This window comes from Microcaecilia unicolor, chromosome 8 (assembly GCF_901765095.1).
Source record: "Microcaecilia unicolor chromosome 8, aMicUni1.1, whole genome shotgun sequence".
Lineage (NCBI taxonomy): Eukaryota > Metazoa > Chordata > Amphibia > Gymnophiona > Siphonopidae > Microcaecilia > Microcaecilia unicolor.
The window spans coordinates 213,028,885-213,173,063 of NC_044038.1; the positions used below are offsets into that span (position 1 = coordinate 213,028,885).

The 144,179-nt window shown below is 43.2% G+C and overlaps 1 protein-coding gene across 2 annotated transcripts; it reads left to right on the forward strand.

The window, feature by feature from the left end:
* Nucleotides 1-49,691: 49,691 nt before the first annotated feature.
* On the forward strand, nt 49,692-101,031 carry ZNF217 (zinc finger protein 217). Of its 2 annotated transcripts, none has more exons than XM_030212195.1 (6): nt 49,692-49,949; nt 72,632-74,461; nt 83,519-83,644; nt 85,788-87,371; nt 94,787-94,915; nt 99,951-101,031. In XM_030212195.1, the coding sequence occupies exons 2-5, from the start codon at nt 73,027-73,029 to the stop codon at nt 94,888-94,890; spliced, it is 3,249 nt and encodes a 1,082-aa protein (XP_030068055.1). In that variant the 5' UTR covers nt 49,692-49,949; nt 72,632-73,026; the 3' UTR covers nt 94,891-94,915; nt 99,951-101,031. The 2 variants fall into 2 exon arrangements, with proteins under 2 accessions (XP_030068055.1, XP_030068054.1); XM_030212194.1 differs by lacking the exon at nt 49,692-49,949 and adding an exon at nt 51,202-51,289.
* The last annotated feature ends 43,148 nt before the right edge of the window (nt 101,032-144,179 follow it).

Here is a 144,179-nt window from a genome sequence, read left to right on the forward strand (position 1 = left end):
ACAGGACTACTTCACCGCATCAATGGGAGAATGGATGGGGCCATGTACCGTACAATTCTGAGTGACAACCTCCTTCCCTCCGCCAGGGCCTTAAAAATGGGTCGTGGCTGGGTCTTCCAGCACGACAATGACCCAAAACATACAGCCAAGGCAACAAAGGAGTGGCTCAGGAAGAAGCACATTAGGGTCATGGAGTGGCCTAGCCAGTCACCAGACCTTAATCCCATTGAAAACTTATGGAGGGAGCTGAAGCTGCGAGTTGCCAAGCGACAGCCCAGAACTCTTAATGATTTAGAGATGATCTGCAAAGAGGAGTGGACCAAAATTCCTCCTGACATGTGTGCAAACCTCATCATCAACTACAGAAGACGTCTGACCGCTGTGCTTGCCAACAAGGGTTTTGCCACCAAGTATTAGGTCTTGTTTGCCAGAGGGATCAAATACTTATTTCCCTCTGCAGAATGCAAATAAATTCATATACTTTCCACAATGTGATTTTCCGGATTTAATTTGTGATGTGCTATCTCTCACTGTTACCAATAACCTACCCTTCAATTATGGGCTGCTCATGTCTTTGTCAGTGGGCAAACTTACAAAATCAGCAAGGGATCAAATACTTATTTCCCCCACTGTATGTCCACAGCAGGAAATGGAATGACAATACAATCCATAAGGATCATATTCTCAATTTCTTCCTTACTAATCATCAGAACAAACAGCAGAGGAGATACATACCAATTAAATATATAAAAACAATGTTATGTCCTAGAAATCGATATTAATAGATTCCTTATGTAAACAAATGTATAAGCAATATTTAATTCTTTTGATTCTGCTGTTAAACATGATCCAAGCATGAGTTTTCTGTTTATGCATTCCATCACCTTGCAGGAGTTATTGTACCTATCCATGAGAGATTAATGCCTGCTCATAACGTTCAAAAAATACATCCATCTCATAGCCATTTTCAAACTGGAGAAATGTAGGGGTTTCATGTTCAAAAATACGTAAGAACTTCCAAAATGAACAGCCATTTTCCAAAATAAAAATGTCCAAATTATGAACTTCAAAAATCCAGGGACAAGGGCGTCTGTCTGGCAGCATTTGTAAAAAACAAAACAAACAAACAAAAAAAAACAACAACAAATGGCCACACAGATATCCCTGCAAAGCAGAGGGGCAGCCTAGTGGTCAGTGCAGTGGACTTTAATCTAGGGCACCCAGGTTTCTCTTCTACTGCAAATAGTGAGCCCTCCTGAGACAGGGAAATACCTACTGTACTTGACTGTACACCACCTCAATAGCTTTCAGGCTTGCAGGTGTCTTTAATATTTAGGTACAATAGGAGGGGCATAATCGAATGAAAATGTCTATCTCCATGGGCGTTTATCTCCGAGAACGGGTCCGTGAAGGGGCGGACTGAACCGTATTTTCGAAAAAAAATAGACGTCCATGTTTTATTCAACAATGTGTGAGCTGGACGTTTTTGTTTTTCAGCGATAATAGAAAATGAAAGCGCCTAGCTCAAAAACGAATAAATCCAAGGCATTTGTTCGTGGGAGGGGCCAGGATTCGTAGTGCACTGGTCCCCCTCACATGCCAGGACACCAACCAGGCACCCTAGGGGGCACTTTTACAAAAACAAAGAAAAGGTAAAAGAGCTCCCAGGTGCATAGCACCCTTCCCTTGGGTGTTGAGCCCCCCAAATCCCCCTCAAAACCCACCGCCCACAAGTCTACACCATTACTATAGCCCTAAGGGTGAAGGGGGGCACCTACATGTGGGTACAGTGGGTTTGGGGGGCGGTGTGGAGGGCTCCCATTTACCAGCACAAGTGTAACAGGTGGGGGGGATGGGCCTGGGTCTACCTGCCTGACGTCCACTGCACCCCCTAATAACTGCTCCAGTGACCTGCATACTGCTGCCAGGGAGGTGGGTATGACATTTGAGGGTGAACATAAAAAGTTGTGAAACGACATATTTTTGTGGTGGGAGGGGGTTTGTGACCACTGGGGGAGTCAGGGGAGGTCATCCCCGACTCCCTCCAGTGGTCATCTGGTCATTTAGGGCACTTTTTGGGGCCCTATTCATGGAAAAACAGGGTCCAGGAAAAGTGCCCTAAATTTTCGCTAAAAACGCATATTTTTTTTCCATTATCGGCGAAAGGCGCCCATCTCTGATCGGCCGATAACCACGCCCCAGTTCCGCCTTCACCACGCCTTTGACATGCCCCCATCAACTTTGTCCGCATCCGCGACGGAGTGCAGTTGAAAATGTCAACATTCGGCTTTCGATTATACCGCTTTATTCGTTTTAGGGAGATAAACGTCTATCTCCCGATTTGGGTCGCAATATAGGCGTTTTTCTTTTTCAATTATAAGCTGGTAGGTATATTCCCTGTTTTCCCCAAAATAATTTTTGCTCCCAAAGATGCGCTAGGCCATATTTTCAGGGGATGTCTTATTTTTCCATGAAGAAGAATTCACATTTATTGTTGAACAAAAAAAAAGAACATTTATTATATACTGTACAGTAGTTGTCATCACAAACCAGCATAACCAGACAAGAAGTCAGCATTAAGTAAATTAAGGGGAAGCATTGATACAGCTTGGTGAAACATGAGTCGGGACAACAATCCCCCTACAACGAAAAAAGGAGACTGAGCAATACAGTGCACAGAATCTCCATTTACCTACCGTAAGATAAGTACAGCATTCTAAGTAAGCTTAGTCCTTAGGGTTCCTAATACCCCCTTCTCCCCTTACCCCCATGTACCTTCTGTTAGGACACTCACCCAGTTTTAAAGATGTCAGGAGGCTGCCGAACGTCTGTGGGGAAGGGCAGCAGCGGCTCGACTTCAACCTTTCCCTTCAATGTCCCGCCCTCGCGGAAACAGGAAATACCTCATCAGAGGAAGGCGGGACACTGACGGGAAAGACTGGACTCGAGCTTCCGCAGCGACTTAAAATAACAACTGAGCTTTAAACGCAGGGCGGCGTGTCCGGAACGGAATGGAAGGTAATATGTCGGGGAGTTGAGGGCGGGCTCAGCCGGGGGGCGGGAAGCGGAAGATACAATTTGGAGCTAGGTCTTACTTTCGGGGGAGGCCTTATATTTAGCAATTCAGCAAAACCTCTACTAGGTCTTATTTTCAGGGGATGTCTTATTTTCGGGGAAACACGGTATGTCTGTTTCTAGAGAGATCACAATTTTAAAAAAAGAGTGACTAGTGGAATTTGAACCTGCGTTCCCTGGTTTATAGTCCACTGCTGAGTTCAGAATGCCAATAATACCCGATGTTGTCAGAGAGTCTAGTTTCCCCTTCCAGTGTCACTTTCAGGGGTGAGGGAGGAGGACAGTAACAACTGGAGGATTAAGGAGGGGGTCATGCTTTAATCTCTCCAGTGGTCAGCTACTCATTCAGGGCACCTTTTTATACTTAGGACATCCTTTTTTTTTTTTTTTTTAACTTTTGGACATGTTATCCCATTTGATTATCGCTGTTGGACATCCTAAATTTGGGCCCTTCCTAGTCCCGCCCTCTTGTTATTTTATTGTATTTATTTATTTATTTGTTGCATTTGTATCCCACATTTTCCCACCTATTTACAGGCTCAATGTGGCTTACATTGTTCCGCCATGGCTATCGCCACGCCAGAGCGAAAGATACAATTAGTAATTACATAAGAATATGGGTAACCTAGTGGAATGAAGCATCAGGTAAAAAGAGATCACAGTCGGAATAACAGTTAAAGCAGTAATGCGCTAAAGTTCAAATGATGGATCGTTGTGGTACGCTCTGTTGAAGAGGTAGGTCTTCAGTGATTTCCGAAAGTTGATTAGGTCAAGTATTTTTTTCACGTCAAGTGGTAATGCATTCCAAAGCTGCGTGCCTACGTAGGAAAAGCTGGATGCATGTGTTAATTTGTATTTTAGTCCTTTGCAACTGGGGAAGTGAAGATTCAGGAATGTACGTGAAGATCTTTTAGTGTTCCTGGGTGGTGAGTCCATGAGGTCTAACTTGTAGACCGGGGCATCTCCGTAAATGATTCTATGAATCAGGGTACAAACCTTGAACGTTTGACAAACTGAAGTGTAGGACATCCAAATTCTGCCTTTTGAAAATCACGATTTGGATGTTTTTGGCAGGGGCATTTTGAGACATTCATCTGCTTTGAAAATGAGCGCCATTGCCTGCCTTTGCAAGATCAATGTTCCTTTCCTTACTGTTGAACAATAAGTTCCAGAAAACAGCCTGATGCCGTGGTCTATAATTCTGTAACTTACACTAGTACAGCTGTCCTGATCCTTCCCTTCTTTCTCCACAAACGTGAACAGCTTGAATTTTTTTTACTAGAAATCAGTCTTCTTTACTAGAAATTGTCTTCTCCATCAACCAATTAGCCTTTGTCAAAAAATGGGGGTGAAACTTGGGTTTTATTCTGGAGAATTTGGCCAGAAGGATAAATGCACTTTTGCAACATGTTATTTGCTAAGTTTCAAAAAAGAAAAGAAAGAAAGATTGGCAGATCTATATTCATTTATAGGAAAGCTCACAAAGCTGTAAATAATAAACTATGCAGCAAGGCACATTACAAAGAAGGCTATTGAAGTCAGGATTCAGTGCACCTTTGTGGAAATAACAGTAGTTACAGTTAAAGTCAATTTTGTTTTGAAATTACATGAAAAACATAGTAAAGTGGCTTTTTTTTTTTGTTTGTTTCAAAGCAAAATGTATAAACATCTGAAAAAAAGATGTTATGCTTCCTTTTCACCATGAGTTTATTTACAAATAATTCAAGATGAAAATGAAATGGAGTGGAGGAGTGGCCTAGTGGTTAGGGTGGTGGACTTTGGTCCTGAGGAACTGAGTTGGATTCCCACTTCAGGCACAGGCAGCTCCTTGTGACTCTGGGCAAGTCACTTAACCCTCCATTGCCCCATGCAGGGGCGTAGCTACGGGTGGGCCTGGGTGGGCCCAGGCCCACCCATTTTCAGCTCAGGCCCGGCCGGCCGGCCGCCTACCCAAGCGCACACACACTGCATCAGAAACGGTACCCGCTCTGGCTCATCTGATCGCTCCAGACTCGCAGCGGCGAACTGGCGCGGTCGGCGCCAGTAAAAGCAGAAGGCATCCAGGCTCTTCAACTCCGTCCGTCCTTCGCTTCCCTGCCCTCTCAGCGCATCCCGCCTTTCTCTTATGTCATTTCCTTTCGGGTGGGCGGGACGCGCTGAGAGGGCAGGGAAGAGGGAAGCGAAGGACGGACGGAGTTGAAGAGCCTGGATGCTTTCTGCTTTTATTGGCTGCCCGCGCCAGTTCGCCGCTGCGACTAGAGGAGGGAAGGAACTGGAAGCCATTTAGAAAATATTTTTCTACTCCCCCACGCAGCCGTTGCCGTTCACTCAAATCACAGGAAGCAAACCTGTGAGCTGCTGCCTGCGTCCACGTTGTCGTTCTTTATTGTTGGTGAGCAGAGGGAAGGATGGGATTGGGAGGGGTGGTGAGTACAGAGTATGGGTAATGGGGGACTAATGAAGTGGGTGAAAGAGTGGGGGAGGAATTTAGGAGACTGGGTAAGGGAGAGACAGAGGGGGGACTAGGAGTGCTGGAAAGGGAATGAGAGGGAGATGGTCAAAGGGGAGAAAGGAGCATCGATGGACATGGATGGGAGGACAGGGCCCAGGGAGAGAGGAGAAATTGCTGGACATGGAGGGGAGGGCAGGGAGAGAGGAGGGTTGCTGAACATGGGTGGATGGAGGAGAGGGCAGGGAGAGAATTGTTGGTCTGGGATGGACGTGAAGGAAGGAAAGACAGGAAGGAGATGCACATGGATGGAGGGGAGAAAGAAGAAATTCTGGACATGGATGGAGGGGAGGGAAGACAGAGAAAGGAGATGCACATGGATGGAGCGGAAGGGAGAGAGAAGAAATGCTGACATGGATGGAGGGGAGGGAAGAGAGAGGAAGGAGATGATATGAGGGGAAAAGAAGAGAGGAGGAAAACTGCACATGGATGGAGAAAATAGGCAGAAGCTGGATCCACTGGACAGTCAAGTCTGCGGAGGACCAGAAATGAAGAAGAAAGGAGGAAAGGAAAGAAATAAATGGAAAGGAAGCCCTGGAAACGGAGTAAAGAGGACATATAGCAGCAGAATCGGATACTGGGCCAGCATGATCAGAAAAACAAAGTCACCAGACAACAAAGGTAGAAAAAAATCATTTTATTTTCATTATAGTGTTTGGAATATGTCCACTTTGAGAATCAGGTGCTCAACATTAAAAATTTATATTTATTTACTTATTTATGGCATTTTATCCCACATTAAACATGAATTAGATTGGCACCTGGGATCATTTAATTTTTTTTCCTGGAGAGAGTAATGCATTGCCTCCACCCCTAGGCTCTCTCCCCGGCTATAGCCAGCTCTGCAATTTTGAGGGGAGGTGGACCGGGGGGGGGGGGGGGCGCAGAGGTGGACCAGGGAGAGAGCCTGTTGTTAAACATTTACCAGTAAACCACTGTCTAGTGCCCACCCATCCAACCTGTTGGCCCACCCAAAAATTGATTTCTGGCTACGCCACTGGCCCCATGTAAGCCGCATTGAGCCTGCCATGAGTGGGACAGCGCGGGGAACAAATGTAACAAAAAAAAATGAAATGAAAAAGAAGAAAATTATAAACAAAATATAAAACCATGAAAAAAAACATATGGTCTGGCATTAAGTTTCTGGGCATAACGCTGGCGATGATCGGCACAACAATGAGTGCTACCAGCTGAATATCGGCCACATTGATTTCACAACACCCACTTTTAAATACCGACACTTCTATGTACACAGGACTGCTGAGGGGGGGGGGGGGGGGCAGGAGGGTGAGATTCCCCAAGCCTTGCCTCCAAGGCTTCTGGCGGCATTTAGAAGGTTCTGCTCCCTCGGTCTGTCTGTCTCTCTCTCGCTCCTGTGTGTCAGGACCTGGGTGATTACGTTAACCTGATAATACAGGTCCCAGCATACAGGAGCAGAGAGAAAGACCAAGGGAGCAGAAGACGAAGTTAAGGGGGTGGCGGTGGCGGCTCAAGTGGGGGGGGGGCTGCGGTGGAGGCAGCTGAGTGGAGGGGGGCAGCAGTGGTGGCCCTGCCCTGGGCCCAGCACCATCTCTCAGCAGCCCTGCATGTACAGCTGCCCAGTTTTATGAACCTACACACACAAATGCTGCAAAATAAGTAGTGAGGACGAATGTGATTTAATTTCAGAGGTGGACAAAAACTAGATGGGATTAAGGATGACCCCCCCCCCCCTTAATCCCTCGTGCAAAAATAAGCACTTTATTCTATTAATTGGCTCCTAGGGGTCCTTTTACTAAGATGCAGTAGGCCTAATTCAGGCCTACAGCATATTACAAGGGTACTACCATGGGATGTGCTGAGGCGTGCCCATGGGCGCCGGGCACATTACTGCACGCTACCCGATTAGTGTGGGAGTAGACGAGAAGCCCTTACACTTCCTAAATAGGTGGCAGTAAGGGCTCCAATGGTAATGGCCACGTGCTAATGGGGAAATTTAGCACGTGGTCATAACCAAAAAGTATGGCAAGGCAGCCATTTTACTGCTGTGTTAAAAGTGGCCACTGTGCATGGAAAACCCACGTGCTGACACCAGCGCCAGCCACTTTTTAGCACGATTAGACAGGTATCAATTACGGAATTAAGTTATAGAATAATACCACATTCACACGATTGATGTCACTAATTGACAATTATGTGCATAAGAGCTATTCTATCAGATATGCACCAAAATCACTCCGAGAGGGATTCTATAAATGGTCAGCAGATAAGATTGGCGCTAAGCGCTATTTTATGAAGGCTGTGCTCCCTTTATAGAATAGCGCTTAACATCATTTCCTGCATCCAACTCTGGGCACCAAACTTACGCCTGCCGAAAACTGGTGTAAATCCCATTGTCCAAGTTTGGCGCCAGTGGCGTAGGAAGGGCGGGGCGGTGGGGGCAGTCCACCCCGGGTGCACGCTACTGGAGGGTGCACAGAGCAGTCGCGCGCCTGCTCTCTGCACCCTCCAGCAGCCAAGAATGCACCTCGGGGGGGGGGGGGGTTTGATGCGCCAGGGAGGGGGGTGTCATTGTGCCGGGGGGGGGGGTATCATGCTGAACCCTGGGGGGGATGGACACCACTGCACCCGGGGGGGGGGGGGTGCGCAGCGGCGATCTGCCCCGGGTGGCAGCCAACCTAGGATTGCCACTGTTGGGCGCAGAAACCCAATATTCTATAACACTGCTCACATCTTTTTTGGAACATCTATGAGCCGCCCATGCCTCTTCCATGGCCACACCTCGTTTTGGGCCCTTTTACAAAGTGACAGGTGCCAATTTGGAGCTACTGTCAGCCCAACGCGGGTGCTGGCGGTAGCTCCAGCCCCAACGCATGCCATTTCCCAAGCTGGGGAAAATAGGGCTTGATTTTTTTGGCAGTGGTTTCCCAGTGGTAATCGGGCAGCACTGCACACTACCCGGATACTGCAAGCTTAGTGTGGGAGCACTTGAGGTGGCGGTAAACGCTCCCCCCCCCCCCCCCGCATGGCTATGCGGTAAGCATAATCTTACTGCGTGGCCATGTATTTTTGCAGCCTGATTACCTGCTGCAGTAAAAAAAAGGCCTCAGCGCACAGCAAAAATGTCCGCTGATGCTACTGCAGGGCTCTTTGTACCACAGCTTGGTAAAAGGGCCGCTATGGGATTTCAGTGCCCAGCGTTATAGAATAAGCTGCAGCCAGATGCATGTGCAAATGTTACCAATTAACGTCAGTAATTGGTTGTTAGCATCCAGTTATTGATGTCTAGCTTGTTAACCAATTCATTTGCCTGCATATCTCAGGCACATGCCATATATAGAATCTGGGGGAGAGCGCAGAAGTGCAAGGGGACACAAACATGGGCGTGTTTCAGAGATACGTGCTGAACTTATAGTTAAACGCACTTCCACACTTCCGGGGACAATTAGGCACCAACAGTTACAACTGCCATGGACTTGACATAACAGTTGGTGTATAACTTTAGGCTCACCAATGCCCACTAATATTAGTATTCTATAATGGCATCTTGGAACCAAGATGCCATTATAGAATTGACATTAAGTGCATGGCATTGGGGTACCTAAATCTTGGTGCCAATTATAGAATTACCACCTATAATTACCACCTATGATGCCATTGAGCAGGAGTAAAAACTGATGTAGAACTTCTACCCCATGCATGTGTATTCTTTTTGTGAAATGGGGGCCATACATATACTGCCCCATATTTAAAACTATTTAACCAACCAGGAATGGCTCTTGACCGGTTAAATGACACCTTAACCGGCAATCAGCAATATTCAGCTGAAATCAGTGCCAACTAATTGTATTCTATAATCGGTGCATAGATTTAGATGCCGATGATAGAATATGCTTAGTTGATATTTCAGCACCAATATCTGCGCACATCCATTTACGCCAATGAAAACCTGGTGTAAATCTCAGCGCGTAGATTTAGGCTCACTGGGCCATATTCTATAATTACGCACCTAAATTTTGGAACGCCCATGAAACTCCCATTTCCCCACCTATAGCCATGCCCCCTTTTGTCTCCATGCATTAGAAGTTTGGCGCACATCATTACAGAATGCGCTTAGCGAGTTGTGTGCCTAAATTCTAATCAGTGCCAATTAGTGCTCATTATTGCTTGTTAAGCACTGTTATAAGCGCTCATTAGCTTGTTAAGCCAATCAAGTTGCATGCAGTGTTATAGAATCTGCACCGCCTAAATCTAAGCGCACCATATAGAATCCGAAGGTTAGCGGATAACTGGTTATATTTGCCAATATTTAGCGCATCGCCAGCTACATTTGGTGGCCAAGTTAGGCTGCCAAAATAGCAGGGCCTATCTTTGGCCAGTTTCAACTTAACCAGCCAGCTCTGAATATCAGCTGGTTAAGTTGAAATTAGCCAAAAGAACACCCAGATATTCAACGCCAGTCACTGGAAATGGGCAGGCATTGAATATCGGCACCAAACACAGGAGTCAGCCTAGCTAATATTGTGCCCATAGATTTTAACCTCACTCAATACCTTCCCAAACCACGCTCCCTTGTGTGGATTTCCATATCTAAACAGCAGCTTTCTGAAATTGTTTTTTGTACATCTATTTATTTATTTATTTGTTACATTTGTACCCCGCATTTTCCCACCTATTTGCAGGCTCAATGTGGCTTACATAGTACCGTGAGGCGTTAGCCACCTCCGACGATGAACAAATACAGACTGATATTATTGTCAATAAGATACATGTGTTACAGACACATTAGGGAATCGCAGAGGAGTTATATAGTGTCCATCGTGTTCAATACCAGTTTGGGATTCATTGTGTTGCTGGGTTCAGGCATTTAAGTTGGGTCAGTAGGGTATGCCTTTGTGAACAGGTTGGTCTTTAGAGATTTCCGGAAGTTGAGATGGTCGTACGTTGTTTTTACGGTTTTTGGTAGTGCATTCCAGAGTTGTGTGCTTATATAGGAGAAGTTGGATGCATAAATTGATTTGTACTTGAGTCCTTTACAGCTAGGGTGGTGAAGATTTAGGAATGTTCGTGATGATCTGGTTGAGTTTCTGGTTGGCAGGTCTATGAGGTCAGTCATATATCCCGGGGCATCGGCATAGATAATTTTGTGGACCAGTGTGCAGATTTTGAAAGTAATACGTTCTTTAATTGGGAGCCAGTGTAGTTTTTCTCAAAGGGGTTTGGCGCTTTCGAATCGCGATTTTCCAAATATTAGTCTAGCTGCCGTGTTTTGAGCGGTCTGCAAATGCTGGTATTCCCACAAGGAACTTGCAAACAGAACTTCTAAAATAATCCCCAAATTCGTCTTGCCAATAAATCAGGTCCAACGTTCATGGGTTCTTTGTATACATGGGCAGTTATAAAAGGGGGAAATACCCTTGTGCTTTCCCTTTGAAAATTAGGTTGTACCCAGAGGCTTTGCACTTGAGCTGGCTGACTGAAATCTGCCTGCAGAACATTTACCGGTATTTCATATAATACAAACAATGCACTGCAAATCTGGAAGACATTTTTCCAGCATCTAGGGCAAATTAATCCATTCACGCAGAGAATTATATTCAACAAAAACAGTCAAATAGCTAATAGATAGTTGTTTGAACTGAACTAAAATGTTCTGACCTATGCTATGTCAACTGTAAGAAAGGATCACAAAATCATTTTATTTGCTAACACTGGACTACAATGCCATAGTTAAAGAGCTTAGTAAAGTGCTGTAATCTGTACTGTTATTTGAATAATTGTTTACTGACTTTGGTTATATTTGCTGTGCACTGTCTTGGGTAAATTTCTCTAAAAGATGGTAAATAAATCCTATTAAATAAGTAGTTTTTCACCTGCAACTCAGCCAGCTAGCTGGTCAAAATCTGTCTGGCTACACAGTGCATGTACAGGAGCTTCAGAAACCCATTCAAATACATTGATAGTCCAATAGAAAGAGTTTGCCTTTATTTCTTGATTTTTATTTCTAGTGAACTATGAACAGTGGCCCCATTTTATGATACAGAAACAACTTGATAGACCATTGCTCACAAAAGTCAAACCAAGGTATTATTTTTTCAGCAAAGCTGGCCAATTAAAATATCAAACATCAGATGAGTTGATATATAAAAGTGCAGCATTGTACATCTTTCAGAGAAAAAATAAAATAAAACAACTTCATTCAGAAATGCTATGTAGGCTTGATCTGTGGAACAGCCAGTTTTGAGCTGATTCTTTTTCTACTTCTTGGGGGATGAGGTGCTGGGCTGGAGGAGGTAGGTAGGGGCCCCAGTTCTCTCTCAAAAACAATACCTACTTAACAGCTGGTTAGCAGCCCATATGCCATTTTCCATGGTCCATGGCTCAGCTTGAGGACTACCATTTTAGTGGCTTAAGTAGAAAGGAATGTCCCACTGGTGTCAAATACTTAAATGAGAAGAAGCTGTAAAAAAAAAAAAAAGTGAGAAATGTTCCTTTAAATTAGGAGCTAGGAGTGCTATAACAACCAGGGATCATTCTAGCTCCTCTATAGCACTATACATCTGTAATTTTGCATTTCAAGGTAACACACAGTTTACTACGTTATATAGAAATATGGCTCCTAAATTTTTCAAATGAATCTAAAAGTTGTATATGTTCATTAAAATCAAGTGCAAGCCGATTTTCTTGATTTCTTCTTCATTTTTATCTACAAATGAAATGAAAGGAAATTAGCTGAATTAAAAAAAAAAAATCAGTTTTAACTTTCCATGCATGCATTCAGAGATATGCATGCAGTACATTCAGTCAAGCACGGCTGAAGTGCAACGAGAATGTACAATGAGGCCATGAGAGTCCACACACACACACACACACACACACACACACAAAAGACAGCTTTATTTAAGACAATCTATTTTTTATGCATGCTGAGTTTCTCTGTGCTTGTAAATAACACCAAACACAGCCTTCCTACTTAACTAGTAGCAGATGTGCCTGACAGGTGGCACCTTGCTGCTTTGTACTGCCTGTGTCCTGATACCTCACTCTAAACAAGCAGCCACATAGCCTTTCATAAATACAATCCAGTCGCATCAATCCCACAACATCAGTCAATATTGGTGTGGCATACTGTAAATCCTGAGCTTTTGAATCAAAGGCACTATCAGATTACATTATGGAGGTGGAGAAAAGGGTTATTAAAAAGTATTATCTACTCAGAAGGAACTGGATAACTTAAGCTCAGTGTTACAAAGTATCGTCTCTCAAAATACATTGCGAAGGAACACATACATCCAATAAAGATGTCCCCCTCCCCCCCTCCCAGACAAAGATCTGGAAGGTCTTTTGTGAGTTGGGCCTTTAGCTTCACCAGGGCTAATAATGGTGTATCTGAAGTTGCTATTTGCATACCACACGGGAACGTGCCATCTTGACAATGGTCGTTAAGGAAGTAGGTTCTTTTTAGAGGAAGCAGAAAGGCAGATAGCAAGTTCACATTGCAGTCTCATGGTCCCTTTTCGCTTTTTGACAGCAATCTGAAACCGAATTCTTGGAGCAGTTGGGTTATAGCCGGGGGGGGGGGGGGGGGGGGTATAATAACATGCTGTCTTGCAGCTTCTAGTTTTCTCCTGTCTTATGCTCAGATCTCCCTTAGATTTTTATTTTTTATTTGCATATTAATAATATAATCAAAGCTATAATACCTTGAAAAGAAAAACAGATAATTATAACAGTTAAAAAAAACATAAGAGTTTACCCCAAGTTTTTATTTGGCCAATAGAGAACCTTATATACCGGGGGGGGGGGGGGGGGGGGGAGTTGATTCCTGAGGTATATTTTAATCAATCTTATACCTTCTTTCTCCTTTGTTTTCATTTGTGGTCTAAAGTATCTGTCTTGGGTAATTTTGTTTTCTGTTTCCTTTGTTTGTATTTTTCATAATTATTATTATTTTTTTTTTTTTACTTTATGGTGGATTGTATTTCTGAATCAAGTGGATGCTTGTGAGTGAATTTTTTATTTAAAAAAAGAAATTAAAAAAAATTATAACAGGAGGTAATAAGTAAATCCAAACTGGAAGAAATATATAACAGTTTTAGTCCACATAATCCCCATAATTCTATACATTGCCAAAAATTGCGCGTGCAAATGTGAGTTCACGCCCAATTTGTGCTCATAATTTAATCGAATAATGAGCTAATTAGCACCAATAATTGGCTTTTTAACAAGCAATTAATCACACTAATTAGATTTAATTGGCATTTGGTGACAAAAATGATATGGGGCTTGCACAAAAAGATGTATGAGAAGAGACGGGAAAACCTGAATAGAAGGAAAGAAGGGACAGAGGAGATATGATATAGACATTTAAATACTTGAAAGTATTAATATAGAAACAAATCTTTTCCAGAGAAGGGAAAACAGTAAAACTAAAGAAAATGAGCTGAGGAGTAATGTCAGGAAACATTTTTTTCATGGAGAGGGTGGTCGATGCCTGGAATTCACTCCCGAGGGAGGTGGTAGAGGCAAAAACAGTGATGGAATTCAAAAAGGGATGGGAATGAATACAGAGGATCTTTAATTAGAAAATGTATGGTATTAAAAAAAAAACCTAAATCACTACATGTGTGTGGATGTGTGAGTGATGCTTAGATGTCGAATCCTGCTGTGAAGAACTAAGGCCGGTACTAGGCAGACTTTGTAGGTCTGTGTTCTGTATATGGCAATCCTGTTTAGGATGGGCTGGAAAGGACTTCAATGGCAACTTCAGTAGCTAGAACAGAGGACAGTACTGGGCAGACTTTAAAGGTCTATGTCCCAGAAACACCAAAGAAAGACCATGATCAAGTATATAGTATCACATTCATTGATGATTTAATCATGAATTAATAATGAGTGTGACTGTTGGGCAGACTGAATGGACCGTTCAGGTCTTTATCTGCCATCACTTACTAACCTGCTTATTTTGAAAGAGAAGGCCGGCCATCTTCCGACACAAATCGGGAGATGGCCAAATCGGTATAATTGAAAGCCGATTTTGGCCAGCTTCAACTGCTTTCCGTCGCAAGGGCCGGCCAAAGTTATAGGGGGTGTGTCAACAGAGTACCGAAGGTGGGATGGGGGCGTGGTTAAGAGATGGCCAGCTTCGGCCAATAATGGAAAAAAGAAGGCCAGCTCTCACGAGCATTTGGCTGGCATTACTTGGTTCATTTATTTTTAGGACCAAGCCTCAAAAAGTGCCCCAACTGACCAGATGACCACCGGAGGGAATCGGGGATCACCTCCCCTTACTCCCCCAGTGGTCAACAACCCCCTCCCATCAAAAAATATATTTTAAACATTTTTGTGCCAGCCTCTATGCCAGCCTCAAATGTCATACTCAGGTCCATCACAGCACTATGCAGGTCCCTGGTGCTGTTTTTAGTGGGTACTGCAGTGCACTTCAGGCAGGCAGACCCAGGCCCCCCCCCCCTACCTGTTACACTTGTGGTGGTAAATGGGAGCACTCCAAAACCCACCAGAAACCCACTGTACCCACATGTAGGTGCCCTCCTTCACCCTTTAAGGGCTATGGTAGTGTTGTACAGTTGTGGGGAGTGGGTTTGGGGGGTTTTAGGGGGCTCAGCACACAAGGTAAGGGAGCTATGAACCTGTGATCAATTTGTGAAGTCCACTGCAGTTATCCCTAGGGTGCCCGGTTGGTGTCCTGGCATGTGAGGGGGACCAGTGCACTATAAATGCTGTATCCTCTCACGACCAAAGGGCTTGGATTTGGCCGGGTTTGAGATGGCCGCCATTAGTTTCCATTATCGCCGGAAACCAATGGCAGCCATCTCTAACGCCGGCCCAAATGTTGAGATTTGGCCGGCCCCAACCGTATTATGGAAAAGAAAGATGGACAGCCATCTTGATAATAAGGTCGGGTATGCCGCTTTATGGGGCCGGCCTTAGAGATGGCCAGCCCCGTTTGATTATGCCCCTCTAAGTTACTAAGGAGTCCTTTTACTAAGCCGCGTGTCTACATGTGCCCAACGCATGCCAAAATCGAGTTACCACCCGACTATCGCATGCCTCTTGTGGTAATTTCATTTTTGGATCGTATCCGATACCCGCATCTGAAAAGTAATTTTTATTTTAGGATGCGAGTATTAAGCGCGCGACAAGTGGCATTTGACGTGCTTAGGTCATTACTGCTAGGTCAATGGCTGGTGGTAAAGATTCAGACACAAAATGGACGCGCGGCAATTTTCATTTTGCCGCACGTCCATTTTCAGCAAAAATTTTAAAAAGGCCTAAAACACGCGTCCACACTACCGCACTTCAATATAATTTTTTTTTTTTGAAAAGGGGGGACGGGGGGAAGAGGTAAGGATACCATGACAACAAACATTAAAGACAGCTAAGGACTGAGGTTTATAGCAAGGATGCCACAATTTTCAATGTGCAAACAAATGAAATAAAGGTGGCTGTATATGCTGGGCATGTGCCTTAAATCTACACATACCTTTTCTTACGTGATTAAGGTGTATAGGTATGTTTGAAAACCCAAACCAAAAAGTGATACATGAGTAAAAGTGAAATAAAAAGCTAATAAAATAGGTCACTCACTGAATGAGTTGCAAGTTAAAGCAAAACAGCAGGACAAAAAAAAACAGCAAATAGACTTCGTCCAGAACGGAGTCTATAAACTAAAAGGATAAAATAAACAAAAGTGAGATACAAAACTAGCAAAAATAAAAGCGTCAATTTTTTTGGTGCCATATATAGAATCTAGCCCAATATGGAGGGTCAAGAATCACAGTACAAAGGAAGTTGGATATTTAAGTAATATGAAATGAAGAAATTGAGTGACAAAGCTCTCTGTTCTATTATTTCTGTATGAAGTCTCTGATTCCAATTCAGGGAGGCCCTAAAATATCATCATTCCATCTTAGAATTTTGATCATAAAAGACATATCTAACGGTTTTTAAGGAACCTAAACATTTGCAAGGAAACCATAACTGAAATGTTGCCCCCAACAGACAAAACAGCCTGTCTTAATTCCAGAAATGTCTTTCTTCGAATCGGCATCTTTTTGGAGACATCTGGAAAAAAATGAGGGACCCTTTTACCAAACTGCATAAGCATCTTTGCACACCCAATGCGTGCCAAAATGGAGTTACTGCCCGGCTACCGCGTGGCTCTTGCAGTAATTTCGTTTTTGGCATGCATCCGATACGCGCATCCGAAAAAGAATTTTTATTTTCGGATGTGCGTGTCAGACGCGCACCGAGTGGCATTGGACACGCGTAGGTCATTACCGCCCGGTTACCGCATGAGACTTTATCACTCAGTCAATAGCTGGTGGTAAGGTCTCAGACCCAAAATGGATGCGTGGCAATTTTCATTTTGACGCACGTCCATTTTTGGCAAAATTTTTTAAAAAGCCATTTTTTTGCAGGTGCGCTGAAAAATGATTCTGCACGCACCCAAAACATGCGCCTACACTACCGCAGGCCATTTTTCAGTGCACCTTAGTAAAAAAAAAAGTACTGTCTCTAGTTCACTAGTTCAATATCTTGTAAGAATACCGGCATGGTGGATCTACCTGAAACTTCTTCCTGAGAAGATTCCACAATAGCTGACACATCCAGTGGGGTAGAACTTCCTTCAGGCTTATTCAACCAGAGGAGGAGATGTTGAACCAGAATAGCCCAATACTGATGTCAGGAATCGAGTTAATAAATCTTTTAGAGAAGCTAAAGGAGATAAACACATAAACACATAAAGTCCATACTCACTGTTCACTAATGCATCACACATCCAATTCTACAATCCTCTCCCCATAATCTCACACCACTCATACCTCCACTCAGAGAAGTATGTATACCATATGTCTTCATGCCTCAATATTGCCCTTTAAGCCTCCCATTGTCCCCTTCCAATGTTTCAATGTCTGTGTTCCATTGTTATATTCCTTAACGTTACTTGACTGTCTCGCTTAAATCTACACAATGTAATCCATAACCAAGTTGTAACAAATTGTATTTCCATCATTTATATCATATTGTAAGCCACACTGAACCCGCAAAAAGGTGGGAAAATGTGGGATACAAATGCAATAAATAAATAAATAAATATTGGAAAATTAAAAAATCTTAAATTAATGTTTTAGATTATTTGTTGTGAGTCTTCCCCATATATGCATCAATATTTTCTCCTGGAATACTTTTCTAAGTAAAGATATGGGTGCACTTTAATTCTGAAAAGCCTGCAAAGTTTGCAGAGTGAAGAATAAGGATGTACCTTTTGTCTGTTCAGGGGTCCTTTTACTAAAGTGCGATGAAAAATGGCCTGCGGTAGTGTAGGCGTGGGTTTTGGGAATATGCAGATCCATTTTTCAGCGCGCCTGTAGAAAAGGCTTTTTTTTCTATTTTTGCCGCAAAAGGACGTGCGGCAAAATAAAAATTGGTGCGCGTCCATTTTGGATTTGAGACCTTACCGCCAGCCATTGAGTTAGCGCTAAGGTCTCACGAGGTAACTGGGCAGTAATGACCTATGCGCGTCAAATGCCACTTGATGAGCGTAGCTGATGCGCGTCAGAATATAAAAATTATTTTTCGGACGCGCGCAGCGGACGCACACCGAAAACAAAATTAATGCAAGAGCCACGTGGTAGCTGGGTGGTAAGTTCAAATTGGCTAGCGTTGGGCGTGTGTAGGCGCCTACACAGCTTAGTAAAAGGGCCCCTGAGGTAGTTATAAATTAGCCCCCAATGTTTTAAGGAACAGAAGATACAATTTCCTTCCTCTGAGAATAGATGCAACTCATTTTGAGTTATTTACTTGTATTTACAAACCCCGCTTTACCTACAGCTAGCTTTACACTGGCAGGAATTCTATTAGAGTAATTACAACACAGCACCAGACAGACAGATTGATTGAAATCATGCTGTCCCATTTTTAAGTTTCTTTATTAATTAAGATTTATTTACTGCCTTTTTGAAGTAATTCACTCAAGGTGGTGTACAGTAACAGTAAATCAAACATAAGCAATAGACAATTACAGTTGTTAAAGTATTCAAATAGTATTCCAAGGTATAGCACAGTATACTAATTGCAATGTCAACACAATATGTAATAGAACATTTTAATAGACAGCGTAAGGTATAAGCAAAGATGGAACATATAGATAGGTAAGAGAGTAAGAGGAGTTACAAAATAAGGGGATTCATTTAAAGAAAGTTGCACATGAGGACAGAGAAGTGATAAAATAGTAACATTTACCATCTAAGTGAAACATAGGCGTAGACTGGGGGGGGGGGGGCGAGACGACGACAACTGGAATGGTGACTTTTACCCGAAGTCGCAGCGACGAACGGGCAGGCAGCGCTGCGGTAGTAAAAGCAACAAGGAGGCAGGTTCGACTCCATCACTTCCCTGCCCTCTGCATCCCGCCTTCCTGTGATGTCATTTCCTTTCGGGCGGGACGCTGAGAGGGCAGGGAAGTGACGGACGGAGTCGAACCTGCCTCCTTGTTGTTTTTACTACAGCAGCGCTGCCTGTCCGTTCGTCGTTGTGGGAGCTGCTTATGGTGTTGCTGGGCTGGGAGCTGATTGGGGTATGGCTTGTGGTCAGGAGGCTGGCGGGGCGCTGTCGCCTAGAGGACTGCTTCAGTAAGTGTGATGCGAGCGGATCCCTGGTGTAAGTAGATTCTCGCACGTTAGCGAGCAGAGGAGGCAGGTGAATAATGGAGGATACTGGAGTTTTTGGTGGCTAGAGAAAAAAAAAAGAAGGCCTTCCTATATAGGAGGGAGTAGCAGAATGCCAGGTATATTAGATCTTTCTTGCTGTGTTTTTACTCTTTCCTCCATATTAGCATATTCATTTGCATATATATATATATATATATATATATATATATATATATATATGCAAATGAATATGCTAATATGCTCCACCCCATCCTTTGCCCCCCCAAATGAAACAGTCAAACTACACCTATTGTGAAAATTTAGCAATATTCCACAGCACAGATTTTATTTCAAAGGAACTCTTGTCTCTCTACTCCTGGTATCAGCATCCTCCTCTCTTCCTTCCAGCTGGTCAGTGACAGGAATCTCTTCCATTTTCAGGATCTCTGCTGTAGGGTCAGCAGGGTAACCTTGGCTGCCTGAATCATGCAATTGATGCTACACAAGTAAAACCTATCCAATTTGTACTCAGCTCATGGCAGGCAGAAGTTTTTTAAACATTGGGCTGACTTAGACTCGGATATTTAGTGCTTCTGGAAATTTTCTGAGTACCATCAGTATTCAATGCCGGTAACTGGATAGCTATCCAAGCTAGTTAGGACTGCCATGTAGGGATGAGCAGCCAGAAAAATGTCATTTCATGTCATTTCCCATATTATTTTTGGGACCGTTCATTGTATTCATTTTCATTTGGCCAATATTTTGTCACAGGAGCAAAGTCATTGAGGGGCCCTTTTACAAAGCCACAGGAGGGCTAATGCGTGCCAATTCGGCACTACTGTGAGGCCAGCGCATGCACCCAGCGGTACTTCTGAGTTTGTTATGGGCCAAATCACGTGGTACAAAATACTTTTCTATTTTCTACTGTGGGGACATTTTCGACGGTAATCAGCAGAGCAGCCACATTGCTACGTGCTGCATGGTTACCGTGCGGGTAGCGCGTAAGCCCTTACCGTTAAGTCAATGGCTGGCAATAAGGGCTCAGGCCATAAATAGGCACGTGCTAGTTTTTAATTTTTGCACACCCCCATTTCCCAGCCTATTAAAAAAATGGCCTTTTCCCCAGCTGCGGTAAAAGGTGGCCCAGCACGCACCCAAAAGACACGCTCACACTACCACAAGCCACTTTTTACTGTGCACTATTATTGGCCAATAATAAAATGCAAATTTCCATGTTTTGTTTGCATATTTTCATGTGTACTTCTGCTCAGGGGCGTAGCCAGACCACGGTGGGAGGGGGGGCCAGAGCCCAAGGTGGGGGGGCACTGTTTAGCCACCTCCCCCCACCACTTTGGACCCCCCGCCACCGCAACTCGCCCGCCCCGCCCCGCCGTCGCATCAGGTATCTTGTTTGCTGGCGGGAGTCCCCAATCCCCGTCAGCCGAAGAGTCTTCTTCAGCGCCGGTCGACTCCAGCGCCTTCGTTGTGTGATCATCTGTTTCTGACGCCTTACGTCCTGCAATGGGGCTACATGCACAATGCAGGACGTAAGGAGTCAGAAACAGATGATCACACAATGAAGGCGCCGTTGTCAACCGGCGCTGAAGAAGACTCTTCAGCTGGCGGGGATTGGGGACCCCCGCCAGCAAACAAGGTACCTGATGTGGCGGCGGGGCGGGTGGCAGCGGGGGGGGGGGGGGGGTCAAATGTAGTGGGGGCCAGGGCGTAATCTGTGGGGGCCCATGTCCCCATGGCCCCACGTAGCTACGCCCCTGCTTCTGTTTGCAGTAGCTTTCTGCATTGGTCTGTCTTAAAGAGTTGGAAGATATGTTGAGTGAGCTTTTTCTATCTCGCTGAACTTTGCCTTTCAGTATTTTATTTATTTATTTATTTATTTATTTTTGTTACATTTGTACCCCACGCTTTCCCACTCATGGCAGGCTCAATGCGGCTTACATGGGGCAATGGAGGGTTAAGTGACTTGCCCAGAGTCACAAGGAGCTGCCTGTGCCTGAAGTGGGAATCAAACTCGGTTTCTCAGTTCCCCAGGACCAAAGTCCACCACCCTAACCACTAGGGCACTCCTCCGCTGTTGCTACTATTGGAGATTCTACATGGAATGTTGCTATTCCACTAGCAACATTCCATGTAGAAGTCGGCCCTTGCAGATCACCAACGTGGCCGCGCAGGCTTCTGCTTCTGTGAGCCTGACGTCCTTCACGTACGTGCAGGACGTCAGACTCACAGAAAGAGAAGCCTGCGTAGCCTTCTACATGGAATGTTGCTAGTGGAATAGCAACATTCCATGTAGAATCTCCAATAGTAGGAACATTCCATGTAGAATCTCCAATAGTATCTATTTTATTTTTGTTACATTTGTACCCTGAGCTTTCCCACTCATGGCAGGCTCAATGCGGCTTACATGGGGCAATGGAGGGTTAAGTGACTTGCCCAGAGTCACAAGGAGCTGCCAGTGCCTGAAGTGGGAATTGAACTCAGTTCCTCAGTTCCCCAGGACCAAAGTCCACCACCCTAACCACTAGGCCACTCAGTATCAGCAACATTTTCTTGTTTTGTGCAGCAGAAGTTGATTCATGAATGATTCACATAACATTCAAACTGGGAATTTCACATAACTTCCTTAAAGAGGAATCAAAATAGCAAAAGATTGAAACCTGTGAGCTACAGTGATGAGATTTCAGCCCTCGCTACAGTTCTTTTTTTTAGAAAAGACGCACAAAAGCTCAGTAACTAGAGTTGAAGTTCTTATGATGGGCATTGCTACTGACAGATTTCAAATCTGTATTGTTCCAGCCCCTTTAACCCCCCCCCCCCCCAGATTCCATAATGGTTGCTCAAATTTGGGCGCAGAGCTCAGATGTGCACAAAAACTAATTAGTCAATTAGGCACCAACATTATTGGAGTTAATTGACATTAGTTATGAGTTATGTGCACATTCTCCCTTTGCCCTATTTTATAACATGGGCGCCTAAATTTCATAGCATGCAGACAAAAAGTGGGTGTGGTCGTGGGAGGGGCATGGGCGGGTCAGGAGCATTCCCAGAAATTAGGCACCAAGTTACAGAATACTTGGATTTACACCAGGTTTCAGCAGGCGTAAGTCTTCACGCTCAAAGTTGGGTGCAGGAATCCTCTCTAAATGCTGTTCCATAAAGGTCGCTTAACATTAACGTGACCTTTATAGAATTGGTGCTTAAGATCACATTCTATATATGGCACCTAAAAAAAATCAGCGCTGTAAACATTTCTGTCTAAGCGTATTCTATAAAGTGCCTAAAACTATGGGCATCCATTTACACCAGTGAAATGTGGCATAAATCCCTGCACGTAAATTTACGCAGAGTAACAATGTGCCTAAATTTGGGAACGCCCACAGAACGCCCATTTCCCCACCCATAGCCACACCCCTTTTGAACTGCATGCTTTAGAGTTTAGGTGCAGTTCATTACAGCTTATGGTTAGTGAGTTATGAGCGTAAATTCTAATTATTGCCTCTTAGTGTTCGTTATTGCTTGTTAAGTTCTGTTAACAACGTTGATTGGCTTGTTAAGCCAATTAAGTTACGTGCATTGTTATGGAATGAACTTACTTTTAGGCGCAGAATGCTAGGCACAATATATAGAATCCGGCAAAGTATGGGAATATTCTATAATAACGTGCATAAATTAAAGAAACGCCCATGCCTTGCCCATGGTCAAGCCCCCTTTCAACTATGAGACTTGGAATTTTGATGCACCACATTATAGAATGCACAATCAGGGACATTTTCGAAAGAGAAGGGCGCCCATCTTCCGACACAAATCGGGAGATGGGCATCCTTCTCTCAGGGTCGCCCAAATCGGCATAATTGAAAGCCGATTTTGGGCGTCCTCAACTGCTACCTGTCGCGGGTATGACCAAAGTTCACGGGGGCATGTCGGCATCATAGTGAAGGTGGGACTGGGGCGTGATTAAGAGATGGGCGTCTTCGGCAAATAATGGAAAAAAGAAGGGCATCCCTGACGAGCATTTGGCCAACTTTACTTGTTCCATTTTTTTTTCACGACCAAGCCTCAAAAAGGTGCCCAAACTGACCAGATGACCACTAGCAACATTCCATGTAGAAGGCTACACAGGCTTCTCTTTCTGTGAGTCTGACGTCCTGCACGTACGTGAAGGACGTCAGGCTCACAGAAGCAGAAGCCTGCGCGGCCACGTTGGTGATCTGCAAGGGCCGACTTCTACATGGAATGTTGCTAGTGGAATAGCAACATTCCATGTAGAATCTCCAATAGTAGCAACAGTGGAGGAGTGCCCTAGTGGTTAGGGTGGTGGACTTTGGTCCTGGGGAACTGAGGAACCGAGTTTGATTCCCACTTCAGGCACAGGCAGCTCCTTGTGACTCTGGGCAAGTCACTTAACCCTCCATTGCCCCATGTAAGCCGCATTGAGCCTGCCATGAGTGGGAAAGCGTGGGGTACAAATGTAACAAAAATAAATAAATAAATAAAATACTGAAAGGCAAAGTTCAGCGAAATAGAAAAAGCTCACTCAACATATCTTCCAACTCTTTAAGACAGACCAATGCAGAAAGCTACTGCAAACAGAAGCAGGGGCGTAGCTACGTGGGGCCATGGGGACATGGGCCCCCACAGATTACGCCCTGGCCCCCACTACATTTGACCCCCCCCCCCCCCCGCTGCCACCCGCCCCGCCGCCACATCAGGTACCTTGTTTGCTGGCGGGGGTCCCCAATCCCCGCCAGCTGAAGAGTCTTTTTCAGCGCCGGTCGACAACGGCGCCTTCATTGTGTGATCATCTGTTTCTGACTCCTTACGTCCTGCATTGTGCATGTAGCCCCATTGCAGGATGTAAGGCGTCAGAAACAGATGATCACACAACGAAGGCGCTGGAGTCGACCGGCGCTGAAAAAGACTCTTCGGCTGACGGGGATTGGGGACTCCCGCCAGCAAACAAGATACCTGATGCGACGGCGGGGCGGGGCGGGCGAGTGGCGGTTGCGGTGGCGGGGGGTCCAAAGTGGTGGGGGGAGGTGGCTAAACAGTGCCCCCCCACCTTGGGCTCTGGCCCCCCCTCCCACCGTGGTCTGGCTACGCCCCTGAGCAGAAGTACACGGTTGCTGTGGGGTACACGCACACATATTGGCCACACGGGGGGGGGGGGGGGATTCTATATAGGGCATCTAAAAAATCCACGCAGACATTTCCGTCTAAGTGTATTCTATAAGTGGCGACTAGTTTTACACGTCGTGTATAGAACACAATTTGTTGATATCCTAGTGCCTAAAACTATGTGCCTCCATTTACACCAATGAAAACATGGTGTACATCCCAGTGCATAGATTTAGGCGCAGAGGACCATATTCTGTATCAATGTGCGTAAATTGTGGAATGCCCATGAAATGCCCATTTCCCCACCCATAACCATGCCCCTTTTTGCCTGCGCTCATTAACATTTAGGTGCAGAGTGTTACAGAATACGCTTAGCAAGTTATGCACGTAAATTCTCATTCTTGTCAATTAGTGCTCATTGTTGATTATTAAGTGCTGTTAACAACGCTGATAGGCTTGTTAGGCCAATTAAGTTACATGCGTTGTTACAGAATACGCTTGAAGTTTGGCACGGAATGCTAGGCGCGCTATATAGAATCCGAGGGACAATGCAGAAAGGAACTGAGCACTGGAGTTAACTTGTGCAGTACACATGGGTGCAGACTGCATTAAAATTAATGGTAATGAGGCCATTAAATATTCCTATGCAATGCATAAAAGAAACATAACATATCTCCCCTCAGCTGACTTTTCTCCAAGCTGAAGAGCCCTAGCCACTTTAGCCTTTCCTCATAGGGAAGTCATCCTATCCCCTTTATCATTTTCGTCAATGGACGGCGGTAAGTGCTCCCCCCGAAATGGCCGTGCAGTAAGTGGTTCACTTACCGCATGGCCATTTCTTATCAAGAAAAAAAGACAGCCTTTTACCCAATGCATAAAAGGGGGTCTTAGCGCACGTCAAAATCATGCATTGACACTAGCACAGGCCCCCTTTTACCACAGCTTAGTAAAAGGACCCCTAACTTAGAAGCATAAATTTAGGTTCTCAGCTTTGTTTGTTTGCTTTTATTTTTTCTTTCCATGCTGCTTGTGCAATGGGATAAGCCTCTCCTTTATTCATAGTAACATAGTAACATAGTAGATGACGGCAGAAAAAGACCTGCACGGTCCATCCAGTCTGCCCAACAAGATAACTCATATTTGCTGCTTTTTGTATATACCCTACTTTGATTTGTACCTGGGCTCTTCAGGGCACAGACTATATAAGTCTGCCCAGCACTATCCCCGCCTCCCAACCATCAGCCCCTCCTCCCAACCACCGGCTCTGGCACAGACCGTACAAGTCTGTCCAGCACTATCCCTTCTACCTTTTCCATCTCCTCATCTTCTCTGTCTCTGGCAGTTCTTCCCATCCTCTAAAAGTGAATTTCATGTATCCCCGGTTGAATTAATGCACCTGCTGCTTAGTCCAATTAACATATGCATTTTTCCTGACAATGCAAACTATGGTGGCAATTCTATAAATTGGCGCCATAAATTAGGCACTCCAAAAATGCCACACTTACCCCCAAATTCTATAAAAAGCTGCTAAAAATTGCACCCAATTTGCACACACAATTTAATTGAACAAGTTAATTAGCTCCGATAATTGGTTTATTAACAAGCAATTACTGGCACTAATTAAAACAAGAGTGGCTATCGTGCGCCTAAAGTTCATAAAGGGGGCACGGAAATGGGAGGCTTATGGGTGGAATGGGGGCATTCCTACAATTTGTGTGGGTAGTTACAGAATAATGGGGATATGCGCCTAATTTAGGCACGAACATTTTGCACCACGTTTCAGTTGGTGCAAACGGCCGTACCTAAAGTTAGGCGTGATGTGCAGGTGTAAGCGTTATACTATAAACCACAGATAACTTTACGTGCCAATTCTATAATGGTGCATAAGCTCGCCTAAGCTGTTATAGAATACAGGTATGAGGCAACCAAGGAGGCTTTCAGGTGAATTTTCGAAAGAGAAGGGCGCCCATCTTCCGACACCAATCGGGAGATGGGCGTCCTTCTTGCAAGGTTGCCCAAATCGGCATAATCGAAAGCCGATTTTGGGCGCCCTCGACTGCTTTCCATCGCGGGGACGACCAAAGTTCACGGGGGTGTGTCGGCAGTGTAGCTTTATGACAGGAGACGGCATGAGCTTATCTGGCCCATTTTCTGGGCTGAAGGCAGTGGGCAGAGCTTGTCGCCATATTGAGTGACCCCAACATTCGCAGACGCTATTGAAAGCAAACTTGTGAGGTTTATATTGTTTTAGTAACCCTCCTTGGTTTTTGTATTCTTTCTGTTGGGGGGGGGGGGTTGGGAGAATTTTTGAGGGGTCTGTGAAGAGGGGGAGGGTTACATTCAACATGTGTTTGCCAGTGTTCCAGAGCTTGCTTTGTTATTTGCATTGCTGTATTGTGGATTTTAGTGCTGCGCTGTATGCCTTTATTTTTGCTTATGATGATAATAAAGATATTTCTATCTAAAAACAGTAGCAAACGTTTCTTTTTTAATTTGACAGCTTTTTAAAATTTATTTCAAAGATTCCTGTACATATATATCTTGAAATAAAATTTTAAATCACTAAAACAGCATAAAAATAATTGTCAGCATTTCAGCTATAAACCGAGCATTCAGGAAAGACAAGGTTCAAATTGGACGAGGTGCCAGAGGTGAGAAGAAGCGGGTAGGAAAGTGCTTAAGTGGTAGAAATGAAGGCAACATCTTGTCGAAGAAGTTAAAGATGTTTTCTATTTTGTGTACTTATTCTTTATGTTTGAGGAGTCAGGTATTTGGATTTTTCTTCTCAGTAACTGCCTATCTTTTGGTGTGCCAATGTCACCTCCAAGGAGGTTTAATGTCAAGAGACGGCATGACATCCAAAAGCTGAAGCTGTCTCCCCTGGGCTGCTGCCATATTGGTGTACTTTAAACAGCTTCAGCTTTTTGATGTCATGCCGTCTCTTGACATTAAACCTCCTTGGAGATGACATTGGCACACCAAAAGATAGGCATGGCCACTTATGTCAACTCAATGTGTGCAACCTATTTTATTCTATAAGTTGTGAGCATTACTAGGCGAAATGCCCATGACACAACCATGGTCAACCCATATTAATATCCCTATGCAGGTCCTCTTTAATGCACTTAAGCATACATTTTCCCCCTGATTCTATAAAGGTTGCCAAAAATTGTGAGCGCAAATTTAGACATAAGTATTTTTTCACAGAGAGAGTAGTGGATGCTTGGAATGCCCTCCCGCGGGAGGTGGTGGAAATGAAAATGGTAACGGAATTCAAACATGCGTGGAATAAACATAAAGGAATCCTGTTCAGAAGGAATGGATCCTAAGGAGCTTAGCCGAGATTGGGTGGCAGAGCCGGTGGCGGGAGGCGGGGATGGTGCTGGGCAGACTTATACGGTCTGTGCCAGAGCCGGTGGTAGGAAGCGGGACTGGTGGTTGGGAGGCGGGGATATTGCTGGGCAGACTTATACGGTCTGTGCCCTGAAAAAGACAGGTACAAATCAAGGTAAGGTATACACAAAAAGTAGCACATATGAGTTTATCTTGTTGGGCAGACTGGATGGACCGTGCAGGTCTTTTTCTGCCATCATCTACTATGTTACTATGTTAGTTCCAATTTGTATGCATAATTTAATTGAATAACAAGCCAATTAGTGCCAATAATTGCCTTTTTAACAATTATTGCACTAATTCGATTTAATTAGGTGTTACGCACATAAAGTTAGGTGCAGGATCCACAAGTAAAATTTACATGTGGCCAAAAAAAGAGGGTGTGGAAAGGGGATGTTCATGGGAGTTTTGGGGCAGAACGGTGATGCAGTTTTGAGTTACGCATATAATTACAGAATAAAGGTGCTCCACGTGTAAATTTAGGCGTGGGCACTTGCATCCTGTTTTAATAGGTGCAAGTGATGGCACCTAAATTTACATGTGACCATAACGCTTAAGTGTTATTCTATAAACAGTGCCGAATTTTAGACGCAGCTTATAGAATACCGGTTAAGTGGGTTTTTCAGCCCCGATTTTTAGACGTCATTTACTGAATCTAGCCCTTTATAGAAAAGCGCCTATCTTAAGGAGACGAACTGAGTTCCTAGAAAATGTAACTAGAAATAATAATATCCACTTTCTGAATTTTCCTAAAAAAATAGGGGTGCTACCTAGAGAAATGCTTAAGAGGTATATAACTGAGATATTGGGGGTTTCTGAAGAAATGGTTCCACCTTTTACACAAACATATTACTTACCTCAAAAAGACCAAATATCTCAGGAAAATTTGGCATCAGATATTTCGAGGATATTGGAATCCTCAGATACTGATTTAATAAAATCTTCTATGTTAATTGCCACTGTAGCCTTATCACCAGATAAAAACTGGTTGATGAGGCTTTCCTTCCAGAATAAGCATAAAAGCTTTCTTGGATTGAAGGTGCATCTCTTCCCAGATGTGACTAAAGAAACTCAAAAACGGAGACAAAGATTTTTACTTATGCGTCCAGATGTAATTCAGTTAGGTGCTTCTTTCTTCTTAAAGTACCCCTGTAAATGCCTGATTAAATATCAGTCTAATAAGTATGTCTTCTATGATCCTTCTCAGCTCTCCTCCTTCTTGGCTGCAAAAGGTCAGGGGAGTAATAAGTATGAGCTCTATGTGAAGTAAGGGCACTTCGAATTTCCCAATGGAATCCGGCCTAGTTTAGCTTACTTGAGAAATTCTTTTTCTTTTCTTTTTCCACAATGGTAAATTTTGAATCCTATTAATGAGGACTTTGATTAACTTGCTGTGTAATTTTTTTAGTTATTTGATGTTTGTAACTTGCTATAATTTTGCTGAACAGTATAGTTATTTTCTTGACAAGTGTGTTAACCTTGTTTTGATATAAATGTAAATGTATAAATAAAAAAAAGAAAAAAAAAAAAAAAGAAAGAAAAGCGCCTAGCACTCATATGTATACCTGCCAATTATTTGCACCAATCACACAGTGCTATTATTCTATAAATATGTGCACATTATTGGCGCCTAACTATAGATGAACTTTATGGAATTGTCTTTCAGCTATTTAGTAATCAAGACACTATGGGCCCTTTTACTAACGGGTTGCCACACAGCAACAGGTTTGCCATGTGGCAACATGGAACTACCACCGACCCTGCACAGGTGCCAGCAATATTTCCACCCCCACCGCGCACCATTTACGGCATTGCAGAAAATTATTCTCTATTTTTTTACCGCAGCAGTTACCCAGCGGTTACCGCTGAGTTAGAGCGGGAGACCTTACTGCCACCTCAATGGGTGGCGTTAAGTACTCCCCCCGAAACGGCCACATGGCAAGTGCAAACTTACCGCACGGCAATTTCTTTTTTCCACCTTTTTACCCGCTGCAGTAAAAGGGGACTTTACGCATGGCAAAAACACGTGCTGCTGTTAGAGCAGGGCCCCTTTTACCGCAGCTTAGTTAGCTTAATGCAATGGTTCTCAAACCAGAGTATACCCAGCCAGCCTGATTTTCAGAATATCCATAATGAATATGCATTTTATAGATCTACACTGTGAGAAGCAGTGTTTCCAAATTTGTCTTATGCAAATTCTAGTGAGAATCCTGAAAAGCCAGCTAGTTGCTGTGCCCTGAGGACTGGGTTGAGAACTACTGGCTTAGAACACAGAGAGGTATTGGATATTTTTTTTTTATTGCATGATAAATTCCCCATATCAACCTACCAAATTTACTGCAAACATCAGCCACCATGCCTCCAATTACCTCTGCTAACCATTTTCACACTAGATGGAGGTTGGGTCAAGGACTTGTATGCAATTTGCTGGAAAGCAAAAAGAAATGCATTTGGAAATTATATCAGCTAACTAAATCCAATCTGAAATTATTGTTTAAGGTTTACGGTTATTAGATTCTTGTGGTCCAAAACACCAGAGCAAAGGTTTAGGCGTAATCGGCAGATCTGGCTTTAACATCTACTTGAATTTCAGGAAAAACGACTGAGCTCTTTTCTCTGATTCAGTGTTTATGGCAAAACTCTTGCTGAAATCGAGCCACCTGGTTTAGTTGAATTAGCAAGCTCTGTTTCAGAACAATCTGTTCTTTACCTCTGTGTATTAACTAGCAGAATACGTTCTCTTTCTGTCCCTTTGAGTAGATTTGTAAAATACAGCATTTGTTTAATAAGGAACCGTCCATATTTCTGCATGCTGTTTTTCCCAGTTGAAAAAGATAGAACTGGGAAAAGTGACCTGTAGAATTTGCTTATTCAAAATAAAACATTACCATTGTTTATAACGCACAATGTAATCCCTCATTCTATAAACTTGCCATCCAATTTTACACTAAGAATAGTGTCAGTCGTATACGTAGTTTAACACAATTAGCTGCTAATTGGCCTTAACTACCAATTATTGGCTTTAATCAGTGGCATAACAGTAGTAGGGCCTTGAGGACCATGGCCCCTCAGTTTGGGCTCAGGCCTCTTCCAAAACTGTGGCACCCTGGCTGGTAGAAATGCCCAAGCCCTGCCAGCTAAAGCGGTCCACTGGCCAAGCCCCTCCCGTGCTGCTGGAACAGTGAAGTTGGCAGTGGGCTTCAGCCATCAACACCAGCATCCCGGGCATGCTCAGTTAAGTGGCATGAACTGAGCATGTGCGGGAGTGCCGGCACCAGCAGCTGAAGCACACCGCCATCTTCTTCACTGCTCAGGTAGCATAGGAGAGGACTCAGCCTGCGGACCACGTCAGATGGTGGGTCTTGGGCATCTCTGCCAGCAAAGGTAGGATTTTACGCCACCAGGAATGAGGGAGGGGAAATAAGGTGAAATGCTGTCCCCTTAGACTACCCTGAGCCTGCCTATGCCCCTGGCTATAATTGGTGCTAATTGGCATTAAGGAAAGAAAAGGAGGAAAGGGGATGGGGTCTGATATACCACCTTTCAGTTGTTACAATCAGAACGGTTTACGTATTACATCCAGATACTTATTTTGTACCTGGGGCAATGGAGGGTTAGATGACTTGCCCAGAGTCACAAGGAGCCATAGTGGGAAGTGAATCCGGTTCATCTGGTCCTCAGCCTACTGCACTAACCATTGCAGTTTCATGTGTAACTGCTCTAAATCGAGATTCTGCAAATTGCGCACACGAAATCCATTGCACACAATTACAAGGGTGGCATGGACCTAGGAGAGGAAGGGCAGTCCAAGGTCGTGTCAGGCAGTTACACATGTGGGTTATACCAGCATTTATGCACTTAACTGCCTACATTTAGGCATGAGCATTTACACCAGCCACTGAGGTAATGCTTGCACCTAAAGTTAGGTGCGAAAATACGGACTTATGCTAGTATTCTGCAACAGCAATTGTGTGCACAACTGCCAATATAAAATTCGCACTTAGTGCGCATCATCCCAATGTGTAACTTTAGGCAATGTATAGAGAATTACTCCCTATGGAGGGGGACGGATTCTATATATGGCACCTAAAAACTCCACGTAGAAAACATTTTTACCTAAGTGTCAGGGGCATAGCCAGACTTCGGCAGGAGGGGGGGTCCAGAGCCCGAGGTGAGGGGCACATTTTAGCCCCCCCCCCCCCCGGCGCTGCCGACCCTCCCTGCCATTGTCGATCCTCCCCGCCGCCACCACCACCAGCAACAACTTTGACCCCCCCCCCCTGCCGACGACCCTCTCAACCCCCCCTCCCACTGCCAACCCTCCCTTGCCGTCGCCTACCTTTGCTGGTGGGGGACCCCAACCCCCGCCAGCCGAGGTCCTCTTTTTCCTTCGTTCTGTTTCTGAGTCTGACGTCCTGTACACTGTATGTGCAGGACGTCAGACTCACAGAAACAGAACGAAGCCTTGCAGATCAGCTGAGGACCTTGGCTGGCGGGGGTCCTCTGCCAGCAAAGGTAGGCGACGGCGAGGGCGGGTTGGCGGCAGGAGGGGGGGTTGAGGGGGTCGTCGGCAGGGGGGTCCAGGGCCAACCGTGGCCCCATGTAGCTACGCCACTGCTAAGCATATTCCATAAATGGTGCCTAGATTTAGGTATGGTATATAGAATAAGCTTAGTTGATATCCCAGCGGCTAAAATTATGCACCTTCATTTAAACCAATGAAAATGTGTCATAAATCCTGGCATGTAGATTTAGGTGCAGAGGGCCATATTCTGTAACTACATGTGTAAATTTTGGAATGCCCATGAAATGCCCGTTTCCCCGCCCATAAACATGTCCCTTTTTCTCTGTGCACATTAAAAGTTAGGCACAGTGCATTACAGAATACGCTTAGCGAGTTGTGTGTGTAAATTCTTATTAGTGCTCATTATTGCCTGTTAAATGCTGTTATCAATGCTAATTAGCTTATTAAGGCAATTAAATTATGCACGTTGTTATAGAATCCATCTGGATTTCAACACAGATCTCTAGGCGCGATATACAGAATGCAGCAGTATTGGGTGAATTCTATATATGGTGCCAAAAAAATCAGCACTGAAAAAGCACTATTCTATAAGCCACGCTTAAAGTTAGACAAGCTTACGCCCAGGACTTGCACCTAACTTTAGGCCTGGCCATTTGCACCAGCTGAAGAATGGTGCAAATGTACACGCCTAAACTGGGCATTTTATCCCCCCCTTATTCTATAACAACATGCATAAATGCTAGGAATGCCTCCATTCCACCCATGACCCTGCGCCGTGAATCTCACACCTAAATTTACAGGTGTAAATTCCAATTAAGTCTAATTACTGCCAATAATTGGTTGATAAAAAGCCAATTATTGGCACTAATTAGCTCATTCTTCAATTAAATTGCGTGTGTCCAAATCTGCGTGTGCAGTTGTTGGCAATTTTTATGTAGGCGCCTTTCGCCGATAATGGAAAAAAAATATGCGTTTTTAGCGAAAATTTAGGGCACTTTTCCTGGACCCTGTTTTTCCATGAATAGGGCCCCAAAAACTGCCCTAAATGACCAGATGACCACTGGAGGGAGTCGGGGATGACCTCCCCTGACTCCCCCAGTGGTCACAAACCCCCTCCCACCACAAAAATATGCCGTTTCACAACTTTTTATGTTCACCCTCAAATGTCATACCCACCTCCCTGGCAGCAGTATGCAGGTCACTGGAGCAGTTATTAGGGGGTGCAGTGGACGTCAGGCAGGTAGACCCAGGCCCATCCCCCCCCCCACCTGTTACACTTGTGCTGGTAAATGGGAGCCCTCCACATCGCCCCCCAAACCCACTGTACCCACATGTAGGTGCCCCCCTTCACCCCTTAGGGCTATAGTAATGGTGTAGACTTGTGGGCGGTGGGTTTTGAGGGGGATTTGGGGGCTCAACACCCAAGGGAAGGGTGCTATGCACCTGGGAGCTCTTTTACCTTTTTTTTTGTTTTTGTAAAAGTGCCCCCTAGGGTGCCCGGTTGGTGTCCTGGCATGTGAGGGGGACCAGTGCACTACGAATCCTGGCCCCTCCCACGAACAAATGCCTTGGATTTATTTGTTTTTGAGCTAGGTGCTTTCATTTTCCATTATCGCTGAAAAACAAAAACACCCAGCTCACACATTGTTGAATAAAACATGGACGTCTATTTTTTTTCGAAAATACGGTTCGGTCCGCCCCTTCACGGACCCGTTCTCAGAGATAAACGCCCATGGAGATAGACGTTTTCATTCGATTATGCCCCTCCTATTGTACCTAAATATTAAAGACACCTGCAAGCCTGAAAGCTATTGAGGTGGTGTACAGTCAAGTACAGTAGGTATTTCCCTGTCTCAGGAGGGCTCACTATTTGCAGTAGAAGAGAAACCTGGGTGCCCTAGATTAAAGTCCATTGCACTGACCACTAGGCTGCCCCTCTGCTTTGCAGGGATATCTGTGCGGCCATTTGTTGTTGTTGTTTTTTGTTTTTGTTTTTTTACAAATGCTACCAGACAGATGCCCCTGTCCCTGGATTTTTGAAGTTCATAATTTGGACATTTTATTTTGGAAAATGGCTGTTCATTTTGGAAGTTCTTACGTATTTTTGAACATGAAACCCCTACATTTCTCCAGTTTGAAAATGGCTATGAGACAGATGCATTTTTTGAACGTTATGAGCAGGCATTAATCTCTCATGGAAAGGTACATAGTAGATGACGGCAGAAAAAGACCTGCACGGTCCATCCAGTCTGCCCAACAAGATAAACTCATGTGTATACCTTACCTTGATTTGTACCTGTCTTTTTCAGGGCACAGACCGTATAAGTCTGCCCAGCACTATCCCCTCCTCCCAACCAGCCCCGCCTCCCACCACCGGCTCTGGCACAGACCGTAAAAGTCTGCCCAGCACTATTCCCCGCCTCCCAACCACCAGTCCCGCCTCCCACCACTGGATCTGGCACAGATCGTATAAGTCTGCCCACCACTATCTTCGCCTCCCAACCACCAACCCCTCTTCCCCCCACCGGCTCTTTGGCATGAACTCAACTCGCCGTGTTTGGAGGAAGAGAAATGCTGCCTATGACCCAAAGAACACCGTCCCCACTGTCAAGCATGGAGGTGGAAATGTTATGTTTTGGGGGTGTTTCTCTGCTAAGGGCACAGGACTACTTCACCGCATCAATGGGAGAATGGATGGGGCCATGTACCGTACAATTCTGAGTGACAACCTCCTTCCCTCCGCCAGGGCCTTAAAAATGGGTCGTGGCTGGGTCTTCCAGCACGACAATGACCCAAAACATACAGCCAAGGCAACAAAGGAGTGGCTCAGGAAGAAGCACATTAGGGTCATGGAGTGGCCTAGCCAGTCACCAGACCTTAATCCCATTGAAAACTTATGGAGGGAGCTGAAGCTGCGAGTTGCCAAGCGACAGCCCAGAACTCTTAATGATTTAGAGATGATCTGCAAAGAGGAGTGGACCAAAATTCCTCCTGACATGTGTGCAAACCTCATCATCAACTACAGAAGACGTCTGACCGCTGTGCTTGCCAACAAGGGTTTTGCCACCAAGTATTAGGTCTTGTTTGCCAGAGGGATTAAATACTTATTTCCCTCTGCAGAATGCAAATAAATTCATATACTTTCCACAATGTGATTTTCCGGATTTAATTTGTGATGTGCTATCTCTCACTGTTACCAATAACCTACCCTTCAATTATGGGCTGCTCATGTCTTTGTCAGTGGGCAAACTTACAAAATCAGCAAGGGATCAAATACTTATTTCCACCACTGTAGAATTAGAGGGTAAATGTGTCTCCAATGAGAGAACTGCACACACTACCTCTTATTAGAACCTGCTTCATTGTTAGGCAGGCTAAGCAGATTTCTGGCATGGCAGCTTCTGGGAGGGGGAAGGAGGGGTAAAACAAAGGGAGCAAAAAACAGCACCGAATTAACACCCCCCCCTCCTTTTTACAAAGCCACACAGCAATGCAGACACAGTCCATTTGAATGGGCTGTGTCGGGGCATTACCATACCAGCAACTACTAGCGAGGCTTGTAACGGGGGGGGGGGGGGGGGGGGGGGAGATAAAACAATAGGTCTTAACAATCACACAAATTCCAAGAACCTCCGCTGCATATTTTTACCTGCCCAGAGCAGTAGCGTAACCAGACCTCAATTTTGGGGTGGACTGGGTGGGCATGACCCACACATTTCCTCTCTGTCCAACCCTCTCCCCCCCCCCCATAAAGATAAATACCTTGGCTAGTGGGAATCTACAGGCCCTGCCAGCTGAAGAATCATCTGGAGTCCCCCGAGGCCTGAGAATCCCCACGCCAGTCACCAGAGCATATCCAGCCACCGACACCGGCATTGCCCCCCCTCCCATGCATGCACGGTGGTGCCAATTGAACTGAGCATGTGCAAGAGGTTGGAGGGGTAGTGCCGGCATCAGTGGCTTGAAACACTCTGCTGACTGCTGCATGGTACAGACTGCTTGGGGAACTCCAGGCAGAAAGGTCTCTTCAGCTGGCGGGGCTCGGGCAGACAGTTTGCCTGACTATATAGCCACTGAGTAATTTTGTATAACAGGACACCTATGTTGAAAGTCTAAGAATTATCCAGTCAATATTCAGCCAGCAGCGCTCAGCGGTTTTTTAAAAGCTGAAAGCCATAGGCAGAATTAGGCCTTGATATTCAATGGGTGAATCTCATCATAAAGGCGGTTAATAAAGCCCAATAAATAAATAAATATCAGGCTGCATCCTGGCACTGAATATTGGCAGCTGAACCGATTGTGTCAGGCTGATGGCTCTTATGTAGGTCCCAGTTGATATTAAGCCACATTGAGCCTGCAAAGAGGTGGGATAATGTGGGATACAAGTGCAACAAATAAAATAAATATTCAGGCAGGAAACACCTAAGACACTTACATGGAAACATGACTCCTAGCAGTAGTAATGTGAGACCACCACTAGAGGCACCATTTTGAAAACAGCGCCGGCTGGGCAGAACCGACTAGGGATTGCTCCAATCCAATGACCACTGGCCCACCAATGAAAATATAATGGTAGGCCCTTTTGGGGGATGGGAGGCCTTGATCGGGGGAGGTTGGGGATGTGATCAGAGGTTAGGGGCTTGGATTGGGGGGGGGGGCCTAGAGGGTCTGGAATGGAACAAGTAAATGTGAATTGCTTGCTTACTCTTTCCAAAAAATACTAGAACTAGGGGGCACACAAAGAAGCTACTAATTTAAAACAAATCAGAGAAAATATTTCTTCACTCAATGATAATCAATAGAAATAAAACAAAATAAAACATGGAAAAGAAAATAAGCTGATACCTTTTTTATTGGACATAACTTAAGTTATCTCCAATAAAAAAGGTATCATCTTATTTTCTTTTCCATGTTTTATTTTGTTTTATTTCTATTGATTACCTTTAAAAGTGGAATAACAAGGTTACCACACCTCTTCACTCAATGAGTAATTAACTCTGGAATTCATTGCCAGAGAATGTGGTTAAAAAAAAGGCAGTTAGCTTAGCAGGTTTTAAAAGAGATTTGGATAATTTCCTAAAAGTGAAGTCAATAAGCCATTATTAAGATGGACTTGGGAAAATCCACTGCATATTCTAAGATCAGCAGCATAAAATCTGTTTTGCTGTTCTGGGATCTTGTCGGGTACTTGTGACCTGGATTGGCCAGTCTTTGAAACAGGATACTGGGCTTGATGGACCTTCATTCTGTCTCAATATGGCAATGTTTATGCTCTTAGGTTCCTATGTTAATGCCATTTGGCACCAATTGACTCCAGTTACAGCCAATTATAGATTGTTAACGCAATTAGCACCTACTTTAACAATTCATTTGCATGCAATACTGGGAGAATTCTATAACTTCTGTGTGCAATTTTGCATAAGAAAATGTCTAGCTAAGCATTTTAACAGGAATGTTCTTGGAGTGTTAATGTTGATGCAATTAAGATTGTTGAGTTAATTATCAAACTCATAGGACAGAGCATAGGGGTCTGCAGGGGTGGAGGTGCATGCAAATCTAGAGGCTTGTCTAAAGCTTTTAATATACTTGTTTGGCTCTGCTTCTCATTCTTTTCAACTGCCAACTGTGATGGATAATTTAAATCCAGGTAGTTGATGGCTGCACCATCCGAACAGCAGTGATACTTGAACTATTGGATAAAGTTAGGACAGCAGTTTTTTGTCCTATCTTTATCCAGACAGTTCTCTTTGAATGTTGACCGGAATATATTGTATTTATTTATGCATTTATTTATTGTAGATGTGGCTCTCACCTTTTGAAGAGGTATTTCTGAAACATTCCTCTCTCTCCTACACTTGTGGTTGAGCAATAGTCTACCTGGACAGCAGGTCTGGCAGTGTGAATTATTATCCAAGCAGGGAGAGACAAACAGACAGGTTTAACAGCTCCATTTGTTTTCAACCTCAATACTAGTAACCTAGTTACAAGTGAGGACAAACCATGTCAGGACATGGATTTATTTTATTTATTGATTGAGAAAATTTTTTTTAAGTACCCTCTCATTGGCAATGCCATTCAAGAGGGGTTACAATCTTATATTAATGCAAATCTATATAAATAATTCTCACCTCCAATTCTGAAGCTCACTGTGTGGCAGGGAAACACTGAAGCCCTGTACTGTTGTAGGCTGTCAGCATCACTCACTCTCACTCTCACTCATGCACCCGCCCTCAGCCACGCCCCATCCGGACATAATTCGCAACCTCAACGTTCTAATGAAGCCCCCAAGCTCCACCCACTTCCATGAAGGGTTTGTTACTTCGTGGTGGTGAAGCCTCTCCACTGACCATGTCTCTCTGTCACGCCCTCGCGTCGAACCTGATGACGTGGAGGGCGGAACGATTTCGATGACCGAAAGGAACGCAACAGAACGGCAGGAGTTGATGAACGAAAGGAACGCAACAGAACGGGAGGAGTCCGCGTGTTTCCCTACTCCTCCCCCTGCCTGACACTCAGCTGCCAGTGCGCAGACGAAACCAAAATGGCGCCCAAAATGACCGTACAAAAACGGCACAAAACCGCTTTTGGCAGCCAGAGAGACTCAACATCGGAGGGTGCAAGGGAGGGACTTACACTCATGCCGTCCCGCCAACACCTCAACGACAACGTGGATGCAGCACCTCACAGGTTTGCTTTCTTTTGAGTGTATGGCGATGACGGCTGCGCAGGGCAGGGGAAACAGAGATTAACCAAATTGCCTTCCTTGCTTACACTGCACTACATAGCCTTATGTGTCTACAAACAGAGGGGAGGAAGGACCGCATGCAACTCGGAGGGGACACAGGGAGAGACCGGGGGAGGGGGGGAACCTTGCTAGCGCCCGTTTCATTTCATACAGAAACGGGCCTTTTTTATACCATAAAAAGTCTAGTGGTTTATCTGATGAAGGAAATTCCTTTAAAGTTTGTTTAAATTAGAATTTCCATCGTTAATATCTTGGATCTATAAATGTAGACTTGAGTAATGGCTGACAAATAATCTTTTTCTTCTATATTTTCTTTCTTTTTTATAATTGTATGTTGCTGATGTCAAGCCATACTTTCTGTACAAGTATTTTACATTTGCTTGATTAATTTTGGAAATATTGACTAAAATAAAATATATATATAAAATAATCTCATAGTATACAAGATACAATCACGATCTGGAGATCTTTACAACTTTGACCCTACCTTTATTGCATAGAGGCCATTTTCAATAGAGATTCCAAGAGCATGGTCTACCTAACTGCTGCCCCCCCCCCCCCCAAAAAAAAGAATTACAAACATTCACTCTGCCAGACAGGACAGAAAACAATCAAAAGTATAATAAAACATAATAAAATGTATAGTAACATATATGGGGGGGGGGGGGATTCATCAAGTGGCGTTAAGGCCGTAACGCACGTTATTTGGCCCTTACCATGAATTATTTAACCCTTACACCACTTGAGTTAAAATACCACGGTGATATTTAAGTTACCATGGGTTAGTTAGTAATGAGATGCAAAATATGCAAATGCATGTTTTGCATCTCATTACTATGCACATACCCTAATGCAACTTGCGGTGATACGCTGGAAGTCGTGTTAGGGCCAAAAAAGCACAGTAAAATAACCCCAGCTTTTTCCTGGGATTATTTTAACATCTGGGAGCATCGGGCCGATGCTCCCGGGACTGCAGAGCTGGTTCTCCCCGGCAGCAAGGTGCATCACAGAGCAGAGGGTGACTCACGACTCTCAAGATGGGAGTAACAGATGAAAATTTCTTTATTGAGGCACCAAACTTAGACCCAACACGGGTCCATGTTTCGGTGGATTGGCTGCCTGCTTCAGGGGTCACAGGACTTCTGAAGCCACTGCACTCTGTATGGTACCTGTTATAGTATATATGTTTATGAACACCAGTAACACTGCCCGCAGAGGGCAGTATCGCCAAGCAATAACTATGATCAAAGCAATGCCCCGGCAGCATCCAGACCCCCTCCCATAGGGGCTACCTGGTCCTGATAGTGCTAGTCCCGGGGGGGGGGGGAGGGAATACTCACATGAAACTACTACTAGGAGCACCATTTTCTTACAGGTGCCAGACTGGGCAGGAACGAGTGGGTTTTGCTCCAGCCCGAAGACCCTCTCCCAGGACCAGCACTGCCAGGACTAGGTAGCCCCTATGGCAGGGGGTCTGGATGCTGCCAGAGGTAGTCTGGGGGGTCTAGATGATACTGGAGGAAGTCGGGGATCTGGATGCTGCTAGAGGGGTCTGGATACCAACAAAATATGCAATCATTCAGATGTCAAAATTCTCTCTACATACTCTCACCAAGTGCAAAACCAGCTTTATAACATTTAAGTAAAAAAAGTAATAATATTTGCAGAGTTCTTTTCTGATGAAAAACTTTCACCTATATGGGTAATTCCACTAGTGTTTAGATATAAGACAAAGGCACACAGTTATCTCTTCTGTCCTCTCGGGTAACAATGAAATTGTTGCTGTTTACAGCACGGAAGGGTGCAAGAGTTCAACATTTATCTATTTACATTCTCACTGTCTGCTAAGTACACTGATCTCTGCACTCTCCAGAAACTAAGAATCTCTTGAGTTCTGACCAATAACATTACTAGCTGAAACTAGGCACTATTCCACCTTTTCTAAATTTAACAAACATTAAGAGGGAAGATGGATCACATCTCTCTCTTGCTGTTTTCATTTAAAGCACAAGACCTGGGCACATCTGTAATTAGGCAAAAGCCAAGTTCTTCAGAAGGAAGATGCTTGCTATTTAAAGATGAGCCATTGTGAGCTAAGAACAACAGGAAGTGCAAAAGTCAGTGACGCATGCCTTAGGGAGGGAATGTTAGAAGATTACAAGGGAAATTATGGCCAAACCCAAATACTATTTTATAACTTAAGATGGCAAGAAAGCAATTAGTCATCTCATTCTACAATACTTAGTGTGTGGAAGAATTACCATGATCATTTGCCTCCTCACTTATCATACTGTGTGCATAATCTTGAGTGTCTTAAGTAAGTGTTATTGAACAAGAGGAAACATATAGGAAGTGATTTTAGAAGGTTTGCACATGTTAAAAAACAATTGGTACTCACATATAAGCAATGATTTTAGAACAGACACTCTCTATACGTATTTGAATTAGCAAGTATATATCAAGGAGGGGATTAGGCAGACCTTAACATTTTGGTTCTTAGTTTAGAAGTGTTATTTGGGTTTCAGATTTGCATAAATCAGCATTTAGGAACCTGTTTACTACGCAGCATTGTAGGCGTTAACATTTTTTTTTTAATATTTATTAGTTTATACAATATATACAAGAAACATCTTGTGTTGGAAAAGTGTCCATATCAAACAAATTTGATACATTAATCAAAGGAAAAAGGAGAAAATAAAATTACATTCTCAAAAGGATAAGTGACACTCAAGTCCATAAATTAAGATCCAAGATTTCAGTAAATCTAAGGGAGAAATATATAAAGGAAAATAATACAGGATTCCAAACTCTGTTAAGTGGAGAAGTTCCTTTCTTTAATGCTTCTCGCTTTTTACTGAGGTTATAAGTGTCGATACATGTGCAGGTTCTGTAAATACATATTTCTTCTCCCTAAGCCTTACTATGCACTTGCAGGGGTATCTTAAAAAGAAGGTACCCCCCAAGTGCAGAATTTCTGGCCTAAGGAGCAAAAATTGTTTCCTCCGTCGTCTTGTCTCCTTAGAGACATCTGGAAATAACAGGATTTTAAAACTTAAAAAAGTTTTGTCCTTATTACGGAAGAACAAACGGAAAATCCAATCCTTGTCAGGCAATAACGCAACAGTCGCCACCAAAGTGGCGGCTGTTGCTAATTCAGTGTCAGAAGTTTCAAGCAAGAGAGATATATCTATAGGATTTTCAGCTACTTGATTCAGGCGCTTCCCTGGGATATAATACACTTGAGAAAAAGATGGTAGATTCTGTTCCGGCACATTCAAAACTTCCCGAAGATATCGTTTCAACATGTCAAGAGGAGCGACATTTTGTATTTTAGGAAAATTAACAAATCTCAGGTTATGATTCTTAGTATAATTATCAAAAGTCTCCATTTTATACCTGAGATTTGTCAAGTCTTTTATCATTGTAGGTTGTAATAATTCAAAACTTTTAATCTTGTGGTCCATTTTATCAACTTTATCTTTCAAAACCTTGATATCTTCCTCTTTTTTTTGTAAGTCAATTTCTAAGGTCTTTATTTTTGGTGAAACATCATTAATCTGCTTCAAGAAAGTCTGTCCCAGGTTAGATACTAGATCCCATAAAGCGTCTAAAGTCACTTCCCTTGGTTGACTACTAACTCTTTAGGTAATACACACCTTTCAGACATCTGATCATGGCTCGCACTTTGTCCCTCAGCTCCTCTCCCCTCATTCCGCGGCGGTTCCATGGGCAAACTGCCCTCCAGTCCCTCCTCAGATAGAATTGAAGCTTCCTCACGACGTTCTTCCGGGCCCCTAACACCTTCCAGGGGGGACCCCGTCGATCCAGAGAGGAAGGAACTCGCACCAATCGGCTGGGGAGGCGGAGTACGTGCGGCGGGGCTCAGAGTGGTTTCAAAGCCGGGGGAAGCCGATATCTCCCGATCGCCGGCATTCCCTACCGGCGGCGTTCCGCCTTGTTGAACGGCTCCTTGTGGTCGAAAGTATCGGTCAATTGGACCAGGTAAGGGGGGAGGTAGCGGGGAGGCTCTAGCCGCTATTCTCCCTCGTCGTTTCGGCATTCTTTAACTACAGGAAAAACGATCCACAGCGTCTTAACAGAGCGCGGCCATCTTGGATCGGCGTTAACATTTTTAACGTGCGTAACCATGTACACATGTTAACCATGTACACGCCTACAATATCCCTGTAGGCGCCTACATGGTTAACGTGCACGGTAAGTGTAGGCAAGCTAAAAACACTAACGCACCTTAGTAAACAGGACCCTTAAACATTTACCCCCCATTTACAAAGCTAAGCGTCATTGCTGACACAAGCATTATCGCACTAGCAGCCGCTAGCATGGCTTTGTAAAAAGGGGGGGGGGGTTATATTGCATAAACATTTAAATCCCGATTTTACAAAGCTGGGATATACATGTGTAAAACTGAAAAATGGACATCTTGCTAGAGGGCATGGTCTAGGTCAGGCTTGTCCAACCTGCGGCCAGTGGGCCAGAACCTGGCCCACCAAGTATTTTTTTTTTCTGGCCCTCAGAAGCTTGGCAGTTCCTGCTTCCCTGCCGCTACTTGGCGCTATGTAAGCACAAGCCACACAGTGACAGAAGTTTGGATTGATCTTGCGGTTTCAAGTCCCATGAGATCAACCTGAACTTCCGGCACTGCATGGCTAAAGCTTGCAGAGGGCCATATCAAGGTGGGGAAGCAGGAATCCAGCAGTCCCTTCTGCAGCTGAAGCCAGGTGAGGGAAAAGAAACTAGGGAGGGGGGAGGGGTTTACATGAGCAAGAGAGACCAGGTGGAGGCTGGGCAGGGGATGATGCATCATCACATTTTACCACTATTTGACTAAATATGCAGCAAAATATGACGGTGGTGTTTTGGCCTCCTAATATTACAAAATATAAAATATGGCCCCTGACAGTAAAAGGTTGGACAAGCCTGCTCTAGGTGTTTTGGGCGGGACTGGGGTTGGCAAATAAATGTGTATTCTTCATTTTAGAAGGGGCATGCACGTCTATGGTCTATGTCCAAACAGATTAATGCTGGGTTTCACACCTGCTACCTGGGACGTCTAGGATTCAGAAAAATGATCAGCATTGTACTGGAGGAATTAAGGGAGTTTGTGCCCTTAAGCCCCCAGTGACTGTATCCTTTTTTTTTTTGTTTAGGGGTGGGGGGGGGGGGGGGTCAAACAACTAGCAAGGGACACAGGGCTCTGTAACAGTTTGGGAAAAATAAACATTTATATTTCTAAGGGGCTTTTTTTTTTTACTAAACCATGGTAAAATTTGTAGTTATCGCAGCTAAACGTGGGAATACACCATATGATACTACTAATTTTATGCAGCAATTTGTGGGGGCAGAACCAGCATTTTCTAACATTGGTCCCACGTTAAATTACCAAATAGCACATGGTACCCCGCTGCAGTTAAAATGTAGGAGAGCTTACTGCCTCCTATTTAGTGTGCCAGCCAGTTAGCGCACAGTCCCCTAATTCTATAAAACTCGCCAAAATTGTGCGTCCAATTTAATTAAATAAGCTAATTAGCACCAATAATTGGCTTTTTAACAAGCAATTATTGGCACTAAGTAGATTTAATTGGCATTTACGCACAATCTGTAAAAAAGGGGCATGGAAATGGGAGCGTTCCTAAAATTAATGTGGTTTGTTATAGAATAACGGTGATAGGGGCCAGATTCTATATACGGCGCCTAAAAAATCCATGCGGTAAAGATTTCCAGCTAAGCGTATTCTATAAGCGGCACCTAGATTTAGGCACAGTATATAGAATATGCTTAGTTGATATCCCAGCGCCTATACCTACATGCCTCCATTTACACCAACAAAACCGTGGTGTAAATCCCAGCGCATAGATTTACACGCAAAACACCATATTCTGTAACTACGCACGCAAATTTAGAAATGCCTATTTCCCCACCCATGCCCACACCCCTTTTGAACTATGCACATTAGAATTTAGGCTCAGTTCACTGCAGAATATGCTTAGTGAGTTGTGCACGTAAATTCTAATTATTGCCAATTAGTGCTCATTATTGCTTGTTAGGTGCTGGTTTTAACGTTGATTAGCTTGTTAAGCCAATTGAGTTACACACATTGTTATAGAAAATGCTTAGATTTCAGCGCAGAATGCTAGGTGTGCTATATAGAATTCGGCGGTATGTGCCTAATGTAGACATGTACATTTGCACCACGTTTCAGTTGGTGCAAATGGCCATGCCTAAAGATAGGCGAGATTCTCAGGCATAAGCGCTTTTCTATAAACCACGCCTAACTTTAAGCGCCATATATAGAAGCTAGCCCAATAAGTGTAATGCGCTAGCTGATTAACACTTCCATGGCCATGGCCACTCTCTACCCACTCAATTCATCTTTCTTTCCTCCTGTAAAATAATATCTTAAATGTACAATAGACACTCTTACTATTTCTAAATAGAATATTTTTAAGGTTTTTTTTTTTTAGGACATCGTATATATATGAGCATCTGCCATAATTCTTCATAGGTTCTTCTAAAGTATTTTTTATATATTCAAGGTATATTCAAAAAGAATATTTTTAATATATAGAGAGTATGTATCTCTCAGGACTACTCCACATGATCATGTTTTGCTAAACGCTGCGTCAGGGAAATGGTACCTGAAGAACTAGCGATTCCCACGCGGCAAATGAGAGGAAGCCCGTAGGAACTGAATGGGCTTCCTGTCATTTGCCGCACCGAGAACCGGTAGCATGGCTTTGTAAAAGAGGTCCTCAGTGTAACATCTCACACTGACCATTTCAACTCTCTACCCATGCCACATTCAATGACAGAGAAATTCAGAAAAATCCAGTAATGTGCAGTTTAACGGGTGGTAACAGGCAAACTACTGCAAAGTCCTGTAACGTGGTCACACAGGATCTTGTCTCCATGTTTTGGCCACGCGTTAATCCCTGGATTCTATAAAAGGCTCAGTGAGTAGCGCATGTTAAATTGTGTGCACGGCCACAATTTGACTGAACTTGATTACTGTACTGCTTTCGTTCGCTGGATTACAGCATAACGTTCTATACAAATCCCCACTCTCTTGAGAATACAGCGGCAAATTAATTTATAAGTGTAAAAAGTTTGATCGGGCGTCTCCTTTACTGTGTAAGTTACATTGGTTGCCTGTTGAAGCTAGGGTGGAATTTAAGGTGGCGTGTTGGGTGTATAATAAAATTATTATGGCAAATTGTTCACTATCTCTTACTGAGTTATTAACTTTCCCCTCTACAAGACTTAGTTTTTGGTTTAATTCTTTCCTTAAACTGGGATTTCCATCAGTTAAGAATATTAAACTGAAGCGATTCATGTAAACTCTTTTTATTACCTGTCCAATAAGATTTGGAATATGGTACTTTTGCAAATTAGATCTTTGTCTAATTATTTTCAATTTCATAAGGATTTAAAGACTTTTCTTTTTAGTAAATTTTGTGATTTTACTTAGTTAATTTTAATTTTCATGTATGTTTTTTTTCTTATGGTGAATTAGCTGTTGTGGTATCTGCTTTAGGTTACCACTTTGATTCCTGAGTAGATATAAGCAGGATATAAGCACTAGAATAGAATATATGCACGCTACTCAATTGAGTAATGAGCCAATTATTGATAATTGGCCGATAAAAGCCAATTATCATTACTAATTGGCATTTACATGCACTTCTTATTAGGCGTATTCTAAAAAGACGTGCTTGAAATTCCAACTGGGAATGGCTGAAAAGGGGACACAGCCATGGAAGAAGTGTGGGCATGTTGGATGGGACGACTTCCCTAAGAGGAAAGGCTAAAGCGGCTGGGGCTCTTCAGCTTGGAGAAAAGGCGGCTGAGGGGAGATATGATAGAGGTCTATAAAATAATGAGTGGAGTTGAATGGGCAGATGTGAAGCGTCTCTTTACGCTTTTGAAAAATACTAGGACTTGGGGGCATGCGGTGAAGCTACAATGTAGTAAATTTAAAACGAATCGGAGAAAATGTTTCTTTACTCAACGTGGAATTAAACTCTGGAATTCGTTGCCAGAGAATGTGGTAGGGGCGGTTAGCTTTGCAGAGTTTAAAAAAGGTTTGGACGTTGACCGTTATTAAATGGACTTGGGGGAAATCCACTATTTCTGGGATAAGCAGTATAAAATGTTTTGTACTTTTTGGGGATCTTGCCAGGTATTTGTGACCTGGATTGGCCACTGTTCGAAACAGGATGCTGGGCTTGATGGACCTTTGGTCTGTCCCAGTATGGCAATACTTATGTACTTACGTGTAAATCATTTATGTGCGTTGTTATAGGATATGGGGGAATTCACGCACATTTAGGCATGGGCATTTACACCAGTTTTTTAGTGGCGCAAATGGTGGTGCCTAAATATACGCATCTTCCCCCCGCCTATGTGCTATTCCATGAATCGTATCTTACTGTAGATGCGGTTTCTAGAATAGCGCTATGCGCGTTATTTGAAAGCACCTACATTTTGGATGCAATATACAGAATCTGGCCCCGAGTGCTTAACACAGTTTAGTAAAAGAGTCTTCAAATGCGCACGTAAACGTTTGTGTTGCTATTTCATACCATAAATGTCTTTAGACCTGAACATTACTCATTTATTTTGTTATTACTACTTAATGTATACTACCCTGCATCACTTTTTGTACCGTTAATCACAATAAGTTGTTAGCCACATTGAACCTGATCTATTGGGATAATGTGGGATATAAATGAAATAAATAAAAATGTATGTGTCCATGTTGAACTATTTTAGACGTTTATGTTTCTAAAATGGGTGCTCCTGCCACACATAACCAGAGCATAAACATTCATTTCTGCATGCATTTTAGAACATACTCTGTGTCAGCAGACCCTGTTCTAAAATACTAGCAGAAGTTGAGACATCCCGATCTGGATGTCTCAATTCTGATTTGTAAGTCCTTTCTTAAATAGCCCTCTTCACGTGTATTTCCTTTTATGCAATGTAAATGCATGCATATTTCAAAGAATGTTGATATTGACTTTGCTCTGAGGCTTGTGTAACTGTCAACTGCTTGTTTGGACCTGGGCTTTGGAAGACTGATTGAGGGGGAAATTGTGTGTAGAGAAACAGCAAACATAAATAAACTTAAGTACTGTCACACATGTGTAACTGTCTGAGTGATGCAGGGGTTTTTTCATTTTGCTTTTTGGAGACATACCTATTATTCATTCATTTTGGTTGCCGTTCTGCAAAATTTGTGGTTATATAAAATAGTAAACAATGGTGCATGAATACAAAAAATGGCCCATTCAGTCTGCTCAGTTCTTATGTGCAATCAACGTGGCAACAGATAAATGGGTGGCAATCAATCGTAGAAACTGCAATAGTTTTACGGTGGCTTGGCAACATAATTATATTCCTATGAATTAAATGAGTCAAATATCTTTTTCAAAATATGAGGAAATAAGTTGGTCAGGAGAGCAAAGGAAGTCCAAATATAACTGTCAGGGAAGGTCAAATTGAATAACTTATTTTTAAAAGAGCAGATGGCTTGAAAAATGCTGAAAGAATCAAGGCCACCAGCATGTTGTTTGTCAGCTGTCTCGGTGTCTGTTCTAGTACAGGTGATATCATCAAATGAATAAATAAAATACAAGTGCTCCCCCCACATCCCAAAATATATGTTCTACCCAACCAATGCTGTGCTGGGGAGCCCCTTGTAACCCCCCCCCCCCCTCGTTTGAGGTGGACCCTCCATGCTTTGAGGGGCTCTTTTCATTTAGCTTGAAGCTCAAGGGCCCACAGAAATAAGGGGGTCCATTCTCCCTAGCTTCAACCTAATTTAATCAGGTTTGCTAAGTAGCTAGAGGCCTACTACTCTGATTACTGTCAGTCCACCCCTGCTTTGAGCCCTTCCATTTGATTTTCTGCCACTAACTGTAGGCGGTAACCTTTGATGCTATTGTGTCAATCGCCTCCCTCAAAAACAGGGCAGAGCAGAAAATCAACTAGGGCTAAAGAGCAAAATGATGCACGAAAGTGTAAGGGACCGGAAACGATCAGCTGTGGAAGGTAATAATTTGGAACTGTACTGTACACGCGGCCCAACAGGTCAAGCAGCACGTGCACGCCCGACGACTGTGCCCACTCTGCCTGCCAAAACAACCTGTGACTGAGCCTCGTCACGCTTGCTGGCTCCAGTCACGTGACTCATCCTGTAGCCCCGCCCAGCCAGCTGTAGGCGGTTTCAAGTCTCCCGCCCGGTAGACGCCGGAGGAGCGGGGTGTTGGGGGGAGCTCGTGCGCGGCAGGCTCCGCCCCTCGAGAGGCGCGCGGCAGCTGAGTGGGGGAGGAGCAAATGCGACGCAGTCTCCGCCCTTCTCGTTTATTATTATTAGTCTTATTTGCAATTTCTCCTACCTGTGTATCCGTAAATGAAACAACTATAACTAAATAAATAATAGCGGTTCGAGGGTGCGTTACTAGAGAGCTGCCTCTCTCCCACATGTTGCCACGTTGAGGGGCGGCCGCAGCTCGGTGGAGGGCTTGCGTTTATTTCCCTGAAACTTTTCACCTCGTGCAGAAGTGCGTTTTCCTTTCATGCACTGCATTTACATTTTGGGAAGAGATCGGTGGGAGTGGGAAGGATGGGTCTGTACAGCGGCCGGTCGCTCCCTCCTCCCTTGCATTGAACTCTTCTGCCCCCTCCCCCCATGAAGATCCCGAGCTGCCTGGGATCGGCCCTTGTTGCATCGTACCTCGCTGCTCGTTATTTATTTTGGGGAGGAGCTGCTGCTGCAGGAGTTGAGGAGGGTTTTTTTCCTCTCTCAGCAGATTACCGGCAGGCAGGAGAATCGTGGCGTAAATTCCCTGCCCCTGGTTGGGAGGAGGAGGCGGGGGGGGGCAGCAGCTGCAGCAGGTAAATTCTTCTATGTCTTCTGCTGCACTTTCAATATTTCTTTGTATACATTTCTCTTTAATTATTCAAATACTGGTAGGCACTATTATGCCCGGTTATTTATTTATTTATTTTTTGTATTATTGCTTTAGTTTTTATTCAATCGATTAATTTTTTGGTCACTGCGAGCGTTAAGATGCTGCTTTGTGTATATGCTTCTGTATCTATGTCCATATCTTATTCTGTCTATATATATCTCAAGGTAGCATGTGTTCTTTATTTTAACTCCTAACCCCTTATTCACTTGCACAGTACCCATGTTTGTTTTATCATTCCCACCTTAGGAATTCCCTTATCCTTTAATTTGTCCAGATTAGATTGTAAACTCTTTCGAGCAGAGGCTCTCTCTCCCATGTTCAAGTGTACAGCGCTGTGTACGTCTGCCTTGCGATCCTCTTAGACTTGTAAAGAAATAGGCGTAATAGAAATATAGGAAATAACTTTTTAAAAATGTGTGTTTAGGTTTTGAATGAACTCTTAACCACTCCATCCCCAATTCCTCACCCCACCCCATCCTCCTATCTCATCCCGTGTGTGGCGTCATATGGCAGACAGTTAAACTGCCTTGAATCTTCTTTCTCTTTAAATGTTCAAAAATCTACGCTATGTCTTGCCGGAGAAGCATGTGCGATGCAGATCTGGGAAAGGGCAGCAAGTGCTTGGCAGATCTTGCAAGCTAAAGTTGATCGATCCGTGCATTTTGTGGGGGGGGGGAGGCTGCGATCACCCCCCCCCCCCGAGAGAGAGAGAGAGAGAGTCACGATATCCATCCTTGTGTGCGCGCACACCTACGGGTAGAAACGATTTAATGCAACCGGTGGTTTGTGAGAAGGAGCCATGGATCTGGGTGGTGGGAGGAGGAGGGGGGCGGACTGGATTCTCGAGACGGTTTGGGGCAGCACCGAATTGCAGTGCGAATAGCAACAGGAAGCCATCTCGGATTAGCCGGATGATCTCTCTGCGCCGCGGATACAACTAGTTTCATTATTCGAAGTAGCGCAACTGAAATTCCTTTTTGGAAGCAGAATTCTGCTGCCTGGAACATGTTTGCGTTTGAATAAACTCTCTCCCTTTGCTTATCGGAAGTGGCTTCTCCGGAACGACAGCAGCCAACCTTATTGATTTTGGAAGTTTGTTTATTATTATTATTTTTTTTTTTTTTTAAGATTGAGACATCGGCAGTTGCCCCCTCCCCCCCTTTTCATTCCTTTATTCTTTGTAATGACCTTGGGAACTAAACGGAATTGGTTCTTATCCAGCTCGAGAATACGTTATATTGGGGCTTGAAAATAGGAACTAATGTAAGTGCAGTTCTGGAAAGGAAAGAGGAAGCTACCGTGGGGGGGGGGGGGGGAGGGGAGGAGGGGAGAAGCTTATAATAACGTAATTTTAATGCTGTTACAGAAAGGGGGTCTCATAAACACGGGCTTAACGATATTAGTAGGATACTGCTAAACGAAATAAAAAAAGAAACCCAAAAACTTAAGGTACAAGTAGGAATAGCAAGCATTGACTTGCTGACTAATGGTTTTGTGCAGTTGGCTTGATGGGGGTTGGTTTTCTGTCTGTAAAGGTATCGAGCACAGTGACATGACAATAGCTTGCAACTGCTCTCACGCCATGTTTTTATTACTCTCCTAAGCTTTTCCTGTATTCACTTAGTTTTAATCCTGTATTATATTTGAATATATATTGCAATAGTAGTGGCTAGTATGCCATAAATGTATTCAATTATCCAAATCACTCTAGACTTGTTAAACTGCTCTCCTTTGTGTGGGAGGGAGAGAAGGAGGGGTGGAGAGTGAGTAATTCACTAAAGTTAATCTTTTCTAGATCATGGAGTGTTAAGAACTATATATAATCTATCATCAGTTGTTTGTAAGGTTATATATATATATTTTTTTTTTTTTTTAAATATAAATTACAAACTTGTTAAGCATATTAAAACAAACATGTTTTTCTTTTAACTTTCACTTATAAATGTAAATGTTTTTGATAAACTTTTAAAATAAGTTGCTTAAAGCTTGTGTGTGTTGGGGCTTATATCATTAGGGGACGGTGTAAAAACCGGATACAGCGGGATCCTCCGGATCTTCCCGGATTCGATCGCCAGTCCCTAATATCATTAGTCAACTTTGTTGTTTCATAAATGAAATAATTTCCACTCTGCATTTAAATACATTAACATTTCAGCCTTTGGATGCAAGCATGGCTATGCAGTGTGCTATTGATTTTTGGTTAGCTTTTGGATAGTTCAGCCTATTGTATTTCAGTCTCATAGATAAAGGTGTGTATTTAAAAGGTCTTGCTGAATCAGCAGAATTAAATAGCAAATCTTATTTAGTTCAGGTTGATTCAATTATGCCTTCATGTGCTTTTTTTTTTTTTTTTCTTCAATTTTTTGGGGGTTGAGTGAACACTGGACAATTAAGCACATCAAGAGGCAGGGTGGCAGCAGCTGCCTTTCAGTGCTACAGCAAGGCCTTACCTCTGTTTTCTGCAACAGGGGCCCTGTTTACTAAGCCGCGCTGTAGGCACGCAAACATTTTAGCGCGCGCGAACACTAGAGACACCCATAGAAATATAATGAGTGTCTATCAGCGTGAGCTAACTTTTAGTGCGTGCTAAAAAGTTAGCGTTCCTGCAAGCACGGCTTAGTAAACAAGGGCCCTAGGTAAGATTTAAAAAAATTAAAACATTTTAAAAACTTTTTTTTTTATCTGCTTAAGGATCTGAATGTAGGATTCTTGCACTTTTGCAACAGAAAGTTATCACTGGTTTGTACTTGTTTAAAGTTTTTAAAATGTAGTAAATAAGGTGTGTTCTCTTCTGATAGTATAGATCACTATTTTTCCTTGTCACATTTTTTTTGACTTGTAAGAATCTTGCTTCTTTCTGAGACTTTTTAAACTTACTAGCCTAATTCAGTTTTACTAGGAAACTTACTTTCAAATTAGGGGCCGCAATAAAAAGCGACTTTACCTCTCGCCCTTGCACAGGTTTTTCCTGCTCGCTAAGGCATTTTTATGGTAGCCTTAAAGAACTAGGTTCTATATGTACTCCTGAAAAACCTGTGCAGAATACATTTCCTCCTGAGCGTATTCTGTAAGCGGCGCCTAGATTTAGGCGTGGTATATACAATACACTTAGTTGATAATCCCAGCGCCTACAACTACACACATCAGTTTACACCAGGGGAAACTTGACTTAAATACCGGCAAGTAGATTTAGGAGCGCAGGGGCATATTCTATAATTGCACGTGGATTTTGGAATGCCCACGAAACGCCCATTTCCCCACCCACAACCACACCCCTTTTTGGCTTCATAGTAGAGTTTAGGCGTTGTGCGTTACAGAACACGCTTAGGGAGTTATGCACATAAACTCTAATTATTGCCAGTTAGTGCTCATTGCTTATGTGCTGTTAAAAATGCTGATTGGCTTGTTAAGCCAATTAAGTTACATGCGTTGTTCTAGAAGGCGCTTGGATTTCGGTGCAGATTGCTAGGCGCAGTATATAGAATCTGGCCTTCTATCTTTTGTATTAATGGCCATGGGCTGTTATCAGCGTGTGGCTGTGGAAAAAAAACGTAGTGTGTACGCACTTAACGCCACTCCTTTTGTAGGTGGGTAAGAGCGCTTGCTGTTCCTGCTAACTTGTCAGTGTGTGATAATGTAGCCGTGATTAGTGTAATCACGCCCACTTTCCACCTTAGACTCCCATTCAAAAGAAAAATTTTGCAATAATTTTTTAGAATGTAGTTAGTGCATGCATATTTGGCACTTCAAGTGCCTGAGCGTGTCCCGCAGTACACCATTTTAAGCTGCGTTAACCCGGTTTACTTAGCTGTGTTGGGCATTCATTAGTGCCCAACACAGCTGAGTAAACCGGCCTCTTAGTTTGTTATAAGGAGTGGAGGAGTGGCCTAGTGGTTAGAGCACTGGTCCTGCAATCCAGAGGTGGCCGGGTTCAAATCCCACTGCTGCTCCTTGTGATCGTGGGCAAGTCACTTAACCCTCCATTGTCTAAGGTACAAACTTAGATTGTGAGCCCTCCTGGGACAGAGAAATATCCAGAGTACCTGAATGTAACTCACCTTGAGCTACTACTGAAAAAGATGTGTGCAAAATCTGAATAAATAATATAATATGTATAGTTTAGGATTTGTTATTTGAACAATGATTTGTATTTGTGAGTCCACAGAATTTTCCTGTTCACAAAGGGCCCTTTTGCTAAACTGCATCAAGGGGCTTTGTAGTAGTTCGCAATTACTGCGTGGTAAACGTCGCATTAAGTGCTTTTTGTGGTTAGCACAATGAAAATAGTGTGTACTAACTGGCACTTTTTGATTAGCGCAGGACTTCTAACCCCCGGATTCTATATAGTGCGCTTAGATTTAGGCGCCGAAATCAGTGCAGAGTCTATAACGCCACACGTAACTTAATTGGCTTAAGCTAATGAATGCCGATAAAAGCACTTAAGCAATAATGAGCTCTAATTGAAACTGATTAGAATTTAGGCGTACAACTCACTAAGTGTATTCTGCAACGCTGTGCGCCGAACTTCTAACGCACAGAGGCAAAAAAGGGTGTGCTTATGGGTGGGGAAATGGGAGTTACAAAATTTAGGCACCTAGTTATAGAATATGGCCTATTGCACCTAAATCTATTTGCTGAGATTTACACCAGGTTTTCATTGGTGTAAATGGATGCACGCAGATATCCGTGCAGAAATATCAACTAAGGATATTGGCGCCTAAATCTAGGCGCTGATTATAGAATACTGTGATTTCAGCGCCAATTTTTTTTATTTTTTTTTTAAGGTGACATAATATAGAATCTCTTCTGCTTCTGCACTAACTCCAGAGTATAACACGGCACTTGTAATGACAAATGCTGGGATCTACTGCAAATCCTTATTGGCTAGGCCTTAAGGTTTTCTCCATAGCCTACAACAGGCTTTCAGAAGGAGGAAGCTGGATGGGGTTAGTAGATTTGCACACATTCATGGTTTGAATATTGCCTGGTTCATTATGAAATCTCCGATTATATAGAGACCTCCATTTTTTTTCTTCTTTAGTAAAGTGTCCTTCAGTAAAGCCACTTTTTATGTTACTTTAGCAAAAACAGTTGTGGTTCTTTATAAAAATGAAACTGTAATTCTGGTCACCACATCTCAAAAAGATATAATGGATTTAGAAAATGTGCAGAGAAGGGCGACGAAAATGATAAAGGGGTTGGGATAACTTCCCTATGAGGAAAGACTAAAGCAGCTAGGACTCTTTAGGTTAGAGAAAAGACAGCTGAGGAACTCTTAGTGTCTTCTAAACATTAATAGATAAGAAACATCTTTGCATATTTAAGAATACAAAGTGTGCACAACTTATGACCATAATACCTTGTCAGGATTGTCTTTTTCTCCTAAAGCTTACTCTTGTTTATGCTTCATGTATAATTTTACATACATCTGCACACATTAGCAGTAAGCTGAAGCTTTTTGGTAGTGGCAGTCATCAAACTTTTCTAGCCTTCGTATTGGTTTTTGACACCTACCAGTCTATCTGTTGCACTTGGTGGACAATGGTCTAGCCCACATCCTGGGCTACCACCTAAGTGTCTGCCTGATTGCTTTTTGCAATATTTTGTGTTCCTTTTGATCTCTCCTTTTGCATTTTTTCCCTCCAAATGCTTTTAATCTCTTAATAGGAAGATAGCCAGAGTATCCTACTGGTCTTTTAGTTCTGGTTAGCTCTTGATCAGTTCGTTTGCCTTTGAGTTGGGATGCCACAGGGCTCCTTTTTTTTGTGTGTGTGGGGGGCATGCTACCTCTTTTGTTCCTCAAGGATATTCCTGGAAAGGTCACTAGAACTAGAGGACATGAATTGAGGTTTGAGGGGGAGGATCAACTCGGGAATAATGTCAGGAAGTACGTTTTTACGGAGAGAGGGTGGTAGATACCTGGAATGCCCTCCCATGGGAGGTGGTGGAGATGAAAATGGTAACGGAATTCAAAAATTTGTGGGATAAACACAAAAGTTACCTGTATCAAAGGCATGGAACCAAATGAGCTTAGCGGTGATTAGATAGAGGGCAACACCAATAGTTGGGAAGCAAGGTCAGAACTGGGCAGACTTCTATTGTCTGTGCCCTGAAAATGGCAAGGACAAATCATGATCAAGTATACATGTGTAGTATCGCATCATATCTTATGCTACAAATTTCTCGGGCAGGCTGGATGGACTATACAGGTCTTTAACTGCCTATGAGGCATATTTTCAAAGCACTTAGCCTTCCAAAGTTCCATAGGTTTCTATGGAACTTTGGAAGGCTAAGTGCTTTGAAAATATGCCTGATTATCTGCTATGTTGTTTTGTTTTGTTGCGTTTTGTTGTTTTGTTTTGTTGCGTTTTGGTTGCATTAATATTTTAGTTGTACCAAATGTATGCAAAAACGACTTGTCTTCATACTAACCTTCACCTTTTCGAACCTTGATCCAGGTGTACTCCATTTCTTTTTCTCAATTCTGCATCCTTTTCAGTGCTCCTCTCTCTTTCTCACTATATATCTTGAAACTTTGTCCTTCCCATAGTTACAAATTTGTAATACTTTTTGTAATTATTTTAAAATTTTCAGTAGTCGAAGCAGGAAACATGGGGAAGTCTGTTGAGTGTCTTAACAGCCCCATTAACTGTTCCAACACTAAATTTCCCAATCTCCCTCCCCCATACTTTATACTGGTTATTCTTAAAGCTGGAAAGTCAAGATTTTGTATCTGCTCTCCCTTCTCCTCATCTCTGTTTTTTTTTGTGTTTGTGTGCATGTATTTGTATTGCTACTTGTATGAAACACTTTTTCTGTTTTGGGTTGGTTGGTTTTTTTTTTCTCTTTTTGTTTCCCATCTCCAGAACCTGTTATCCAGGCTTTATCCAACCTGGTTATCAGGAGAACAAAACTGAAAAAGTGGATTTTAAATCTTGTTAGTCCTTTCTATTGTCTTTTTGTCTCTTTTGCTCTTATTATTACGTATTGTCTGCTAGATCACAGGTGGACAACATCGGTCCTCAAGGGCCGCAACCCAGTTGAGTTTTCAAGATTTCCCCAATGAGGATTTGTGAGATGTATTTGTACATGATGGAGGCAATGCATGTAAATAGATCTGATTCATATTAATTGGGGAAATCCTGAAAATCCAACTGGGTTGTGGGCCTCGAGGACTGAGGCTACCCACTCCGTTCTAGACACTACAGGTTTATATCTCGCACCATCCAAAGCTTCCTGGCTTGGTCATTTTGTTTTGATTTTTAGTACACCATTTCATTAATTAACTCAAGGCGTGTTGACATTTATGTATCTATTGTGGATGCAAGTGAGGTCAGGTTCTTTTCATATTGTTTTGAGGAGGGGGAAGTACTGAAGTGTCTAATCCACCTTTTCCTGAGGACTGTCTTAAGAACACCTGCTTTTAGGCATTAATAGCGACTGACCCTTTCCAGGAATATCCCTGATGCTGCTCCTTGTGACCAGGGACATAGCTATGGGGGCCTGGGCCCCTGCAAATTTTGTCCAGGCCCCTGGTTTGGCTGGCGGGGGGTCTCCAACCCCCGCCAACCGAAGCCTTCTTCAGCACGTTCTCCAGCACAACCACGTTCACTGCCTGTCCCCTGCTTTTCTTTCTTCTTGCTCCTGTGCACACTTGACGCTGAGCATGCACAGGAGGAGCAAGAAGAAGGTGGAGCAGGGTGCAGGTAGCGAACGTGCCGGAGACCGCGCTGAAGAAGGCTTTGGCTGGCAGGGGTTGGAGACCCCCGCCAGCAAAGTATTTGTGAGGGGGCAAGGCCTGGCGGCGGGGGCGGCACTCAAAATGTGGCCCCAACCTCGGGCTCTGGCCCCCTCCCACCATGAGGTCTGGCTACGCCCCTTCTTATGACCCTGGGCAAGTCACTTAACTATCCATTGCTCCAGGTACAAACCTTAAGATTGTGAGCTCTCCGGAGTCAGGACAATAAAGGCACTCTAGGTCAGTGGGTTCTCGAACCTGTCCTGAGGGATCACCAGCCAGTCGGGTTTTCAGGGTATCCCTAACGAATTTGCATGAGAGAGATCTGCATGCCCGAAAGTTCGATTATATGCAAGTCTATCGTGTATGTTCATTAGGGATATCCTGACAGTCTGACTGGCCTGGTAGTGCCTGGAACAGGTTTGAGAACCAATATTCTAGATAAGCCACCTGAAAGGTATGAAGTAAGCCATAGTATCTGACAGGAAATGAGTTTCCATTAAAGAATTACCTGGAATGTATATTCCGTAAAACGTGATTTAAAACATTTCATGTAATAGGTCTGAATCAGTCAATCTGATAAAGGTCAGATATGTGAATGTATGTTGCTCATTTAGGGTCCTGTTTACTAACCAATCAAAAGCCAGAAGAAGAGGCAGGATGCGTGCTCCCATCACTGCGCACCTGACCCTGTGCGGTACATCCTTCCAAATAAGGGAGCTTTTTTTCTTTCTCTTATTTGATAGTCTGGGTACACAAACTATATGTTGGGGGGGGGGGGGGGGCAGTAGACTTTTAGGGGGAGGTTGGGGTAGATCCGGGTATGGTGCTTTTACTTTTGCTGTTTTGATGCCACTACTGCAGAAGAATGAGGTAACCCTTCTACACTTCCTCTGACCTGGTGTTCAGGTTCCTGTGCTAGGATCACCTTAATCTTCAGTAGTACTTCTCTGTTATGGGATTTTATTATTCTGTGTGCTGATGACTGTAAAGTAGTTTGTTTGTTTTTTTTTTTGCTTCTGCGCAATACCTTTCTGCATCAGGATACCTGAAAGTTGAGGTTGGATGTTTCCCTAGCTTTCTGCATTTGGCTGCAGTACTTCAGACCGTTTTTCTGTTTCTTAAATTTAAGATAGTTTTTACTAAAACCTGAAACTAAAACTGACTTTGATTCAGTTTTTTTTTTTTAAAACACCTTGTTAAGGAACGTTAAGGCTTGTAGCAGTTCTATATAGTTATCTTTGGCCTCTCCCCATGTCATTCAAATGCAATTTTCTATCTTATGCCTTTAACAATCCTGTTTAATGGGTCAGCTGTCTATTCTTTTAAGTACAGCCTAAGTGACACATTTATATCACAGCTGCCAAACAGCAGGGCTTCTCTTAGCTAGTTTCAGACCCTTGGCTTTAATTTAAACCTCTTGAGTTAGAGTTGGGGGAGAAGCGATGCACAAAAGAAATTAACAAATTCCTCATAACTGCATTATTTTTTTGGTTCACAATGGGCATAACTGTGTGTTTAGGCTTGAATGAACCTTAAACTTTATTGCTAAAGCTTTAGTAAATGGAAGCACAATTAATTTTTTTTTTGCCAAGTTTCTAAACTCGAGGCTCTTTAAGTAATATGAAATAAAGGACTACAATTCACTGTTTTATTCAGGATAATGGTTGAAAAGTTAGAAAGCGTTGTTTACGCTCATGGTTTAGTTGTAGCTCAGAACTATTTAAATAGATGAGCCAAGGTGTTCATTATCTATTTAGGATTTTTGTACAGCCCATTTTGAAAATACATTTAAGAAAGTGTTGATGTGTTAAAATGTAACCAATGTTGGAGATATATATATACACACACCTACAGTTTTCATTTATGAATGTATAATACCAGGTTTAACATACAACAGCTTACCTATTATACAATCATAAATGAAAATTGTGTGTGTATGTATTCCCATCCAGGATTATAAAGGAAAAGTTGAAGCCATGAAAGGCAGGACAACAGGAGGCCAAATGTGTGCAGTAAAGGTTTTGAAAAATAAAGTAGGCTTCCTTTTATCGCAAGTGAATGCTAATGTAATTCAGCAAATTAGGGTCACTTCAGAAGTTCAAACTGAGTCTCCTGAACTAACAAGCTCACAAGGGAGTGATGGGGATTTATTTCTGGAAGGCTTTTTATAGGGGAGTCCAGAAAATGCAGCATTGTTCAAACTTGATTTTGTAGAAACAGAACTTGGTCATTAGGTATGGCAAAGCTATTTTAAATTGTGTGCAATATATATCTAGAGATATAAATTGACTTGTATACTGATTGGGTTAGATTATAGGAAATTGTTTATATGTGTTAGTAAAAAAAAAAAAAATTAGGTGTTGCTCTGAATATTCCAACTAAAACAGTTTCCCTTTAAAAGATGTTTCTCACTGAAATCATCCTTCCATATAATCCTGAAACCTACCATTTATTTTCCTGTGATGGTGGGAAAGGGCTCATAGTAACCATGTAGAGTTAGAGGAGACACTGAAATAAAACTGGCATGTATATCTGCTCACTGGAAGCCAGATGTACTAGGTATTTTTCTAGTGGGGAAACTCCGTTTTTGCTTATGCATAATCGAGTTGAAATCTTTAGAAGATTCCAGTGAATGATGCCTGACAGCTAAGTGGGGAACAACCTAAAATACAGTTTTCATTTATTAATGTAGAATATGTAAGCTGTTGTATGTTAAAACTGGTAAAAGTGGTTATTGTGTTCCTGCACTGATGGGGCATTTTGTTCTCTTCTCAGATGAAAATGTTTTATGTAGTTTGTTCTGTGGTATCTTAAGTAGATTCTGCAGTAAGGCATTTGGAATTATGTAGATTTTTTTTAAACTGATGCCCCGTTGGATGTTCCTGTATATTACCATTTAGATAATGAGAAGCAATAGCACATGAAATGTTACAAATGCAAGCTCACACTTTAATAAACGCACATAATTGTACGGGGAAACACTTTTAGATCTGGAAGATGGTGGTAGGGTTGCTGCATGGTCAGTGATCCTGGGGCTGTGTTCAGGAAGCGAGGAGATGTAAGCCACCAACTGTTCCTGGCCTATAACATACAGAATATGTTTCCCAAGGGTAGCCAGAAAGGAGGTTGAGATATCCCTGGTAGAGGGGTTGGAGCACAGAGCACTAAGTGAAGGCTTCTGAGCCCATGCTCCAGCCCTTATAGTGAGGGGGATCCCTAAGTTGGTTATGCTCTAGCATGCCCCCTTTCTGATGCTTTTATGGAATCTCCTTGTCAAGATCTGGTAAAGGCAGAAGCAGTCAAAGCAATCTTAGGTTGGTTGCCTTGCAGGCAGCGGTGGCTTCTCAGAACGAGCCTGGTTCAAGTTACGATTCCATTTAGTTTAACTCCAAGTAGTAAGCAACCTTTCGGCCCATTTTGAATCTCGAGCATGTGAACCTGGTCTTAAAGTCCTGTTCATATATTTCGATCAGCAGTATCTACATTTTGCAGTCCTAAGCAGGCATTTTCAATTTTGCGCTCCGACATTTGGTCTAGCTATAGCCCCAAGAACCTTTTTGAAGATTACATGCAGCCATTGCCGTTGTTAAAACAAGATAGCACCTTAGTCCGTGTATTTGGAAGATTGATTGATCAGAGTGAAATAGTACCTGGAAGGGACTAGGTTGGGTAGTCAATTCAGCCAAAAGAAAACCTGGGGGCTTTTTTCAACACACAGAAGGGGCAGCTCGCCAGAGAAAGATATCTCAGACAGCTGGATCAGACATTAACATCTGCTCAACAAGCTCAGAATGATAGATTGAGATTATTTTCAACTTTTCTAGTTTGTCTGGCATCCATGTTAGATCTAGTCCCTTGGGCCAGGGTTCATAAGTGGCCACTGCAGAGAGCTCTTCTGTTGAGGTGATCTCCACAGAGTCGGAATTGGGGCTGCCCTTATGGGGGAGCCAAAAAGCAGTGGTGGTTCTGGTCCTTGAGTCTAGACAAAAGAATGAAACTGGAGATTCCTGCATCTGTTGTGATTAACACCAAATGCAGTCTTGGAGTGGGGGAAGATATTGGGATGGAGCTGTTTAGGGTCAGTGGTCTCTAGTGGCCTGTTGCTTGTCTGGAAGTGAGAGCCATGTGTCTGGCACTACTGGCCCTCTATCCTTTTGATACCGGGCAAAGCAGTGTGCCTCCTCTTGGACAATGCCACAGCAGTGGCCTATGACAATTTGCAAAGAGGAACCAAGAGCAAAGGAGTTTTGTAACAGATCAAGATTCTGGTGACTTGGGCAGAATGACACCTTTTGAGTTTGCTGGCAATTCATGTGCTGGAGCACTGACTGTTCACGTGAATTATTTGAACAGACGCACACTAGTCCTGGGTAATGGAGTCTAGCAGAAGAGGCCTGTGGAGATGGGGAATTTTGGAGATGGATCTCATGGCATCTCACAGAATTGCCAAGGTTTTTCAGTTGAAAACACACTTGTCATGCACAAGACAGAATTGCTAAGGTTTTTCAGTTGAAAACACACTTGTCATGCACAGGGGGAACTGATGCACTAGTGGTCTAGCCATGTCCTTGAGGGAAACTGCTGCATGTCTCTCCTGTGGCCACTTCTAGGGCAAATAATCCAGAGGATAGAGAGTTATTGTGGTCTCTGTGTGCTATAGCATAGGATTAGCCAAGACGACTCTGGTATGGGGATCTCAGGAGATGCAAGGGTTGTTGGTTAAGGGAGAGATACGGATACTGGATGTGTCTTATTCTGTCTTGAACATAGCCACCTCTCTTCCACTGTCTCACCCTTTCAAGAACCAAGTGCAAGTCATAGATCTCCCAACCAGAAACGCAACCAGATCTTCACGAACATACTTAAATCTCCACTACCCAAATTGTAAAGGCCTCAAATATAAATCAATTTATGCATCCAGCTTCTCCTACATAAGTACACAATTGTGGAATGCACTACCAAATGCTGTGAAAACAATGTATGACCATCTTAACTTCCGGAAATCACTACAGACCCACCTGTTCGAAAAAGCATACCCCACCAACCCAACTTAAGTGCCTAAAACCCCTGCAGCACAACGTAACCAACCTTGTAATGAACACTATATATTTCTTCTTCTCGACTATTCCCAACTGTGTCTGTAACTATGAAACTACTATACTATAACATCACTCTGTATTTGTTTCTCTACCGGAGTTTGTGAACGCCTTCACAGTGCTATGTAAGCCACATTGAGCCTGCAAATAGGTGGGAAAATGTGGGATACAAATGTAACAAATAAAAATAGGCACTCCTACACTCCATTGGTTTACTTAAGATTGTCAAGTTTTTGAACAGTGGTGTGAGGCGCGTCAATTATTTCTGTTGAGGGTCTTCGTACTAGATATCTTGGAAATTTTGCAAGCTAGTTTGGACAAAAATCTAGCTTAAGTTCTGTCTCCCTGAGGGCTCAGATTGTGACAATTTCATGCTCTAGGGGCTTGACTAAAGATGGTCTGATGCTGATGCGGTGAGATTCTTGAGATGTATGAAGCTTTTCATGCCACTCTTGCAGATTGTTGTACAGCCATGGGATTTGAACATGGTACTCAGCTTTGGTGGAAGCATCTTACCTTGGTGTCCTTTGTAGCTAGAAGGATCTCTGAGTTGCAGGCCTTGTCTTGTTGGGAGCTTTTCCTCGTAATATCTAGAATGAAAGTGGTACTTATGGGTTCTTGTGGCCATTACTTCGGTGAGACGGGTGTCAGAGCTCCAGGCGCTGTCCTGTAGAGACCCATTTCTGCAATTCTCAAGAGTCCGGGGTCACGGTTCGGACCGTGCCTTCCTTCATGCCTAAGGTGGTTTCAGCGTTTCACCTAAACCAGCCTATTTTCTTGCCCTCTACTACTACTATTTGACATTTATAGAGTGCTACTAGGGTTACGCAGCGCTGTACAATAAACAAAGAATGACGGTCCCTGCTCAAAGGAGCTTACAATCTAGAGGACAAGACGGACAAGGAGAGCAGACAAGCAGTAATTGGAGTAGACAATCAATAGTTGGAACAGTCTAGGTTACTAGGTACAATGTTAGGTTCCGAAAGCGACATTGAAGAGGTGGGTTTTGAGTAGAGATTTGAAGATGGACAATGAGGGTGCTTGGCGTATGGGCACAGGGAGTCTATTCCAGGCATAGGGTGAGGCGAGGCAGAAAGGGTGGAGCCTGGAATTGGTGGTGGTGGAGAAGGGTACCGAGAGGAGTGATTTGCCTTGTGATCGGAGGTTACGGGTAGGGGCGTACGGGGAGATGAGGGTGGAGAGGTAGTGAGGGGCTGCAGATTGAGAGCATTTGTAGGTTAGTAGGAGGAGCTTGAATTGTATGCGGTGTCTGATCGGAAGCCAGTGAAGAGACTTGAGGAGGGGGGTGATGTGCGCATAACGGTTTTGGCTGAAGATGAGATGCGCAGCTGAGTTCTGAACGGATTGAAGGGGGATAGATGGTTTAGTGGGAGGCAGTGAGGAGCAGATTGCAGTAGTCAAGGCGAGAGGACATGAGAGCGTGGATAAGAGTACGGGTGGTGTGTTCAGAGAGCGTGGATAAGAGTACGGGTGGTGTGTTCAGAGAGGAAGGGGCGAATTTTGTTGATGTTGTAGAGACCGAAGCGGCAGGTCTTGGCTGTCTGCTGGATATGGGCAGAGAGGGAGGAGTCGAAGATGACTCCAAGGTTGCGGGCAGATGAGACGGGAAGGATGAGGGTGCCGTCGACTGAGATAGAGAGTGGAGGGAGAGAAGTGGGTTTAGGTGGGAAAACAATGAGCTCAGTCTTGGCCATGTTCAGTTTCAGGTGGTGGTTGGACATCCAGGCAGCGATGTCAGATAAGCAGGCCGATACTTTGGCCTGGGTTTCTGCAGTGATGTCTGGTGTGGAGAGATAAAGCTGAGTGTCATCGGCATAAAGATGATATTGGAAACCATGAGAGGAGATCAGTGAGCCCAGGAAAGAGGTGTAGATTGAAAAAAGAAGGGGCCCAAGGATAGATCCTTGAGGAACCCCAACAGAGAGCGGGATGGGAGTGGAGGAAGAGCCATGAGAGTGAACTCTGAAGGTGCGGTTGGAGAGAGAAGAGGAGAACCAGGAGAGGACAGAGCTCTGGAACCCAAGCGAAGATAGTGTGTCAAGAAGTAGATTATGGTTAACAGTATCAAAGGCGGTGGATAGGTCAAGGAGGATGAGGATGGAGTAGTGACCTTTGATAAGGAGGAGTTTCCAGAATCTTTTGGGCAGTTGCACCTGTTGGATGTGCGCAGGACTCTGCTGCAGTATCTGCGAGTTACTATCTCTTTCAGGATCTATGATCATCTGTTTGTTTTGCTATCAGGTCCTCGCGGAGGGTCTCCAGCGTCTAAAGCCATTATTGCCCGCTAGCTCAAAGAAACTATCTTTTTAGCTTATCTGTTTGCCGGCCGGTCTCCGCCTGTAGCCTTTAAGGCGCATTCTACCAGAGCGATTTCTTCCTCTTGGGCTGAAATTGGAGCACTCTCTCGTCAAGAGATATGCAGTGCAGCAACATGGGCTTCTAAGCTCTCTTTTGCCCGACATTACAGGCTGGATGTGGCTGCTAGGAGGGATGCGCGTTTTGGAGCACAAGTGCTAGCGCATGGTGTGACCTGTTCCCACCCTATATAGGGATTGCTTTGTTACATCCCATACGTAATGGCTTCATCTGCTTGATGACAAGGAAGGGAAAATTAGGTTCTTACCTTGGTAATTTTCTTTCCTTTAGTCATAGCAGATGAAGCCATGAGCCCTCCCTGTATGATTGTATGCTGTGAATCTGTTTCAGGTTCTGTTCTTGTTTCCTGAAGTTCCTTCCTTTTGGAGAAAGTTGGAAAACAGTCTTCAGGATTCATGTTCACTTATAGGAGGATGAGTCCATTCCCTCCAGGAGGTTGCGTGTATCCCCTCCAGTTATACAATAAGGACGACGAGTTTATTCCCTCCAGGAGGATGTGTTCATTCCCTCCTTTTGAGTTCATGCCCTTGTTAAGGGGCCATCGTTCGCTGTGAGGAAAGTTCATGTTATTCCCATTGCGGTTTGCCGTACTGCTTTGGAAGCTTCAAATACTGAAGAGGCAGTGGAGCTGGCTGGCCATGAGGCACTGTGAAAAGTTGAGTGCTCTCTATCTCCCCCTGGTGGTTGATGGACACAACCCATACGTAATGGCTTCATCTGCTATGACTAAAGGAAAGAAAATTACCAAGGTAAGAACCTAATTTTCCCGTATATTTGCTTTCAGGGTTGTATGTTGCTGTGGCTGATGATATATTGCATTTCACACACTTGCTTGTAATGTAAACTTGCTGTTTGTGAGCAGAAATTTAGGTGATTGAAACAGCTTAAATCTGAACACCATGGTATAGCTGTGTGTTGATATATATTTTTTTTCCTCCTATTAGGTCTTTGCTTAACCTTCTAGTATAAGCTCGAGATCACATTTGTATTCATTGTTGAATTAAAAATAGGGTGTATCATAGTTTTCTGATTATTTAAACGTATTCTTCTCATGGTCTTAATGGGTTTATCCTTCATGGAACAGTAATGGGAAATTGTTAGCAAATACTGTACACTGTGGTGAGCCATCAAAAATGTGAATATATTCTTTGTTTTGAAGATTGACAAATGCATATTTCAACCAATCCCCATATAAATGAAACATAATGACTTAGCATGCTTAGGTAAAGCATAACAATGAAAACTTGAATAGTTTGCTGGTAGGCAAGTACAACCTAGTGAGGTCAAAGTAACCTGGGAAACTGAAGAAAATGTAAAACAGTTTTTTGCATTTAAAAGGAAGTCTTATGCTAGTAAGCAAATGTTTGTTTTTTTTTGAAGATCAGTCCTTTTGTTTTATACTACTAAAATACAAATGTGATCATCTTACTGTTTTGTGAAAATAAAATTTAAAGGCCGAGAAATCCAAGCCTTAAGGATCCAATTCAATAGATTTTCCCCATCCCCCAGCTTGCACACTGAGAATGAGAGAAGCTGGTTCATCAAGCATAAAATGTTTACTTTTTTTGGGTTGCATAAAACATGTTTTGCAATAACTCTTAAATGAAAAAGTTTCTTCTGCTTCTACTTAACGTGCAACAGGTAGCTCAGATAAGACTTTCTCGAGTGCATTTTCTTGAAGAATATTAACTAAAGCTGTTTTGAAAGATAAGTAAAGTTGAAGGTATCTAGGAAATCAAAGAAATGTGTGACTTGCCTAATGATTTAAAAGCCTCTTGAATGACTTTGAGAATATGCTGTCTTTGTGCAACATTGCATTTTCCTCAAAAGAAAAATTTTTTTTTTTTTTTTTTTTTGAAATCTTATTTAGGGGACATGGTTACTAAGGTGAATGGAACTTGTGGTAACCCTTGGAACAAGGTTGGAGATGTACATGATTTGAACAATAAAACATTTAGGACCCTAATTACTAAGTCGCGTTATAGGTGTTTTAACGTCTTCAACACACGTTAACCATGCACACACCTACGTTATTATCCCTATAGGCGCCTACACGGTTAACGTGCGCACGTTAAAAACGCTAACGTATCTTAATAAACAGGGCCCTTAGGATATGGTGAGGTGAGTTAATAGAGATTTAATAACTATTTCGGTAATACCAAAGAAGATAGAACAATAGTTTTAGTGAGTTTTAATTTTTGCTGTTTTAGGATTGTAGAGTGTAGGAGAGAGGGAGACAAGGTGGGTAGTTAATTGTTGTATTCCACCTGGATAGTTCTAATTAGCTTGAGCGGTTTATAAAATATAAAAAAAAAAAAAGCATTATGATTTTCTCTGGATGTATCGGGCTGCTAACATATGCTCCCCAGGAGCACTGGGTCATATCTTAAAGGTGTGTAGGTAGAGAGAGGGATGGAAAAAGTAGCTACTCCCACTACCTCCGTGCTTACCATAATGAATCTAGGGTAAGGAAGGAAGGAGCCATGCTGATTCCGGGTTCAAAATAGCCTTATCACTAGGGGTCAGCTTAAGGGCCATGTTTACTAAGCCGCGATGTAGATGCGCTAACATTTTGGCGCGCGCTAATGCTAGAGACGCCCATATATTCCTATGGGTTTCTCTAGCATTAGCTTAGGCTAATGTTGTAGCGTGCGCTAAAAAGTTAGTGTAGCTATAGTGTGGCTTAGTAAAGAGGGCCTGTAGTCTTGGGTTTATTTTATGCCTTGAGGTTGTGGTACTCGCAGGAAATATTGTATAGGTGGAGGAAGTATTGATTCAACTAAGTAGTATTAACATATCCTAGAAGCTATAACGTTGCACAGTCTGAAATTGAGAAAAGATTGGGATGTTTCAATGAGACAACAATCCATAACATCAGAATAAACCATGAAGTACTGTATTTATAGGAAAGAGAGCTGAAGGTTTTAGAATGGCCTTCAGTTCCCAGACTTGAATATTACTGGAAATCTGTAGCAATATCTCAACATGTAGTGCATGCAAGGACACCTAAGAATATTTTATTTAATACAAGAACTGAGCTGGCTATGAGAAACGTTTGGAAGCATTGATTTCTAATGAAAGAAGTAGTAAAATGAGTCGCTCAGTGTGTGTCCAAACTTTCCACCCTCTATATTGACTATTTTATTTTGAATCTGGAAATAGAAATTGTGCATTAAAGGTTGTAGAAAAATCTTTAATGCCATATAGAGGCTGTGTCGGATTCTGATCACTTAAGGAGTAATTGAAACATCCAGTTTGACACCAGAGCCGCCTAAATTTTTTGCACACTATATAACTTCTATACCAGTTTTTATGTATTTTATATGGATATGTATATTCAGCAGTGGTACTTCCCAAATGCACATATTGGGGGTGATTCTATAAATGGCGCCTAAACCGGCACTGAAATCGGTGCTGACTAAGTGTATTTTATAACCGGCGCAGTTTATAGAATACGCTTAGTTGATATATCGGCACCTATATGATATGTCTGCACCTTGATTCACAAAATCATCTATGGCATAGTTCCAGAATATATGCTAGATTTAGTTGATTTACCACTCAGAAACAGATGTAATTCCTCCCGATCTTATTTAAACCTACACTATCCGGATTGTTTTGGCCTCAAATATAAATCTACATATGCCTCCAACTTTCCTTTCTTGGGTACTAGACTGTGGAATGCCTTACCCAAATTAGTTAAATCAACCCAGAACTATCTAAAGTTTAGAAAATTATTAAAGTCCTTCCTATTCAAAAAGGTCTATTCTCCAGATGCAACATAATCAGATCAATTTCTTTGGTTTCAAATAATCCAGAAACACTTAAATCTATTTTCTTTACTACTCTGCTGTTTAATATAATGTCAAGCTTTAATTTACTGTTTGCATTGTTTTAATGTACTATTGTACTGTAGTCCTGATATTGCTTTGTAAGCCACATTGAGCCTACAACCAGTGGGGAAAATGTGTGATATAAATGCTTTAAATAAAAAAATAATTAAAACTACGTGCGTCCATTTACACCAACGAAAACCTGGCATCAATCCCTGTATGTAGATTTAGGTGCACTGGGCCATATTCGGTAACTACGCACGTAAATTTCTGAACACCCACAAATGCCATAACCACGCCCCTTTTTACCTGCTCTGGTTAGAAATTAGGCACACTGCATTACAGAATACGCTTGGCGAGTTGTGCATGTAGATTCTAATTGGGTCTCAGTGCTGATTAGGTTGTTAATCTAATTAGTTTGTGTGGTATTATAGAATCCACTTGGCTTTCGGCACGGATCTCTAGGTGTGTTATATAGAATCCAGGGGATTATGTTGATTTTCATATGGATAAGCAAGTTGCACAATATTTTTAAACGCTGCACTGAAAGTTTGGTGTTTTGGGGGTCAGTTGTATAAAGTGTATTAAATGCAGCACATTGAGTATGAATTCTGTAATAGAATCTGAGTATCTTTATAGAAAACTAGTGTAAGTTGGCATTTAGGTGCACCCACTTAATGCCATGTTCATAGCAGGTGTAAACGAGAATGCCTAAATGTTGCAGTTCAGCATGTAATATAGCTATTCTATATATAATTGTTAGCAAGTATAATCTACACGCGTAAATGTTTGACACGTCCATGCCCCATCCATTGCCTTCCTCTGCTCACGCTTCCTTGCATTTATTTGTTACATTTGTATCCCACATTTTCCCACCTATTTGCAGGCTCAGTGTGGCTTACATAGTACCAGAGAGGCCTTTGCAGGCTCCGGTGTGAACAAATAAAGGGTGATGTTGTGGTAAGATCAAGTTCGTGTGGCATAGCCACATTAGGGAATCGGAGAATGGAAGAGTTGTGTTATGTCCATTACGTGCTTTAGTTTGGTTGTGTTGCAGAGATTAGGCATTTAAGTTGGATCAATAGGGTATGTATTTTGAAACGGGTTGGTTTTTAGTGATTTACGGAAGTTTAGGTGGTCATATGTCATTTTCAAGGCTTTTGGTAATGCGTTCCACAGTTGTGTGCTTATGGAGGAAAAACTAGATGCGTAAATTGTTTTGTATTTTAAGTCCTTTGCAGCTTGGGTAGTGCAGATTTAGATAAGATCGTGTTGATTCGGATGCATTTCTAATTGGTAAGTCGATCAAGTCTGTCACGTAACTTGGGGCTTCTCCGTAGATGATTTATGCACTTTCTGAAGATTTTTCAAACGGCACCTAAAATTGGGTGCTAATTCCGCACCCAGATTTCAGAGTGGCAAGGTGTTCCAACAGATGGAAATCCACTTAGGCGCCCAGTTTATAGGATAGTGCCTAAGTGTATCCGTACTCAGCTATAAAAGGGCATTCCCTTGGGAGGGGCATGGGCGGGTCAGGGATCATTCTGGAAAATTGCACATAGTATTATAGAATACCACAGATGCACACCAGGATTTCCACCTGGCTTCAGTGACGAATGGTATTCGATAAAGTGTGCTCATCCCAGAGCACCCTTTATAGAATAGCACTGGTTGCTCACATTTGAGCACTGTTTATTGAATCCGGCCCTTTGTGATCTGCATGCACTTAGGTGTAGGTGCATGAATACTAGCACTTTTGCGTGCGAATGTTGTATTCTCTAATCTTAGCCTACAAATGATGCTTAAATTTAGGCTATAAGTTATAGAATTAGAGCGCTGGTCTACTGTATTCCCGTATCACAAGAGGGCTGTTTTTATTATTCGTTACGTCTGTCTAGTGATCATTTCATGAATGCATAACTGCCTGGACCTGATTTCATAAAAAACTATTTAAAAAAAATGGTTTTCTTTCTGTTGTACTGTAAATTTTTGATAAAAATGATAACAAGGACATTACCCGCCCTCCCTCTCTATGTTCCCCCCCCCCCCCCCCCAATTGTACCTACCATACATGTACCTTATCTACTACAATATCACCATGTATTTGTTCAGACCGTTAACAGTAATATATAAGCCACATTGAGCCTGCGAAAATGTGGGATACAAATGCAATAAATATGCCCTGTATAACGCCTTGAAAATATATGTTTAGTACTTTTTGTTTATTTTTCACTTGCATGCAATTTCATTTTTAATGTTTCTGTCAGCTATAATATATATTAATCGCCCACTTAAAAAATTCTGATCACAGTTAATTACATTTTTTAAATCACAGCACCCCCCCCCCCCCACCCCCCAAAAAAAAAAAAAAAGCATCCACTCCTTGGAAATTATTCAACATTGCTGGTATATATAAATATTCATGTCTCTGAAGACAAGCAGTTTGCTATAGCCACACAAGTGAGTGATGTGACTGTACTCAGTACTGACCAGATCTGTGTTAGAGCTTCCTGGAAAGGCCTTTACTGCATGCCACAGCCTCACTTCTCCCTTCAGTTCATTTGTTTGCCAAAGTCATTGAGAGTCGTTCTTCCTTATTGTGACACATCAGTTTCCTTCTGCTCCTTTATACTTGTAGGTCACTCAGAAACAGGGCTGCTACCTGGGAATTATTTTCCTCTATTTTATATCTAGCCTATAGCATATACTTGAACCTTTACTGTGATATGCACCAGTACCCTTTTTTTTTTTTTCTGGAACCCTTCAGTTGTGTGTTTGTACGTTTTGGCCAGTAGCTGCGGTCTCAAGCAATGAAAATAACTTCCTTCCTCCACTCATTCCTGTCAGAGCTTAGGGTTTAAATTTCCCCCTGTTCAAAGTGAAGGTACACAGTGAGGACTTTCAAAATCTCAAGCACAATTTGGTATTTTTGTTTTTTTGTTCATTTGCAGATCGTTTGAATTTTTACCCGGCAGGTGATGATGGATATAACCTTGGAGTCAATGAAACTTTCATCTTTGAAAATGCTATTAAATGGTTAACTGATTATTTTAATAATTTGAACAGATTTCTAAGATATTTGCATTCTTCAGGGTGGCGCTGTAAGAGTGGGACAGGCCTCAAGGCCTTCCCAGAAAGAACTCTGTTAAGAGTTGTGTGGATATGTATTCTACATGCGATTAAGATTAATGGATAGCCTATTTATATGTCAAACTGCTAGATTAGGTAAGGAAGTTTTGCATATTTTGGCAACATCCTCAATTTATACAATTTTTAGGAAGAATCTCAAAACATTCCTTTAAAAAAATCTGATTTATAATTTTTTTTGTTTGTTTTTGATTATGTAACTTCGTGCTTACGTCCAGTTCTCTTATATTGTAATCCGCTTGGATCTGTAAGGTGAAAGTGGACTATAAATTCTGAATTGTTATTAATGGATTATCTTAAACTTAAAGTGTGGTGTTCGATTTTACTGCCCTTCACAGCTTAGACCTGCTCACTTTTGCTTTTATACTGACTTCATTTTATCTTTCTCTAGATGCCAAAGTTATCCGCAGGCCCTCTGCTGGGATTTACATGTTGTCCATCGGAAATGTCTTAACAGCTGATGCACAGGTGGCTAAGTCCTCAGTGGAGCTTTAAATCAAATCTGAAGAAAATCTGAATATCGGCAACAAAAATTATATGCCTTGGATTACTATGGGACAAATACTTGTGTACCATTCCTATCTGTAAAAAGTAATTAGAACATACTTGAAGAAAATGCAAATATTTGTGTTCTGAATTTCCTACAAGAGTCCAAGCCCAGCATATCACATGCTTAAAGGTGAAAAACTGTACACTTGTCCTTACTGTGAACGTAAAGTTTTTCAGAAAAGAAAATTGAAACTTCTAAAACTCACAAAGATCAAGAAAAGCGTGCAGTAGGAAAAAATGCCAACTCAACCCCTTTTAGCGTACATGGACGGACTTGACGGTATAGCAAGTACAGTTGGTGCTCAGATGATAAATACAGATTCGTCTATACTGATTAAAGGTACAAATACAATTTCTCATTCAAATATTTCAGAAAAATTTTTAATGCAAGCAGAGGGATGCATTCCTTTGGACTGTATGTTTTGTGATCAAGTCTTCAAGCACCATGAAGATCTTGGAAAACATGTCTTAACCCAACATAGACCCACACTCTGTGAACCTGCTGTTCTTCGCGTTGAAGCAGAGTATCTTAGTCCTCTCGATAAAAGCCAAATGGTGGCTATTCATTCTCAGGAAGTCAATAGAAAGGACAGTGTAGAAGACTTCAGCTGCGAAGTTTGTGGGGAGACATTCAGTGAGACTCTAGATCTTGAGATCCATATGAAGAAACACAAACACTCCTTCACTTATTGGTGTAGCATATGTGGGCGAAGATTTAAAGAACCATGGTTCCTCAAAAATCACATGAGAACACATACGGGTAAGACTGGCTCGAAACACAAACATCAGCCAGGTTTTGAAAGTCCCATAACCATAAATGAGGTCGTACAGGAACCGATACCTGGAAACTTGGTTTCTCCTTACAAAATGTGCATGGTTTGTGGGTTTTTATTTGCAAATAAAGAAAGCTTAATGGAGCACAGTAAAATACACACCAAAGAGTCGGTTTGCAGTGGAGATAATCCAAAAGTCATTAATGGAGCCAAAGAAGGAAAGTTGTCTCAGAGAGAATTTTTGCAGTTTCTAAACCTGAGACCTGTGACGCCGGAGAATGTCAAAAAATCAAAACCATGTGGGAAATGGATTACAGAGCTGGATCCATTCAATACATACCAAGCATGGCAACTTTCTACTAAAGGCAAAGTTGCCATTAGTCGTGAACAGGTTAAAGAACCGGGACAGGATGGAAGTACAGATAACGACGATTCTGGTTCCGATAAAGAAGAATTAAACGAAATTTGGAATGCAGAAAAACGTATTCAGGTTTGTTACACGGATAATACTGTAAAAGCTAAAACAAACAAAAGTAGCAGTTGTACAGAAATCACAAGTGTCTTACAGGAGAAAGAAAAGCCCAAACACGTTAGTAGTGAATTGACTTCCACGGAGGGAGATCTCAAATTACCACAAAATAAAGAAAAGCCGACACATTGTTCGGAGTGCGGTAAAGCCTTTAGAACGTACCACCAGCTGGTTCTTCACTCAAGAGTGCATAAAAGAGACAGGAGGAGTGATCCTGAATTTCCCAACAGTACTGTTGAGCGAAAATTGCATAGAAGAAGCTTGTCTGATTTAACTGTACCTCTAGAAGACAGTGGAATGACGGACAAAGTTGAGGAGTGCTCTGAAGATGGATCAGAAGACGGGCTCCAAGGAGATAATCTTCATTCAGGTAGGAAGCTCATTTTAAGCAGGTATTCTCTCTTTTTTTTTTTTTTTTTGTTACATTTGTACCCTGCGCTTTCCCACTCATGGCAGGCTCAATGTGGCTTACATGGGGCAATGGAGGGTTAAGTGACTTGCCCAGAGTCACAAGGAGCTGCCTGTGCCTGAAGTGGGAATTGAACTCAGTTCCTCAAGACCAAAGTCCACCACCCTAACCACTAGGCCTCCACTTTTGCTACTATTTGAGATTCTACATGGAATGTTGCTATTCCACTAGCAACGTTCCATGTAGAAGTCGGCCCTTCTAGATCACCAATGTGGCCGCGCAGGCTTCTGCTTCTGTGAGTCTGACAGACTCACAGAAACAGAAGCCTGCGCAGCCTTCTACATGGAATGTTGCTAGTGGAATAGCAACATTCCATGTAGAATCTCCAATAGTATCTATTTTATTTTTGTTACATTTGTACCCTGTGCTTTCCCACTCATGGCAGGCTCAATGCGGCTTACATGGGGCAATGGAGGGTTAAGTGACTTGCCCAGAGTCACAAGGAGCTGCCTGTGCCTGAAGTGGGAATCGAACTCCGTTCCCCAGGACCAGAGTCCACCACCCTAACCACTAGGCCACTCCTCCACTTTGACAGACCTTCCCAACCCAGACCTGATGATCTGTATCCACAGGGAAAATACGTATGAGAAATTCATGGTCCCCAGTCTACGCATTTCATTGTTGATCTCCTGAAAACCCAACTAGCTGAGGGGTTAGAATAGGGATAGGGAGCCGCCTGCTTGGTTTCTGTGTGTCATGACTGAAAAATGGCTCTGGAAAGGAGCTATTTAAAATGCTTACTCTTCTAAGGGACTTCAAATGTAGACTAGTGTTTGGGCCCCTGACAGCCATCTGTGTCTTATTTTTGTTTCAGTGAAAGTATTAGACTAAGACATGTTGTGATAAAGACAAAGCAGAAGTGCTGATACTTTGAGGTATCTAATGGTCCCTTTTACTAAGGTGTGTTACGCACTAATCCGTGCTTCATGCAACAAAAATAGCCTAATGCAGGATGTGCTAAAGAGTTCTGCATTAGTTTTGCCATCGGTTTGCGTTAAGCATGTGGTAATTATTTTGTTTTGTAACTTTTTTTTGATGGGATGCGCTTATCAGCTATTTCATCTATGTTACTGCTGCACTAACTGGTTAATTATGGGAGGCCTTAGCACTTGTGGTAAGTGGTCCTGCGCTGCCCATTTGTTCATTTTTTTAAAACTGACTGCGCCCTAATGTTAGCGCGGGGTACAAATGTAACAAAAAAATATATATATATTGGTTCAAGGCCAAGAACGAAGCATATCGTAAAAGCCCTTTTTGACGGGAGAGGCTATGTAAGAGCGTGCATAGCCTGTTTCTTAGTGCAGCTTACTAAGTCGGGTAGGCGCCAACGTGTGCCAAATTGGACTTACCGCGTGGCCATTGAGGTAATTTCAGTTTTGGCGCACCTGCTATACAGGTTTGAAAATTTTTTTTTTTAATTTTCTGGCGCGTGGCATCTACGTACGCCAGGTGGCATTTGACGCATGTGAGACCTTACTGCTAGGTCAATGGCTTGCAGCAAGGTCTTGGACCCAAAATGGACGTGCGGTAATTTTCATTTTGCCGCATGTCTGTTTTTGGCAAAAAAAACCCCAAAAAGGTGCACTTTAAAAAATAATTCTGCATGCACCCAAAACACACATCTACACTACCGCAGGCCATTTTTCAACGCACCTTAGTAAAAGAACCCCTAAGACTTTTTTTTTTTCTTTTTTTGCAACCCACTTTATGAATTGAGATGAAGCATTTCATTGCATGTAGTGTTTTCAAATACTATGGCAACTTTTCTGTAAAATTATAATGTATTTACATGACGGGTAACGAACATGTGGCAGATTCTCCAGTGAAGGAGATGGAGGTGAAGATAGTGTTTTGATTTCAGGAGCACATGGGAGAAGTAGAGGATCTCTGAGGGAAGGGATTTTTAGAACTCGGCATTAACAGAAATTTCATATAGGCCGCCCAAATTTAGGTGCAAATTCCGGATCTGGTCTAAAGTAATTGGCCAGTTAGGACTAATAATAATCAGTAATTGGTGTTGACCAACTCTTAATTGGCAGTAATTAGGAGTTAAGCGCTATCTGTCCTAGTCCCTATTATATAACATGTGCACCTAAATTTCCTAATATGCATCTCCAAAGAGGTGTGACTATGGGAGGGATATGGGCAGATCAGGGACATTCCCAGAAATTAGGCAAGATGTTATAGAATACCTGCATTTGCACACCTAACTGGCATCAGTTGGGTGTGAGCATTCATACCAGCCTTTGGCAGGCGTTAACGCTCGCACCTAAAGTTACACCCTTTACAGAATACTAGCTTTGGAGCTCTTTCACTGAGCTGTGGAAAGGCTAACATGCGCCAAATTGACACTATCGCCAGGGTAGCGCAGGCGCCCGGTGGTAATTTTAAAGTTGGTGTGAGCTTCTTCCCGGGGTAGAAAATATTTTTCTATTTTCTACCGGGGGGGGGGGGGGGGGGGGGGGTGCATTCCTGGCGGTAATTAGCATTTCTGCTACATTGGCTCGCACACTGCCTGATTACTGCACAAGTAGCACATGAGTCCTAACCGCTAAGTCAGAGGGTGGCGGTAAGTGCTCAGGCAGTAAGTAGCTGCATGCTACTTTTAATTTTTAGCACACTGCCATTTAGTACGCCATAAAAAAAAAGCCTTTTTCCCAGCTGCGGTTAAAAATTATGGCCCAATACGCACCAATTTCACGCATCCAAACTATAGTAGGACTGTTTTTACCGACGCTTAGTAAAAGGGCCTCTTAGCGTGCATCGTTTTATTTATTTGTTACATTTGTATCCCACATTTTCCCACCTATTTGCAGGCTCAATGTGGCTTACATAGTGCCGGAGATGTGATTGCAGACTCCGGTGTAGACAAATACAGAGTAATGTACAGATAAGATAAAGTTCATGTGGTGTTGCCACGTGAGATAAGGTAAAGTTCTTGTGGTATAGCCACATACACGGAAGAGTTGTGTTGTGTCCATACCGTATTTTGGTTTTGTTGTGTTGCAGCGGTCAGGCATTTATGTGTTGGGTTGGTAGGGTATGCCTTTTTGGACAAATAAGTTTTTAGTGTTCTCCGGAAGCGTAGGTGGTCGTACGTGGTTTTCACGGCTTTTGGGAGTGCGTTCCACAATTGTGTGCTTATGTAGGAAAAACTGGATGCATAAGTTGATTTGTATTTGAGTCCTTTGCAGCTTGGGTAGTGCAGGTTTAGGTACGTTCGTGATGATTTTGAAGTATTTCTAGTTGGTAGGTCAATCAGCTCTGTCATGTATCCCGGGGCTTCACCATAGATAATTTTGTGAATCGTTGTGCAGATTTTGAAAGTAATATGTTCTTTGATTGGGCCAGTGTGGTTTTTCGCGGAGGGGTTTTGCGCTATCAAATTGGGTTTTTCCGAAGATAAGTCTGGCTGCCGTGTTGTGAGCGGTCTGAAGTTTCTTTAATGTTTGTTCTTTACATCCCGCGTAGATTCCATTGCAGTAGTCTATGTGACTTAGTACCATTGATTGTAACAGGTTGCAAAATGTTTCCCTTGGGAAGAATTGTTTCACCCGTTTGTTTCCACATCGAGTAAAACATTTTCTTGGTTGTGGATGTGACTTGTTTCTCTAGTGTTAGGTTGTGGTTTTAGTTCCGACCCTTAGGTGCCATTTACAGAGTCTAGCTCTTAGTGTAGCTGAGCAGCCTAGATAGGCTGTGTGTGGTCTGTCTGCGACCCTTCTTTATATGTGCACATCAGAGTCCCCCAGCATATGCTTTTTGTTCTTGATTGGATGGATGACCGGCACACTGGTCTTTTTGGTTATTGAATTATTCAAGTAAAGAATAAGGGACCGAATAGGAGAAATGCTTTGCTTACAGTTCTGATGGAGCCTAGTAAACATTGATTTCTGTGCGTGGTTCAATAATTGTTTTCAAGAATTCCTTGTGCTCATCCGCTCAAAAGGACTTGTTTCAGGATAAAACTGTTTTCTCCTTCAATGGCCATTATATTGCAACTACTACCATCTAGTGGTGTGTGTGTGTGTGTTGCACATTAAGTAAATTTATTTTTTGTTTTGGTGGGACTACAAAGCCCTCACTCCTTTCCACCTAACTACATTTTGAGTTGAATATATGAAACATTTTAAAGCCACTTCCGCCTCTGTGTTTTTGACATGCTAGCAAAGCACTGTGGACTGCTTGAAATATAAATCTTTCTGTATTGGACATGTAAAATCTGACATGCAAGAAAAATGTTCTCATGTCAGATTTAAGAGCTGTTGAAATATACCTTCTCTTTGAGACCTCGGCTGTTCCTTGTGTTCATAACTGGCCTTGTTATCAAGCAATAACTATTGTCTAATAAGTGTGCAAAAACTTTACATATACCTGCAAACCTTCCTTTTCTGTATAGGAATAGAGAAGGGTGTTAGATGAAGCTTCCAACAGAGGACCCAGTAGTGCTGAAGTTACAATGAAATGTTTATTAAATGGAGGACACTTTTTAAAGACTCAACACAGTGCTGTGTTCTGACGTGATCGCCTGTGTCAGGAGTCTGGATCAGTGTAACCTCCTGAAATGTCTGAGCTGCAATGCTGAGCCAGCAGAACTCCCAATATATGACAAGAGAGGCCCCTGGGAAAAGGGTATCTCCAAACACGAGACAAAAGAATGGTGTCATACAAGATTGTGCTCTCGTGTTTGGAGGTACCCTTTTCCCAGGGCCCTCTCTTGTCTTATATATTGGGAGCATTGTTGCTCAGACATATAATAAATATAAACTGCTTTGACCCACAGAAAGGTGGTATATCAAATCCCATTACTCTTTATTTTTGTTACATTTGTACCCCGTGCTTTCCCACTCATGGCAGGCTCAATGCGGCTTACGTGGGGCAATGGAGGGTTAAGTGACTTGCCCAGAGTCACAAGGAGCTGCCTGTGCCTGAAGTGGGAATTGAACTCAGTTCCTCAGTTCCCCAGGACCAAAGTCCACCACCCTAACCACTAGGCCACTCCTCCACTGTTGCTACTATTTGAGATTCTACATGGAATGTTGCTATTCCACTAGCAACATTCCATGTAGAAGTCGGCCCTTGCAGATCACCAATGTGACTGAGCAGGCTTCTGCTTCTGTGAGTCTGACGTCAGACTCACAGAAACAGAAGCCTGCGCAGCCTTCTACATGGAATGTTGCTAGTGGAATCTCCAATAGTAGCAACATTCCATGTAGAATCTCCAATAGTATCTATTTTATTTTTGTTACATTTGTACCCTGCGCTTTCCCACTCATGGCAGGCTCAATGTGGGTTACATGGGGCAATGGAGGGTTAAGTGACTTGCCCAGAGTCAGAAGGAGCTGCCTGTGCCTGAATGGGAATTGAACTCAGTTCCTCAGTTCCCCAGGACCAAAGTCCACCACCCTAACCACTAGGCCACTCCTCTTGCAGATAAAGACCATATGGCCTATCCAGTCTGCCCATCCATGGCATCTACTCTCCTATTCAATCCCTTAGAGATTTCCTGTGTACTTGTCCCAAAGTTTCTTGAATTCAGATACTGCTTTTCGTCTCCACCGGGAGGCCGTTCTAGGAATTCACCACCCTTTCTGTGAGTAACTATTTCCTTAGGTTACTCCTGAGTCTATCCCCTTTCACCTTCATCCTATGCCCCCTCATTCCAGAGCTTTCTTTCAATTAAGACTTGCTCCTGTTCATTTAAACCACAAATGTCTCTATCATATCTCCCCTCTCCCACATTTCTTCCATAGTATACATATTGAGATCTTTAAGTCTGTCCCCATACTGTTTATGATGAAGACCACTGACCATTTTAGTAGCCGCCCTCTGGACTGACTCTATCCTGTTTATAGCTTTTTGAAGATGTGGTCTCCAGAATTCTATACAATATTCTAAATGAGGTCTCACCAGAGTCTTATACATGGGCATCATCACCTCCTTTTTTCCTACTGACCATTCCTCTCCCTATGCACCCAGCCATGTCTTAGCTCCCTACATTGACTGCAGTTTGCCAAGTGTTTCTAAAAACCAGGATCATGTTTTATTTCCCCCTACCCCCTAATTCTCATACCATAAGTACATAAGTGTTGCCATACTGAGACAGACCAAAGGTCTACCAAGCCCAGCATCCTGTTTCCAGTCCTGGTCGCAAGTACCTGTCAAGATCCCAAAAGGTACAATACATTTTATGCTACTTTATCCTAGAAGTAAGCAGTTGATTTTCCCCAAGTCTGATTTTAATAATGGCTGTTTCCATGCATAGAACTTCATTGGATCTCCATTTTTCAAAGCCACATTCAAAGGGGCTGTTCATGTATTTTGAACGTTTTGAAAGAATTGCACCTGATTAGGTAATCGTATTTCTATTACCCTGTATATTTCCCTGATTTTTGTTCTTTACAACTCAACTAGCCGTTGAGCCCGTAAAAATGGGCTAGTAAAGGAAGGGGAGGGGGTTGAAAGGACCCCCCCCCCCCCCCCCCGGATAGGTCGCCGCCACCCCTCCACCCGGGCTGGGTACCTGGCTTTCACTATTCAAACTGCCGGAACGCAGCACACAGCTCATCTGAGCTGCCGTCGGCCTTCCTTCTTCTCTGCGTGTGTTCCGCCCTCGTGTGACGTAACGTCGGCGAGGGCGGGACACAGGCAGGTAAGGAAGGCCAACGGCAGCTCAGATGAGCTGTGTGCTGCGTTCCGGCGGTTTGAATAGTGAAGCCAGGTGCCCGGGTGGAGGGTGGGTGGCGGCGGCGACTCCGGGTGGGTGGGGGGAGCGGTAGTGGCAACCCTGGGGGGGGGGGGAAGCGGTGTCGACGGTGGTTCCCTCTCTGTCACGCCCCCGTCATCTCGTATTGATGCGGGGGCGGGACAGAGAGGGTCTCTACTGCGCATTTGCGAGTGAGTACGCCTCTTGCCATTTATATGTTTGGGGGGGTAGGGAGGAGGACTCATATTTGACTTGGTGGGGGGAGGGGGGTTTGCTGATGAAAAGACAGAGTTTAAAGATGGTCAGATATGACTAGGGATTCCAGAGAAGAAATTTACCCCAAAAATGACCCAGTTCATGTCTGTAGAAAAAGCTTCTGCTGCACAGAAACTTTGATAAAGTTAAAACATCAATTACTGAATTTGCTCCCTTTCAAACTGCCTGTGCATCCTACCCCAAGGGAAAAACAAAACAAAACCTGGTCATAGACACACAGAAGAGGTGGAAATAATCCATATGAATGCTCTGCATGTGTTCTTCCCCATGCCCCTCCCCCCTCCTCTGATGTTCTTGCCTCTTAGTGACTCAGATGTTTGTTTTCTTTTCTTTTATGGATTTTACTGTGAAACCTACTGCCTGATCCATGTGGCTTAAGTTACTCAGTATAAATGCCTGTTGTCATGGGGCAGTGGCTTGCTGCAGTTAAACAGTAAAAAACCCATCCTTGGAAATCTGACAGTAACATGTACTGAGATCTAGGTCAGAAATGGAGCATCATGTCAAGACATTGTTTCCAACCAACTTTACAGAAGTCCTGTTAAGACGTTTCCTGCAACATTTTGCATGTTATCCATGCGTAATTTCCCATGGCAACAATTAAGTCAGGCTACGTTAGGGCCCTTTAAGTCGTTAAGGATCAAATATCTTAAAGCCCTAACACAGCTTGATAACTTCCCCCCCCCCCCCCCCTTTCAGAGTCTAGATCCTCTTTTACCTATAAATGTAAATATCCATTTGTTATAGCGTGTATAACTACTGTACTTATAGCAAAGTATTGTGAAGTCTTCTAGGTGCACTTCAGAAGAAAGTTTATGAAATGTATATTCTTTACAAATAGTAAACAGCTCACACTGACAGCCAGATGATCAGAAGCACTGCACTATGCCAAACAATGCCCTAAAAATAGCGCTGGAACAGCATGGAGCGATGCCACCCCTATGATCAGAGCTAATCGCATACAGATTTAGGCAAACTATTAGCTGTCATCATAGGGGAAAGTGCGGGAGGATTGTGCCCGAGCGGTCACTCGGGCACAAACCTCAAGCACTAGTTTGAAAGGTCTGGGCTGTCAAAAGCCCGGACTTGTCAAATGAGGAGACGGAGGTCCTTTGCCCCCCCCCCCTTCCCCCCCCCCCCCCCCCCAGACACAAGGGCTTGAGGGCCTGGAGGACCAGTGGATCTCTAGCCTCCTTAACCCCCCACCCCAATGCTCCCTAGTGGAGCCCTCCCCTCTCCCGTACCTCTCCAATGGAGGAGGGAGTAGCACACTCCTCATCCAACGGCATCCTGGCATGCACTGGACAAGGCTTCCCTACCATATAAGGGAGTTTCTCCCATATATGGTAAGGAACCATTGCCCAGCTGACATTTTGAAGTCAGCGCTAGATGAGGGCGTGTGCTGCTTCTTCCTTCATCTGAGAGGTTACGGGGTGCGAGGGAGGAGGGCTCCGCTAGGCATCTGGGTTAGGGGGGCTGGAGATCCAATGGACCTCCAGCCCCCTGGGCCCTCATTGGGGGGGGGGGTGTCTGGGATTGCAGGTCTACTGGACCGCCCTGCCACAGTCCGTGGGGGGGGGGGGGGGGCAGTAGGCTACCGGGACTTTGATTGCCTTGGGGAGGGGAGGCATGCAAATGTATGGTGGACAGGGATCCCCATTCCGTCCCATTGCTTCACAAACCCTGCCAGCTGTGAGCTGGTGTAGGGTTTGCTGCAGTAGCAGTGCCAATGTTTGCACACTGCCTGCTGAGCATTGGGGAGGAATAGGTAATGTCCTGTTTAGCATGCATTTGCATGCTTATTGAGTTCAGAGCTTGGCTCTGATCATCAGGCGGGCGCAAACGCTGGTGCTAGTACGGCGCTGTTGGCTTCTAGCGTCCGCATTTGCTTCTGCTCATCGGGGCATGATTGAGCTGTGTATGTAGAATTTCTTTAGTGATCAAAACTGATTAAAATATATTTTTTTAATTCAAAGATAAGAGTGAAGATGGTGCAGAAAGAGGGAAAATTAAAAATCTTGGATCCTCTAGACAGTGCAGTTATTGCGGAAAGTCTTTCCGCTCTAATTATTACCTCAATATTCATCTCAGGACTCATACAGGTAAGGTTTTTCTTAAACATTCTGTACAAGAAATGCGATTTAAAGTTTAAATGGAGGAATAGTATAAAGTAGTTAGTCGAAAGGAGTATTGAATATTCAGAGATGTTGTTCAAGTCACTTAGATCGTACTGATTAGCTAGGTGTGGCCTTCCCTGCTGGCAAAAATACAGAAAGATGGAGTTACGGTGGAAGTGAAACAATACGTGCTAGTGTTTCATTTTCATGCAATGTACATGGTACAAAAGTACCCACAAAACCCATCTGCCACAAACGTTTTTGAAATGGAGCTGCCCTTTTTGAAAATATAGGTGGCCTGCGAAGTGCCTGTGTGGATTGAAAAACATGTATCTATTTTTTTTTTTTTTCTTACATTTGTATCCCGCGCGTTCCCACTCATGGCAGGCTCAATGCGGCTTACATATACAGGTACTTATTTGTACCTGGGGCAATGGAGGGTTAAGTGACTTGCCCAGAGTCACAAGGAGCTGCCTGTGCCTGAAGTGGGAATGGAACTCAGGACCAAAGTCCACCACCCTAACCACTAGGCCACTCCTCCCCGACTGTTGCTACTATTTGAGATTCTACATGGAATGTTGCTATTCCACTAGCAACATTCCATGTAGAAGTCGGCCCTTGCAGATCACCAATGTGGCCGCGCAGGCTTCTGCTTCTGTGAGTCTGACGTCCCCGTCCCCCCCCCCCAAAAAAAAAAAAAAAATTTAAAACTATTTAACCAGCCAGAAACGGCTCCTGGCTGGTTACTGATTATGTGCCTGACCGCGGATATTCAACCTATTTGACCAAAACTGACAACTGACAACACTTTATTCGCCAATGACAATAATCTGAAAGTTCTAGTTATAATTATAGATAAACATTTTTGATACTCAAGTTTCCTCAGTAATCACAAAATCTTTCAAGTCTCTTTGGAAACTAAACAGGATCAGACCCTATTTCTCATCAGAAACATTCAGACTATTGGTACAATCATTAACATTATCCCAATTCGATTTTTGTAATGCCATATATGCTGGCTGTAAAGAGTACCTGTTGAAAAAACTCCAAACTGCTCAAAAAAACACTGCAGCCAGGTTCATATATAAAATCTCTCATTTTGAAAGTGCCTCCCCTTTACTAATCAAATTCCACGGGATTCCCATTAAAGCAAGAATTACCTTCATCTTATATATCTTTAACGTTCAAATCCTAAATGGCACAGCTCCAGACTATATGGTACCATTAATAAACTCACCTCAAAGAAACGCTAAATATGAGGCAAGAAACTTATCTCAGACTACACCTTCCAAATTGCAAAAAAGTGATCTATAAAACTGTCCACTCTACAGACTTCACTTACCTGGGAACCAAATGGTGGAACTCCTTACCACCCAAAATAAGAAATATACAGGAATATACTAGATTCCGCAAATTCCTCAAATCGTTCCTATTCAAACAAACCCTCACAAAGAACAACCATATCTCAAACAATTAAATTTTACCTGAATTGGTTATTACTCTATTTACCATTAACGTTCTCTCTGCTTCATGTACAATTTCTCATTCATAATAGATTTTCTAAATCTTAAACATCCATAGCTATCCCAGTATGTTTATGATATTGAATTATTTTCTTTTGCATTATTCTTTGTTATGTATCCTATACTGTTTATTGTAAGCCACATTGAACTCAAAACTTGTTTGGGATAATGTGGGATATAAATGTCACAAATAAATATTCGGCAGGAGATGACTGGTTATCTCCCTCTGAATATCCTGGTTAGCGACTAGCCAGTTACGCTCAGATGTTCAGCGCCAAACCAGCAATATTGGGTGGTCAGTATGGGCCTTTGACCACTAAAAGTTAACCTGTTACTATTGAATATCTGCATAGCTGGTTAACCTTTTAGCGGCCAAAATAAACCCCGATATTCGATGCCAGTTGCCGAAAATGGCCTGGCAGTTAATATCCAGGTTTAATGCCGGCTGCGGACGCGCTGCCTGCCGCTGGCCGAATATTGGGCCCACTGAGAGTGGCTGAAATCTATGAAATTTGATCCACTCACTTGAGAGGCTAATACGAAACCACTCTAAGTCATTCATGTCTGGATTAATGAATAACTTTTTTTTTTTTCTTTCTTTTCAGGTGAAAAGCCATATAAATGTGAATTTTGTGACTATGCAGCAGCTCAGAAAACATCACTGAGGTATCATTTGGAAAGGCATCACAAGGACAAGCACAGCGATACCACGACGGAAGTAAAATTCGATAGTAAAAGTTCATTGTCGGTTGAAGAGGCCACATCTGTGTCCCCAGCGGTAGCTCATCGCACTCAAGAAACGAAGAACTCCAAAAGGCTTAGGGATGCTACTAAAGACGTCAAGGAGTGCCCACCTATTAAGCAGCAAAAAGAAATGTTTTCTTCCTTTCGTGAGATATTGGGAAGTCCAATCCTTTCAAACGTGAATAAAGAGAGCCAGGAGTCTTGTGCAAGGCCTATTAATGCACCAAATCAGGTTTTTGAAAGTGGATCTGTTCTTTTTTCAGAAGAAGCCAAAGTGCACAAAATTGTTCAAGATACGCCTGTTTGTAAGACCGAAGAGGATGATTTTTCAGAGTATGGAAGGGATAAAAATATTGGTTTAACTCCGTTCAAGGATGAGAACGATGCCAGCGACGTAATGGTCAGTGTAGCAAACTGCAGACAAAAGGCATGTGTAGACTTCCAAGACAGACCGTTGAATTTATCACTCAGGACTACTCAAGAGTGTTCTTTAATCTCAGTTTGCCCAGGGGCACTGTCGATAAGTACCTGTCCATTTTGTACTTACAAAACATTTTATCCCGAAGTTCTAACCATGCATCAGAAGCTGATCCATAAGTACAATCCAGACGTGGCTCAAAAAATGTACCAAAGTAAAGGTACTAATGGTGCTATACTCAGGCGTACTGGGTGCCCACCAGCTCTTCTTGGAAGGGATGTGCCCCCCTTGTTTTCGGTGACTATTAAAAATAAAGTTTCTCTGTCTACACCATTAAAATCAGTGCACACGAAAAAGTCCAGGCAGTCCTATGCGTCTCAAAGCAAAGTACCTTTTCCAGATATAGAATCCAGATGCTCGACACCGGGTAATGTGCCATCACACAATCCACAGAACATTGGTGCTCAGACTGGCAGCATTCAACGCCACCATAAAGAAATGCTTCTGAAACCCAGCGTAGCTCAGGTATTGGATAGGATGGAGCCACCCGAGTCTAAAGTAAAATTTCAGCATGTCCAGTCTTCCCAGAGCGGCATTATTAATAATGGCGCTAATGGATACATGGAGTATTCCTTCAGAAACGGGCCTGCCTGGTGTAGTGACCATGGAAGAGAATATATTCACGGCAGAACTGTAGGGAACGTGATGGAACTTGGTGAGACCTCTTCTAAGAAATCGAAGTCCCATTTGTTGGGACTTCAGCGGCTCTGTTTAGACTTACCTAATTACAGAAGAGCTGAGATGGGAAGAACTCGTGTCTCAAGCAGGACTGCAAATCAATTATCTCAAGAATGTTCAGCCTTGAATGCAGGGTCATCTGTTTTGCCAGTCCGACGTGGGCTTCTGAATGCAAATGAAGATTTGCACTGGAGTTCCTTGCTCAGTTCCTATGAGCCACGAAACCTTACTCCTCCATATAATACTTGTGAGCCCATTGGTAATCGAGGATGTAATGCCACCCTGGAAGGTAAACGCACCTGTAAAAGTTTTCTGTGGGGTGGGGGTGGGGTAGCCAGTGTTTGTTTATTTATTATATTTGTATCCCGCACTTTCCCACTAAAAGCAGGCTCAATGCGACTTACATAGTAATAGGTAACACCGAATTTTGTTATGTAAAGTAGGAAATTAAGTATAACATAATAGAAGGATGGATGGGTAGTAATAGGATGGGTAGGTAGGTAGAGACAGGTAAGGTGGGAGATAGATTCTGGGTCAATGTCGTTACAAGTAAGAACCTGATTTTAATAGTAGGTCTAAGAAATTGTATTATTCACATGCTGCTGCTCCCTCAATATCTTTTCTGCTGTCTTTCCTCTTCCCTCTACCTGCAAGGCTCCAATTTTTGGGGCCTCCGTTGTTTGGGCCTAAGGGACACAGTGATCTGCAACTGTTTCCACAAGGCAGCTGGTGTCGGTCATTTAGCTTTAGAACCATGGTACCGTCCAGAGACTGCTAGGCTCTGCACAGTTCATGCCACAAGACCAAACCAGCTGGCAGAGGAGAACTATAGGAAAGCACCTTTCTTACTTCGATCCTACAAAAGGGGATGGGGAGAGATCACAAGTAGTATACGCACCATACCACTTTTCTAGCAGAGTCTACAAAAGATCAGGTTCCAGATTATGAAGATAATTCAGATAGCAGCAGCAAGTCTTAATGTGCATAAGTAATGCCACACTGGGAAAAGACCAAGGGTCCATCGAGCCCAGCATCCTGTCCACGACAGCGGCCAATCCAGGCCAAGGGCACCTGGCGAGCTTCTCAAATGTACAAACATTCTATACATGTTATTCCCGGAATTGTGGATTTTTTTCCATTTAGTAGTGGTTTATGGACTTGTCCTTTAGGAAACCGTCCAACCCCTTTTTAAACTCTGCTAAGCTAACCGCCTTCAACACATTCTCCAACAATGAATTCCAGAGTTTAATTATGCGTTGGGTGAAGAAACATTTTCTCCGATTTGTTTTAAATTTACTACACTGTAGTTTCATCGCATGCCCCCTAGTCCTAGGATTTTTGGAAAGCGTGAACAGATGCTTCACATCCACCTGTTCCACTCCACTCATTATTTTATATACCTCTATCATGTCTCCTCTCAGCCGTCTCTTCTCCAAGCTGAATAGTCCTAGCCTCCTTAGTCTTTCTTCATAGGGAAATCGTCCCATCCCCGCTATCATTTTAGTCGCCCTTCGCTGCACCTTTTCCAATTCTACTATATCTTTCTTGAGATGCGGCGACCAGAATTGAACACAATACTCAAGGTGCAGTCGCACCATGGAGCGATACAAAGACATTATAACATGTATATAATGTGTACTAACGACCTATGGTTAAAGCTTGATTTCAGAACATGGCTGTACTTTGCAACTGGTTTCTTAAAAAGTTCCACTTTGTCAAAGGGCATAGCTAGTTGGTGCATCACCTTGATCTTTCAGTTTTACAAAGGTTCTTGTCAAATAGAGAAAGGGCTAACTTTTTTTTTTTTTTTACAAGTTGCCTGAAAACTAGAGGTACCTGGTGATTTCGGTGGAGTTTAATTTGTCTGTATGGTTCAGAAGTTGATTTTAATTATGTGCTCCCCCCAACCTCCTAAAAGCAAAGGTTTTGAAAAGGTTGGATGCAGATAAATGCTAATGTTTACTCTGCTGACCCATCATATGTTTTTTTTGCTATCTAATTTACAGCTTAAATGGATTCGGTTTTCTGGTTGGATTCACTTTGCTGCTTTTTTTGGTTCTTGCTTACTGAGAATTACTTTGAAGCTTAAGATGTGGTGCTGAGCTGAAAAATCCATTTTCACTCATCAGTAATTAGAAGTTAGTGAAATGTTTCCAGCCTGAGATCAGAGAGGTGTGCTCTGGAAGTCGCAAAGCAGGAACATAAATGAAACAAAAGGGTCTTATTTTCAGAAAGTGATATTAAATAGTAGAGAGACTTTTGAAACATAAAAATTAGAGAGGCTGTAATGGATTGGACCAAAGATCCATATCCATCAGGTCCAGTATCTTGCCTGCAGTATTGGCCAATCCAGGTCACAGGTACCTGCAGGATCTCAAATAGTAACAAGATTATATACCCTGGGATAAATGGTGTTTTTTTCCTAAATCTACCAGAATGATAGTTCATGGTCTTTCCTCCAGGAAGTTCTTAATCTCTTTGTTTTGTTTTAAACCCTGTTATGCTAACTGCTTTTACCAATCCACCAGTAACAAATTCCAGACATAAGCTAGAAAATATAGAAAAAGGTGACCAAATAATAGAATGATGATGGAATGACTCCTCAGTGACGAAAGGCTAAAGACGCTAGGGCTTTTCAGTTTGGATAAGAGGACAGTTGAGGGGAGAGAGAGGTCCATTTGCTCTCACCTTATTTTTCACTAGTAGCTCAAGGTGAATTACATTCAGGTACATTTTTTATTTATTTGTTACATTTGTAGCCCGCATTTTCCCACCTATTTGTAGTTTGTAACCTTTAGATTGTAAGCTGTTTCGAGCAGGGACTGTCCTTCCCCATGTTAAACTTGTACAGCGCTGCGTAACCCTGGCAGCGCTATAGAAATGCTAAGTAGTAGGCTCAATGTGGCTTACATAGTACCGGAGAGGTGTTTGCATTGGGTATTTTACTGGCTCCAGAGGACTTAGTCCATTTGTACCTGAGGCAATGGAGGGTTAAGTGACTTGCCTGGCCGGGATCACAAGGAACAGCAACAGAATTTGAACTGGGCTTCTCTGGTTGTCAGTCTGGCGCTCTAACCACTATCCTACTCCTCCTCTCTTCTCAGCTCTTGCTGCTGTTGCTCTTTGCCCTCCTTGGAAACTCCGTGTGGTTGGTTACTTAAGAACATAAGAATAGCCATATTGGGTTAGACCAATGGTCCATCTAGCCCAATATCCTGTTTCCAACAGTGGCCAAGCCAGGTCACAGGTACCTGGCAGAAAACCCAAATAGTGGCAACATTTCATGCTACCAATCCCAGTAGCTTCCCTATTGTCACCGAAGTAGCAGAGATTAAATCTGGCCTGGATTTAGTCACAGGCGACATAAAACAACTGCCTCGGTGCCAAATTTTGACTTTCTGGTCCTGCATTTAGACACCGCTGTTGTGTTCCCGTCAATTAATACTTAGGGCAGGAAAAATACAAATATTACATTGTAGGTGTTCTTAGAACAAAGAACTTTATCTGTCTAACGTATAAAACTGGGGAGAGCACACGTGTTGAGAGAAAATGTTAAAGGTACGATTTAATAACTACATAGCACGTCCCCTAGTCTTTTCACTTTTTGAAAGGGTAAACCAAATTGTGTTACCCGTTCCTACTCCACTCATGATTGTATAGACTTTTCTCTCCCCTCAACCGTCCTCTTACCCAAACTGAAGAGCCCTAACGTCTTTAGCCTTTCGTCATAGAGGAGTCATTCCATCATCCTATTATTTGGTCACCCTTTTCTATATTGCTTTCCAGTTCCGCTATCTGCTTTGAGATGTGGTGACCAGAATACTGCACAGTATTCGCTCCATGGAGTGATACTGAGACATGATACTTTTCAGTTTTATCCTCCATTCCTCTCCTAGTAATTCCGTAGATTGATTGTTTGCTTCAGTGCTTAGTTTATTTCCATAGATTGATTTGTTTGCTTCAGTGCCTAGATTATTTTCCTAGGTTCTAATATCTCACCATTTTGCTATGGCTTTAGGAGTAGTTCTCTAAATGCATCACTTTGCACTTGTGCACATATTTTCTTGGCTGTTTTAGATGCCCAATTTCTTGAGCTCCTTCAATTTCTCACAATTCCCTTATTTAACAGCTTTGAATAATTTTGCTTCATCTGCAGATTTGATTACCTCGCTCATTATTTCTGTTTCCAGGTAATTTATAAAGGTTAAAGCACCAGTCCCAACCTATTTACTACAATTCAGGCTTTATCTGAGTTATGTTTGAGTAGTGTTGCAGATGGAGATAGAGAAAAAAAAAGCTGAGCTTTACCAATATTAGCTGGTGATGCTCCTTGGAAAGATGAAGTATTTTCTGTATCTCAGCAGATGGTAGGGGTCGTACTCGCTGGCGTTCCTGGTCCCTGCTCCACTTTCTGAGGCCTCAGCCACAAAGCTTGGTTGAGCCTAAGAGCTGCTTCCAGGTTATCCTGTCCCTGGACTGGACTTTGTCAAGTGTGGAGCTTGCCTCCAATTCTCCCAGTTGTGCTTCTTAGCATCCATTGGGTAAGGCTTATGATTCACTTCTGTGGGACCCTGCCTGAGAGGTACAAGTCCCCATCCCTCATTCCCCATTCACCCTGTTTGGGTGTAATTCCCCCAGGCTCCCCTGCAGTTCCCAGGTATAACAACAAGGAGCAAGGAATTCTGCTTTTATATTTTTTTTTTGTCTGCACGTTATATATTTTTGAATAATTTTATAGAATATATATATATATATATATATATATATATATATAATATGTGTGTGTATGTGTACATACATACTTTATATGTATGACACGCACGCACTCACACTCTTAATTAGAAGCAACTGTAAGGCAGACAGCTGTGGCTGAGGAAGAGGTCTAAACTGGCTGCTTGCCCAAAGAGGCATTAGGGATTTTGGTGTGAGCATATAGTTTCAGCACAACTGGAGGGATTAATTTATGCCTAGCAACAGGGAATGCAGGAGCCAGTGTGTCAGTGTTGCTGTCTCTTACTGCAGTGTGGTAGTGGTGGTTTCAGCGCTAGGAGGATTGGGGTACCTCTGTAGTCAGTGTCGATGACTCAACTTATTTGGAGCTGGGCTCAGTCTGTTCAGTGTCAGCCATGATGGAGCCAATTTTGGTAGAAATGGTGGCCATTTTGCTGTCAAAACTATCAAAATCCCTCATGGCCCAAGAAATGCACGTACAGCTGTATCTGGGAGTTGTTCTGACCCCCCCTCCCCAATCCACTGTCGAGTAGAGATCCCAGAGGGGCTGTGATGGGCTCCTCCATGGACCTAGGTCCCCAGATGTTTTAGACCCTCCATCTATGAAGGCTGCTGGGCTCCTAGTCAGTGAGGGGCATCTTTGGAGGTGCTGGGGGTTTTGGGCCCTCCAGGGTGTGAACCTGAAGGAGCAAACAAGCCAGGTTGCCCAGTAAGAACTCTGATACCAAGTGGACCCTAATTAACTGCATTCCTCAGTGGAGGAAATCTGAGGAGAAGACTACTTGGAGGTGGCAGTCTCCCTCCTGGGAGGGTGCATCCCTGATGACTGCAGTGGAGGACGATTCTCCAGTAGTCAGGTTGTTCCAGAAAGAAGAGCTGCCACAGATGGAGATCCCATCTTGGAAGGACTGTGCAGACCCTACAAAGCCTTTTCTGTTGGGCTGCCTCACAGATGATGATGCTTGCTGAGTGGGAGGTGTTAGAATCCTTTGGGTACCACGCTCTTGGACAGTCTCTACCCTTTCTCTGAGAAGGTTTAGGTACGTTTTAATTCATCCTCCCAAGGTGGATGCCTTGGTGACAGCTGTGACAAAACTACCTTCCTGTTATGAGAAATCTTAAAGAGCTGAGCCATCCTGCACTGGAATAGTAGATTTGTTCCTCAAACAAGTGTTCAGCACTTTGGTGCTTGGGTACAGACTTTTGGTCTGCAGCAGTTTTATCATGAGGGCCCTCTTGCAGTGGACGCAGCAGATGCCTGCTTCACAAGAACTGGCATAGTTTGAGTCTGGAGTGGCCACCTAGGCGGATATTTTTTATTATACAACTATGTCTGCATCTCTCCAAAGTTAGTGGTTGCTCTCAGTTGGCTTTGGCATTGGGCTCTGGCACTGGTTAATAGCCTTATCGCTGGTCCCCCACAAACTCAAGAATTCATGGTCAGGATCCCTCTCTTTTTTTCTGTGGAAGCAACTTGTATGATAGGTCCTTCTGGCCCATCATCTCAGGGGTGTTCCCCTGTATCTTGTACAGTGGATAATTATCACCAATGCAAGCTGAGGTTGGGGTGGGGGGGCAGGGGGAGCTTATTGTCTGGAACAACTCATGTAAGGATGATGGACCATGAGGAAGTATATTGAAGAATCGGTCACCTAGAAAAAGGGCCATTTTTGCATGGCTCTGAAGAACTTCTATCCACTGCTACAGGGGAAGACTGGACATACTTCAACAAGTAAAGCAGGATTAGAAGTGTGGCAGTTGTGTAAGAAGTTGGCTTGATTGCAGTGGAACAGAATGTCATCTGGTGGCAAAGTGGTGGGTGTCCCTTCTCTTCAAAGTGCTTCTCGGGCAAAGACTGATGCCCTGTAACAGTCCTGGCCAGAGCGGGAATCTTTCTACATGTTTCTTCCACTGTCTTCGATTGGTCATGTGCTTTAAAATTTGATGAAGTGCCCATTTTTTGGAATCCCAGTGGCTGTGGACTAGCCCCCTCATGTGTGCTATGTGGATCTGGTTCATTTGTTGGTAGGGTCAGTAGTATTTCACTGCTCGTTGCAAGGTCTTCTACATTTAGGGGCTGGTCCTAATAGAACATCTGGATGACGGGAGGGACAGTGCCAGTGGTCGTGGCTTGGGAACATTGCCTCCTGGCGGCTGAACTTGGAAAGAGTTCTGATTGGAGGAGGTCTTCAGTGGGTGGGCTTGGGGAATCCCTACCATCCACAGCAAGGGTGCATTAATTTTGGGTGAGCCCCCTCCCACCCAGGCCTACCTGTGGCTATGCCACTGTACTCAACAATTTTTTTTCTTTGGGCCCAGAAATATCAGTTCCCACAGGTCCCTGGGTTTTGTTTTGTTTTTTCAATTAGTGGTATGGATGACTTGACCTCTCTGTGAGCGAAATGGCGCCCTAATGCATCAACATCGAATAAGTTATATATGGATGGTAAGGAGCTCCTTTTGTCAGATGCCTCAGTTTTTTAATCTGCCCAGTTCTATCGTGGATAGAGCTACAAAGATTAAGACCAGAGTTTGTGGTAGCGCCTCCGCAGAGCGGTGATTGCTGAAAGCTCATCCTTGTTGAGTAATTCTCCCAGTCTTGGGTAACTGTGTTCTGGGAAAGTCCTGGACATGAGTTAGGTGCAAACATTTACATCAGCCTTTGAGCTGGCGTGAGTGCACTCACGTAATGTTAGTTGCGTAGATGAGAGCTTAGGTTAGTATTCTATAAAAGCAGTTGCGCATGCATCAACCCAGTAGCTAAATTTCAGTTTCATTTTCCCCCTAAATGTGTTTTCTCTCTCTCTCTCTCTCTTTCTCTCTTTCTCTCGTTTTCTCTCTCTCTCTCTTTCTCTCGTTCTCTCTTTCTCTCTCTCTCTCGTTCTCTCTTTCTCTCTCTCTCTTTCTTTCTTTTCATTCATTTTTATATGATGTCAAATAATCTATATGTTCATCCTTTATTTTCTTGATCAGGAAAAAGGCCTGTTCCCTATGAGCCTCTATCAAATAATTTTCTACAGAGAAATTTTGGAAACATCGGTAATGCATATTATGGACCACATGAGAAGAGAACCTGATTATTCACATTTGCTACAAGAAATGGTAATCTATTGATTGTTGTATAAAATAAGCCATTGATTTACCTTTACTGCAGCTATACTTATCACTTTAAGTAGAATTAGAACAGGGTGATTAAATAAGTGAACAAAGTGTGTTTGCTTTATTCTTGAAGTCTACTGAAATGAAGAGAGTTTTTTTGGACACCATCTGTGAGAGGTTTCCTTTGTGTTCCTCTACTGGGTTTTTTTTTTTGCCTGGTGTCCTTTATAATATAAGGCAATTTTAATGGTCCAAGTAAACCCGTGAGGATACTAAATTCTCAAACGAAAACACAGCTGTATCTGATATTTACCGCCAGCCATAGACCTAGTGATAAAGAATTTGTGCGGTTATGACTTGCGCGCATCAGATCGCACCAGAAATGAAATTACTGCAAGAGCCGCACGGTAACCAGGCCGTAACTCCATTTTGGCGCGCGTTGGGCATGCATAGACACTTATGCGGCTTAGTAAAAGGGCCCCTTAGTTCCAAACAGCACAAAAAAGTTCTTGAAAGTTTTAAATATTTATTTCAACAAAATTCACTAATTTCAATGCATATCCTTGACTTTTACAAACATATCTCTTATAGAAAATGTCATCCGTGCTCTGCAAAATATGAAAATAATTTGATGAAGGATTATACTATCTTGGAGCATTTTTTTAAAGCATCATCAATATATATAAAAGGCGAGTGTCGTACTCACTCGCAAATGCGCAGTAGAGACCTTCTCTGCTCCGCCCCCGCGTCAATACGTGATGACGGGGGCGGAACAGAGAGGGTCTGTACTGCGCATTTGCGAGGGAGGGACACTGCCGTCGCTAACGCTCCCCCCACCCGGAGTCGCCGCCGCCACCCACCCTCCACCCGGTCGGTCCCTCGCTCAGCGAGGGTCCGGGAACGCAGCACTGAGCTCTGCTGAGCTGCCGTCGGCTTTCCTTCTTCTCTGCCTGTGTCCCGCCCTTGACGACGTTACGTCACACGAGGGCGGGACAGGCAGAGAAGAAGAAGGAACTTGGAAGGCCGACGTCGGCTGCTCAGCAGAGCTCAGTGCTGCGTTCCCGGACCCTCGCTGTTCCCTAGCAACATTCCATGTAGAAGGCTGCGCAGGCTTCTGTTTCTATGAGTCTGACGTGCAGGACGTCAGACTCACAGAAGCAGAAGCCTGCGCGACCACATTGGTGATCCGCAAGGGCCGACTTCTACATGGAATGTTGCTAGTGGAATAGCAACATTCCATGTAGAATCTCCAATAGTAGCAACAGTGGAGGAGTGGCCTAGTGGTTAGGGTGGTGGACTTTGGTCCTGAGGAACTGAGTTCCATTCCCACTTCAGGCACAGGCAGCTCCTTGTGACTCTGAGCAAGTCACTTAACCCTCCATTGCCCTATGTAAGCCGTATTGAGCCTGCCATGAGTAGGAAAGCGCGGGGTACAAATGTAACAAAAATAAATGTGCATTATTTATTGAATTTCCCAAAGTACACAGTACCCTATTTGCCTAAGAAAAAGTGTCTGCTCAAGTAGCAAGGGCAGATATAATTATGAACTTTATGTTCCCGATTAGTGTCTGCAGATTTAAAAAAAAAGTACTTGGACTTGACAAATATCTGCTCCGTTGAAAGTTGTCTTCTGTGTGTGTAACTATAACTGGAGGCACTTATCTTTTCTTCTAAGAAAGTTTGAAGCTACACGAACAACCATTAGTCTAGAAAAAGAACCACAAAAGACTCCACGAGGAGAGCAGTTTTTAAGCATCTATTGTATGCTAGTAAAAATCACTGTTTGAAAATTGCCCCTGGTTTAAGTTTGGGCATCAACATAACTGCTTTTACCAGCGTTCAGAATAGACACCCTGGAGTGTGTTTTTAAAGTCAGGCATGGAGTACATTTCATATTTTATTGGGTTTTTTGTTTCATTGTACTTAGCCTTGGGCTTCTTTGAAAAGTCTGGATAATAGAGTGAGGAGTGTGAAAAGATGGAATTTTTAATTTTTTTTTTTTTTTTTTTAATTTACCCATGTTACTTTCAAGGGAAAAGTACGTGCAGAGACTTGCATTTTCTCTGTCAGAGAACATATGTTCCCAGGGAAAGTACGAACAAAACTCATGCAAAGCCTGTAGGTGAACGTAGCCATGGAATTTTGCATTTATGTGAGTGACTTTCAAAAGCTTGTTCTCAAAGCTGAGCAATAGGAAAATTTAGTGTCGTGAAGAATCCGGCTTGCCATCACCTGACATAATACACTTAAGGGGCCTTTTTACTAAATTGTGTTAGGCCATTAACGCACATTTAGCATGGGAAACACTCTAGTTGCACGTTAGTTTTATTTTATTTTTTACATTTTTGGGGGGGCGGTGGCGTCATGGACGGAGAATAGGCATGGAAGCATTAACCAGCTAGTGCATTCGCATTACGACACGCTAAAAACACAGAGTTAGTACGAGAGGATATGCCTCCTAAATAGAAGGCAGTAAATACTCTCGCGTTAACCTTTTACACGTACTGCGCGCTAATACGAACATTAATGTACCACCTGGAAGAATTTTTTTTTTTTTTTAAAGCCTTAAATTGTGCTATGGTAAATCTGGGCTTAGTGCATGGAAAAGTTCTGCTTTGGAACAACATGGGCCCAGACTTCAGTGCAATTTTAATAAAACAGCCCTTAAGCTACCGAACTAGTATGTTGGATTTCCAATGCGTTTAGGGACCCTTTTACTAAAGCTTAACGTGTGCTACATAAGCCCATTTGATACCTTTGGGCTTCTTCTTTGTTACATTTGTATCCCACATTTTCCCAACTTTTGCAGGCTCAATGTGGCTTACATATAACCGTTAATGGCGTTAGCCGATTTCGGTCTGAACAAATACATAGTATGAATGAATACCAAGTGATATTGTGGTAGAATGAGGTACATGTAAGGTAGGTACAGTTGGGGGGAACTTAGAGAGGAAAAGGGGGAAGAAGAGACACATTTTTGATGCTGCCTTTAGGTCCTAATCCTTATTCACTTCTTCAGAACACTTATTTTATCTTATCTCTTGTTTGTCCTGTTTTGTCTGTCCTAATTAGATTGTAAGCTCTGTTGAGCAGGGGCTGTCTCTTCATGTTCAAGTGTACAGCGCTGCGTACGTCTAGTAGCGCTATAGAAATGATAAGTAGTAGTAATATTCGTTACAGTCTTTGGTTACATTATGTCGCAAGTGTCCAGGTATTTTTATGTTGGGTAGGTGGGGTATGCTCTTCTGAACAGGTCTGTCATTAGTGCTTTCCGAAAATTTAGGTGGTTGAGCGTAGTTTTTACAGCTTTTGGCAATGCGTTCCATAGTTGTGCGCATAGGTAGGAAAAGTTGGTTGCATAGGTGGATTTGTATTTCAGTCCTTTGCTGCTTGGGTAGTGGAGGTTTAGGCATGATCGTGTAGATTTTGTGGTGTTTCTGGTTGACAGGTCGATGAGGTCTGTCATGTAGCCCGGTGCCTCGCCGTAAATAATTTTATGAACAGTCGTGCAGATTTTGAAAGTGATACGTTATTTGATTGGTAGCCAGTGCAATTTTTCTCTTGAGTGGCTTGGTGCAGTCAGAACGTGTTTTTCCAAATATAAGCCTGGCTGCAGTGTTTTGGGTGGTTTGAAGTTTCTTTATGATTTGATCCTTGCATCCCGCATAGATTCCATTACATTTAGTGTATGCTAATTCTGTTTAGTATGTGCTAAGCTTTAGTGAAAGGGTCCCTTAATGTTTTGAGGCCTCTCTTCCTCAGTTTAAAAAAGCCATCAAACGCAACTTTCCGTTAGCATTTTCTTCTGATTACGTAACCTGTTTTGTTTTAATCTTCTTTTCTTGTCTCCTATTGTATTCCACTCCTTTCTTTTTCTCTCTCTCCTTGGATTTCTCTCCTATTTGTTTTTCCTTTTTCTGTGATTCTTAAATAATTTATTTTAAATGAACTGCTTTGCTGTGCCTTTTTGGCTTTAACGTGGTATATCTCTTATCTGCAAATTTTTAATTCACATTTACACAGTCATAAAACTATGGGGTCCTTTTATAAAGGTGCGCTAGCGTTTTTAGCATGTGCTAAAAAAAAAATGTGTGCACTAAACTAGGGTTACCATATGGCTCCAGAAGAAGGAGGACAGATTGAGTGGAGGAGTGGCCTAGTGGTTAGTGTGGTGGACTTTGGTCCTGGGGAACTGGGTTCGATTCCCACTGCAGGCACAGGCAGCTCCTTGTGACCCTGGGCAAGTCACTTAACCCTCCATTGCCCCAGGTACAAATAAGTACCTGTATATAATATGTAAGCCGCATTGAACCTGCTATGAGTGGGAAAGCGCGGGGTACAAATGTAACAAAAAAAAAAGTCTGTTACACTTGTGGTGATGTATGTTCAGCCTTCCAACCCCCCCCCCCCCCCCCCCCCCCAAAAAAAAAAAAACCCACTGTACCCACATGTAGATGCCCCCTTCACCCCTTAGGGCTATGGTAATGGTGTAGAGTTGTGGGGAGTGGGTTTTGGGGGGCTCAGTACCCAAGGTAAGGGAGCTATGCACCTGGGGCCAATTTTTTGTTTTTGGAAGTGCCCCCTAGAGTGCCCGGTTGGTGTCCTGGCATGTCAGGGGGGGCCAGTGCACTACAAATGCTGGCTCCTCCCACGACCAACTGAGTTAAATTTCGCCGGGTTTGAGATGGCCGGGCCCGGTTTCCATTATGGCTGAAAAACGGAGCCGGCCATCTCTTCTCAACCCAGCGATCGATTTAGCCTGCCCCAACCGTATTTTGAAAATACAGTTGGCTCCGCCCCCTTGCGGAGCCGGCCACAAAGATGGCCGGCCAACTATTTGGCCGGCGCCGTTCGATTATGCCCCTCTACGTGTCCTCATTTTTTTGGAGCCATATAGTAACCCTACGCTAAACGCTAGAGACACCCATATATTCCTGTGGGCATCTCTAGCATTTAGCATGTGCTAAAAATGCTATTGCTCCTTTGTATTTGCAATCTTTAGTCTAACTTTTTTTTTTTGTTTGTTTGTTTCTTGTAGGTCTGAATGCAGAAGCACATTCTTTGTGGAACATTGACTGAACATAACCCCATGTAAATTAATGGTGAAAGCTACTGAAATAAGCGGAATATGCTTTATGTATAAAGAACACTACAGTTCAGTTATAAATTTCTATCAAGTAGCAATAAAATTATAGTTCAAACAGCTGGCATCAGAAAGAGAGAGAAAAGTATGCTCTTTTGATGTTGAATCATATTTTTTTTTTTTTAAAGTGTTGACCAAATATTTGGGGCAAGAAAATGGTGGGGGGTGGGGGGGGGGGGGAGGTTTGTATACTTGAGTGCTGCTACAAATGTTTTTTTGCTTGGAGGAATATATATATTACTTGCACCTCAGGTAATGTGTAAATATTTAAGATGGGGGAGACCTTTTCGTTACTTGCATTGGTTTTGCTACCATTGTACGTAAAACATCTCAGATATTTTGAGTTATTCTAATATTCTGCTTTTTGATTTTTGTTGTTAAAGTATGTCCATCTTGTCTTGTTATAGTTTACAAATGAACGGTGCAGTATCTTTGTCACAATGTCATCCCATTTGTGAACAACGATAACGCACCACTGGTGCTGTGGTACAAAACTCAGTCCATTGGGCTGCACACTCCAAGAGTGCCCAGAGCTGTTAAAAATATGTTTTTCTCAGAACCCACAAATATCAAAGAAACGTTGCAAGAAGTTTTCGTCGCTTCTGCTTGTTTGTACCACTTTTCTGTAAAAGCCTCCCTGATACAGCTTTTGTGAGACATTATCTGCTCTTCCTTTTTTGAAAGTTGTCTCAACACTGTTAAGATGCTCCATTCCTGCTGACTAGTATTTTGTGTTTTTTATGTTGGGAATTAATTCTCCCAATAACTGTTAGGCACAATTCATTCAATAAAAGGCGGACTTCTTAGTTGTCCTTTTTATAGGTCAACTTGATGTACAGTTTGGACTCTTATTTCACTGTGGATTATTATGACATGAGCGCATGGACAGTATTTTTCAAATACTACGGATTTAGTCTAATGCTTAAACAGAGCTAAAGGAATTCAGGGCCCTTTTACTAAGGCAGGTAGGCGCCTACATGCGTCGATTTGGAACTACCGCCTGGCTACCGCGTGCCCCTCGGGGGAGTAATTCCGTTTTTTTATGCTTGGCAGAAAATATTTTTTATCGCCTGGCGCTAACCGGGCAGTGTACACGTGCTGGCGATTACTGCCCGGTTAACGCACGAGATCTTACGGCTAAGTCAATGGGTGGCAGTAAGGTCTCAGGCCCAAAATGGACGTGCACCAATTTTTAATTTTGCCGCGCATCCATTTTTGGCCAAAAAAACAAAAAGGCCCTTTTTGCAGGCACACTGAAAAATATGTATCCAATACACGCGCCTCCAACAGGGCAGGCCATTTTTCGGCGCATCTTAGTAAAAGTACCCTTTGGTATGTAGGGAGCCCTTTTTACTTAAACATGCAAAAATATCACGCATTTGTTCTTTAGATCATTTTCTTTGTTTTGATTTTTGCAGGTCATGCACTAATATTGCCATTACAAGACCTGCAAAACGTTAACACAGGAGTATGTAGCGGCGACTCCTAATTAGGAGTACTAGGGATCGTTTTACTAAGCTCAGGCAAAAGGAGGTCTGTGCTGGCGCAGAGGGTAAGAGGGTGGGTTTTTTGAGGTTTTTTTTTTTTTTTTTTTAAAGAAATGGTCGTGCGGCAAGTGAAGCTTTTGCTGTGCGGCCATTTTGGAGGGGGAGCACTTACCACCACCCATTGAGGTGGAGGTATGGGTTCCTGCCCTAGCCCGATTACCGCCGGGTAAACACTGGCACTGCAAAAAAAATTATTTTTGTAGCGTCGGAAATGGCGCATGCTGGGGGTGGGAATTAACCGCCGGGCTGCTACAGTAACCCAGAGGTACTTCCGGTTTATCGAGTGGTAAGCCCGGGCTTACCTCCGCTTAGTAAAAGACCCCCTAAGAGCTCCAGTATTACAGCTGCATTAAGCAGTTAACCAGCTACTGTGGTGTTGGTGCATGCTAATGTAAACAAGCTCGTTCCCCGCCTGTGCCACATCTGCTTCCAAGAATGTTTTAAGAAAATTCTTGGTGGGTAGTTGAGCACTCAATAAGAGGGAAAATACCACATAACGCTGAAATGTGTTTGTTCAGTAGCCTGTTCTCGTGCCCTAACCGAGCATTAAAAGCTTAGCATCCTTTAGTAAAAGGGCCTCTTTTATGCCTGTATCTTTTTCAGGTCCTTTGCTTCCGTGTACGGATTTATTTTAGTACATGAGGGTGTTTTATATGCTTGTACGTTATTTGCATCCATATGGCCTCTCTTGGTTTCTTAGGTATTTCTCCTTTTAGTAGATACCACATCTGTAGTACTGAGATCAATTACTCTGTGGTTGAGAAGTAACAGCCTTCATCCCCTTGGGATTGGAACTGTATAAGTGTGGAAAAAGTAAAATTTCTGAGGCTTTACTTTTATTTTTCAAAGTGTCCTTCCAGTTTTGTTTTGTTTTATTCTTTGCATTTTTTTGTTTGTTTTTGTGTGTGTGTTTTTGTTCTGTTCATTTGGTTTGGAAGACTTCCATTAACCCATTAGTGCTTATTATGGGAACATTGGGCACTAATGGGTTAATACGAATCATCACAAGCAACAACTGTAACAGAGTGACTGAAACATTTTGGAAAACACAGTTTTGATAAAAAGTACATTTCTCAGACTCTGCTTTTCAAAATGGCCTAAATTTGTTTGGTTTCGGAGTTTGCTATGTTGCCATTGGCGTAAGTGTGAATCACGTACTTCTACCACCAGTGGGAAGGGCCAGATACGTATTTATATGAAGCAAAATAATTGCTTTCCTTGCTGAATAACCTGCTGTGGCCTCTTTTTTGTTTGCAAGTGAGCCACAGAATGGACCAGTCAGTATACAGCCATCGCTGTTGCAAACCCTCAGTTGTGGTTATGGAACAGTCAAAACTGCACAAGAATATTTAGAAAAAGTATGAGTAGTTTACATTTTTGAAAACTTGAGCAATCTAAGACAAATTATTAGCAATTAGCTGCTATTCAAACCAGATAAGATTTTTAGAGACCTCTCTAGCATAACAGATGTTTTGTATAGAACACAAATATATTTTTAATGTTGTGTGATGCCTAAGTGAGCTTATATTTTTTTTCTATAAAATTCAAAATGTATCATTCAGTTAAATGAATTCTGCTGGGTAACATTTCTTGCTCATAATACTTGTTACATTGGCCTTACTTTGTACCTACTTCTTCATTATGATCTAAGAGCAACTTTTCCCTGAAGCGAAAAATGATGCTTTGAAAATGCCTAGGCATGTAAAATTCTGAATGGGCTCCCATCTTGCCTTAATTTTCTTATGAAAGCCATTGTCCCTTACCAGGCAAATAAGTACTGTGTATTCATTTTTGCCTAACAGCTGCCCAATTCTGCTGCCATTTCAGTGAAGGTTTGGGTTTAACAAAAAGTGCTCGTTTTGGGATGTACTGTACGAGAGGGTTAGAGTAGGTGGCTGCTTAATCTCCCAGGGCCCCCCCCCCCCCCAAAAAAAAAAAAAAAAAAAATCAATAGTACCACACGATTGCGGGCGCGGAACTTAGTGGGAGAAAAATGCCTTGGTTTATACTTAGTATGTGGTAAAAGCCAGGCTTTTTCTGCACCTTTAATTTTCCTTGGGAGTGACTGGCATACGGTGGCTCTCACACTCTGCTGTACATGAATGAACCTCACCAGCAACATCTATTCACACTACCTGGGAACGTCAAACAGCTCCTTAACGGAGCCAACCAAACTGCCGATTTTCTAACCCCCCCTCCCCCAAAGCCTGTCTTTTTAAAAAAAAATCTTTTAGCAATATCTGATGTTGAATTGGGTTGGGGCAGGAACAGTTTCCCAGGTGCTCCCGCCCCTTGTTGGCAGTGGGTTCAAAATGGTGCGGGCACCCTCATGGGAGTCTCTACTAGCACAAGGGTCACGTTGTTGCGTAAGGGTTTGTGCGTCTGTCTTGATGCTGAAGCAATAGCATTGGTTAATTGTATGTACTACTATTAAATTCTAACCCCCCCCCCCCCCCCCATTTACAAAGTCGCACGGCAATGCTGACACAACCCATTCAAAGTGAATGAGCTGTGTCAGCATTACCGCACTGGCAACTGCTAGTGTGGCTTTGTAAACAGGGAAGTTAAAACTGTAAGCAACATCTCAGTAAAGAGCAAAAAGTTTAAATTTTATAAGCTGTCATTCAAAATATTTAAAAAAAATCATCTTATGCCATTTCATGACAATTCTTCAACCATATCTAGCTTTCTTTTTTTAAGCTATCCCCCACATTACAAGTACTGTACAGTAGAGAAAAATTGAATATCTATTTTTCCACACCTCATTCTTGATGCTGTATAAACAGGAGTGACACCACTGCTACCTCATCTGAGGATAAACATGATACCTCAGTGGCCATTTATTTTTTAACATGGGTGTGTTTTGTTCTATAACCCAGGCTCATGAAAACAAACATTTTATAAAGGAAGTGCACGAACCATCATTGAATAAGACCACTTTAAATGAAATAAGATTATCCTGCAGTGCTGGAGCCCAGTTACTGCTTAAATTGTAATGTACTGGATATAGTTCATCCATCTTCAGGAATACGAAAACATTCCTTTTTTTGGCATTTTGTTTCTGAACAATTTCCATTTTGGTAATTTTGACACGTGTGGCATCTCGGCATAGTAAGCCAAAAATACCTACTTTATGGAACAACCATACCTGTGCATGCCGTCATCACACCAACAGCTTAAGATCCATGTTTTTCAGCAAGCCTTTGAGTCCTCTGACCCTGACCAAGTCTCATTCCTCAGTCCTGGGACTTTTATTTTTTCACTCCCCTGCTAACTTTGTTGCTCATGATGGAGGGCCGACTTCTTGTATTTACTGCACCTCTTCTCCCTTTCCTGTTGAATATCTGTAGTTTTCTCCTCTCCCTTTGACTGTTAGCTTGTTATATTATGTGAACCACCTATGGTTCACCATTTAACAGATGGACTTTACGCCAAAAATGTATTCTTTTGAAACAAGTCACCAACCTATGATGCTATTCAATTTTAAAAACTTTATATACACCAAAGAACAAAAATACAAGAAAACAAATAGATGCCGCAAAAAAGGCAAAAGAAAAAAAAATACAGCAAAAACTATCCTGCAAACATGTGGTCTCATCAATGGGGAGTACAGAGCTGCAACAAAATGGAGAACCTAAGGTCACAGTAATCCGTCTATGATGAAGGGATGATGCCCAGAGTCAACTTTTGCTTTGTAACGCTTCCCATGGCAGCCAACCCTTGTTTTGCAATACCCTTCTCCTTCCCACTCACATCAGCACTTTAAAAAGTGGTGAGGGTGTGTTTTTTGGTTTTTTTTCTCTTGCCTCTGTGCTCTTCTCCCTGTAGGATGACCAGCAAAGCCTCATTTTTTAAAACTGTTTAGGCCTGCAGCTGTGCAAAGAGAGTACAGGGGTGAGAGCGAAATAAGGTCTGTGCCCATGAGAAGGATGAACTGGCGAGGCAACCTTTTTGGCACCCTTGCCTCATCTGGCTCATGCCTTTAGCTGACCCCGATGACATAAGTTTTATACAATATCCAAAACTCCACTTCAACACCCACCCTTAACACTATACACCAGTTGCGGAGACTGATTTTAATCTTTTCATCATATCACTGTATCGTCCTGGGCTGCTGGTTAGATGTTAGTCCCGATGGAAGACAGAGATTAGGTAATGGCATATGAGATTTCCAAAAGGGTCCATCAAGGCTGAAGAAAGCTTGAGAAAAGAGAGAGTGTTCATGAGTTTTATCTGCAGTGGGTCATATCGGCATCTATCATTCTACCATGCATGCTTGTGCATTTGTTGTTCTTGGTTTTGTTTTGGCGTTTTTTGGGGGGCAATGGAATGGTTATCAGCTTCTGTACCAACCAGCTAGTTACTGACGTGCATTATGGTGTTGGTGTACCCTAATGTCATTAGCCTACATTTTTCTTGTAGGTTCCATTTTTATACAATGGGACCTAGTTATTAATGGTGCCCATTAGTAACTTTAGCTGTTAAAATCCTTTCATAGTCCATATTCCTACTGTGTCTTCTGTGTACACTGTTCCTTGCCTTTTTCCTCTGTGACACATGAAAATGGTTTACAAGGAGCAAACCCTATACAGTACATGGGACAGTTGTTAAATGCTGTTCATTTCAAGTGACCTGACTGATGTCTCGGGGGCCCCTCTTACTAAGCTGCAGTGGCGGCTGTTTTTGCCGCACGCCAGGGCCCCTTTTACCACAGCGGGTGAAAATAGCCAAAAATGAAATGGCCACACAGTAAGTTCGCACTGGCCATGCAGCCATTTCAGGGGGGTAGTACCACCACCCACTGAAGTGGCGGTAAGGACTCCCACATTAACCCAGCGATAACTGGGCAGTGCACTACGCTGCCCGATTATTGCTGGGTAACCCCCTGCAGGAATATCTTTTTACTATTTCCGTTAGTACCAGAAATAGCGTGCGCTAGGGGTGGAACTAGCGCCGGCACCCTCGTTGAGCTGGCTGTCGTTCCAGGTTGCCATGTGGCAACCCTTTAGTAAAAGGGCGTCTCAGTATCCTGGCCTTGTAATGAGCTTGCTGTGCATCAAGAGAATTGTATAGTTCATAAACTGAGCCATATGTACATAATGGAAGATATTGTTTTAAGAGTTTTGCACTTTTATAAAACTATTTTGAAGATAAAAAATGAATTTGTAAGGCGAATAGCCTGGTTTTTTTTTGTTTTGTTTTGTGCAAGTTATTTTTGAGTCTTACTGCATATATGCTGTAACTTTCCTTTGTAAAGCTAAGACTGCTTGTGATTTAAAAAAAAATTTTTGAAAAACAATCTGTTTAATAAAATTACAAGTTCTCACTTTGGGGCTCCTTTTACTAAGTTGCGTTATGTGCTGAAGTGAAGTGTGCCTAACGTGCTCGGGCATCCTGCAGCTGAGAGTGGCTGTTCTTGCACTAATCATTAAGTCCTTATGACCTACAGAATGGGTGCTTACTCAGTAATTGTTAAATTAATCGTGCGCTAGTGGCAACATCAATGCATGTACTGCAAGGATGGCGACACTTATCTCAAGCTCAGACCCCAGTCAGCGCATGACCATTAATACAAAAAAGGCCATTTTATGGCTGCAGTAAAAATGACCTTAGTGGAGGGGGAAAAAACCCGTATTAAGGGTGCACTAAGGTCATTTTATCTCAGTTTAGTACAAGGACCCCTTTGCGCACTTCACGTGTAGGTTTGTGTGTCCCCCCCTCCCCCCACTCCAAGTTTTAAAAAAATACTTTCAAGGTTATGGAATAAATGATAATCATGATTTACCCATTTGATAGTTTATTGTCCTGTGCTATCATTCATTAAGGATACTACTTTGTTTTAAAAAAAAATGTTCTTTGTAGCAATGCCGCTGTTTATTAGTAACTTTTTATCTTGTGTATATTTCTTTAAATATTTCTTTTAATTGCTGTGTTATGAAATTGGAACATTTTTATTTATGAACTACTTCAGTTTAGTTATGGTTTGTTATTACTTTGAGTGTAAATAAAGAATTGGTGTTTTGCAAGTCTGGTGTGTGGCTTTTTCTTTTCCATTGACCAACGTTTTGTTTCATGCGTGTGTGTGTCTGTATAATATATTCTAGTAATTCTGACTAAGACAATGTGAGTAGATTTCACTGTGTACACTGGGTAATTTGTAGACTATTTATTGACCTAGCTGTCTATGCTGTTCTATTCATATACAGTACCCTGTGCTTTCAGAGGGGCTGATGCATTAAAATGCGGGAGACTTAGGGGCCCACAGCTGCTCCGTGTGATCTTGGGCAAGTCACTTAACCCTCCATTGCCCCAGGTACAAAAAAGTACAAGGAGTGGCCTAGTGGTTAGAGCACCAGTCTTGCAATCCAGAGATGGCCGGTTCAAATCCCGCTGCTGCTCCTTGTGATCTTGGGCAAGTCACTTAACCCTCCATTGCCTCAGGTACAAACTTAGATTGTGAGCCCTCCTGGGACGGAGAAATATCCAGTCTACCTGAATATAACAAAGTGGCAGTAAGCCCACCACACACCAATCTGGAGCTACCACTGGCCCAACCTTGGCACCATTGGTAGTTCCACCCCTAGCATGCAGCATTTCCAACACTCGTGAAAATGTTCAAAAATATATTTCCTGGTTACCACGGGAGCCCTTACCCTCAATGGGTGGCAGTAAGTGCCTCCCCCCACCACCACCGCATGGCCACATGATAAGAAATGGCTGTGTGGCAAGATTTCACTTATTTCAGCCTTTTTACCCACTGCAGTAAAACGGCCCCCGTCACTAGCGCAGGGCCCCTTTTACCGCAGCTTGGTAAAAGGACTCGGTGCAGAGCTTTGTGTGGGTGACATATAGCTGTTCACACCCTGCCTGTTTTAGGGGTCCTTTTACTAAGCTGCGGTAAAAGGGGCCCTGCGCTAGTGTCAGTGTGTGTTCTTGATGCCCCCTTTTATTGCAGCGGGTAAAAGGCTGTCTTTTTTTTTTTTCTCTCAACAAGAAATGACCATTGAGGTGGCAATAAGGTCTCCCGCGCTAACCTGACGGTAATCGGGCAGTGTTCTGCAGTGCCCAATTACTGCCAGGAAGCACTGGCACTACAGCAATAGAAAATTTTTTTTTGTAGTGCTGGAAATGGTGCATGCTGGGGGTGCAGCAGCCCGGTCGATTGGGCTCCTTAGTACAGTGGTAGTGAAACTCCAGTGCCAAAGAGCTGGCAAGAGACTGAAGGAGGAGCCCAGTTTTCTAACTTGGGGGCTTTAAACATATGTGCTGAGGAGGTGTAAGAATTTACCCGATTATTACTTAGGTTTTTTTTTTTTTTGTGCAAGCATGAAGGACCTACCAGGGCTGTGCCGACACGGTAAGCGAGGTAAGCATGGCAGGAGGGCGCCATCCTCTGGGGGGCGCCCCGCCGCACCATGCTTACCTCGCCCTCTTCTCCCCAGATCCTTGTCCTTTTTTTTTTTTTTTTTTTTGTTTAAATTTACCTCTCCGGCGCGTGGCAGCGTAGCGTTAGTGAGGAGGCGGCGCTCCCCCGCCTTGACGTGTCAGTCTCTTCCCTTCGCTCGGTTCCGCCTTCTTCTGACGTCAGAAATGACGTCAGAAGAAGGCGGGACACTGAGTGAAGGGAAGAAGACCCGTCGGGGCGGGGGAGCGCCGTCTCCTCACTAACGCTACGCTGCCGCGCGCCGGAGAGGTAAATTTAAACAAAAAGGAAAAGGATCTGGGGAGAAGAGGGCGGGTAGTGTAGCGATTGTTTTCAGGGGGGGGGGCGCGCCGGCGGGGCCAACTGCAGGGGGGCGCCGGAGACCCTAGGCACGGCCCTGGGACCTACAACTTACTTTTCTTGTTTTGCTGAAGGGGCGTATCAAAAACCAAAAAGAGCAATAGGATAAGGAGCCACGGTGATACTGTCAATCGTACAGGATCAAGGGTGAGGTCCTGGTCCTGTGACATGAAAGGCAAAGGGCTGGTTTGCATGAATTTAAATGATTTTATTCTGCACATAATTTGTATGATATTTCAGACACACGCGAGAGCATAATGTATCTGCATGCTAACTCCAGGTGCTGCTGCCTTTGGACACCCGTGTGCATCTTTAGGCAACCAGTGTGTGTTGCACTCATTTTGTGCATGCAGGCTATTTGCATATGATTAATTCACACCACTGAGTAGTCAAAAAATATATACACATTCATTATTAGGAAACAGTGAGCTGGCAGTAAACTAAATCCCCTGAGGAAGCCGAGTGGTGAAACGGGTCCCTGTTGGGACTGTTCGGAATCATCCGATTGCCTTAAGCTAAGTTCAGCTGTTTAGCAACACGTTTTTATGGTTCAAGTGGAAGCTGTGTATGTTTGCATACAGTTAATCATGCTATGAACTAAAACACAAAATTTATTCTATAAAAACATTAAATGGTTTGTTTTGTTGAAGGTTTTTTAGACCAATGATAGAAGGTGTGAACTGTGGTTTGAATATTACGATACCTTGATGCAGGGTTATTCGATTCGTACCACAGTCAGCTGAGGTCTTTTTCCTCCGTTATTCCATTTTTTTTGTTTTATTTAAGTGAATTGGTTTTTCACTGTTTTTTTTTTTTGTTGGTTTATTTACGATCAGAATTTTAAACGCAATACTTGAGGTGAGATTGCACCATGGAGTGATACAGAGGCATTATAGTATTCTTGGTCTTATTTTGCATCCCCTTCAAAATCCTAGCATCCTGTTTGCTTTTTTGGATGCCGTTGCACACTAGTCAAAAGATTTCAGTGTATTGTCTACAATGACACCTAGATATTTTTCTTGAGTGCTGACTCCTAAGGTGGACCTCAACATCAGGTAACTGTGACTTGGATTGTTCTTCCCAATGTGCATCACTTTGCATTTGTCCACATTAAATGTCATCTGCCATTTGGATGCCCAGTCTTCCAGTTTCCTAAGTTCTTCCTACAATTTTTCACAATCCGCCTGTGTTTTGACAACTTTGATTAAATCTGAATAAATCAATATAAAATGACAACAGAAAATGCTTAATTATAAGAATATGCTGTACATTGCCTAGCTAAGATTCTTTAAGCCAGTTGCTTATCTCAAAATCAGGCAAAGTTAAATAGGTTTTATCAATTATGCAGCAGGACTTCATCTATGACTGAACAAGTATGTAACTTCAGACATTGCAAAATACAGCAGTAAGTCTGCAGGAAAAAAGTTTTGAGAGTGCCACTCCATTGGTTGATAATGGCAGCCCGCTCTAATTTTTAAGTTTGTTGTTTGGCCTTTTAAATCCTTTATGGGTTTGCGCCTCAATATTTGACCCCATTAATTATAATTCATGGAAAAGATCTTGTATCTTAACCACTACTCACTTGCCCTGTCCTTTTATCCTCACCTCTTTATTCCCTTACCCTTATCGTTCTGTCTGTTTACCTGTCTTATCTAGATTGTAAGCTCTTTGAGCAGGGACTTTCTTTTTGTGTATGGTGTACAGCGCTGCGTATGCCTTGTAGCGCTATAGAAGTGATAAGTAGTAGTAATGTAGAAGCCTGCCTTTGCAGATCAGCAACGCGGCCGCGCAGGCTTCTGTTTCTGTGAGTCTGACGTCCTGCAGAAACAGAAGCCTGCGCGGCTGCATTGCTGATCTGCAAAGGCAGGCTTCTACATGGAATGTTGCTAGTGGAGGAGTAGCCTAGTGGTTAGTGCAGTGGAACATGGGATGTTGTTACGATTTGAGATTCTGGAATGTTGCTGTTACTTGAGATTCTACATGGAATGTTGCTATTCCACTAGCAACATTCCATATTTAGATTGTGAGCTCTTTGAGCAGGGACTGTCTTTTTGTGTATGGTGTACAGCGCTGTGTATGCCTTGTAGCGCTATAGAAATAAGTAGTAGTAGTATCTGATTTCAGCCATTACCTGTTGTTTGAATTTCATTCCCCTTACAAGGTGGTTCATACAGCTGAATTGGAATCTGTTTTCTCTTATTGAATAGCCATAGGCTTCCCTCTGATGTTCGCTGTCAAGCTAATTACTTGTTATTTAGAAAACAACTTGGCTTTTAACAAATTTTTAAGATAATTGTCAATTTCCTTGGGTATTGAAGTTGTAACCTATGGGAAAATGTGAGCCACATCGATCCATATTTTGGTACTTGCTGCATATAAGGAGGTAATATTTACTAAGCTCTGGTAAGCGTTAGTTCATGCTTACTGCAAGCTAAAATAGCTTACAGGGGGATGCTGAAAGGCATTGTGCAGTTTGAGAGCTGCGTGTGCAAGCCATGTACTGAAAACAATGCTGTAATTTTTCTAGATGGGGCATGTTGGGGGACAGAGAGTAGACTTTTCTATGCTAATCAGCACACGGAAATGTATGCACAGGATTAGAGCGTGAGCCATTACCTACTACAAAATAGATAGCAGTAAGTGCTCATGAACAAAATTTTTGTAATGGCCGCATGCTAATTCCAAAAGTCAATGCATGGCCATTGATTCAGAAAAAAAAAGAAAGTTGGCTATTTTTCAGCTGTGGTAAAAATGGCCTTAGCAGGTGGGAAAGACCTTCGGAAAGGTGTGCTAAGGTCACATTTTACTGCAGCTTAGCAAAAGGGACCCTTAAGTATGGTCCACTACAAAAAAAATTAAGTTTACAGATATATATAAAAGGGATCTAGAGAGGAGACGGGAAAAGCTGCCTCTCAGGAAAGATATCATTGTGCTTCTCGTAGCATAAAATATTTCATTTTTGTATCTCATATCCCTGTCACACTTGCTGTTCTGTTGTTATTTCTTTCTATGTGTTTGCTCTCTTCTTGACCTCACCTTTCTCTAATTTCTGTTTTTTTGTTTTTCTTTTGTCTTACTTTTTGTTTTTGTTTGTTTGTTTTTCTTTCTCTCGGACTCCATGTGGCTTAAAGCCACTAGTTTCTTTCAGGGGCTGACGTAGAGCTACAGCGAGGATCTTAGAGAATAGATATGGATACCTGTGGGTGATGAATTTCAGAATACAAATTTTAGCCTGCCCCTACTTGTGAATCCAAAGGGATTGTCGGAAAGCAAGTCATTACTACAATGGAGACTACTTATTTTTGTGCTGTGTTAATGCAAAATGGGCATTAGGTGGCAGTGTTGCATTAAGAACAAAAATTAAACCTAGAACTCTCTCTAATTTATTTATTTATTTGTGACATTTATATCCCACATTATCCCAAACAAGTTTGAGTTCAATGTGGCTTACAATAAACAGTATAGGATACATAACAGAGAATAAGGCATAAGAAAGTAATTTCTTGTAAAAATCCAATTTTACAATACAGTATCATAAACATACTAGGATAACTATGGATGTTTAACATTTAGAAAATCTATTATGAATGAAGAAATTGTACATGAAGCAAAGAGAAAGTTAATGGTAAATAGAGTACTACTACTTATCATTTCTAAAGCACTACTTAGATCTACGCAGTGCTGTACACTTGAACATGAAGAGACAGTCCCTGCTCGACAGAGCTTACAATCTAATTAGGATAGACAAACAGGACAAATAAGAGATAAGGGAATATTAAAGTGAGGATGATAAAATAAGTGTTCTGAACAAGTGGGTTGGATGGTTTCCTAAAGGACAAGTCCCTAGACCGCTACTAAATGGACTTGGGAAAAATCCACAATTTTGGGAATAACGTATAAAATGTTTGTACATTTGGGTAGCTTGCCAGGTGCCCTTGACCTGGATTGGCCGCTGTCGGGGACAGAATGCTGGGCTCAATGGACCTTTGGTCTTTTCCCAGTGTGGCATTACTTATGTAGTTATGAATAAGGGTTAGAAGTTAAAAGCAGCAACAAAAAGGTGGGCTTTTAGCTTAGATTTGAAGATGCCAGATGGATGGAGCTTGATGTACCGGCTCAGGAAGTCTATTCCAGGCATATGGTGCAGCAAGATAAAAGGAACAAAGTCTGGAGATAGCGGTGGAGGAGAAGGGTGCAGATAAGAGAGAGTTACCCAGTGAACGGAGTAATAACCAATTCAGGCAATAATTGTTTGAGATATGGTTGTTCTTTGTGAGGGTTTGTTTGAGGATTTTTCAGAATCTAGTATATTCCTGTATATTTCTTATTTTGGGTGCTAAGGAGTTCCACGATTTGGTCCCTAGGTAAGTGAAATCTGCAGAGTGGACAGTTTTGTAGATCACTTTTTTTGCAATTTGGGAGGTGTAGTCTGAGAGTTTTATATATTCTCTGCTGTTTATACACATAAACAAGTGCACACACACACATCAGAAATGAAAACCAAAAATTAGAGAGTGTATATACATTTTAATATATAGACCTATAATTGTGCTACCTAAGGCCAAGTTTACTACATTGACTATAACCCTAAGTTAAGCAGTAGCTTCATTGCTGTTAGTAAACAAACCTGAACTTGCTGGAATAAGTACTACACAGTGATCCTAAGAAGCAATCTTGCTTAACAGACTAAAAACAGAGAGCCTTGTATGGATAAACCAGTTGCTGCTATGGAATGATTGGGCTGCCTGCTTTTGTAATCATGCATAAGGTCTCCGTTTCCTTTCCCAAGTGGGTCTTCCACCAACTGGAGGGTATGGGAGTTGTGGTTATCCATAAAGGCAACAGTGGCCAGGTGTTTGCTGCTTGGCTCCCTGCCCTAGAACTATTACTGCATTGACCAGTCTATCAAACCATTAAAAAAAAAAAAAACATTACAAGTTGTTAAGGCAGCTGGTTTCAGGATTGCACAACTGGGTTTTTTTTTCTCTCTCTTTTCTACTTTTGAAATTTATTAGATGTTACATTAACGTTCACAGTAATAAATTAAAAAAAAAAAAATTCAAGGGCAACAAAAATACCAACCTCATCAATGGACAATTCAAAACCAAGGAGAAAAAAAAACTTCACATATTAAATTGCCTGTAAACCTTAACAATCCTTTAACTGAGCAACTAGTTGAAAGTGGAGGAGTGGCCTAGTGGTTAGGGTGGTGGACTTTGGTCCTGGGGAACTGAGCAACTGAGTTCGATTCCCACTTCAGGCACAGGCAGCTCCTTGTGACTCTGGGCAAGTCACTTAACCCTCCATTGCCCCATGTAAGCTGCATTGAGCCTGCCATGAGTGGGAAAGTGCAGGGTACAAATGTAACAAAAATAAAATAGATACTTTTGGAGATTCTACATGGAATGTTGCTACTATTGAGATTCTGTTGCTACTATTGGAGATTCTACATGGAATGTTGCTATTCCACTAGCAACATTCCATGTAGAAGGTTGCGCAGGCTTCTGTTTCTGTGAGTCTGACGTCCTGCACGTATGTGCAGGACGTCAGACTCACAGAAGCAGAAGCCTGCGCGGCCACATTGGTGATCTGCAAGGGCCAACTTCTACATGGAATGTTGCTAGTAGAATAGCAACATTCCATGTAGAATCTCAAATAGTAGCAACAGTGGAGGAGTGGCCTAGTGGTTAAGGTGGTGGACTTTGGTCCTGAGGAACTGAGTTTGATTCCCACTTCAGGCACAGGCAGCTCCTTGTGACTCTGGGCAAGTCACTTAACCCTCCGTTGCCCCATGTAAGCCGCATTGAGCCTGCCATGAGTGGGAAAGCACAGGGTACAAATGTAACAAAAATAAAATAGACACTATTGGAGATTCTACATGGAATGTTGCTACTATTGAGATTCTGTTGCTACTATTGGAGATTCTACATGGAATGTTGCTATTCCACTAGCAACATTCCATGTAGAAGGCTGCGCAGGCTTCTGTTTCTGTGAGTCTGACGTCCTGCACGTACGTGCAGGACGTCAGACTCACAGAAGCAGAAGCCTGCGCGGCCACATTGGTGATCTGCAAGGGCCAACTTCTACATGGAATGTTGCTAGTAGAATAGCAACATTCCATGTAGAATCTCAAATAGTAGCAACAGTGGAGGAGTGGCCTAGTGGTTAAGGTGGTGGACTTTGGTCCTGAGGAACTGAGTTTGATTCCCACTTCAGGCACAGGCAGCTCCTTGTGACTCTGGGCAAGTCACTTAACCCTCCGTTGCCCCATGTAAGCCGCATTGAGCCTGCCATGAGTGGGAAAGCACAGGGTACAAATGTAACAAAAATAAAATAGACACTATTGGAGATTCTACATGGAATGTTGCTACTATTGAGATTCTGTTGCTACTATTGGAGATTCTACATGGAATGTTGCTATTCCACTAGCAACATTCCATGTAGAAGGCTGCGCAGGCTTCTGTTTCTGTGAGTCTGACGTCCTGCACGTACGTGCAGGACGTCAGACTCACAGAAGCAGAAGCCTGCGCGGCCACATTGGTGATCTGCAAGGGCCAACTTCTACATGGAATGTTGCTAGTAGAATAGCAACATTCCATGTAGAATCTCAAATAGTAGCAACAGTGGAGGAGTGGCCTAGTGGTTAGGTGGTGGACTTTGGTCCTGAGGAACTGAGTTTGATTCCCACTTCAGGCACAGGCAGCTCCTTGTGACTCTGGGCAAGTCACTTAACCCTCCGTTGCCCCATGTAAGCCGCATTGAGCCTGCCATGAGTGGGAAAGCACAGGGTACAAATGTAACAAAAAAAAAAGTGAGGGAGAAAGAAAAAGCACTAGCTATAGACAAACATCCAACCTCTTAACAAGCCCACCAACCTATAATAGCCCCTGCTCACCTTTTTTCTATGCTGTGATAAAATGTGGCCTTGGCATTCCCTTTCATGGGTCTCTCCCGCACGCTAAGGCCATCATACCATAGCCAGAAAATGGATGATTTTTCAATTTTCCCCAAGTAATGGCTATGCACTAAAGTTAGGTCACTTACAGAGATGCTGCTGCCATTTTTTTTTTGTATATGGGAGATGATCAGCAGCGCTATAGTGATATCTATTTTCCCCTGATGAAGCCTCGGTGGGATTCTAATTACTGCTAAGATAAGTGTCGCTAGTTTATCTATTGTGTCATTGCTACTTTTGGAAGTGTTCAGAGTGATCATGGCGTGCAATTAGCTTGAGTAAAATGATATTCTCAAGCAAGGTTAATGAGTTTAACAATTAAAAAAAAAAAAGATAAAAAAAACCATTTTTGAGATATAAGACTTTTAATGCGAGACTAGCAAAAAGTTGAAAAATATGTTTAGGTAATAACAATGAGACCAACAAGAAGTTAAAATAAAGTTATAAAGGCTGGTAGGAAGTTTTCCGGGAACAGTGACTGAATTGTTGCTAAAAGTAGTTATTTTAAGCCACATGGAAAATAGTGCCACACAACCTTTTTGCGCTTTCTGGGGTCTCTTTCCTCCTGATATGTGGGCAGTTATGTGTATTGGAGTTGCATTCAGTTAGTATGTATTCCTTTTCCACAATTGGAGTTTCAATTATGCACTAATGTTGCAATTAGCATGTGGACATTAACAACAATTAGCGTGTGAACCCTTATGCCATTCATTTTGTAGGCGGTAAGGGCTTACACATTAAGTCCATGCTAATCGGCGTGCAGTAATGTGGCTACACCAGGGCTGTCAAGAGGGGGGGCGGGGGCAGGGGGGACAAAATTCCCCAGGCCTCCAAGGGGGGCCCGGTGCCAGGGTCTTTCTCCTCCCAGGCCGCCAGCGCTGCAGTCCCTGGTCTTACCCCACCTGCCCTCGGCTCCGTCGACAGCCCCCCTCTGTCCGCCACCAGGCCCCCTGCATTCAAATCGTCAGCGCCTCACCTCCATGTGAAAGCGGCAGATCGCCTCCCTTCGGGCCCGCCCTCATCTGATGTAACTTCCTGTTTCCACAAGGGCGGGACACAGTGGGGGAGGGCCCAAAGGGAAACGATCTGCCGTTTTCACACGGAGGTGAGGCACTGCCAATTTGAATGCAGGGGGCCCAGTGGCGGACGGAGGGGGGCTGTCGATGGGGGTGGGCGGGGGGAGACCAGGGACTGCGGTGACAGTGGTAGCGATTGGGGAGGGGGGGCGGCAGTGCGGGGGACCCCGAGGGCCGCCTTGCCCCGGGCCTGGCTCAAGTCTCTCAGCGGTCCTGAGCTACACTGATTCATTTTTTTTTAGTGTGTGGTTTGCATGCGCACACTGGGGTTTTACCATGGGAAGCTCAGCACATGCTAGTGCTTACTGCAGCTTACTAAAAAGATCCCCTAATGATCTGGCAGGTTTTTTTTTTTTAATTTTACGAGAAGAAAATGGAGGAAAAAAAAACCTTCTGCAAAGTCCTAATGACACTCTACATTATGGAGCCCTTTTACTACGACGCAGTAAAAGGGGGCCCTGCACTAGCAGCGGTGGCCATTTTTGCCATGTGCCAGGGCTCCTTTTACGACAGTGAGTGGAAATAACCGAAAATGAAATGGCCTTGTGGTAAGTTTGCACTTGCCGCGCGGCCGTTTCAAGGGGGAGCACTTACCATCACCCATTGAGGTGGCAGTAATGTCTCCCACGCTAACCTAGCGCTAACCAGGCAACTTCCGACACTGCCCAGTTACCACTGGATAACCTCCTGTTTAGAATTGAGGGGTCCCGAGCCCCCCCAAGAAGGCTAGAGTGACCTTAATCTGACTCCATCTCTAAATAGCACTAGTACTGAAATAATCGGGGAGTTGTGAAGTTCTAAGAGGAATTGCCACTGAGAGAGACGTTAGGTCTAAGGGACCCGCATTAGTCCGCCTCTCAGCACTGGCAAGGAATAGATACCAGCCTTATGACAAACTGGATTTAGGTTACAAGTTATACAATGCCGCGAAAGATAGCCAGATATAGCAAAAGCATTTATACTTACAGCCTTTCATCATTAAGTGAAGCCCACAAATCATCATTTGGAATGAGGAGTTTATTTGCTAAGGTATAAGTCAAATCAGTGATTGACAACAGGCATGTACAATCAATTAATTATAGGAATATAATAAGCTGCAAACAGGTGTTAAATATTTGCTAATCTTTTATAATTTCTTTTACCAATTAGAGGTTTTACAAGGGAAAGCAATTAGGTAATTTGTTAATTCTGCTGGACACATTGGTTTCCCTTGGAGAGAGAGTGCCAACCCTTTTCTCTCTAGCTTAAACCAGGAAATACCCTGATTTTTATAGGTGCCCTCAGGATATGGATAATATGACAGTAGATATACCTGATTGGATCTATGCTAATGTCATGGTTGTCACTGATTGGCTCATGCTAATGAGTAGCTTCTATCTTGCTAACATGGTTTTGTCTTTAGCTCGCTTGATCACAAATCTTAAGCAAGACCCTGCTCACAGGAAAGTCTCCCTCCTCTCTTGGACAGCTAGTTCCCTATTTTCTATGCACCTGGCATGACTCACTCATTGCTCAACTTGTTTTTCTAACTTACATTAGAGAAAATTCCACTTTGTAACAGATACAGCTTCCATTTTGTGTTGAAATCCTCCATTTTGTTTCCATATCTATTTACCTAACTTTTAGGCCTCAATCTGGGCTACAAACTAGGTCATACTTTTCCAGTAAGCTCCCAGTTATGTCAGCCATCAGATTTCTGGCTCAGCCAAGGTCTGTAATGGCCTGAGCTCTACGACTGGGCCCTCCACCATTCCAGTGGTGGGGTCTCTGGCTGTACCATAATTATACATTCCCCACTTGTCACCCCCTCTGGGGAGGGGTGACACAAAGCTCGTCAAGCTTGTCATCATCCATTCCAGAAGGTGGCAAGCTATCAAATGAGAGGGGGAGTTTTGGTCTTACAAATTGCTAGAAGGTATGGTGCAAGATAGGAAACTTCATTCTCAGGTGATATATTATTTGGCCATATGAAATTCCCTTTATATTACCCAACCCCTTGGGCCTTAATCCTGATGTCATCTCTCTTGAGACTTACTCAAACCTGTAGTGAGAAAGGTTTTATGAATAGGACAAATCCATGAGTTCATCTACAAAATCTCATGAAGTATAGGTATGTGGGTAATAGCAATTTCAGGTGGATCATGCTAATAAATACTTTCAGGTCTTTCTATGGCTTCTATTGTATCTGTTGCATAGTGCATGGGGAGATAATCTAATGTATGTATCTCAGTGGTCCTCGGAAGGAATAGTGGTTTTGATTAAGCATTGTTATGGTGGCTCAACAAATATATGGTTAGTACTCAGATTGCAGGCTGTTTTAAGTTGTAGGTATTCAGAATCCTTAAACAGGTCGGAATGCCTGGACCTTACTATTACTCATCATTAGCATCCAATCATGAGCACTAAAAAGTGGATAGCAAGTATGAGGTTGCCTCATACAGCAAAAAAAAAAAATGGTCAATCCTAGGAATATTTATATTAACAAAGGTCATGCATGGATCTTGACATATGCATAATGACCTGGAAGTATGGGAAGTATTTTATATATCCATTACCCCACTTGGAGCTTAGTCAAACCTACAGAAAGACATGCGGAAATATTTTTTTTCAATATTTCTGGTAGCGCCGGAAATGGCGTTCACTGGGGGTGGAACTACCGCCACCACCCGCATTGGGCTGCTGGTAGTTCCGTGTTGCCTCATGGCATCTCTTTAGTAAGAGGGCCCCTGTAAGAGCTACAACTGCGAATAGAAAGATAATCGCCACTCGGCTCACACTGTTCCCCTAAACCAGCTGCTTATAAGTATGAGAAATACTGTTTTCAAGGTGCTGAAAGGCAAGACATCTCATTATGAGTGATTTATAATATGTGCGCTGTGCAAAATGTTTAAAATGGTCCCTTGACCATGTAATCTGGGGTTTGAATTTTGAGGCCCACAAGCTTCAGTGGGTATTTGGAAAACCCCTAAGTTCCCTGAAAAAAATAGATAGTAACATGCGGTAAGTTTGTGCATGTGGTGTACCTCAACAGCAAAAATTAAAACTTACTAACCCCCAGATCTATAAATGGTACATGATCCTGAGATCCACATGCAAATAAATTATTGAGATGTTAATAACTGGCTATTAACAACTATTGATGTTTAAGAAGTCCTTAAAGATGTTCTTATTCGACCAGGCTTGCTCCACTGGCAACTCCAATGTTTAACCTCTCCCTCTTGCCATCGCTTCACCCCTGTCATTTACCCTGTGTTATCCCCTGTTCCTTCCTCTCCTGTCACTTTCTGATTCTGGGCCATCATTGTCTTGTAATGTATCCACTTGATTTATTGTAAGCCACATTGCGCCTGCTCATGTGGGTAAATGTGGGGTAGAAATGCACTAAATAAATAAATAAAATAAATTAGCTCTAATTTGAATTTGCACACAGATCTGGCTGCACACGATTCTATAAAGCTCTGCACCCAAATCCTCTCGCGCGCGCGACCCAAAAAGGGGCATAGAAGTTGGAGTTCTGTGTGCCCAAGTTGTGCATCAGGATTTCCACCAGGTTTCAGTTGGTGTAAGTCCTCGCTTCCATAGTCGGGCACTGGCATAAGCGTGCTCAGTCCGGTGTGCACTCTATAGATTATCGCTGAGCATTATTTTTTTTCTGGCACCACTGGTGTTTTGAGATTCAGTGACATAAACATAGGATTACTTCTCTGAATGCTACCCCTGACGCAGTTCTGGCAAAACGGGAAATCCCTGTTGGGTACTTGGGATTTTGTGAATATGCTAGTTGGTTTTGGATGGAAGAATAAGGACACTGAGTGATGAGTATTACTTCACCATTGTATTATGCCTAAACCAGAACATTGTTTGATGCCTGGTGGATAATTGTTTTTCCTGTGACTTTATCCAAGCTCCAGTGTCTCATATAGGTATATAAGTATTGCCACACTGAGACAGGCCAAGGGTCCATCAAGCCCAGCATCCTGTTTCCAAAAGTGGCCAATCCAGGTCACAAATACCTGGCAAGATCCCAAAAAAGCTCAATACATTTTATGCTGCTTATCCCAGCATGGTGCACATGATTTACCTTTACAAAACAGGTAAATTATGTGCACCAATGTGCCTTCTCTGCTTGTTAAAAACCACTCTTCACAGGAAGAAGAGAGATTGTGATCTGCTGGGTTTTTTTCAGCCTTAGTGGTAGCACTGAATTGTTCTGAGTATGCACAAGAGGGAGCAGTTGGAATGTCTGGAAAACTGACTCTAGCATTTGGTGTGTGAAGTACAATGCAGGAGCCACTAACTGACTGGAGCTGAGCCACAGACTTGTACAAGAGATGATAGTGATATGACGCTCACCGGTTTCCTAGTGAAGCCCTCAGCTCCTGAGAGGAGCACATAGTTTTTCAGTCTGATCAGTGAGTAAAGAGAAACGTTCTTATCATATACACTCAGATTCACAAGTACTACCTTCCGAAAAGGTAATTGTTCTGTAGTGCAGTTCTCCTGAACTCTCTCCTGGAGGCACAGTCAGGTTTTCAGGATTGCCTGGCGGTTACAGTACTGAGCTCGACACTCAGGTGTCCCCAGTTGAAATCCCACTTCTGCTCCTCATAATTTTAGGCAAGCCAGTTACCCCCACCTTGGCTTTTATAAATTTGCACATCCAAATTTATGCCTAGCATGCAAGTTATAGAATAAGGCAGTTGCATGCCTGACTTAATTTAATAATTGGAATTAGCAATAATTGGTGCTTATTGGCACCAATTAGCATTTGCACACACAAGTACCCTTAATCCCTGGTCTAGAAGTTGCGTGTGCCAATGCCGTTGCATGCAACTTCTAGGGGGCGTGGCTATGGGAGGGGCATAGATGGATCAGGGGCACGTCTAGGAGGATGACACACAGGGAATAGAATGACAGGAGATGGCACGAGCCTATCTCACCCATTATCTGGGCTGAAGGCAGTGGGCGGAGCTTGCCACCATATTGGCCAGAACAAAATGATTGCTATCACTATTGAAAACAATAGCAAACTTGTGATGTTTTATTAAACCTCCTAGATTTTGCATTCTCTGTTAGGAGGGGATGGGGGGGGGGATGTAAGGGGAATTGTGGAGAGGTCTGGGGAGTTTTTGAGAGTACTGTGAGGGGGGGTTATACAGTATTCAAAATGTATTTGTCAGTGCTTCAGAGCTTGCTTTGTTATTTGCAATGCTGTATTGTGGATTTCAGTGCTGCGCAATATGCCTTTATTTTTATATAGAAATATCTTTATTGTCATTATAAGAAAAAATAAAGGTATATTGCGCAGGCAGCGCAGCAATGCTGTATAGACATAAATATGAAAGACCGTGTACAATTTAGACAAGACATATACACTTCACACACAACAGATGTTGCTATAATAAGAGAAACAAAGTATCCAAGATGTAAGAGAGGTGAGATTTTAGCCTGGATATAAAGATGGCCAGAGAAGGAGCATGTCGCATACAGTTCAAGCTTCTCCTTCTCACCTACAAATGCACTCAGTCTGCAGCCCCTCATTACCTCTCCACCCTCATCTTCCCTTACGTTCCCGCCCGAAACCTCCGCTCACAGGCCAAATCCCTCCTCTCAGTACCCTTCTCCACCACCGCCAACTCCAGGCTCCGCCCATTCTGCCTCGCCTCACCCTATGCGTGGAATCAACTTCCTGAGCCCCTACGCCAAGCCCCCTCCCTACCCATCTTCAAATCCTTGCTCAAAGCCCACCTCTTCAATGTTGCCTTCGGCACCTAACCTTTATACCTCTGAAGAAATCTAGACTGCCCCAATTTGACTGCCCCTACTTGACTGACTGTATATTTGTCCATTAGATTGTAAGCTCTTTGAGCAGGGACTGTCCTTCTATGTTAAATTGTACAGCGCTGCGTAACCCTAGTAGCGCTTTAGAAATGTTAAATAGTAGTAGTAGTAGTAGTAGTCGCACCAACTCAGGAAGACTGTTCCAGGCAAATGTCACAGCAAGACTGAAAGAGCAGAATAAGGAGTTCTAAAATAGAGAAGGGCACAAGTAAGAATGACTTTACCAGATGTACAAAGTTCTCGAAGGAGAATGTAGGCAGAGAGCAGTCAGGATGAGCTGTGCAGGGTGAGTGTATTTGTAGGTGAGCAATAGCTGTTTAAACCATATGTGGGAGAGGACGGGGAGCCAATGTAATGGCTTGAGGAGAGGGGTTACATGGCCCTAGAAATGTTGAAGAAAGATAAAAATGTTCAACTTCATCTAGGAAGCGAGTGAGGTAAACTTCGTGAATTTGAAACGGACCCATTTGTTTCAGCACAATAAAACATCACAAAACAATAATACAATATAAAACTAAATATAAATAGATTGTATAATATACTTAGGACTTTTGATTTTACGTTTTAACCAATAAAATATCCTAATGCAAAAAAAAAAAAACACACACACACACAACAAAAACATAGATGTTTTATAGATAAACACCAGAAAACATCACTTTCCCTCTTATCTTTTCATTGATTGCATTACCTACCCCATCATGTGCATTATGTAATATCCATGCTTTTCATCTTACTCTTTCAAGATCGGGAGGCGGGGCTGGTGGTTGGGAGGTGGGGATAGTGCTGGGCAGACTTATACGGTGTGCCAGAGCCGGTGGTGGGAGTCGGGGCTGGTGGTTGGGAGGCGGGGATAGTGCTGGGCAGACTTATACGGTCTGTGCCAGAGCCGGCGGTTGGGAGGCGGGGCTGGTGGTTGGGAGGCGGGGATAGTGCTGGGCAGACTTATACGGTCTGTGCCCTGAAGAGCACAGGTACAAATCAAAGTAGGGTATACACAAAAAGTAGCACATGTGAGTTGTCTTGTTGGGCAGACTGGATGGACCGTGCGGGTCTTCTTCTGCCGTCATCTACTATGTTACTATGTTACTATGTTACTATGTTTCCTTTTTCACCTCAAGTAAGATTAGAGTCCACTCATCAAAGTGCATTCTCTTGTACCGCCCCTGCATTATGGAATCTTCTTTCACCTTTTTTTATGCTCAGAACATACCTGGCCTAGATTTAAAACAGCGCTTACAACCTTTTCATTCACTAAAGCATTTGGCGATCAGGTGACTGATGCCTAAGTGGTTTGCCATTACCCTGTGACGTCTGAAACATCAGGAAAACTGATTCTATTATTTTCTTTCTTATTTTGTTATTGGCGTTCATTTTCCTGTCTTTAAAACTGCCTTGATGGTTTGCTCGATAAGACGGTATATATCAAACAAACATTTTCTCTCACGCCATGTATCCTCCACTCAGGTTTTGTGCTTTTTCTGTTTTGATGTCACAAATGTACATATTTGATTCCCCCTGGAAAAGGTAGCCATCAATAATCTCTGTGGTGCAAATACATCAATATTTTATACCCTCAAAGCACCTCTAATTAGCTGATGAGCACCACAAGTTCCTATTTCTGAACATCAAAGCACAGAGGCCCAGATTAGACTCAAATTACAAACTTAAATAAAAATGGGGAACTAACCTCCACACCAAGCCCCTTATATGAAGGATCCACTTATCAGAGACCTTTAATGGAATGTCCTCCCACGAGAGGTGGTGGAGATGAAAACGGTAATGGAATTCAAACATGTGTGGGATAAACACAAAGGAATCCTGTTTAGAAGGAATGGTTCCATGGAATCTTAGTCGACATTAGGTGGCGATGCCGGTAATTGGGAAACAAAATGGGAGCTGGGCAGACTTCTACGGTCTATGCCCTGATAGTGCCTGAATAGATATGGATGGGCTGGAGTGTAAATTTTTAAGGGGCTTCAACGTTAGCTCCAGAACTTAGTACAAGAACAGTACTGGGCAGACTTTTACGGTCTGTGCCCTGAGAAAGGCAAGGACAAATTAAACTCGGGTTTACATATAAAGTATCACATACCATGTAAATGAGTTTATCTTGTTGGGCAGACTGAATGGACCGTTCAGGTCTTTATCTGACGTCATTTACTGTGTTACTACGTTACTCTTTGGGGTTCTACATGGAATGTTGCTACTAATTGGGATTCCAGAATCTTGTAACTCTTTAGGATTCCAAAATCTTCAGAACTTTTAGTACAAGAACAGTGCTGGGCAGACTTCTACTGTCAATGCCCTGAGAATGGCAAGGACAAATCAAACTCGGGTATACATATAAAGTATCACATACCATGTAAAATCATTATATCTTGTTGGGCAGACTAGATGGACCATACAGGTCTTTATCTGCTGTCATTTACTATGTTACTATTTCCAAGTGGGTCCCAACGGGGCTTGTGATAAATAATGACCAGTAGATTGTCGCATGCACCAGACTTTTCTTTCAGCAAGTGAAGAAAAGTTTTCATCGAAGCAGTTCCCACTTCTGCTCTGCAATAATTCAGTTATACATGAAACACCAAAACTGGACTTCATAAACCCTGGTTCACATCAGACACAAGATTCTTACCTGGGATCTGACAGGAGCTATCGGTTGACTATTTCAACAACCAAAGGAGAAACACAGAGCTGCCTAGTAATTCCTTTGGGAATGGCATTGTGTTTCCTAAGCATTTCTGTTCACCATACCACAATTCTTTTCGATAAATAGCTTGTTTCTGTGATAGTAAGAGATATGCCTTTCCAGGACACATACTGTATACAGAGTGTGCTTAATGAGTGAAATACTGCAAGGATAGAAAAAAAAATAACACTTTATTGTGGATTCTTTTCTAAGGTTCTTAGCAAGTCCTCTAGTCTAAAGATTGTTAAAGCATAAATACAGGGAAGGATGCATTAGCTATTCGTAGTCATAATTTAACTGCATTTCTACTGCAGGCTTTATACTGGAAAATTTTGGAACATTCTTAAAGAGGTAAGTCAAATTAATCATTTAACTGATCATCTTTAAGACTGGGAGATTATCACATAGCATTATATATATTGTTAAAATCATGAAGTAACAATGATTATTATATGTCAGTAACAAAGCTAAAAGACCCAGCTATCAAAACGATAAATCCATTATAAGACTAGGCTACAATATCATTAATCCCAGTTTGTGCATTTTTGCTGTAGAATTCTAAACTTTCAGTGTACTGTTATTATTCCATTTACACTAGCAATATTATTTCTAATAGGAGACACTTTTCGGAATAATAAAATATTTTAAATGCACTTCATACTGTAAACTTTATTTTCACTTGCACCATTGTGCTTCCTTGGGAGAATACAATCAGCAAAATTTAACTACTAACCATTCAAGCAAAAAAGCAAACCCTATTATGCACGACCTAAATGAATGATTTATCGTTGATGATATGTTGAAACCCTCTGCTCAGTGTGCGACGGTGGCTAAGAAAGCAAATAGAATGTTAGGTATTATTAGGAAAGGAATGGAAAACAAAAATGAGGATGTTATAATGCCTTTGTATCACTCCGTGGTGCGACCACATCTCGGATATTCTGTTCAATTCTGGTCACCGCATCTCAAAAAAAGATATAGTGGAATTAGAAAAGGTATAGAGAAGGGCGATGAAAATGATAAAGGGGATGGGACGACTTCCCTATGAGGAAAGGCTAAAGCGACTAGGGCTCTTCAGCTTGGAGAAAAGATGGCTGAGGGGAGATATGATAGAGGTCTATAAAATAATGAGTGGAGTGGAACGGGTAGACGTGAATCGCTTGTTTACTCTTTCCAAAACTACTAGGACTAGGGAGGCATGCAATGAAGCTACAAAGTAGTACATTTAAAATGAATCCGAGAAAATATTTCTTCACTCAACGTGTAATTAAACTCTGGATTTCGTTGCTGGAGAATGCAGTAAAAGCAGTTAGCTTTAGCGGGGTTTTAAAAAGATTTGGATGACTTCCTAAAGGAAAAGTCCATAGACCATTATTAAAATGGGCAGGGAATATCCACTGCTTATTTCTAGGATAAGTAGCATAAAATGTATTGTACTTTTTGGGGATCTTGTCAGGTACTTGTGGCCTGGATTGGCCACTATTGGAAACAGGATGCTGGGCTTGATGGACCTTTGGTCTGTCCCAGTATGGAAATACTTTTATGTACTTAATACTGGCTCTGACCAGCCATGTGTGAAGTGGGTAGTCGGCGGTATAGGGGCCAGAACTGGGGAAGAACCAGGGGTTATATGGGTGCTGGCAGATAGTGCCAGCACTCACACAGCTAACCGGGTGCATTCAGGACTGCTAAAGGCAAAAGCAAGTGGGGTTCACTCCTGGTCCCATCGCCCCTGCTAGACCACTAGACAGAGGAGCACTGACCAATTGGGCAGTGCCCAAGGGCCCAGAGGTTCTAGGCGGCCCAGAGACTCTGACCTGATGCCTGGTGTGACACTGGTGATCTAGTGACCTCAGCGGGAAGGAACATGTTCGTTCCTGTCCAGCCCGCTGGGCTGCCACAATTTCTCCCCACCCGGCACCACCATATTTTAAAAATGGTGGCCGAGACTGTCGAGACCTGCAAGACTACTGCAGGAAGTCTTGGCCGCCATTTTGAAAACACGACAGTGCCGGCAGGTGGGGGAACAGCGGCAGCACAGCGGACAGAAAAGAACAAGCCTCCCCTCACAGAGGCCACCAGACTACCAGGATCCCTCAGGTAGGACTGGGGCAGCAGGGGCATCGACTGTGGGGGCAGGGGTGACAGGCAGCAGCCGGGAGGGGGACCCAAACCACCCTCAGTCCTCCCTTGCAACCAGAGATTTTAGATAAGCCCGGGAAAGCCTATCCTAAATGGAGGAGGATTGAGAAGGGGTTCTAGACCTGTGAGGGCATTGGGGGGTTTCTTGGTCTTGGCAGTTCAGAGTAGTGGGAGGGTAGTATTGGAGGGGCTGAGGACCCCTTTTAAATACTATGCATATCCCATCCAACATTCAGCTGAGGCTCGATTAACAGTCTTATGTGATACCCAGCTGAATAATTTCCAGGACCCAGATAAGCTCTGGTAACCTGCACATGTCCAGTCTACCGCTGATATTCATTGCTGGTTGCTGGACTTGGCTTAGCATTGGATATTGGGGCATAATTTAGCCGGCGATGGTCAAAGTTTTAAAAAACGCTGACCGCTACCAATTGAATATCTACCAGAACGTTTTCACATTCCATGACCTCATTCTCACACTAGTTTTCTGAAGGGAAAAGAAGTTAGTAGGAAAACAAAGTTTCCTAATCTTCCAAATTCCCAAAGATACAGCTCCAGCAATTGTTGCAAGTATCAGTTTGCCCATCATGAAATGCATGAATCATAAATTAATGCCAGAAGAATCTAGAAAATCAATGCAATTGACTGTTTCAACGAATGTGCCGTAAATAATTAAGCACTTTCAAATACTATGTACTTCTGCTTTTCAATTGCCAGTATAAGGCATTGGTCAATACTCTGGGAGAGTTAAATGAAACTCTGGAAGTTAGAGAGAAAGGGAGCGTTAAAAAAAATATTAGACTGATTAGAAGACTTACAAAAGCTGAGAAGTTTTATATCCTTGCTTGGTTTATGCGTTGAATGCTAGAATATGTCTGATAAGAGCTCTGTGCCTTGGATTTGATCACTCCACCATAAAAATAAAACCTGAATTTTGTACTGATTAAAGAGAATGCAAAAATTCTGCAGAAACGAAATAATACGTTTTTGCTTTGATTATTTTTAGCCTTCGTAAAGGTTGTTGTCTCGTTTTCTTGGGTGACCAGAGAACTAGATCAAGGGTTGGACTCGGTAAACGGTGTCCAAATTTGGACGCTGGAAAATATTGGTGCTCCAGGATGAGCACTCTTTATAGAATAATGTTGGCCACCATTACTTACACCAGCTGAAACATGTGAATACACTTAGAGGGGCATAATTGAACGGGGCCGGCCATCTCTATGGGTGGCCATCTTCGGGGCCGGCTCCGTAAATGGGCGGAGCCAACCGTATTTTCAAAAGCCAATCTTTTTTTTCGATAATACGGTTGGGGCCGACCAAATCTCGACATAAATGTTGAGATGGCCGCGTTTGAGATGGCCGGCTTTGGTTTTCACCCATAATGGAAACCGAAGCCGCCATCTCAGACCTGGCCAAATCCAAGCCACTTGGTCATGGGAGGGGCCAGCATTTGTAGTGCACTGGTCCCCCTGACATGCCAGGACACCAACCGGGCACCCTAGGGGGCACTGCAGTGGACTTCACAAATTGCTCCCAGGTGCATAGCTCCCTTACCTTGTGTGCTGAGCCCCCCAAATCCCCCCCCCTCCAAAACACACTCCCCACAACTGTACACCACTACCATAGCCCTTAGGGATGAAGGGAGGCACCTAGATGTGGGTACAGTGGGTTTTGGGGGCGGTTTGGAGGGCTCCCATTTACCAGCACAAGTGTAACAGGTAGGGGGGGATGGGCCTGGGTCCACCTGTCTGAAGTCCACTGCAGCACCCACTAAAACTGCTCCAGGGACCTGCATACTGCTGCCAGGGAGCTGGGTATGATATTTGAGGCTGGCATAGAAGCTGGCAAAAAAATATTAAAAAAAATTTTTTTTTGGGGGGGGGGGTGGGAGGGGGTTGGTGACCACTGGGGGAGTAAGGGGAGATCATCCCCAATTCCCTCCAGCGGTCATTTGATCATTTGGGGCTCATTTTGAAGCTTGTTCATGAAAAAAAGGGACCAAGTAAAGCTGGCGAAATGCTCGTCAAGGCCGGCTTTCTTTTATCCATTATCGGGTGAAGCCGGCCATCTCGTGAGCACGCCCCCCGTCCCACCTTCACTACCCTACTGACACGCCCCCTTGAAGTTTGACCAGCTCTGCGACAGAAAGCAGTTGAAGCTGGCCAAAATCGGCTTTCGATTATACCGATTTGGCCGAATTCAGGAGATCGCTGGCCATCTCCCAATTTGTGTCGGAAGATGGCCGGCGATCTCCTTCAAAAATAAGCTGGACAGTCACTATCCTATAACTGGGCTTGAAAGTGTATTTACATGCTGATCTACCATTTCAGTCCCGCGTTGGCATTTTGCATCTGTTATAACATGTTTCCCTGCCGAAAGTTGGGTACCCAATTAGGGCTAGATTCTATATAATCACACCTAAAAAAAAATCAGCGCTGAAAAAAAAAATACACCTAGGTGTATTCTATAAAATACACCTAAATTTTGGCGCGGTTTATAGAATATGCTTAGTGCCCATCTACGCGACTAAATTTAGTCACAGGCAGTTATACCAAGTTTTACTTGGCGTAAATGCCGACACTTAAATTAGGTGCAGACCCAGTGTATTCTATAACAATGCGCATGGTTTTTAGAAACACCTACAACCCACCCATTGCACGTCCATGGCCACGCCCCTTTTTCAACTGTGCACCTTAGAATTTACATGCGTTACTTTACAGAATATGCTTAGTTGTGTGCATAAATTCTAATTAATGCCAATTAGCAGGGCCGGTCTTAGGGCAAAGTGACTGAGGCGACCGCATAGGGCCTCGCGCTCAAGGGGGCCCCGCGTGGCACGCATGAACTTGCCCCACCCCGACCACCCGAGCTCCAGTTCCCCTTCCCTCTGAATTTTAAAAGTTTACCTTGTCGACGTCGGGTTACAGCGGCCGGCAGGTAGCAGCAACAGTGAAAAGCGTGCGAGCTGCTCGGCGTTTTGGAAGCCTTCCTTTCCCTCTCTCAGCTCTGGTCCCGCCCTCGATGATGATGGAGAGGTGGCTCCCTTAAGTTGACTGTCCAACATACGAGTTCTCCTCGGTAATTGAGGCTTTTTCCTCATTCAAAATTTCGCATCACTCATTATTATTATTTGGATATCAGTTATACACTTTATCATTGATAATTATTGAAGATTATCCAAGCCCTAACTTATTATCATTGAAATATTAAAGAGGTTAGGACTCTTCAGCTTGGAGAAGAAATGAACGAGAGCGATATGATAAAGGTCTATAAAACCTTTAACGGAATGGAACAGGTAAATGCAAATCGTACAAAGGCTAGAGGACACACCATGAAATTACATAATAATAATAATAATACATTTAAAACAAATAGGATAAAATATTTTTCACTCAAAGTACAAATTCGAATTACATCTGGCGAAGAAATCTTCTCGCTTCGCTTCCTATAGGGAAAAATGGCTGCCACTGGTGTCCTATTTTGCTTCGGTACAGAGATAAACACTGAGGTTGATGTATTTTGTGGCCTATGCATGCTCCATGTCTGGATTTGTATCCTCCAGCACCCCCCTCTTTTTTTTTTTTACTTCTCCACCTCCTCTTTCTTCCCCCCCCCCCTTTTCTTAATGTGTTTCTAGTTGTGGATAGTTGTTTCTTGAATGTGAGCTCCAGTTTTGCTATGTTTGTAACTGTTGTTTGTTGAACTGTGGTGCGCTCTTGCTTGTATTGTATTATGATAAAATCCAATAAAAGATATTAAACACAAAAAAAAAAGATTTGGACAAATTCCTGGAGGAAAAGTTCATAAATTGTTACTAAAGTAGAGCTGGAGTATGCCACTTCTTATCTTGCTACTTTCTGGGACTCTGGGGTACTTTTTCTAAGGTGTGCTGAAAAATGGGCTTCACTAGTGTAGGCGTGTGTTTTGGATGGGCGCCTGTAAAAAAGGACTCTTTTTTTCCCCGAAAAAAATGGACGTGCGACAAAATCAAAATTGGTGCATGTCCATTTTGGGTCTGAGACCTTACTGCCACCCATTCACTAAGCGGCAAGGTCTCACGTATTAACTGGGTGGTAATTGTCAACGCGCGTACAATGCTGATTACCGCCCAGTTTTTGCCACGTGCTGGAAAATAAAATATATTTTCCGACACGTAAAAAATGAAATTACCACCAGGCCATGCAGTAGCCGGTCAGTAACTCCAAACTGACGTACACGTGTAGGCGCCAACGTGGTTTAGTAAAAGGGCCCCTCTGTCAGGTATTTGTGACCTGAGTTGGCCATTGATGGAAGCAGGATACTGGGCTAGATGGACCCTTGGTCCGACCCAGTAGGCCAACTCTTACGCATTAGAACGCTGTACACTAAAGCTTAGCACACAGCTTATTAACATCTGCTCCCAAGCATTAGTTTGTGGCTGATTTTCGAAAGCCTGTTTCTACATTCTCATGCAATGCATTTGTCTCTTTCTGAAGGTAAAAAATGTCATTTGTATTCGCAAAATCTGCTGAACTACAATCTACTATCCATCTTCTGAATTAACATGACTAACAGCTGCTAAATTCCATAATTGCTTGATGTTATCCATGTGTAGTTTTAATTCAATTAATTCACTGAATTAATTAAAACCAGTTTGCTGCTCTAGAGCTCATCCCCTCTACCAGGTAGATTACAGTCAAGGTAAAAATGAAATCAATTACTCACAAAATACTGTTTCATAATCAGGCATAAAATATATATCAACTATATGCTGGATGTGTTCCAAAAAGTACATTTTCCCAAGGTCCTGAGGAGATGACAGACAAGAAAAGTCCACTGCAATTACAGAACTTTAAACATTGAGGGGCATTTTCGACATGACATTCAAATGGCAAAATAAACGTAAAACACGAGTCCATAATGAAAGAACGAAATGTCTCCATGAGGGCATGAACATCCATCAGAGGCACCCTGGCAAGGTGAATGTGAAGCATTGCGCCCCCCAGGACCACAGCACCACTCATGTATAAGCACCATACACAGGCAGGGTCACATACAGTGAGGTACCTTTGTTGTTGCAATACAATGTTATTGATTTTTCATAAGAAAGAATAAGAAAATATTGGTGAAATCTTCTGATCCAATGGCAAGTAATTATGGGTCCACCTTCCACTAATTGTTCAATGATAAAATAAGGGGCTGTGTATATTTGGACGCCATGGGTGTTGAGGTGTTATACTGGGCAAGAGTAATGGTAACTATGGCTGATGCCGGACAGACTTATCTGGCCTGTGTCCACAAATGGCAAAAGACTGGTGAAGATTCCCCAATCCAACTCTGGGGGAATCAAAGCCGATGCCGGAGAGACTTCTACGGTCTATGATCTACAAATGGCAAAAGACTGGTGAAGATTCCCCAATCCAACTCTGGGGGAATCAAAGCCGATGCCGGAGAGACTTCTACGGTCTATGATCTACAGATGGCAAAAGACTGGTGAAGATTTGGCAATTCCAGCTGTATTGAACTCTATAGTGAATCTCTTCTCTCATATATATATTCAGTCAGCTTAAACCCGAGTGTTCCAGAACCAAAGAAGACGCCAAACGTTTACTCCAAATGTTCTCTTTAATAGGTTGATCACAACATAAGGGAAAACAGTGATGAAACAGTGGCGTAGCCAGACAGCCAATTTTGGGTGGGCCTGAACCCAAAGTGGGCGGGCACAAACTTTTCTCTCTAACCCCCTCCCCCAGCATTTCCCAACTCAAAAGATAAATACTTTAGCTGATGAAGACCCCCAAGCTCTGTCACCTGAAAACTTCCACCAAAGATGGCCAGAATTTACTTTTACCAAGCTTGGTCGGAAGCAACAACTCCTTGAGCCACCGATAGCGGCACCCCATGCATGCTTAGTTGTCAGTGGCTCAAGGATGCTGCCCCCATCTGCCAAGCTCAGCAGAAGGGATTTCTGGCCACCTTCAGTGGAGGTCCTGAGCTAGCAGGACTTGGGGATCCCCACCAGCTACAGCAAGGGTCAGGGCTGCTGTTAGCCATGCTGGGGCCCAGGGCAGAAAATAAAGAAGCCCTCTCCTCTTTAATCTCCCCATCTGCCCTTACACTGACAGACCATCACCAAATACAGAACAAGGGATTACAAATTAGAAATAAAAATATGTAGACAAAAATTGAACTGAGAACCTCAACATTTAGTGCAACACTGGAGAAATAAAAACAAAAATGCATTTCCTTTTCTACTGAACACAATAAAACTGAACATATTCCATTTAAAACATTCAAAATAAAATTATTTTTCTACCTTTTGTTGTCTGGACATTTTATTTTTCTATCATGTTGGTTTCAGTTTCTCCTTCCCACTTTCCCGTCGTCTTCTGCTAATTCTTCAAGCAACTGTTGTCCATTTGTCTTTTCTCTCCTCTCGTTCCATTTCCTCACTACAACTGCTTCTGAAATATTGATCTTTCCATTTTAGCTCTTTCCTTTCTGTATTTTGTTTTTTTCTGCCTCTGTCCACTCAAATTTAACCCTCTTTCTAAACTTTTTTCTCCTTTTTACTTTTCAGATATCTATCAAATTTTCATCTCCTTTCACCCACTAGCTCACCCATATCCAAACTCATTCCTTCCCAGCCTTCCATTCCCTTCCATCTTCAATCTACGCACCATTACCATATTTCTACCACCTGTAATCACTATCCTCTCATTCATTTCATTACCATCTCCCCTCTCTCTTTATCCTCTCTTCACTCTCATAGCCTGACATCTCCCTTTTACCCCCTCCCTCCATTGTCCTGCATTTCTCTCTCTTACCCATTGTCCAGCATATCTCCCTTCTGCCCCTGGATCCAATATCTCCCTCTTTCCCCTCTCTTGTGCAGCATCTCTCCTTCCCTTTGCTCCACCTCTATGTCCAACATCTCTCCCATATTGTCCACTATCTCTTTCTTTCTTTCTTTCTCTCTCTTTCTCTCCCTGCCTTGAGCCCCTGGTCTAACATCTTTTTCTCTCCCCTCCAGCCATGTTCAATATTTCCCTCTCTCATCTCTCACTCCCTTCCCTCCACTGTCATGTCCAACACTTTTTTCCTCTATCGTCCTTTGCCACTCCTCTGCAGCCTTTCCCTTCCTCTCCCCACCATAGCCATATCAAACAATTCTCCCTCTCTTTTCCTCCTGCATCTCTCCCTCCCCCATGTCAAACAATTATTTCTCCACCCCACCGTCTCACTCACTCTCCACCCCACCGTCTCACTCACTCACTCTCTCCACTCCACCCCCTCTCACGGGGCAGGCCCAGGGCAAGGACACTGATGCCCAACCACTAGTTTCTCCTCCTGGCCACTGCTGTAGTGTGGCAGCCTTGAGGAATTGCTGTAAGGCAGCTTTCATGCCCTTCCCTGCCTCTCTCTCCACCCCTGCATCCCACCGCGCCTGCAACGAAAATGGTTGTCCTCCCCACCGGCGCTGCCTCAGCTCCTGCACCCTACCCTGCCTCTGTCCCTGCCTGCATTCTTTTCTTCGATTGTCGCGTCACCAGCAGCGCTGCCATTCACTCAGGCAGCTCCGCTCCCCTCTGCCGCGTCCATCCGGCTCTTTCTGACGCACTTCCTGTTTACGTAGGGCCAGATGGACGCGGCAGAGGGGAGCGGAGCTGCCTGAGTGAATGGCAGCGCTGCCGGCGACGCGACAATCGAAGAAAAGAATGCAGGCAGGGACAGAGGCAGGGTAGCGTGCAGGGGCCGAGGCAGCGCCGGCGGGGAGGACAAGCATTTTCGTTGCAGCGCGCGACATGCGAGGGATGTTGGGTGGGCCTGGAGGGAAAGTGGGTGGGCCTGGGCCCGTCCAGGCCCACCCATGGCTATGCCCCTGTGATGAAATAAGAAGAATTCTGTCATTACAGTTTAAGTCCGTTCTGTGACCAGCCCTTCTGATGCAGACCGAGAGGGGCTGGGCGGTAGACAGCTGCACGCCGCTGGTAATGGGTAAATACTTAAGGGGTGAAAAATCACCATGAAATGCTAAGGCTTGAGAAACAAGCAGTAGGATTACTGCCTCAACCTGGAGAGATTCTGGTCTCTCAACAAGCTGACTTCTAACAGCTGCCTTTCTTTTCTTCAAGAGAGTCTACACAGGCAGGCAGTTAGGCATTCAGTGGGAGGCGGGAAATTCTGCTCCTCCCAGCATGCATAGGGCAACCAAGGAACTAGAAAAGTTCCATAAAGTACTAGAAACAGAGTACAGGGTGATCAGAGATGATCCATCAACTAAGGACTACAGAAAAGCAGGGACCATATACAGTATATAGCTTAATTATTATTTATTGCATTTGTACCCCACATTTTCCCACCTATTTGCAGGCTCAATGTGGCTTACAGAGTGTTGTTATGACAAAGTCATGACAGGATAATGGATACAATCGATGGTAAGCTGAAGATGGATGAGGATTTGGAGAATATGGTGTTAGATAGGATAGTTTAGCAGGTCAATTTGTGTCTTTAAGGGTTCTTTTTGTAGGCTCTATTGAAGAGATGTGTCTTCAGAGATTTGCGAAAGTTACTTAGATTATCCATGGTTTTTAGGACTGGGGGTAACCCATTCCATATCTGTGTACTTCTGTAGGAGAAGGTAGAGGCATATGCCTGCTTATATTTAAGTCCTTTACAACTGGGGAAATTCAGGTTGAGGAATTTGCAGGCTGATCTCTTGGCGTTTCTGGGCAGTAGGTCCACAAGGTTAAACATGTATAGTGGAGCATCTGCGTGGATGATCTTGTGTACGATCGTGCAGATCTTGAATTCGATACGTTCCTTGAGTGGAAGCCAGTGAAGTTTCTCTCTTAAGGGTTTCGCACTTTCGTATTTGGTCTTTCCAAATATGAGTCTGGCTGCGGTATTTTGGGCTGTTTGGAGTTTCTTAATAGTTTGTTCTTTGCAGCCAGCGTACAGAGTATTACAGTAGTCCAGGTGACTAATCTGTACCTCAGGCACAGGAGAAAAATTTTTAAGCACCATCAGAACTGATTCCATTTACTGTAATAAATATACAGACACTAGTAAAAAAGGCCCGTTTCTGACACAAATGAAACGGGCGCTAGCAAGGTTTTCCTCGGAGTGTGTATGTTTGGGAGAGTGTATGTGAGAGTGACTGTTTGAGAGTCAGAGTGAAAGTGTGAGTGTGTGAGAGAGAGAGTGAGTCTGGGTGTGAGTGTGTTTGTGAGAGAGTGTGTGTGTGAGAATGAGAGTGTGTGCAAGTGTGTATGTGAGACACAGTGTGATAGAGAGTGTGTGTGTGTGGCCATCCATGCTCCTCTGTCCCCTGCCCCCTCCATTCATCCCTTTCCAGCATTTCCCCTCTTTGCCTGAGGCCTGCCCTGCAATCCATATCCATCCATGCCCATCTGTCCCCTCCATTCATCCCTATCCAGCAATTCCCCTTTCCCTGAGCCCTGCCGTCTCAATCCATGGCCATCCATGGTACTCTGTCACCTGCCCCCTCCATTCATCCCTATCCAGCATTTCCCCTCTCTGCCTGAGGCCTGTCCTGCAATCCATATCCATCCATGCCCATCTGTCCCCTTCATTCCTCCCTATCCAGCAATTCCCCTTTCCCTGAGCCGTGCCCTCCCAATCCATGGCCATCCATGTTACTCTGTCCCCTGCCCCCTCCATTCATCCCTTTCCAGCATTTCCCCTCTCTGCCTGAGGCCTGTCCTGCAATCCATATCCATCCATGCCCATCTGTCCCCTTCATTCCTCCCTATCCAGCAATTCCCCTTTCCCTGAGCCGTGCCCTCCCAATCCATGGCCATCCATGTTACTCTGTCCCCTGCCCCCTCCATTCATCCCTTTCCAGCATTTCCCCTCTGTGCCTGAGGCCTGCCCTGCAATCCATATCCATCCATGCCCATCTGTCCCCTCCATTCATCCCTATCCAGCAATTCCCCTTTCCCTGAGCCCTGCCGTCCCAATCCATGGCCATCCATGTTACTCTGTCCCCTGCCCCCTCCATTCATCCCTTTCCAGCATTTCCCCTCTCTGCCTGAGGCCTGCCCTGCAATCCATATCCATCCATGCCCATCTGTCCCCTCCATTCATCCCTATCCAGCAATTCCCCTTTCCCTGAGCCCTGCCGTCCCAATCCATGGCCATCCATGTTACTCTGTCACCTGCCCCCTCCATTCATCCCTATCCAGCATTTCCCCTCTCTGCCTGAGGCCTGTCCTGCAATCCATGCTCCTCTGTCCCCTGCCCCCTGCATTCATCCCTTTCCAGCATTTCCCCTCTTTGCCTGAGGCCTGCCCTGCAATCCATATCCATCCATGCCCATCTGTCCCCTTCATTCCTCCCTATCCAGCAATTCCCCTTTCCCTGAGCCGTGCCCTCCCAATCCATGGCCATCCATGTTACTCTGTCCCCTGCCCCCTCCATTCATCCCTTTCCAGCATTTCCCCTCTGTGCCTGAGGCCTGTCCTGCAATCCATATCCATCCATGCCCATCTGTCCCCTCCATTCATCCCTATCCAGCAATTCCCCTTTCCCTGAGCCCTGCCGTCCCAATCCATGGCCATCCATGTTACTCTGTCCCCTGCCCCCTCCATTCATCCCTTTCCAGCATTTCCCCTCTCTGCCTGAGGCCTGCCCTGCAATCCATATCCATCCATGCCCATCTGTCCCCTTCATTCATCCCTATCCAGCAATTCCCCTTTCCCTGAGCCCTGCCGTCCCAATCCATGGCCATCCATGTTACTCTGTCACCTGCCCCCTCCATTCATCCCTATCCAGCATTTCCCCTCTCTGCCTGAGGCCTGCCCTGCAATCCATGCTCCTCTGTCCCCTGCCCCCTCCATTCATCCCTTTCCAGCATTTCCCCTCTCTGCCTGAGGCCTGTCCTGCAATCCATATCCATCCATGCCCATCTGTCCCCTCCATTCATCCCTATCCAGCAATTCCCCTTTCCCTGAGCCCTGCCGTCCCAATCCATGGCCATCCATGCTCCTCTGTCCCCTGCCCCCTCCATTCATCCTTTTCCAGCAAGTCCCCTCTCTCCCTTCCATGACCCCCCCCTCGCATCCATGCTCCTCTCTCTCCCATGTCCCAGCCTGGCCCGCCCTCTTCTCCTCCCCCCCTTCGCATCCATGCCCCCCCCCCTTCGCATCCATGCATGCGTTTTTGTTTTTTTTTTCTTATTTTAAAATTTACCTCCGTGGCGGTTCCGGCAGCGAAGCGTCAGGGAAGGAGGCGGCGCTCCCGACGTCTAGGTTTCCCTTCGCTGTGTTCCGCCTTCTTTTGACGTCAGAAGAAGGCGGAACACAGCGAAGGGAAGGCTAGACGTCAAGAGCGCCGCCTCCTTCCCTGACGCTTCGCTGCCGAGCGATGCGATTGGTTGAGTGTCATTGCTCCGCCCTCGACGTCATCACGTTTGACGCGTGGGCGGGGCAGACACAATGCGATCTCACCCCCTTCACTTTTGGCTAAAAGAGGCTTCATAGAACGTTGAGGGTGCGTTTTATATAGAGAGATGTAAACTGTAATACAAAGACAGCACAAGCTGCCCCATGTAATGGGGGCAGGGAACCAAAGCTGATGATGGACAGACTTCTACGGTTTACACCCCGCAAAAGGCAAAAGACTGGTGAAGATTAGGCAACTCCAGCATTGAGGGAACCAAGGCTGATGCTGGACAGATTTCTACGGTCTGTGATCCACAAATGGAAAAAGACTGGTGAAGAGTTGGCGACTCCAGCACTGGAGGAACCAAGGCAGTTGTGGGACAGACTTCTACGGTCTGCATCCCGCAAATGAACATAAGAACATAAATGATGACATATTGGAAAAGACCGAAGGTCCATCAAGCCCAGTATGCTGTTTCCAGCAGTGGTCAATCCAGGTCACAAGTACCTGGCAAGATTACAAAACACAGATTTAATGCTGCTTATCCTAGAAATTATCAGTGGATTTCCCCAAGTCCATCTTAATAATGGCTTATGGACTCTTCTTTTAGGAAATTATCCAAATCTTTTTTTTAACCTTGCTAAGCTAACTGCTTTTACCTCGTTCTCTGGCAATGAATTTCAGAGTTTAATTAGATGAAGAAATATTTTCTCTGACTTGTTTTAAGTTTACTACTTTGCAGCTTCATTGTGTGCCCCCTAGTCCTAGTATTTTTGGAAACAGTAAACAATCAATTCACATCTAGCCATTCCATTCCACTCAGTATTTTATAGACCTCTATCATATCTCCCCTCAGCCGTTTTTTCTCCAAGCTAAAGAGTCCTAGTCTCTTTAGCATTTCCTCGTAGGAAAGTCATCCCATTCCCTTTACCATTTTTGTCACCCTTCTCTGTACCTTTTCTAATTCCGCTATATCTTTTTTGAGATGTGGTGACCAGAATTGAACACAGTATTCAAGGTACAGTTGTACCATGGAGTGAAACAAAGGCATTATAACATTCTCATCTTTGTTTTTCATTCCTTTCCTAATAATTCCTAACATTCTATTTGCTTTCATAGTCACCACTGCACACTGAGCAGAGGGTTTCAACATATCATCAACAATGCCACCTAGATCCTCTTCCTGGGCGGTGACTCCTAATGTGGAACCTTGCATCACGTAGCTATAGTTTGAGTTTCTCACCACATTAAGCTTGCACACATTAAACATCATCTGCCATTAAGATGCCCAGTCTTGTAAGGTCATCTGGGGAACTCCACTATCTACCTTTCTCCATTGAGAGTACTGACCATTTAACCCTACTCTCTATTTTCTATCTTTTAACCAGTTTCTAATCCTCAATAGAAACATATAAATATATACATGCACTGGAGGTGAGTCTCTTTCAATTGAAAGGAAGCTCTGGAATGAGGGGACATAAGATGACAGTGAAAGGGTATAGACTCAGAAGTAACCTGAGGAAATACGTTTTCCTGGAAAAGGTGGTGAATTTGTGGAACAGCGTCCCGGTATCTGAATTGAAGAGAGCCTACTCTCCCTATCACTCCCTTGGGGATTATGTTCCAAGCTCTCTTCAAGACAGACTCACCTCCTGTGCATATATGCTGCATAGCTATTTAAATATCTCTATCATATCTCCCCTCTTCCACCTTTCTTCCAAAGAATAAATATTGAGATCTTTAAGTCTGTCTCCATAAGCTTTTCGACAAAGACTCCTGACCATTTCAGGAGCCGCCCTCAGGACCGACTCCATCCTGTTTATATCTTTTTGAAGGTACAGTCTCCAGAATTGTACACAATATTCTATATGAGGTCTCTTCAGAGTCTTATACAGGGGCATCATCACCTCCTTTTTCCTACTAGCAATTCCTCTCCCTATGCACCCAAGCATCCTTCTAGCTTTTGCCGTCACCTTTTCTAACTGTATGGCCAACCTAAGATAATCATATACAATCCCACCCAAGTCCTGCTCCCTTTTCATGCACAAAAGTTTCTCACCCTCGAAACTGTACTGTTCCCTTGGGTTTTTGCAGGCCAAATGCATGGCCCTGCATTTTTTAGCATTAAATCTAAGCTGCCAAATTCCAAACTATTCCTCTAGCTTCGCTAAGTCCTTCCTCATATTATCCACACCATCAGGGATGTCTGCTCTATTGCAGATTTTGGTGTCAATTGCAAAGAGGCAAGCTGTACCAGACACCTTTTCAGCAATATCGCTTAGAAAAAAATGTTAAAAAGAACTGATTCCAAGAACTGAACTTTGCGGCACACCATTGGTACCACCCTTTTCCTCAGAATGCATCTAGCACTCTCCCTTGATTCAACTCTGAGGCCATCCAGTCAAGGAAATTAATCAGATTTTTCTGACAAGACCTGCCTCTAGAGAAACCATGTTGCCTTGAGTCCCGTAATCCGCTGGATTCCAAAAGCTTTACTATTTTCTGTTTTAGAAGTGTTTCCCTTAATTTACTTACCAAAGAAGTCAGGCTTAACGGCCTGTAGTTCCCAAGACCACTGCCAACTCTAGAGAAATATTGAACAGGTCAGCGAATGGAACTGCTAAAACTTCCTTAAGTTCCTTCAGTACTCTTAGATGTATGGTATCTGGCCCCATTGCTTTGTCCATCTTTGGTATTGTCAGCTTCTCATGAACACAGTCCTCTGAAAATCATTCATGGATTACCACCTCTCCATTCCTATTTGTCTTTTGTCTTTTGTGGTTCTTCTCCTGGCCCTTCAGCTGTGAACACAGAATAGAAATATTTGTTAATCGATTCCACCTTATATTTATCAGCTTCACTATATTCCTCCCCTTCACCTTTTAATCTCACAATTCCACTTTTGCACTTCCTCCTATTGAATTCCTCATAACTTGTTGCTTACACCACTAGTAGTTCAAATTTAAATGCAATTATCCCACTTTGCTTGTTCTAATATGCTTTAATTTTAAATGCAAGCTTACTTTCATGTAACGCTTATTATTACGCTGAACTGTAAACGCAAGCTCTGCTTTGATATGACTAATAGCCAAACATGATTAGCATGAATTGTTGCTAAGCCTAGATGTAACAGCAGGCTCTGATTTGCTCAACTGTAAACCAGCAAACCAATTGTAATAGCGCCTCAAACAATGACATGATTACCTGCACAACAATCCTAACCATCTACGGTCTCACCCTAATTACACACGGAAACGCAACCCACAACCCAGACAACAACAAACCCATAACTCACAAATCATACATCACTAACATACACAAAATGTCCACCCCAAAGAACATACATAACGACCCAACCACAACACACCAATTCTGTGTACAACCTATCAACAGCTTACCAGACCAAAGACTCAACAACCACCCAAAAGGAAAACACTCCACATACGAAAACCACCAACAAACAGAGAAACAAAAAAACAACAATAACAAATTTAACCAACGAGGAAACAGACATCTAATAAAAATAAACACATCGAACTCCCCAACGGAACCATACCGCGCAATCCAACTAGGATACATCAACGCAAGATCAGCAGTAAGTAACTCAGTAGATATACTAGACTGGATCACCACAGAAAATCTAGACCTCCTATTCATTACAGAAACCTGGTTCCACAGCCCTACAGACCCAGCCATCTTAGAAACATGCCCAAAATACAAAATCACCCACTGGACAAGAAACGGAAAAAGAGGCAGCGGAATAGGCATTATTTACAAATCTGAATTTACCATCACAACCACCGGTGAATCCACCTCACCACAACTTGAAATTGCCTCGACTAGAATCAGTCACCCAAACCTACAAGGACACCTCAACGCAATCCTATTCTATAGACCACCAGGCAAATGGCAAGACGCCCAAACACAACTCATGGACTTCATCTCAAATACATGTGTCCTTGCCTCAAACATCCTCATAATAGGAGATATCAACTTACACCTTGAAGACGACACCTTAACAGGCACACGAGAATGCAAAGAATTCCTAAAACTTTGGGATCTACACGCACCTAACACTCAACCAACACACAAAAAAGGACACACACTAGATATCATCACACACAAATTTGATCTAGACTCAACAATCCTACTTACAGACACAAGATGGGCACCTACACTCTGGTCAGATCACCATAAAGCAAATGTCTCCCTTCACTGGCGAACAACAAATAAAAACGCAATCAGCAAACCTGAGCGAACAACATACACCATGAGAGGAAAAATAGATCCCACAACATTTTGGCAACAGATCTATCAAAACGAATGGCCAACGGATACAGACACCATCCAATTCCTCCAAACATGGGACGATATATGTAAAACAACATTAGACAAAATCGCCCCAATCCAAACCAGAACATCACACAGGAAAAAAACAAATTCCTGGTTTACCGAAGAACTGAAAGACCTTAAAACACAAGTCAGGAAACTAGAACGCGCTTGGTACAAAAAGAAAGATGAACAAACACAAATTGCCTGGAAACTACTTCGGAGGAAATACAAATACACCATAAAACAAACTAAACGACTACATTACAAAACAATAATCGGACCAAACTACAAAGACACACACAAACTCTTCAACCTCGTGAATAAATTGCTAGACACCACGCCATTTACAAACAACAACAAAGACGTAC

Coding starts and splice junctions, on each gene's coding strand:
- ZNF217 (XM_030212195.1), top strand. CDS start 73,027: ATGCCAACTCAACCCCTTTTAGCGTACATGGACGGACTTGACGGTATA. Junction 74,462..83,518: donor AGGAGATAATCTTCATTCAG/GTAGGAAGCTCA, acceptor TTTAATTCAAAG/ATAAGAGTGAAGATGGTGCA. Junction 87,372..94,786: donor ATGTAATGCCACCCTGGAAG/GTAAACGCACCT, acceptor TTTCTTGATCAG/GAAAAAGGCCTGTTCCCTAT.